At 42.5% G+C, this 144,179-nt stretch overlaps 3 protein-coding genes across 12 annotated transcripts; 1 reads left to right on the plus strand and 2 right to left on the minus strand.

The window, feature by feature from the left end:
- Positions 1-13,217: 13,217 nt before the first annotated feature.
- Positions 13,218-59,697, minus strand: LRRC66 (leucine rich repeat containing 66). Of its 3 annotated transcripts, XR_010409395.1 has the most exons (10): positions 59,566-59,697; positions 49,812-50,312; positions 37,660-37,829; positions 32,283-32,472; positions 27,899-30,247; positions 23,361-23,399; positions 21,264-21,578; positions 17,567-17,770; positions 15,024-15,084; positions 13,218-14,400 (listed from the first exon to the last, which is right to left on the minus strand). XR_010409395.1 is itself a non-coding variant. In XM_045881172.3 (5 exons), the coding sequence occupies exons 2-5, from the start codon at positions 50,305-50,307 to the stop codon at positions 28,044-28,046; spliced, it is 3,060 nt and encodes a 1,019-aa protein (XP_045737128.1). In that variant the 5' UTR covers positions 50,308-50,312; positions 59,566-59,697; the 3' UTR covers positions 27,821-28,043. The 3 variants fall into 3 exon arrangements, 2 of the variants coding, with proteins under 2 accessions (XP_045737128.1, XP_064440539.1); XM_045881172.3 differs by lacking the exons at positions 13,218-14,400; positions 15,024-15,084; positions 17,567-17,770; positions 21,264-21,578; positions 23,361-23,399 and having other exon boundaries at positions 27,821-30,247; XM_064584469.1 differs by lacking the exons at positions 13,218-14,400; positions 15,024-15,084; positions 17,567-17,770; ... (3 more) ...; positions 49,812-50,312; positions 59,566-59,697 and adding an exon at positions 34,313-36,115 and having other exon boundaries at positions 27,821-30,247.
- SGCB (sarcoglycan beta) lies at positions 52,894-70,979 on the minus strand. The gene is made up of 6 exons (XM_045881171.3): positions 70,880-70,979; positions 64,845-65,054; positions 60,847-61,032; positions 60,008-60,199; positions 59,566-59,697; positions 52,894-56,289 (listed from the first exon to the last, which is right to left on the minus strand). Exons 1-6 carry the CDS (start codon positions 70,919-70,921, stop codon positions 56,086-56,088), a joined length of 966 nt encoding a protein of 321 aa, XP_045737127.1. The 5' UTR covers positions 70,922-70,979; the 3' UTR covers positions 52,894-56,085.
- A 162-nt stretch (positions 70,980-71,141) lies between these two features.
- SPATA18 (spermatogenesis associated 18) lies at positions 71,142-117,787 on the plus strand. Of its 8 annotated transcripts, XM_064584473.1 has the most exons (16): positions 71,142-71,819; positions 76,811-76,939; positions 79,288-79,521; positions 80,054-80,215; positions 92,548-92,653; positions 92,769-92,884; positions 94,254-94,366; positions 99,384-99,479; positions 102,619-102,855; positions 104,417-104,687; positions 107,565-107,723; positions 108,560-108,735; positions 111,745-111,868; positions 113,668-113,751; positions 116,241-116,286; positions 116,582-117,787. In XM_064584473.1, exons 4-16 carry the CDS (start codon positions 80,129-80,131, stop codon positions 116,587-116,589), a joined length of 1,623 nt encoding a protein of 540 aa, XP_064440543.1. In that variant the 5' UTR covers positions 71,142-71,819; positions 76,811-76,939; positions 79,288-79,521; positions 80,054-80,128; the 3' UTR covers positions 116,590-117,787. The 8 variants fall into 8 exon arrangements, 7 of the variants coding, with proteins under 7 accessions (XP_064440543.1, XP_064440542.1, XP_064440541.1 ...); XR_006791827.3 differs by having other exon boundaries at positions 79,288-80,215; positions 111,745-111,918; XM_064584472.1 differs by having other exon boundaries at positions 76,737-76,939; positions 79,288-80,215.
- Positions 117,788-144,179: the final 26,392 nt, after the last annotated feature.

A 144,179-nucleotide genomic window follows, 5' to 3' on the forward strand; every position in this document is an offset into this window, starting at 1 on the left:
AGGAGGAATCGGAGCTCTGGAACGTGTGATCTTATTTAGTCCCCTTAGCATGGGGCAATATTCAATTATTTTAAAATTTATTTTATTATTTTTTAAAGATTTTATTTATTTATTTGTCAGAGAGAGAGAGCACAAGCCGGGGAGGGGCAGAGGGAGAGGGAGAAGCAGGCTCCTCACTGAGCAGGGAACCCGATGCGGGACTCTGATCCCATGACCCCGGGATCATGACCTGAGCCAAAAGCAGACGCTTAACTGACTGAGCCACCCAGACACCCATCAACTATTTTAAAGATAAGAACTGATTAATCAAACGCATGCTTGCCGCATGTTGGGGCAGGGATCCGGAGCTCTCCTGGCTGCTTCACTAGGGGCCTTGCCTTTGGTCAGGGGCTCTCAGGGCACTTGGGAAGCCGCTGAATAGCAGCTGGTATACAAGCATTTCAATCTCTCCCCTTTTCCCCCAGCTGTATTGAGGCATAGCTGACAAAAAGTATATTTACGGTGTGCAGTGTGATGTTTTGGTGTATGTGCGCAGGGTGAAATGAACCATAATCAACTCAATTTACATATCCATCACCTCACATAGTTAACGTTTGTGTAGGGGTGTGTGTGTGTGTGTGTGTGTGTGTGGAAATTAAGACTTACTCTCTTAGCAAATGTCAAGTGTATAATACAGATTATTACCTATAGTCACCATGCTATGTATTCGATCTCCAGAGTTTCTTCATTCTGCATAACTACAACTGTGTATGCTTCGACCAACATCACCTCCTTCCCTCCATCCCTCCCCTCTGGCAGCCGCCAATCTGCTTTTGCTTCTGTTTGACTTCCTTAGATTCCACATACAAGTGAGATCAAGCAGTATTTGGTTTTTCTGTGCCTTCCTTATTTCACTCAGCATAATGTCCTTCAGGTTTATCCATGTTGTCCCAAATGATAGGATTTCCTTCTTTTTCAAGACTGAATAATATTCCTGTGTGTGTATATTTTCTTCATTCATCTGTTGATAGACAAATAAGCTGATGCCGTATCTTAGCTACTGTGAATAATGCTGCAATGAACATGGGAGGGCAGATAGCTCTTTGAGATCCTGATTTTCTTTCCTTTGGGTGTATATACCCGCAGGGAAATGGCTAGATCATAATATGTAGTTCTATTTTTAATTTTTGAGGAAACTCCATACTGTTGTCCATAACAGTGGTACCAATTTACATTCCCACCCACAGCGCACCAGGATTCCCCTTTGTCCACATCTCAGCACTCATCTGTTGTCTTTTTGATACCAGCCATCCTAACAGGTGTGAGGTGATATCTCATTGCGGTTTTGCTTTGTATTTCCCCCATGATTAGTGATGCTGAACATTTTAAAATTTCTCTTCCAAAGAAGACAGAAGTGGGTTTTTTTTGGTATGTCTTCTTTTGAGAAACGTCTATTTAGGTACTTGTCTATTTTCTAATAGAGTTACCTGTTTTCTTGCTGTAGTTGTTTGAGTTCCTTATATATCTTGAATATTAACTCCTTATCAGATGTATAGTTTGCAAATATTTTCTGCTATTCTGTAGATTGTTGCTTTACTCTCTTGACTGTTCCCTTTACTACGCAGAAGTTTTTTGGTTTGATGCAGTCCCATTTGTCTATTTCTGCTTTTGCTGCCTATTCTGTTGGGGTCATATCCAAAAAATCATTGCCCAGACCAATGTCAAGAACTTTTTCTCCTGTTTTCTTCCAGTAGTTTCACAGTTTCAGGTCTTACGTTTAAGTCTTTAATACATTTTGAGTTGATTTTTGTATATGGTGTGAGAGAAGGGTCTAATTTCAGTCTTATGTACACGGATATCCAGCTTTTCCAACACCATTTATTGGAGAGACTCTCCCGTCCCCCCCTCGTGTGTTCTTGGCACGTTTGTCAAAGGTCAACGGACTGTAAATGCATGGATTTATTTCTAGATTCTCTATTCTGTACCACAGGTCTGTGTTTATGCTAGTACCACACTGTTTTGATTATTATGGCTTTGTAGTACATTTTAAAATCAGGAAGTGTGATCCCCCAGGTTTGTTCTTTTCGTGCAAGATTGATTTGGCTACTTGGAGTCTTTTGAAGTTGTCTTGAATTTTAGAATTGTTTGCTTCTATTTCCGTGAAAAATGCCATTGGAATTTTGGAAGGGACTGCATTGAATCTGTAGATCACTTTGGGTTGGATGGACATTTTTATTTTTATTTTTTTATTTTTTTTAAAGATTTTATTTATTTATTTGAGACAGAGAGAATGAGAGAGACAGAGAGCACATGAGAGGGGGGAGGGTCAGAGGGAGAAGCAGACTTCCTGCCGAGCAGGGAGCCCGATGCGGGACTCGATCCTGGGACTCCAGGATCATGACCTGAGCCGAAGGCAGTCGCTTAACCAACTGAGCCACCCAGGCGCCCATGGATGGACATTTTTAATAATATTCATTCTTCCAATCCATGAACACAGGGTATCTTCCATTGTTTTGTGTCTTCTTTAATTTCTCTCATCATGTTTTATAGTTTTCCGTGTACAGCTATTTAATCTCCTTGGTGAAATTTATTCCTAAGTCTTTTATGGTTTTTGATGCTATTGTAAATGGGATGGTTTTCCTTATTTAATTTTTGGATAGTTTGCTATTACTGTATAGAAATGTTACTGATGTTTGTATGTTGATTTCGTATCCTGCAACTTTACTGAATTTTATTACTGCTAACAGTTTTTTTGGGGGGGGGAGTATTTCGGGTTTTCTCTATATAAGATGGTGTCATACACAATATTTCAATATCTTTATAATGAGTAGAGTCGTACTAGTGAATACCAGCTCAATACTAGCTTGCCCTTTAGGTTCTTATTGAAGCTCTTTCTAAAACCGTCCAAATTCTGCTGCACTGAACTGAGAAGGGAGGAGATTTGTCTGCATCTGGAGCAAGTCAGCTAGGAAGACAACCAAGTGATCTAGATGAGGTTTATGGGGTTTAGGGGGGAGTCAGGAGAGGGATGTGAACTGGCCAGCCGGAAAATCAGGGAAGAGCCCGGCAAGCTGTGGTAAGGATGTGGGTAAAAGAAGTTGGAAAGAGTGAGTGGAAAAACACGTCTCCCTGCCCTCTTTTCAAAGTTGTGTGTGTGTGGAGCCCTGGCCTCAATATTTAACCTTGTAAACCTTAAAAGTAAAAACAGTTAAGAGTTTCAGCTACCTCCCACCACTCTGTCGGAGCTCAGACCAAATCACAAAGCAGATTTTCTGAAGCCAGCAAACCACATAAGTAGCCGGTTAGGTCAGGAAAAAGTTAGTTTTTGTATGCAGTCAGGCTCGATGGCTTTTTGGCATCTTGTGGGCACAGTCTCAGTGTAACATGCTTTCCCTCCTCCCATCAAGAGGTGATGATCTTGACAGACAAGAATGCTGGAAGCCAAACGGGAAATAGAATAGACAGCAAAGGGCCTGGAGAACATCCCAGAAGTACTGAATGGAAGGCAGCACCTTCCATTGGAGAAGCTTTGACCATCATCAGGTTTAAACTTGAGAAATCCTCCCCACGCTGGGTGGTGTGTGTGTGTGTGTGCGCGTGTGCGTGCGTGTGCGTGGGCACATGCCTGTGCCCACGCACACACACACAGGTGCAGCTGCTCATGTTCTGCTGATGCATAAACACAGGGATGTGGGAATGTCAGTTCCAGGACAGCAAATAATTAGTGGAAGCACTTCACCATGTAGCCTCTGGAGTGGTGAGGCTGCTGTTTACAGCTACGTTTTCTCTTTCCCTTCCTCTCACTCGAATCTTCTGTCCTTCTCACCCCTCATTCACAGAAACTGTGATTCAGAATACGTCTGCGGTATGGTTGGGTTTGGGAAAAATTACCACAGGCTATAGGAAAGGAGGAGAGACTTGATGTAGGGAGAATGGAGCGTGGCAGAGCTGAATATAGTGTTTGTTGAGTGACTAAGTGATGGGCTAGAGTGGAAATAGCTAGGAGACACTAGACTAATTAGGAGGTGGATAATAACAGTGAAGACACCAATCCCTCTAGGCCAGATGCTTCCTGGGTATTTTACATACAGCCATACCTTGTTTTATTGTGCTTCGTTTGATTGTTCTTTGCAGATACTGCATTTTTGACAAATTGAAGGCTTGTGGCAACCCTGCATCTAGAACTTCCATAGCTAGAGAGGAGAAGTCAATGTCTAGCTTCAAATCTTCAAAGGACAGGCTGACTCTCTTGTGAGGGACTGATGCAGCTGGTGACGTTAGGTTGAAGCCAATGCCCATTTACCATCTCAAAAATCCTAGTGCCTTTAAGAATGATGCTGAATCTACTCTGCTTATGCTTTAGCAATGACACAACTAAGCCTGGATGACAGCATATCTCTTTACAACATGGACTGAATACCTTAAGCCCACTGTTGAGATCTGCTGCTCAGAAAAAAATTTCCTTTGAAAATGTGACTGCTCATTGACAATGCACCTGGTCACCCAAGAGCTCTGACAGAGATGGACCACAAGGTTAACAGTCTTCCATGCCTGCTGACACAACATCCATTCTGCAGCTCATGGATTAAGGATTCATTTGACTTTCAAATCTTATTAGTTAAGAAATATTTAAGAAATGTTATAAGACTATAGTGGCCATAAACTATGATTTCTCTGAGGGAGCCAGGCAAAGTAAATTTGAAAACCTTCTGGAAAGGATTCACCATTCAAGATGCCATTAGGAACATTCATGATTCATGGGAAGATTTCCAAATAGCAACATGAATAGGAGTTTGGGAGAAGTGCATTCCAACCCTCATGCAGGACTTTGAGGGGTTCCAGACTTCAGCAGAGGGAGGAACTGCAGGTGTGGTGGAAATCACAAGAGAACTAGAATGAGAAGTGGAGCCTAAAGACGACTGGATGACAGCAAACTCATGATCTGACCTGAACAGATGAGGGGCTGCTTCTCACAATGAGCAAAGAACGTGGTCTCTTGACATGGAAACTACGCCTGGGGAAGATGCTGTGAAGATTGTTAAAATGACAATGACAGATGTAGAATTTTACCTAAACTTAGTTGATAAAGCAGCAGCGGGGTTTGAGAGGATGGACTCCAATTTGGACAGATGTTCTACTGTGGATAAGATGCTATCAAACAGCATCACGTGCTATAGAGAAATCGTTTGTGAAAGGAAGACAATACATGTGGCAGGCTTCATTGTTGTCTTATTTTAAGAAACTGCTCATACCCACCCCGATCTGTCAGCAACCTTCAATATCTAGTCAAGACCCTCCACCAGCAAAAAGATTATGATTTGCTAAAGGCTAAGATGAGGTTTAGCATTTTTTAGCAATATTTTTAAATTAAAGTATGTACATTGTTTTTAGACATAATGTTATTGAACACTTAATAGACTACAGTATCATGTAAATGTAACTTTTATGTGCATTGGGAACCCAAAAAGTTCATTTGACTTGCTCTATCATGACGTTGGCTCTCTTGTGGCAATCTGGAATCGAACCTGCAAGATCTGCACAGTGTTGTTATACATGATCTCATTTAACTCTCACAAGAGCCCCATGGGGTAAATCCTATTGTCGTCGCCACTACATGGATGAAGAAACGAAGGCTCAGAGGCAGAGACGTGCTGGTCGATGTTTAACAAGCATCTTGGGGAGGGAGGAGGATGCTAATCTGCAGCATTTGTCAATGTCCCTGGTGTAAAACGGCACCATGCCCAATGTCAAGCTGCCAGCAGGAAGTCACCGAACACTGAGCTGGGAAAAGATGCACCAAGTCTGTTCGCACGTGCCAACTGGAGGCAGCTCTAGCACAGGTAGGCTTAGGGGGGTTAGGCAGCTTCCCCACGAGTGCTCGCCTGCACGTGAGTGGCAGAGCCAGGGCTCGAACCCAGGCTCACTGCAGACTACCCTTCTCACCGATGCACTCTAGCACCCCTTCTAAATCACCAAGATGTCAAAAGGGCCCGCACTGGGGAGATGACAGTGGCAAAGGGGAGGAAACAATGAATGAGGGGTTTTGCAGAAAGCACTCTAAGACAATTGTTTTTCATTGTTGCAGCCCAGCAGCCTGAAAAAAGCGGAGTTCGAAGATCAATGACTAATTAACATCCAGCTGCCAAAAAGAACTGTGCTTGGACCTTAGCAGAATATTACATAAACTCTCCCTGGGCAAGAGACTTAGGGAGAATTAAGGGGTGGTACAGACTAGAGAGTTCATTTAGGAAGAATCAGAAGAACTTTCCTACCTAATGCCTGGAATTCTGGCCGAAGGGTGGAGGCCCAAGGAGGAGCTCTGGAACATCTCTTCATATTATGGGATTAAAGAATCAGGTTTCAATAGGCATTCCCAAGCCAAAGATGGGGGGTGGTGGTGGTATTGGGGGTAATCTCCAAATTCTGCCATTAAGCTTCTGTGTTGCTTTGTGGACCCAAGCTTGACTGTCATAGCAAACGCTCTGGCTTAATCAAGGCCATTGGCACATGGTCTGTATTCAGTCAGTGTGGAGCAGTGTGGCATGTTGGAAAGAGCTCTGGACAGGAGTCCAGTCCCAGCCCTGCCGTTACGGGCTGGCCGATCTCGGGTATGCTACTCTGAGCCTGTTTTTACCATTTATAACGCAAAAGGTTTGGACTAGATTAATTTTTTAAAAATACGTTTCAATTCTACAAGGCTACAATTCTGTGACGCTTAAATATATTCATTTCCTAAGTCCTGGGCTTCACGAAGAAACTTTGATGAAGCAACTCTAACTTGAAAATAGAGTAACAACAATAAACTTTTATATGGTACTTATTAGCACCAGACACTGTTTTAAGGGCTAAACCACGTTAAAAGATTACAACCCATTTAATCCTTACAGCAATCATTTGAAATAAGTGACATTATATGAGATGATAGATGCTAACTAAAGTTACTGTGATAATCATTCCACAATATATGTATGTCAAGTCATTATGCTGTGCACCATAAACTTATACAGTCTGGATGTCAATTACAGCTCTATAAAATGGGGGAGGGGGAAGAAATGGGTAATATTATTAACTTCATCCTGCAGATAAGGAAACTGAGGCACAAAGTGGTTCTATAAGCCAATGGGATAGGTGCTGTTCTTATCCCTATGACATGGATGAAGACAGTGAGGCTTACAGGCAATGATGTGCTGCTAGCTTGTGGCAGAGGCTGGGGAGGGTCCCCATGACTGGGCCCAGGAGTACGTGGCCCAAGGAGGCCGGGGAGGCACAAACATTAGGTCCAGTACACCTCTTCTGGCCCATGGCAGGACTGGCTGGGTCTGAGCCACACCACGGTGGTACGAAGAGCCGCTCTGGGAAGCTAACTTCCAGCCTCCCGTCTCCTAACCATGCTGCATGACTGAGTCTGCTTCTTGGCTCTGGGTGGTCCCAGCTCTGTGGGGGGAGGGGGTGAGTGTCTGAGGTGATCCCCCTCCCAGAGTCCTGACTGATGCCCTCAGCATTTCCCTGGGCTCATCTCATCCATACTGAGGGACCCTGGTCTCATCATCGTCCATATTGAGGAAGCACATCTCCTTCCTGCCTTCCTACTTCCTCTCTCATTGCCCCTACCGTCCCTCAGACCAGTGGGGGCAGGTTCCAACTTTTCACTTCCACTATTTCAGATCCTCCCGTCCTCAACAGCAAGCCTGTGGCCTAGGCATGATGAGCAGAGAAGGATCTTCTCCATTCAGTGGAGGAACTCCCTGGGTCGGGTCCTCTGAGACTGGTTCTTGACCTTGTTGGGAGAGGCGACCCACCATGTTCTTCCTGGGTGTGCTAAGAATGCGAGCAAAGGTCCTTGCCCCCTTTCCTGGCCACTTCTCAGGGTGGGGTTTGCAGGGAGCAGCCTGAGGGATGAGGTCACCTCTCGCCCCAGACAAAGAGCAGGCTTGCTCTAAGAGAGGTGCCTCCCTAAACTCCGTGTTCCCTGGCCATGATCCACACCATTCTCACCACCCTGTCCCCAGCTTTTCTTATGGGCACCAAGGAAGGCCCAGTGAAGAATTTGGAGGTAGGAAGAGTGGTGATTTGTAGCAGTTTCCTCTTTTCCTATTGTAGGCAGCTCTGGAGCCTAAACATGTGTAAAGTCAGGTGGCTAACTGTTTCCAGAAACACCCAGCTATTTATTGGCTTCCTGGCTCCAGATAATCTAATTTGTGCTTTGATAGGAGCTCTGACAGAGTAGTGGGAGGAAGGCGAAATTATTAGCTGTCCTTACCTTTAAAGTTCTCAAGATGATTCATCTATGCTAGGTTTGGGTGCACACCCTATAAGAGATTTTTTAAGATAACAAGAAAGATTTAAAAAGTCACATAATTAGATGCAGGGAGGCTCTCGGTGGGCTGACTGTACTCACTGTCCCTGTCCTATAGACAGAGGTGTTGTACTGAGAGAATTCTATAAACCCGCTCCTTGCCCCTAAAGAGTGTTAAAACTCAAGATATACTCTTTGATAAGAACAAAGAGGATTATGGTAAAAGGCTTCCATTGATGAGTGTCACTTGGGCCATATGGAAACCGAGGTGGTGTCCTAGCATATGGGGGCAAAGCCAGACCCAGTACAGGACTTTGGCTAAAGCACTGAAAGAGGCCAAGGAAGATACGTCAAACTGAAGAGATGAGAGGCAAGTGTAGCTACCACCAGGGACCCAGAAACCCTAGGAATCCTTACCCAGCCCCTTTTAAGATACACTTAGAGGTGGGTTTCCTTTCTCCAAAGCATATAAAAGTTGGGTAGGGTGCCTGGGTGGCTCAGTTGGTTAAACGTCTGACTCTTGGTTTCAGCTCAGGTCATGAGATCGTGCCCCGCGTCGGGCTCTGCACTGGGCGTGGAGTCTGCTTCTTCTTTTTTTTTTTAAGATTTTATTTATTTATTTATTTGAGAGAAAGAGAGAGAGACAGAGAAACAGCATGAGAGGGGAGAGGGTCAGAGGGAGAAGCAGGCTCCCCGCTGAGCCGGGAGCCCGATGTGGGACTCGATCCCAGGACTCCAGGATCATGACCTGAGCCAAAGGCAGTTGCTTAACCAACTGAGCCACCCAGGCGCCCCTGGAGTCTGCTTCTTAAGATTCTCTCTCTCCCCCTTCCTCTGCCCCACCTCATGCACACGCATATTTGTGCTCTCTCTCTCTAAAATAATAATAATAATAATAAAGTTGGGTAAAAGTAACCATCTTTCCAATGGTGAAAATTGTCAGAGAGGCAGTTTTTGGTAGCTCCATCTACTGAAATTTTATGAAAATATTTTAAGTGAAGAAAAAGACTGGAAGTCAGGAATAGTAAACATTCTTCTCATTTTATTATTTTTATGTATTTATTTTTTTAAGTAGGCTCCATGCCCAGCATGGAGCCCAACACAGGGCTTGAACTCACAACCCCAAGATCAAGCCCTGAGTTGAAATCAAGAGTTGGATGCTTAACTGACTGAGCCACCGAGGTGCTCCTCTTCTAATTTAAAAATTTTGTAGAACATGGGAATTCTTCCCAATAAATCACATACGGTTGTTATTAGGAGAGATTGAATGCATTTTTCTTTAGTTGTTTCTGATGGTACAGTGTGGGACCTGGTTCTCACCATTAATATGTGTGTCTTTTCTAATGTATGTTGAAAAGCACTAATCCTGGTTTATCTGGAGTTGAAATGTATTTTTCAACCAACAAATGTTTACTGAGCACCTACTCTGTGCCAAGTACTGTCCCTGGCCCAGGGGATGCTATAGTGACCAAGACAAATAAGATCTTTGCACTTAGAAACACAAGTCAAAACCATGATGAGATACCACCTCCCATAGGTCAGAATGGCTAAAATTAACAACACAGCAGAGAACAGGTGTTGGTGAGGATGCAGAGAAAGGCGAACCCTCTTGCACTGTTGTGGGAATGCAAACTGGTACAGTCACTCTGGAGAACAGTATGGTGGTATAGAGCAAAGAGCTAAAAATAGAACTACCCTACGATCTAGCAATTGCACTCCTAGGTATTTACCCAAAGGATACAAAAACACACATTCAAAGGGGTACATGCACCCCGATGTTTATAGCAGCATTATCAACAATAGCCAAACTCTGGAAAGAGACCAAATGCCCATTGACTGATGAATGGATAAAGAAGATGGGGCATGTATATATACAATGGAATACTACGCAGCCATCAAAAAGAATGAAATCTTGCCTTTGGCAATGATGTGAATGCAGCTAGAGTATTGTGCTAAGCAAAATTAGTCAATCAGAGAAAGAAATATCATATGATTTCATTGATATGGGGAATTTAAGAAACAAAATGGATGAACATTCAGGAGGGGGGAGAAGAGAGAGAGGGGGAAGCAAATCATGTCCCTTAACTATAGAGAACAAACTGAGGGTTGATGGAGGGAGGTGGGAGGGGGATGGGATGGATGGGTGATGGCGTTAAGGAGGGCACTTGTTATAATGAGCACTGGGCGTTATATATAAATGATGAACCACTGAACTCTACTCCTGAAACCAATATTGAACTGTATGTCAACTAACTAGAATTTAAATTTAAAATATATACATACATATATATAAAATAAAAAACAAAACAAATGAGCAAAGGGGGAAAAAGAGAGAGGCAAACCAAGAAACAGACTCTTAATTGTAGAGAATACACTGCTGGTCACCAGAGGGGAGGTGGGTGGGGAGGGGATGGGTGAAACAGGTGATGGGGATTAAGGAGTGCACTTGTGATGAGCACCGGGTGATGTATGTCATCACTAAATTCTACACCTGAAACTAATATTGCACAGTATGTTAACTAACAGGAATTTAACTAAAAATTAAAAAAAAGGAAAAAAGATGTTTGCCTTTATTGGGCAGACACTGAAATGACAATGTTGTAGATAATTCTAGGAGGTATGAAGACAACACCAAAATGTGCTAAAGAATGCTTTGCATGGGGTATGCTACTTTAGACGGGATGAGATGGGCAGGCCCCGCGGTGAGGGGGGAGATGCGAGCTGAGGTCTTGACCGCAAGACGCATCCACGGTCAGGAGCCCGGTGGCCCCCCCAGAACCACACCCAGCAGCCCCCTGCGCAGAGGAAATGGCACACGAGAAGGCCCAGTGGCGGGGCCGCGCTTGGCGAGTTCTGACCAGTGACGTACGCGGGCTTGGGGAGGGGGTGCAGCGAAGGCGGTACGGGGGTGCTCGGCGCCACGGAGGGAGCGGAGTTGGGCGGTTTTAGGGGGTGGTGACGGGACCTGGATGCTGCATGGGAACGGAGCCTGTCCCAGCGATGTTTTCACGGAAAATAACAAAAGAGTAATGAGTGCGTTCACTTCTGGGTCAGGATTCACATTTTTTCAAAAGAAACCTTTCATGTGGGGTGGTAATCTTACTCATAGACAAAGAAATGTACATTAGCATTTCCTCCGGTGGGTTGGGTTTTGCTCCCACCGTGCAGTTTATAACATTACGCACTCAAGGACAAGATTTCCAGCCGCTTCCATCTCTAGATTGACACCGCCGGAAATGGTCGGGCCCTCTTAACGAAATGTAAATCGAATCTTGTTCATGAATTCGAAAACTGATTTTTCCTCTGCTGACCCGAGTCCGGCAGTGGCCCATTTCATCTTTGTGCTTTTGAATTCGATGTAACATTATTTATTTCGATATGTGCTTTAAGCAATACATCGCGATTCTTTCTGCGCGCCTCCAGACCTTACCGCCTCCCTCCCTAGCTTCTGATCCCTGCCCCCAGGCCACCTCCGCGCCTCCCCAAACTCCGAATTGATTTCTCCGGGCGGCACAGGTGGGCACTTCTGGTGGAGGAAGCTCGTCTTTCGGAGTCTTTCGCTCTGGATTTTAAGCCGTCGGAGGGCAGGCCTGTGTGGGTCGGGGGTCCCACCCCCTCCTCCCTCACCCCCCACACGCCCTCCTCCCTCACCCCCCACACGCCCTCCTCCCTCACCCCCCACACCCTCTCCTCCCTCACCCCCCCACACCCTCTCCTCCCTCACCCCCCACACCCCCTCCTCCCTCACCCCCCACACCCCCTCCTCCCTCACCCTCACACGCCCTCCTCCCTCACCCTCACACGCCCTCCTCCCTCACCCCCCACACGCCCTCCTCCCTCACCCCCCACACGCCCTCCTCCCTCACCCCCCACACGCCCTCCTCCCTCACCCCCCACACGCCCTCCTCCCTCACCCCCCACACGCCCTCCTCCCTCACCCCCCACACGCCCTCCTCCCTCACCCCCACACGCCCTCCTCCCTCACCCCCACACGCCCTCCTCCCTCACCCCTCACCCCTTCTCCTCCCTCACCCCCCACACGCCCTCCTCCCTCACCCCCCACACGCCCTCCTCCCTCACCCCCACACGCCCTCCTCCCTCACCCCCACACGCCCTCCTCCCTCACCCCCACACGCCCTCCTCCCTCACCCCCCACACGCCCTCCTCCCTCACCCCTCACCCCCTCTCCTCCCTCACCCCCCACACGCCCTCCTCCCTCACCCCCCACACGCCCTCCTCCCTCACCCCCACACGCCCTCCTCCCTCACCCCCACACGCCCTCCTCCCTCACCCCCCACACGCCCTCCTCCCTCACCCCTCACCCCCTCTCCTCCCTCACCCCCCACACGCCCTCCTCCCTCACCCCCACACGCCCTCCTCCCTCACCCCCACACGCCCTCCTCCCTCACCCCCACACGCCCTCCTCCCTCACCCCCCACACGCCCTCCTCCCTCACCCCTCACCCCCTCTCCTCCCTCACCCCCCACACGCCCTCCTCCCTCACCCCCCACACGCCCTCCTCCCTCACCCCCCACACGCCCTCCTCCCTCACCCCCCACACGCCCTCCTCCCTCACCCCCCACACGCCCTCCTCCCTCACCCCTCACCCCCTCTCCTCCCTCACCCCCCACACGCCCTCCTCCCTCACCCCCCACACGCCCTCCTCCCTCACCCCTCACCCCCTCTCCTCCCTCACCCCCCACACGCCCTCCTCCCTCACCCCCCACACGCCCTCCTCCCTCACCCCCCACACCCTCTCCTCCCTCACCCCCCACACGCCCTCCTCCCTCACCCCCACCCGCCCTCCTCCCTCACCCCCACACGCCCTCCTCCCTCACCCCCACACGCCCTCCTCCCTCACCCCCCACACGCCCTCCTCCCTCCTCCCGCACGCCCCCCTCCTCCCTCCTCCCGCACACCCTCTCCTCACGCGGGAGCCCGCCTGGACAGCATTCTGCGCGTCAGAGCCGTTCCTTCGAGGGTCCCGGTTAAGACAAGCCTGCTTCTGCGCATGGGCGCGTCCAGTTAGCGAGTCCAAGGAGCACGACCGGAATGTATTGTAAGTGTGGCGCGGACTCAGCTGCAGGTCGTCGGCCGCAGCCTGCCGCGTGGGCCAGAGGGAAAGCTGCGGCGTCCGACGCCACGCGGCCGGGAGTGGGCGGACAGGAGTGTGTGCGTGGCGTGACCGCTCGTGGCGGACCCTGCCGAATGCAAGGATCCCGGGAGGCTGTCCTTTCGGAAATGGCAAGCTTTTACAGAACCCACTCTCCCTGTTACGAGTAACTCTTTGCTTCTGTGCAAAGAAACACTTTCGCAGTTATTTGGTTCTGTCACCGTTTATTTTGTGGGTTTCTTGTTGCTTGCTTTTCCCGCCTCCCCTCGGTAACTGCAGGCAGGACTTGATGTTCTCGTTTTTTGTGCCCCCTGGATCTGCATGTGAGGGAATTTCCATTTTTACTGTCAGTCATCGCCGAGGCTTCGAAGGAAGCACTTCCGTACGTCGTAGGCCCGGGTGGCAGGGCTTAATGCCTAACCTACTCAGTGCTCTGCTGCAGCCGGGGGATCTCAGCAACATCTGCTCCCCCCGCCCCCCCCCTTGCCGGAACTGCAGACCCTATCTTGCCTGGGAGCATTTTCAGATCATTTTCTTTGAATATTAAAATAGGGAGGCTAGGTAAACTCCAGGTCACCCAGTTGAATCGGAATTTCAGGTAAACAATAATATCTTAGTAGAAATAGGTCCCAAGTATTGCATGGGGCATACTTAAATAGTAAAGTATTTGTTGTTTACCCAAAAGACAAACTCAACCGGGCATTCTGTATTGGTATTTCCTGACTCGGGCAGCGCTAATTAAAATCGCGAGGGCAGCCAGCACTGGAGGCCCGTGGTCCCCTTCGGTAACTAGGGAGATGTTGAATGGAGCATTTCTCTCTCCCTCTCTCTGTTGTTTTAAGTGGTCTTCTTCTGCCGTGCTGTCTTGCCGTGTGAGGGGAGCGAGGCCCTCCGTGTGCAGACGCGATGTGGGGCTGGAAGGAGGCAGGGAGGCCGGTCTCGGAGCAGCCGGGCCTCTGCCGCTGGGTCACGGCCGCTGTAGCAGGAACAACTCCAGAACACCTTCCAAGTGCTTAAAGTAAAAAGAAAAAGAAAAAATAAATAAATAAAAGGATGGGGGTCCATTGCAGGCAGCTTTAGCAGTTACCACTCATGTGGTGGTAGAGGTACCAGCTACCTGGCCACCGGAGGGAAAAGGCATTGTGGGGATAGGAGAGGTGCAGAGGGAGTGATGGAGAGCGAGAACGTGGGAGCCGGACTGGAAGATGGCTGCGTGTGGCCCCGATGGCCGGCAGGTGAAGGTTAACCTCGAAGGGTGGAAAGCACAAGGCTACCCCCAACTGCCGGGGCGACCCCGTCCTAGCAAGTGGAGCGGTGAGGTCGCAGGCAGACATTTGCTGCAGTAGGCAGATGCTCTTCTTGGGAAGCAGTGTCTGGAAGATGCTGTGACATCCTGGGAAGAATGTTTTCTAAATCTCATGGGTGGCAGGGCCTCCCTATCTGGCAGGACTGGTAGACCAAAGACAGGGGCTGTCCTCATGGATGGGGGATGTCCAAAGGGAATTCTGGTTGCAAACAAGAGCTAGCTAAGTGACCTTGGGTGCATACATTGACTAATCTGTGCTTTGGTTTCCTCATCTGGGGAATAGGTTTGGAGTGTATGGTAGGCTCTTCCGGCTCTGAGCTCATACTCACCTGGAAGCTGCTTCAGATTGGAAGAACGCTTCCCCAAAGCCAGGCCAGTTACTTATGCCACCTGTAAGAAAGAACAGAAGGACAAATTTGGAAAAAAAAAAATGGAGGGGAAATGAATTTGCTATTTCCTGCATATTATTTGCTATTTCCTGCATAATTATCAACATTATTTCTCATCTTCCACCAGAATCAGTGGTTCAGCCCTCTTGCTGCAGGGTGTGGGGATATCATTTAGAGAATGTGACCAACATTAGTAGACTGTTGCTAAGGCAAAATGAAAATGTACCTATAGTGATAGATGTAGAGAGTGATAGATATAGAGAGTATGGAAACATAGATAATACCACTTTACTGTTTTTCACATTGAAAATATTTGTGACAACAGAGCCCTTCTGGGTAGAGCCTAAGTATATTGGCTCATGTTTCTGGGTTTTATATATAAATATAAATGTAAATATCTATCTATATATGAAAACATAGTGTGTATGCATTCAAGACAGACAGAAAGCAAATATGGCTAAATTGTTAATAATTAGTGAATCTAAAAATAGTGGATGTGTATGTAACTCTCAGTTTTTCACAACTGTATCCAGGTAGCCACTGTTTAAACCAAGCACTGCATTTGAATGGGAAATGAGCTTTTAAATCAAGAAGATATAAGAAATGACTGCAATATTTACACTAGATATTAAGGACATTAAGTACAGAGAAAGACTTGACTTTATATGAGCGCAAAGAATTGATGGGAAATCTCTAGTATTAAAAAAAAAATCTCTTTTCCAAAAATGGACACCGAGAGGTTATTTTTCATTTTTGTTCCTTTTGGTACTTTATATTTGATTTGAAAGCATTTCTAATTTCGGCACCAGATCCTAGGTAAAAATTACAGGAGCCCCTGGCTTCACTCTTTCCAGTGGAATTGGTTAAAGCCGTGCTAATTCTCCTTGTTTATTAGTTACACCTAACTACTTTTCATTAAATCTGAAGAGTCAACTCTATGGTTTTTTTGATGAAATAATTCACCAAAGAACTATTTGAAATTTGACTTTTCCTTAAGTTCTGTTCTATTTGATACTGGAATGTAGGGGGGAGGGTGGGACTTATGTATAAAACAGGATCCCTGCTCAATGAGCCTATGGTCCAGATGCTACAGGACGCAGGTTGCTTTAGGACTGACATTCTGATTCCAGGGATGGAACTGGAAGCAGATTCTTTTTTTCTCTAAAGGAGTGGATTTTTTTTTTTTTTTTTAAGATTTTACTTATTTATTTGAGAGAGGGAGTGTGTGTGCCACGAGCAGGGGGAGGGGCAGAGGGAGAAGCAAGGGGGACCCTGGTGGGACCCCGGGATCATGACCTGAGCTGAAGGCAGACGCTTAATGACTGAGTCACCCAGGCGCCCCTAGGAGTGGATCTTTATGCAGCCCCACGAGGTCTGAGTAAAACCCCAGTAAGCTTCAGCGCCATCTCCAGCCCTTCTGGGTAGAACACAGAGTGTGGTCAGCGAAGGGAAGGAAGAAGCCATGTTTTGATAGCCCAGGGTCTCCACACTATACCCAATGCATCTCCCAGTGCACATCCTGTTGCCTTGGGCTACCCTGCAGAAAAAGTCAGAGGGCCCTCTCTGTTGATGGGGTCGGGTGTAGTCCTGGCCCATATCAAGGGAGGCCAGCTTGAAGGGCCCGGGCTGTGCTGGTACAATAGCCCACTAATCCTATAAAAATAAATGGCAGAAAGTGAGACCCATGCTTACATTTCAAGCACAATATTGGGGCCCGAATTTTAAACTGCTATTTAGCAATCCAGTTTCATCAGCCAGCTTTTTTGTCTAATACTTTGGGAAGACAGTCGGATGACTGAAGAAAGCATGGTGTTTCAAGGAAGGGGTCAGCTCCCGAAGGAAATGATCCCAGGACCTCTTCCAAGACACAGCTATGTCAGAAAAATAAGGTAGCTCAAGCAGAATGAAATAAAGTTTAAACAGAATTACAAAGGTGTGCATTTAGGGAGCAGAGAGAGACAATGAGGAAGTTTGATGCTAGAACAATCAGGAGAGGCTTTATGAAAAGGGGAGCAGATTTGGAGCTGGGTCCTCAAGCACGGGTGGGATGTACACAGGCAGAATGGAGAACCATGATTCCTAGACACAGGAACGGCAAGAATTCCAAATGCTCGCTGGAATCAAATGATACTAGGAGGAAACAGTTGGCCAAATCCAGGATGTAGGTCACTATGCAGGGCAATTAAACCTGTTTTTTCAGCAAGTCAGTGGTAGGGAGAGAGGTGGTGGTGGAGGGAAGGTTAATTTAGATTTGAAAAGACCTACTGCACCTCAGTATAGCAGAGTTCTCTGTCCTCCCTCCCTCTCTCCCTTTAGTCCTTCTTTACTGTATTCAACAAACATTTATTCAGCACTCACGATGTCACAGGCATTGGACTGGTTAGTCAATAAACTCTGTGGGTCCTTCCCTTATAAAGTCTCTCATGTTGGTCCTTGCCTTTCTATCCCCTTCTCCCCACTTCATTAACTAACGCTCAAATTACCTCAATGGTCTCTATCTTGAGCCCCGCTTCCGGCCCTCCAATCTCACATCCTTTCCACAATCGGTGAAGCTAATGTGAAAGCTGGCCTGGAATCAACAAATCCTAGGGAGCCTGGGCAGAGGCCCTTTGGTCACCACCCCGTGTAGGAGGCCTGCACCTGTGTGAGACCCCCAAGGGAGCTCACAGACAAAAATCACGAGAGACCTGGTGAAGACACACAAAGAAGACAAATAGATTACACACCCCGGAGTAATATAAGCATCTTTTTGAGAAAAATAAGAAACAAAAAATTTGTCTCTTGGAGAAAGGAATAGATTTACATTAAAAGGCACTAACTATGAATAAACACTCTTACACCTAAATGTGTCAAGTGGGCATTGTATGTAAATATAACCAGAGAGAAAGGACCCTAACAAATGCACCCTGTTGGTTCTAAATATAGACAGGATATTCTCATGATACTTACAAATCTAACATGTTGATCGTATATGTTATTGACAATGATATTTACCAAGTTCCCTGGTCAGTTTTCTATAAAAGACTGACCATAAAAGCCCTCAGTGGTAACCATTCTGGACCCCTCTCACTCTAGAGAGCTTTCCTTTTCTGTTCTCACCTTCACTTAATAAGTTTTCACTTCACTTTACCCTTTTGTCTGCGAGATTCCTTCTTCCACTGGGAGAGACAAGAACCCTGCAACAGTACTATCAGTACTTCAGCAAGTACATGATCATTTCTGGTATTTGAAACAGTAGCAGTGGTCAAAATAACAAGGCTTGTAATAGTCTCAAAACCCAAACACAACAGGAAGCTGTGTTAATGTTTCAACCCCATCAAAACAAGGGAAAGTGAGGAGTAACCGGTAATGGGATTGTCTCAAATATGGCCGCCAAACCCTGCAGCGTGAAATCTTATTATTCATCCAGTAGTTTTATTATCTGGGTTAATAGCAACATTCTTACTTTGGACTTATTTTGTGTGGAAGGATAAAACAAAAAGGTAGTTATATTATTTGACTTTTTAAAAAGTTTTTACTTAAATTCCAGTTAACATACAGTGTTATATTAGTTTTAGGTGTACATATAATGAATCGACACTTCCGTACACCACCCAGTGCTCATCACAAGTGCCCTCCTTAATTCCCTTCACCTATTTCACCCATCCCCCCACCCTCCTCCCCTCTGGTAACCAGCAATTTGTTCTCTAGAGTTAAGAGTCTTGTTTCTTGGTTTGCCTCTCTTTTTTTCCCCTTGCTTGTTTTGCTTCTTAAATTACATGTATGAATGAAATCATATGGTAATTGTCTTTCTCTGACTTATTTTGCTTAGCATAATACACTCTCGCTCCATCCATGTTGTTGCAAATGGCAAGATTTCATTCTTTTTTATGGCTGTGTATATCACCTCATACCTATCAGAATGGCTCTAATGAACAACACAAGAAACTGCAGGTGTTGACGAGGATGTGGAGAAAGGGGAACCCTCCCACACTGTTGGTGGGAATGCAAGCTGGTGCAGCCACTCTGGAAAACAGTATGGAGGTTCCTCAAAAAGTTGAAAATAGAGCTACCCTACAATCCAGCAATTGCACCACTGGGGATTTACCCAAAGGATACAAAAATACCAATTCAAAGGGATACATGCACCCCGATGTTTAGAGCAGCATTATCTACAATAGCCAAAGTGCCCATCGACTGATGAGTGAATAAAGATGTGGTAGATATTATTGGGCTTGGCAAATTATGAAAGAAAAGCAGTTAAAATTTGGAATAGCAACCACAATTTTTAGTAGGTGTATCATAGAGCAAATCTAAAATGAAACCTAAGAGTATTAATGTGAACTCTTGTATACAAAGGAGATCTTTTCTAGCTCTGCCCCTAAATAGCCGGGCTGCAGTTACCCCATCAATACACTTGTCACGGGTCTTGGAGCCTTGTGTTCTCTAAAGAATAGAAATTGACTAGAGGCCAAAAGAGGTAAGGCAAGGCTTTTACTCCCTCCTGCACAGGGGAGATGGCCCAAAGGAAAGGGCCCTTTAGCCTGGCTCCCCATACAAAGGCTGGGAAAGTTTTTAAAGAGACTGAGGTGGAAAAGGAATAACCCTAAGTCTTCTGGGGCGGGGAGAGAGACAGGAGGTTGGGCACGCAGGTGCAGTGGACAGAACCCGCACTGCATGTCACAGCATGTGAAATCTCCACCCCTGGGTGTCATTTTTAGTCTTATAATGAGGGAGAAAGTCTGTAAAAGGTCAGTGCTGGGGTCCACCTTGGCGCAGACAGGTTTGGTTCGGTCTTTAGTTTTCTTAGTTGAGTCCCTCCTTTAGGTAAGCATCCTGCTTCCGCGTTTCTGCGAGAAATGCTACTCAAGGGGCATAGGGTTTCAGCTATCCAGGAGCGCTGGATTTTGTGGTTGGGGCTGAGGGGACCCCAGTCCCGTCCCTGCTCTGTCTCACACTAAACACAAATAACCTATTCTGCATTTCTAGGCCTAATTTTTACACGCTAGTACACTGCGTTCCTCTATGTTCTGATAACCATGCATACACAAACCACCCTACAACATAGTGGCTTGAAAAAGCAATTACTGTTCTCTCTCACAGTTCTGGAGGCTGATGGGTTCAGCGGAGTTACTTGTGCTGTGGCTTTTACGGGTTTGCAATCAGGGTGGCGGTGGCTAAAGTCATTGTCTTTATTCAGTGTCTGGCGTTCAGGCTAGGATGTCTGGGACATCTGGGAACTGGTTGGGCCTCTCTCTCTCCATGTGGCTTCTCCACATGGCTAGCTTCAGCTTCCTTATGCTATAATGGTCTTAGGGTAATTGGACTTCCTACGTGGTAGCTGCTTCTTCCAGAGCAAGCTTCCAGGACACCCCAGGCAGAAGCTATAGAGCTTCTTCTGCAGCCTCGGAAGTCCTGCATGTCACTTCCGCTGTCCCTGTTGGTTCAAGCAGTGACAAGTCAGCTCCAATTCGAGGAGGTAGGTGGAAGGATAGCCACCCCCCTCCATGTGCGCTGCACGGGCACAGAGGGAAGAACTGATGGTTTCATGAAGCATGTTTCTACATGAATTCCTTCATAGCGATTAGAGAATGATGTCCGTCTAACCTAGAACTCAAGTTCGAGCATCTCAGATTTCTTTCTTGCCAGGGGCAGCCAACACAGCAAGAGTAGGATTAGAACCTTCAGCAGGAAAGAAAGAAAAGAAAATCCCACAACTAAGCTGCTGTACTGGCAGCAGGATTCCTTTCGCTCTGTTTTATGAAGATTAAAAGCGAGCACCCGCCCCAGGCTCTCCAGGTGGGCCCCGGGCTGGTGCACCTGGGTCGGGGCCTCGCTCGGCTGCCGTGCCAGGGAAGCTCCCGGCTCAGATTTCCTGTGGCCTCCATTGTCCCAGCACCCCCAGCTGTCTCTAGCTCGACTGGCCAGCTTTGCCCTTCAAGGGGCTGTGTGAGGGCGCCTGGGTGGCTCAGATGGTTAAGTGTCTGCCTTCGGCTCAGGTCATGATCCCAGGGTCCTGGGATCAAGTCCCACATCGGGCTCCCGGCTCAGCGGGGAGCCTGCTTCTCCCTCTGACCCTCTCCCCTCTCATGCTGTTTCTCTCTCGCTCGCTTTCTAAAAAATAAATAAAATCTTAAAAAAAAAAAAAGGGGCTGTGTGAATTTTTCCTATGTACTGTTGTCAGCCTGTACCAATGTTTACCTGCCTGCGACATCCAAGGTGACTGTCTTCCATTGACTGTTTTCCTTAGTGCTCTGGTTCCAAGGTCACTTAACGTTTGAGTGGTCTCCCCGACTTTGTTTGTCCCAAAGTCCCATGGCTTTTAATGTGTGACTTTACAGAATGGGAGATTTTTCAGAAATGCAAATTTCATATTATGGCAGAAAAACCGGAACTCTTTATTCTCTGCTAAGAGAAAGCAGGAATCTTTGGAGAGAAGCTGATTCCATTCTTGGGGTAATGTTCTAGCCTGGTGTGGAACTTTTATTGCCAGAAAGCGATGAGGCTTTAGAAATTCTGGAGAAAGACACAGAAACCGGGTTAAAGGTGGATCTATTGGCCAGGTTACAATAAATTGATTATCAAAACAAAAACAAAAAAATATGGTTAACTCAATATGTTGAGTCATGAAAAGCAGGAGTCAATAGATAAAGAAAAATAATGAGAATTTTCTTTTTAAATAACAAATATTATATTTGCATTGTATTTATTCAGAGGAGCAAAGATATTACTCATGCTTAATCGTACAAATTGCTTCAGGACTATAGATACATAGACACCCAAAGGGAGATGAAATATATGTCAGAAAAAGACTGGGAAAAAAATGTAGGTCCAGGTTTGGGATGTCCTTGTCTATTATGGTGACCCACGGGCATTCATTATATGCTAAATTATAAAGACTCTGTAAAACTTAAAAATTCAATAAAACTTTCATTGCCCACATTACCCAGAATCTTCAGATAGTAGTAGAACATTAAAGTGGGATATTGAAAAATATAAATTAGCAGAAGTTTGTACAGAAACTAGATTCAGTTAGCTAGAGGTTTTGTCGTCAAACTCTCGTGAATATGTGATTTTCAGGCAACAGAAAGAAGGTACCCTCTTCCCTTGCTTATTGGTGGACAGGCTCGTGAGACCTCCTGTTGTAAGGCCGTAGCCTGCCATTCACATTTGCTTAATGACATAGCAATCTAGTGTAAAGCACTAATGAAATCCAGCAAAGCCTTTCATTCAAAGGCTATAAGTACCCCCTCTCCTCCTCCCACCTTCATTTCCCTTGGGTCTGAACGCACTTCAAAGAAATTGTAGCCTTGAGTGGATTCGATTTTGTCTTTTAAATAGACTGGAAATAAGGAGACATCTGCTTGCTTGCATATATTTGCTGTTTGATGGTTCCAGCACTTATCCCTCATGACTCCCTTGATTTTCCCCTGCCCTGCATGACCACTGCAAAGAACCAGACAAAGGCTTCTGGAGGGGAGAGAGAAAGGCCCAAGCCCTCACACTGGAACCATTCTAGAGGGCTAAGAAAAAGGTTTTACCAACTTGGTTGAAAATGAGTTTACTGACACCCAGATATTAATATAGCATTGTGTGTCAGCCTTTTCAATTTAAAAAATACATACATTGAACCTGAAGGTTTTGTAGGACGGAACATTAAAAAGACAATTCATTTATGGCACTGGTTGCTCTTCAAGAAGAATAAGGTATTTTCCCCCAGTTTTATTGAGATTTAATTGACATTCAGCACTGTGTAAATTTAAGGTCTATAGCATAATGACTTGACTTAAGAAGACTAAGATTTTAATGTTTCATATTTTGGGTTTACAGTCATTGGTCCAAGACTTATTTAATAGGTTTAGAAACATGTAAAGGTAAATTATACAAGGGACTCTTCAGATGTTTCTTAGATGAAAATATGCTATTATGGAACTGTGAGGCTGATAAAAATTGGAGCTACTTTGCTAGAAAAATGCAAAAAGATTTATCCTAATGAAAAGTAAGGTAAGTTTTAAAGGTCATTTATGTAATTATAGAACGAGAGACCTAATCAACATAAGGGAAACTCAAACAGAGGGGAAACTTGAGGTGAAGAAGATCTGTGGGACTTTAGGTGGTTTCAGGTTTGAGGCAGTTTGCAGACAGACCCCAAAGGTGAGCCGTTTTGGAAATCTGGACGTCACAGGCCTCAGATCTCACGCGCACCGGGCAGTGTCAGTCACATTTACAGCAGGCACATTGAGAGGGGTTGTAAAAATTTATTTTTACAAGCGCTTGCTCAGAAACGGAGCTACTTACCTGCAATGCCTGTGGTGTTTATGCTGCATTACCAGAAGCCTTTTTTTTTTTTTTTGGAAGCGTGAAGAAAAACAAACAAAAATAGTCAAAACTGTGTATTTGCCAGAATAGAAAGTAATTTTTCACTTCATAAAATAACCGCCCACCCTGAGATGATTTTCTGCTTCATAGACTCTAAGTCAGAACTGAATTTCACCCAACCGTTGCAAATTGGCCAACAGAAGATCCGCTAGAAGATCTCACTTACGCCATGTGAAGCCTTGTTTCTTCCACAATTCACAGGGGCGCAGGTAGGGGCCCCGGGAAGAAGGAAGTGGTCCACTCTGCTTGGGCGGAATGAGCTGAGAGACTCACAGAGGAAGTGATCCTTACACTGTATCTTGGAAGCAGAGGAGGTATTTGCCAGGCAGGTGAGGCAGGGCTTAGTGGAAAGGTCGTAGGTACAACCCAGAAAGTGGGAGCAGTGCGGGCTAAGGGGTGGTGGGGTGACATCGTCCGGTCCCCTTGTGACTTTGGAGGTCAGGAAGGAGGTAAGGCACAATGAAATAAATATGGGGTGGAGAGTTGAGCTGCCCAGAAAGCAGGGCCAGATTTGTGGACATCCTTGTACGTTGTACTCAAGAATTTTTCATTCCTTTATTTAATAAATTGATGTATTGAAAACGTACTAAACGACAGGCCTTGGGGAGATAAGACACATTTTGTTGTTGTCCTCGTGGAGGTTATAGTATAAAAAGGGCAGACAGACATTAAATCAATAATCACACACATAACTACTTAATTTTACTTGTGATAAGCTCTTGTGGGTGAAGGACAATGCTTGTGTCATGAGGGTTTGTAATGGAAACATCTAACTTAATCTGAGGATCCTAGAAGGCTTTCCTGAGGAAGTGACCATGAACCTGAGAACAGAGTAGAGGCTACTGAGTCAGAGAAGGGCTTATTTGGGTGGAGTTGTTGGGTGGGGTTGGAAAGAACGTTGAGGGCAGATATGACAGGGGCAAAGGCCTGGGGACAGGGAGTTTCGTGGGGCTGTAGAAAACCCAGAAGCCTATGGATGGACTTTAATCAGAGGAGCCTCATGATCGTATTTGCATTTTAGAAACCCTCCCCTGGAGGTAGCATGGGAAATAGCAACAGCATATGGGACTGAAGGTAAATAGACCATGTAGCTGTGTGCTGTTATCCTAGATCCAGTGGGAGGGTCAAGGTGAGAGCAAAGGCTGTAACAGTGTGGACAGAGAGGAGGGAATAGATTTGGTAGATAAAGGGCTAGAAATGGCTATTCTTTTTTAATTAAAATTTTAAACCATTTTATTTATTTGAGAGAAAGAGTGAGTTAGAGAGCACAAGCAGGGGGAGCAGCAGAGGGAGAGGGAGAACCAGGCTTCCCGATGAGCAGGAAGCCCAATGTGGGGCTCAATCCCAGGACCCTGGGATCATGACCTGAGCCGAAGGCAGACGCGTAACCAACTGAGCCACCCAGGCTCCCCAGAAACGGCTGTTCTTAATGACCAGTGAATTAGATTGGAAAGAAGGGAGGAGGAAGTCAAAAGAATGACTCTAGGGTTTCTGGATGGAGCAACTGGGTGGATAGTGAAATGGAGCACAAAGATAAGACGTGGTGGAGGATTAGGAGGAGCCAAGGAGCTTCATTGTGGACATGCTTGGTTGGAAGTGCCTACAGAAACGTCCCATGGGCAGCTGGATGCGAGCATAAAGTTCCAGGAAGACTTCAAAGCTGGAATTACAGAAATGAAACATATCTGCAATTAGGAGGTGGTGGAATTGAGAGCTCACCCCGGGAATGTGAACTGAGTGAGAAGACCAGAGTTTCCAAGACCACACCCTGGGAAACATAGCTATTCAACAGGTGAGCACAGAAAGAAGAGGTAGAAAGGAGCCCGAAGAAGAATGACCAGAGAGGTAGAAGAATCAGAAGAAGCGTATGCTGGATATTCTCCATCTGCCCCTCCTACTCTGCGTTCTTCCCTTCTTCATCCTGCTCTGTGACCCCTGTGGACTGCATCTACTGGCTCTCTCACTCTCTGGCTTCTAGAGGTCAGCAGCTGGGAGGCACTGACAGAGAAGGGAGGGCCAGAAGAGAGAGAGAAGCTGGGTGATTCCTCCTGTTGGATTCTGGATTGTTAGTGGCTCTGTTCCTCTACTCAAGTCCACACTCCTGTTGTGCATGCATAGCTGAGGTTCTTTCGTCTCTGCAGACCTAAGGGTGGGAAAGGTGGTCCTACTGTTGCTAAGTCCTTAGGTCCCTCATCTTCCTTTCCTGGTTCACCTTAATCCCATCTAGAGCTTTTCCAACAGCTCCTTCATTAACCTCTGTCCAGTCATTCCTGTTTCTTGCCATCTGCATCCTGTTGGGATCCTCACCTTTACAGAGTTCTAGCACAAAGCCACAGAATGAGTTTCAAGGTGGGGTGGTCTCCAGCGTCAAATGCTGTGAGACCTTGTTTGATGAAGGCTGAGGAGTCCATGCTATGTAGCAACTGGAGGGTGTTGTGGCCTCAACTGGCACAGGCTAAGGGAATGATGGGCTGGAGCCTGATGGCAGTGCACCGAGGAGTCAATGGAGAGGCACTGACCATTCCTTTGAGGAGCCTAGCTATTTAAAGAGAAGAAGGTGGTATTTTGAGGGAGCTGCAGCGTGGTGTTTTCTTCCTTTGATTTAAAAAAAATTTTTTTAAAGATTTTATTTATTTATTTTAGAGCGAGACAGAGAGCATGAGTGGGGGGAGAGGCAGAGGGAGAGGGACAAGCAGACTCTGTGCTGAGTGTGGAGCCTGATGCGGGGCTCCATCCCAGGACCCTGAGATCACGACCTGAGCTGAAATCAAGAGTCGGATGCTTAACCACCTGAGCCACCCAGGCGCCCCTCTTCCTTTTATTTTAATGTTGAAGGGACTTGGGCACGCTTTTAGCCAGTGGGAAGGAGCTACTAGACAGAGAAAGCTTGGAAGTGAAGGAATGGGAAACATGAATGGATCCATGCCCAGGACTGTAGCAGGAGCTGACCGGAGGGATTAACCTTGACCACAGAATGCTGACTTCTTAGCTCAGAGCCAAGGAGTGAGTGTAGATGTGGACAGTAAATGTGTACTGCTGTGGGGTAGGGAAATGAGGGGGTTTCTTCCTGACAGCCTAAATTTTCTCAGTGAAAGTTCAAGGGCAAGGAAATTTCAAAATTGCAATTGTGAACAACAGGGGAGAAACTGATCAGGGACCAGTGAAGGTCCCAAAAGTTTGCTAAAATAAATGAATAAATGATTGGTTTAAATGATATAAACCAGAATGCAGCATGTGTGGAGAAGTGATAATGTCATGAGATACAGTTGGAAAGGTAGGATGTGTCTAGATTATGGAATTTGGTCTTTATATAGGCAATGGGGAGCATGAAATTTTTCTGGGTTTTTGTTTGTTTGCTTATTTTTTTGTCTTTTTAGTAATCTCTACACCTAACGTAGGGCTTGAACTGACAGCCCTGAGATCAAGAGTTGCATGCTCTACCCACTGAGCCAGCCAGCCACCTGCATCGAAGGTTTTTGATTAGTGGAGAGATGAAGAGAACATAAGACTTTTGGGGGGGGTGAGTGGCGGCAAGGAGAAGTACTAAAGGTTACAAAGAGGCCTTAAAATAATCTAGGAGCTAGATAAGGATGTGCCTTATTTGGGGGTTGAGAGTAGAGATGACAAAGTTAAGAGCCACTGAGGAGCTAGATCCTATGAGACTAGTGGTGATGCCAACAGGTGCATTGGGGGATGGTTAGTTCCTTTCCCCAAATTCAATCCTTTCCCATCTTAATCCACCCTAAATATACACTCTGAGCCAAAGCAGGGTGCTTTCTGTGCAAACACTGGTTTGACATGAACTGCCTAGCCCCATCCAGATTGCCACACTGAAATGTCTCCTTGTATAGACATATACGAACTTCCACAGCATAGAGCTTAGAGGTGACTCAGATACAGGGACTACAAGAGAAAGAGTCGGAGATAAGATAGCAATTTCAGTTGGCTTTCCTGGGTGGATGTCATGATACTGTTGATCAAGAAAGATCACATTTGTGAAGGAAAATGATGAATTTTAGGTCCCGGGATGATCTATGTGGATTTGGGCCATTGGGGTTGAGAATGTGAGTCTGGAGCTTGGGAGGGAGGCCGGGCCTCGTGGCGCTGATGCAGGTGAGGCCTGTATGGGGCTGATGGTGAAGCGGCGGGGCCCAGGGAGAGCGGTACCTCAGAAAGACCGGGAACAGCTCTTTGAGGAATGTTCTCTGAGAGGGCAAGCAGAGGTGGACAAGGGATGTCAGGAAGGAAAAGGAGAAAATGCCAGAAAAACAGGAGGATACACAGAAGAACACGGCTCCTGACAGCCCAGATTGGAGAGTCCCACCAAGGAAGGGCTAATTGAGGATAATGGCATGGTAGCTTTTCCTTTTTACAAACAATACCACTTCTCTTCTTGAAGACTGATTTCTAATTTACAGTTCGGTCTACAAAATGGTCCCTCTTTTAACATCACTTACGAACAAATATTTAGAGTTGCTCTGAATCCCCCTAACTTTGTAGTTTCACGATCACCGTCCAGAAAGCTGTGCTGTTCTTTGTGTGGAATTTGTTTAAAAAAAATCCGTTCAGCGGTTCTAAGGGCTTCAATCTGAACTCAAAATGTTACTTGAATTCCCTTTGATTTTCAAGTTCCACATCGTAGTAGAGTAGGTCCTCATACAGCAAGCCAGCCCCCATTAGGTGGCCCTGGGTCTGCATTTGAATATTTTCTAACTGCAACAGGTTCTCTTCTGAGTATTTACCCCAATCTCTGCCACTGAAGGGCTCCTGCGTTCCTGGTAAACTGGTTTCACTTGGGAGCTCTTGTAATAATGGCACCTGGCTCCTGGAATGGCTTTCAGCATAACCCCGCTCTCCTCTTTCACACTGAAGAGCCGGTTCATCACTACAGGATTGTAACAATTGTGTGCGGCTTCTAACCTTTCTGGAATCCGAGTCCTCAAGAGTGCATGCCAACCCCTCATTTGCATCAGTGTCCGTCAGGTGGGGATTCATGTTGCCCCCTTCCGAATTTTGTTGTGAGGCTCCTAAGTTTTCACCGGCAGTGATCTTGAGAGGAACATCATTTTGAGCTGTGTTCATTTCCTGAAGGCAAGGTTCATATTTATAAATGTCTGAGTCTCTTTCACGAGAGTCGCTCTGGTCAGGATCTGAGGGAACTTCAGCAGACCATGGTGGTGTTTGTGGTACAACATCTACATTTAAAAATTCTAAGTCTCTAAGTGAGTAATGCCACTCTACGGCCTCAGATTGGAGAGCTGCGGCATAATCGCAGATGACCATGCCTGGGGTCTCATCCCCGGAGGGACTGTTACTGCCCAGTGATCCAGGCACGGTCAGTGGACCCTCAAATGTGTTGGTGTTAGAGGCACCTTCCAGATGAGTCTCACACAAACCTGAGTCTGGACCAGAAATGAGAGGGTTTTTAAAACAGTCCTCCTGATTCTCACACTTCTCCAGAATCTTCTGGCAGGGGATATTGTCCTTAGGATCCTCTGATGATGTAACATTGTCCTTCCTCACCCCCGAGTTCTCATCCTCCGGGGGCTCACTGGCTTTGTGGCTCTTCTCACCATGTGCCTCTTCTTCAGTCACATTTCTTGCATCCTCTGAACTTGTTGAACTTAGAGTAAATAAAGACCCTTCATCAGAATCAGAATCGTAGCTGCTGTCCAATGGGTACTGAGGGTCAGGAGGAGCATGTTTCTGCCCTGGTTCCACGTCACTGAGTGGGACCGCACCGTGGGAGGCGGGCAGCCCTTCCTCAGCACTGGCCCCCTGGAGGCTTTGCTGCTGTGTGTCCTGCAAATTCAGGTAAGTGCCCACTTGCATTTCCTTGGAAAACTCCGAAGGTAACCGCTCATTCTCTCCAGCCCCCTGTGCTTTCGTATGCGTTTGCATTTGAGAGAGAGAAGCTGCCATTTCTCCCGAGAGGGGTGCATTTAACTCACCCGAGTCACTGTGAATTGAGCCAGAGACAATCTGCAATCTGCCAGCTCGCACAGGGGCGCCCGCTGAATGCACGCTGGGAGAACCTTCCTGGGCCAGAGTTGCATAATTTACTTCCCCGAGAGCATCTTTCCTGTGGATGTGATCCTGCCCTGCTGGAATTCGTTGGTTATGACCAGCATTCGGCTGTCCTTGGAGAATGGAATGGGCTGCGCTGTCACTCAGAGGTATGTACTCCTTCCCACCTCCTGGCCCTCTGCTGTCCCCACACGGCCCCCTGCTCTGCCACCTGCCAGGCTCCCTTCCGCATTCTCCTAGAGGTCCGTTGGGGATGACAGCAGCGCGGGGGCTGGCAGGCTCTTGGAGAGGCCGATCTGTCCTCAGGTGCTGGGCGTTCCCTGCAGCTTCAGTGTCGTCACAGAAGCCCTTGTTTGAGTATGCGTTATCCGCGTTGTCCCCATTGTCGGAGCTGGGCCTTTTGCGTGCGCATCTCTGGTGCCACAGTCTGTCAATGAAAGGCCTGGCGAAAGCCCCCAGGCAGAAAGCCACGAAGAACGTGATGAACACGGCCAGGCAGACGGCCAGGGCGAGGTCCTGGGAAGTGTCTCCCTGTCTGCCAGCCGTGGGCACATCCCTGGGGCTCCTGGCCCCTCTGGGCAGCCGGCGCAGCCTCTCGCTGGCCGGGGCGCCCGCGGGGCCCTTCCTCCATGCGGTGCCAGGGCGCTCAAACCAGCCTGCCTGGGGCCTCTTGGATTGGCCTGGCCGGAGGCTTTTCACAGGCTTCGCAGGACCATGAGGAAGGTGGGTCTCCCTGGAAATTCCACTTTGGAGGGTCCACTGGTCTGCCTCCTCGTTCCCTGGAAGCGGGGTGGGGGGAAACATAGTGAGTGGACACGAAAGTAAGGCTCTGTGGGTCCTCCTCAGTCCTTACCTGGCTGTCTCAGGTGTGCATGGCATGACGGTACGCAGCTTTACTGACTGATCAATTGGTTGTAACCAACAGTACGTCTCCGGCCACGTACGCTTTTACACTGGCCGTCAGGCTTTGGCCTGCTACTTAGAGGCCCGGGAGGCTGTCCGTTTCTTAGGCTTCTTGCCTGATTGCTGCTCATGCGAGGAAAGAAGACGGGGACAGCTACACCGCTTCTCCTTCCTCTGACTCCTCCACCTACTGCCCATTTTGGAGAACATTCCATCAGCCCCTGCACAACCTCCCTTGGCTCTACCTATGTGCAGGGTATCAATTTCTCACTATGCCCCAGGGCTGGCAAACAGAAACATTCAGGTTTCTTACTGGCTCCTGCCATTCTGCCTTCCATACCCAGAATGCCAGTTGTGGTTTCTACAGAGGAGTGAAACAGGGTGGCTGACATTAAGACTTCTCTGTGACCTGGGCGCCTGGGTGGCTCAGGCGGTGAGCATCTGACTCTTGGTTTCGGCTCAGGTCGTGATTTCATGGGTGGGGAAATCAAGCCCCCAGTGGGGCTCCACACTCAGTGGGGAGTCTGCTGGAAGATTCTCCCCTTCTGCCCCTCCGCCCACTCGCTTTCTCCCTCTCTCGAATAAATAAATCAATCTTTAAAATTCATAGATTTTGGGGCACGTGGGTGGCTCAGTCGTTAAGCGTCTGCCTTCGGCTCAGGGCATGGTCCCAGGGTCCTGGGATCGAGCCCTGCATCGAGCCCCGCATCGGGCTCCCTGCTCAGTGGGAAGCCTGCTTCTCCCTCCCCCACTCTCCCTGCTTGTGTTCCTTCTCTCGCTGTGTCTCTCTCTGTCAAATAAATAAATAAAATCTTTTTAAAAAATAAATAAAATAAAATTCATAGATTTCTTCTAAACGTAGTAAGCATGGCCATTTTCTACTTTAGTGGCAGTCATGAACAGAACAGAGTCCAGGACTTATTACAAAAAATCTTACCTCCCCCCACCCCCACCCCCGCCCCTATACCCAGTTAGGAGTTTGGGATTTAGCCAAGATAGTTAATGGCAAAAAAAGTTTTCCAGAATGTTCAACTCTGGTAACATAGTCTAGCATTTTGGGAGAATGTCAGGGAACAAATCAAAGTATACTTTTGAAATATATGTGTTTTGTGTGTGTGTATATATATATATATACATAAACACATATATACACACACACAAAACACACACACACATATATATAATATATATAACAAGATTATACTTTCATAGGGTTAGCAAGCATTTTATTTTATTTTAATTCCAGCATAGTTAACATACGATGTTATTTTCAGAGGCAAATGCTTTAAATAATCATGTTTTGTGTTTTAAAAGTTCTTTCTTTGATTAGTTATTTGTTAAGAATTGGGATTGGGGCGCCTGGGTGGCTCTGCTGGTTAAGCCTTTGACTTGAGCTCAGGTCATGATCTTGGGGTCCTGGGATCAGCTCAAGTTGTGATCTTGGGGTCCTGGGAAGCTGCTCGAGCCCCACCCCCACCTCAGGCTCTGGGCTCAGCAGGGAGTCTGCTTCTTCCCCTCCGTCTGCCCCTCCCCCTGCTCCTGTGCATGCCCTTGCTCACACACACTCTCAAATAAGTAAAAATCTTAAAAAAAAAAAAAAAAAAAGAATTGGGATAAAAATGTGACATTTTGGGGCTTTTCTCTCCCTGTGAAATTACTGTTTTTGACCAAATCCAATTGTTTCTGAGCAGTTTGAACTAGGTTTCTTTGACCATGTGAAGAAAATCATCCATGAACTGAGGCAAACAGGTACCAGTGATTATTCTGTGACACAGCCCGCGGCTGACTTAATCCCTAATCAACACTCTTGCTTTCAAGGGGACTGTCATGGTTTCCAATGAGACTAAATTTTCCATGGGCTTTTCTCAGTTCAGCTGGAACCACTTCAGAGAGGAGATGCCACTGACTTACCTACAGACTTACTGCAGATGACATTCCATGTTTTCCTCCAGGATTCAGAAAGGACCTTTTGGAAGGCTGCCACACTATAGTCACACTCCCGTTGGTTATCAGCCAAGTCCACCTCCAGATGGGGAAGTTCCAGAGCAATGACCATCATGGGTAGGATGGTGGTCAGAACATTGTTGCTGAGGTCTACCACCTGTTTGAGAAGAAACAAGTTTAGGGCAGTCTGTGAATCAAGACATTTAGAGACAAAATAAATACTAGTTACAGGTATTGTTTACATTGCTAGGGAGGCAATACAAATTTAGCCCTGATTTGAGAGTTAGAGAATACTGGGTTTAAATTTCTGCTCTGCCCCCTAGCAACTCTGTGAGCCTCAGCAAGCTGTTCACTTTTTAGGAGGCTCCTTCCTAGGGTTGTTGTAAGGGTCAGATGTATGTGAAAGCTTTAAGTATGGTGCCTATATTAGATGCCCAGTCCTTTCCCCTCCCTTCTTTCCTATGAGTTGCAATTTGTACTGTTAGACAAAACCAAGACTCCCGGTGGTTATCAAGGTCTAGAATTAGATACCAGGTCTAGAATTTCTGGAAGCACTGTGATCTTGAAAGTGACCAAAGACACTGGGCCATGAGAACATAGAACACAGAAGAATTGTGGTTGACCAGAAGTAGCAAAGAGAGATATTTTGCATCAACAATTATCTCAAGGGTGGTAGTACATTTCCCTGCATCCATGGCCACCTGGTATATACAAGATGACTAATTTTTCTAGTCTAATCAGGAACAAAGAGGAACCTGGGGACCAAAAAGGCTTCAGTGGCTCTAGAAACATAGAGCAGGATCTGCAGAAGTTGGATATGGCTGTGACATGATTCAGCAGGGAAGGCAGTTGGGTGTAGCTCTTGCTACCATTTGCAGAGTGCTGCTATGTACCAGGCATTCTACTGGGTGCTTCAACCTTCCCCTCCCCCTTTTCACAGAGGAGGAAACTGGGCTAGGTCACACAGTACATACCACAAAGCCCCTAGTACCAGGGCCTGGTACACAACGGGTCCTCAGTAAATAATGGAGAAAGGAATGAATGAATGGACTGGCAGAGTTGAGATCTGATCTAGCTCCACAGCTGTGTGACTTCCACTCTGGAACACGCTTTCTTGGAGCCTGGGCTCCCACTGCACGGGAGGAAAGGGCTGGGTGGAGGAGGCCTGCAGCAGGAGGTGTCAGGGGGTGGGGGGTCGTGGGGCTTAGGGAGGGGCAGGTTGGTAGTTAGAAGAACAGAAAATCATAAAAAAAAAAAAAAAAATGTAAGCCTTGCTGGAAGGGGGAAAAAAAAAAGGAAAAGAAAATTGGACCATCAATGAAAGCCAGAGCGGATGAATGTTATCCAGGTCAATGGTTTTATAAACATCAGGGAAAAAACAGCATTGGCATCTTGGGTTATATAAATTCCTAAGAAGAACTGATTCAAACAATCAAACAGCACCATGACCACGACCACTACGTGTAGAATTAGAATTCTCCCTGAACTTAGGTAGTGACAGTGACCTTTCCAGTGTTGAGTAACCAAGTAGTCTTGACTCCCAAAGGAAGGATGCCAAAAACAGGAAGGAGGAGACTTGGGGGCTCGGGGTAGAAAGAACCACTTCGCTTGGCCAGGCCTTGCCTGTGATCAATAGCTTTCTTATGTACCCCTCCTCAGCAACAGAGTGGAATACTCCGATATTTTCCTTTTAGTGCACGTCTGCATTTTCTTCATCCCAGCATCTTATTATATTACAAATCATGGAACTGAAAACAAAACTGGAGCAAGGACAGAAAACTAATAAAATGATTCAGGAGGAGTAATTTCCAAGGAAAGATTAAAGCAGAACAGTCTAATTTGCCTAAAGAAAAAGCCATCCACCATCATTTGAAAGGGGTGTACACTACAGAAAGATTGGAAGAGGCAACTAATGTTGCTACACAAGTCACTGCATCTAAGAAGAATGGGAAAGATTAAGAAAAGAAATGCTAATTTGAAATGCCAGTGAAACTTACTTCGTTCCATCTAAACGTGAGGATGAATTTATGGTTTGAAAACTCCATCTGGCTTCTGAAGATTCCCACATGGGAAGACACGTAGCATAGTGCAAGTACTAAATGCATCTCCCGAAAAAGAAAAAAACCAACATCTATTTTGATATTCAGCTTTCTGGTACCAAATAGTTCCGTCAAGTTCCAAAACCAGTTTTTAGAGTTATTGGCAAACATGTAGAAGGGATAATGGAGAAGGAGAAATTGTATGATTCTGGGCAGTTCAGGTGAAGCGAGAATTACAGATGATTTAAAACATTCTTGGGGCTAAATGTTTTATGCTAAAAACACTTTTAGTTTGCCTGTAGCATCTCTTACCTGTGAGCTACAGAACACCTATGAAGCACAGTAAAAATGCATAGGAAATAACAACAGACATAGGGCAATCACCACCCAAATACACCTATGATCAGTATACAGTATACTAAATGAGGTTCCCAGGCAACCCAACAACTCATTTGTGGGGAGCTGGGGAGCACTGCCAAGTTAAGCGGACTTTCTCATCTGCTCTGATAATTACTGCGGCAAAGATGCTCCCCAACGGCCCTGCCTTCTGGTATTCACGCCCTTGAGGAATCTCCTGCCCTGGAGCACAGGCAGGGCCTGTGACTTGGTTCTAAGCAATCGAATATGGCAAAAGCAATGTGATGTCACTCCCCTGATGACATTATATTAGCTTGTAATGTTTTTCTTGCTAGCAGGCTCTTCTTCAGGCTCTAAAGCAAGCCGCCATGCTGTGAACTGCCCTATGGAGAAGCCCACGTGGCTCAGGACTGAGGCTGACAGCCAGTAAGGAACCAGTAAAGAACTGAGCCCTCAGTCCCACAGCCCACAAGGACCTGAGTCTTGTCAACAACCATGTGGGCTTGGCAGTGGGTCCATCTCCAGCTGGGCCTTCAGGGGAGTCTCCAACCCTGGCCAACACCTTGACTGCAGCCTCTTAAAATACCCTTAGCGAAGGACCCAGGGCCTTGCCTGGCTTCCTGACCCCCAAATCATGAGATAATATGTGTGTAGTTTTAGACTAAATTAGTAGTTATTTGTGATATACCTATTCATGGCCATCATCCATTTATTCATTCCTTTGTTCAGCAAGTGTTTTTAAATATGTGTTATGAATTAGACATATGCTAAGCACTAGAAAACAAAATAGATTATGATGTATGTCCTCGAAGAGATTAGGGGGGTATAGGCATTAACAATTAACCATACCTAAAGCTAAATAATTTCAGTTGTGATAAATGCAATGAGGAAAAATCATAGCACATTGTAAGTGTATATAAAAGGGCAATGAATTCAATCTGGAGGCCCCAGGAAGGCTTGCTTGAGGAAGTGACATTGGAAAGATTCAGAAGAGTTAGTTTTCCCAGGCAAAGGATCAGCATGGGATCCCTCAGCCTTGGTGTGAAGACAGAAATGGAGTGCAGTGAGCAAGGGAGAGTGGTTTGCCATGAGGCTGGAGAGGTGGGCAGGGGCCAGGCCCTTGTTGGGAAAGCTCAGAAGGATTTTTAACAAGAAGTGGCACAATCAGATTTGTATGTTCAGAGAGTGGGATATTGTGGCCACTTTAGAATTTCTACATGCACTTTACATTTGTAAAGACCTTGCTATGGGCGCCTGGGTGGCTCAGTTGGTTAAGTGACTGCCTTCGGCTCAGGTCATGATCCTGGAGTCCCTGGATCAAGTCCCGCATTGGCTCCCTGCTCGGCAGGGAGTCTGCTTCTCCCTCTGACCCTCCTCCCTCTTATGCTCTCTGTCTCTCATTCTCTCTCTCTCAAATAAATAAATAAAATCTTAAAAAAAAAAAAAAAAAGACCTTGCTATATTCCAAGTACTATTCGAAGCACTTTATATGCATTAAAACATTTAATTCTCACAACCTTCTATGAGAAAGGAATGAAGTTACCTCTATTTTTCAGATGAGAAAACTGAGGCACAGAGAGACATGGTGACTTGACCAAGATGGTGTGGCCGCAGAGTGGCAAAGCCAACCCAGGCCACTGAGCCCAGAGCCCACCCACCTTACCACTGCCTCCCTTCCCTCCCTTCGATAGAGGAGGGACTTGGGGGCCCTGGCTGACAGGTGGCAGTTGGAAATTCATCTCCCACCTATACTTGAAGAACGCTTTTCTTAAACCTGGGAAAAATCAGCTGTCTATGTCGATGCTGTCTAATATGACAGCCCTTAGCCACAACGTGGCTTTTGAGCATTGAAATGTGACTCGTCCCATTGGGATGTGGGTTTGAAGTCTTAGCATGAAAAACAACGTAAAATATCTCATTAATAATTTGTATATTGGTTACATGGGTAAAAGATAATATTTGGGTATACTGGGTTAAAAATACATTACTAAACAAAATTCACCTCTTTTTTTACTTTGAATCTAGTTACTAGAGCATCTAAAATCGCGTATGTGGCTCGCAGTTGGTTTCTACCGAATGATGCGGGCCTGTCTAAAGAGTGAGGGTCTGTGATGGAGGATATGGGGGACTGAATCTTTCCCCAAGACCTCGCTAGATGTCCCACTGGAAGCCCCCTGGCCTTTCTAAAGGAGCACTGTGGGGAGACTGTAAATTATCTCCCAGAGAAGAGTGGGGAGAATGGAGGAAAGTGCTTGGGGCAGGGGCTGAAGTGGCCAAGCCCGGAGCAGGGCTTTGGCCCGGGGCAGAGGCGGGGGTGGGGGGTTCCTCCCCTTCATAGCTGTCAGCATTAGTGAGATTAACTGCAAGGGGCCTGAGAGACAGGGGTCCGAGATGGGTCCGATGTTTGTTCAGAGCAGTATATGGTACGTGGTGAGTACAAGTATGGGCTGTTATTATGATCACTGTTATTATTTAGGGCCCTGTTTGGGTTTGGAAGCACCAGTGTCGCAGGCCTTCAGAGCCCCATATCGTCCCGTGCCCCGGGGTGGCTCAGAGGAGCCTCCTCAAGTGCTCCAGATCACACAAGACCCCAGGGACCTGTGACCCACCTTGCAGCTCAGGGTGGGAGTCTCAATTATAACCCAGATTGAATTTCCTGCCAACTGGTAAGTGGACACTTGGAGTTGGGTTTAATTTGATTTAGAAAAATAGTGTGCCAATTCTTGCGGCTGAGTATTATGTTCGAGTAAAATTCATGTCCATTACTGAGGTGTTTGAGTTCTGAGGCAAGAGAGAGACTTCAGCAATTTTAGCAGAGCCTTAAAATAGAGTTTTTGACTAACAGCCCCTACTCCTGGGTGTGGAGAAACTCTTCCATAGAAATACTCTTCTAATGCAATGGCCTGGATGTCTGCGTATTTGAAATACTCTAAAAGTCACTTTATAACCTGTAACTTCTTGAGGTCCTTGAAGACTTCTGGATGAATCCTGAATATCTTGTTGCTCTTTAAGTAGAGGTTTTCCAGCCGCAGGCAGTGCCGAAGGTCAGACAAACCGATCTGCGCTATCCCGTTGAAGGACAGATCCAGACTCTGTAATGACTTCAGTTTCCACAGTCCTGTTAAAATGGAAAAGCACGTTAAAGTACACACGGGTGGTATTTACTATTGGTTATCACGGTCAAACAGTTGTGACACCCTGCCGGGCTGTCCGTGCAGGACCCGCTGAACGGCGGAGGCTATGGGGATTTGCGCACGATGCACCGCGTAGGAAGGAAAAGGTTCTGTTTGCAGAGCAGCCTAGAGTGGGATTCCGATGTTCTTGGGGAAAAAAAGAGCCACATGCAAAAAGATACCCATGTTCTGAGCCAGCGGAGGAAAAAGGCCGAGAGGGACCTGAACGGAGTGATCAATAGTAGTAACACTCCAGAGTTCTTGTTGATCCTGCAACATTTCTAGGCATTCGCTTATTTTTCAGAGGTAATAAGTTGTAGCGAGGTTTTTTTTTTTTTCTTTTTTAAGATTTTATTTATTTGACAGACACAGCGAGAGAGGGAACACAAGCAGGGGGAGTGGGAGAGAGAGAAGCAGGCTTCCTGCTGAGCAGGGAGCCTGATGTGGGGCTCGATCCCAGAATCCTGGGATCATGACCTGAGCCGAAGGCAGTCGCTTAACGACTGAGCCACCCAGGTGCCCCGAGGTTTTGTTTTCTGACAAAAAGAATCTAATTGGGTTTTGGTCTCCGGCTTTGTATTTCACTTGATTCCAGAGAGTAACCAGGAGGCCCATTTGGCACAGAACACAGAGGCTGGGAAGGAGGTGCCAGTCATAGCAGACTTCCAAATCTGATTTCCCATATGAGTCTCGTAAGGATGCCCTGCATTTTCACATTTCCCTTCTGCTCTATTCTTACATATACCTTGTGTCTCTCTCTCTCTTTAAAGATTTTATTTGAGAGAGAGCAAGCAAAAGAGAGAGAGAGCACGAGCAGAGGGGAGGGTCAGAGGGAGAAGAAGACTCCCGCTGAGCAGGGAGCCCGAAGTGAGGCTTGATCCCAGGACCCTGGGATCATGACGTGAGCTGAAGGTAGATGCTTAACCGACTGAGCCACCCAGGTGCCCCCCACATGTAGTTTGTGTCTTTAACCAACTACTACTTAGCAGATCACATTGGTTCAATTCCAGAAGGGTTTATTCCTTGTCTACTGTCTGCAAGATACTCATTATCAGACTGATTATACAGAGATGATGACTTAATGTAAATAGCTGTACCTCAATGTTATCTTATATTCACATCAGCTGTACAGATTAAGTAAGAGATCATTAGGACAACTCAATCAAAACATTATGAGCCAGGCACTTAGTGCTGAGGAAAAATAGAGCATAGCATCCTTGTGTCTGAGTGAGTGATAAGACATACACACAAGAAAAAGTACTAGTTACACAAACCGTTATACCCCCGCCATCCTACTATAAAATTAACTGTTGTTTGCCTGTCAGCCTCTCCATCAGATGATTAGTCCCTTCGGGGAGGAATTCATATTTTTGTTAACTCTTACAATGCCTGGAATATAATATGTATCCAATAAGCCAGAGGTCACAGTGTTTGACCCACACAGAGATTTAAAAATTATTGACCTAACAATAAAGATTCAGCACAAAAATTCGCATTTCTAGCTTCTCTTGAAAAATTAAAGTTCCAACTGGCACAAGATAATGCTTTGTGAGAGCTGAATGAGAGCTGCCTGCTTTAGCTGGGGCAGGCACTTATAGAAGATGATTTCTTTGTACTCATGCCTCTACCAAAAACAGGAAAACAAAGGACAGGCCACGAAGCTGCATGTTTAAAAAAAAAAAATGGAAGAGAACCAAGGCTGATATTCAGCTGGCATAGGCTAGTAAGAAATATTTCCATATTGGTTTGTAAATAACCATTGCTGGGCCCTTGTGGGCTGCCCCACGGCCCTAGGAACCCAGCGGGAAAGCGCCGGTTATAGGCCAGTTGTTAAATATTTTGAATATAACCCCTAGAGAAAACATGTTTCTTCATGGAGTGAAGACTTTTTCCTATACGTTTTATTATGCAAACATATGGGTCTATGAGAAAAAAATGTAGCATAAGACAACAATATAAAAGAAGCTATGGTTTCCTTAACATCGTCATGGCACTTGCCTGGCTATATATATATGGCTGTGAGCTCATAGTTCCTGTAATATCTTGCTGCTTATTTGAATGGAACACGGACCCTTGGAGTTCCATGGAGGGAAGAAATCATTTTAAAACTCCTGTTTAACTGTATACTCTCTTTATGCTCTGAGCACTTCACAAACATTTCCTCTTAATCCTCACAAAGCCCTGGGTGTTGTTACCATCTTGTAAATGACAAAACCTAGGTGCAGTGAAGTTAAGAACTTGCCCCATGTCAAAGTAGGTAGAACTGTGGAGCTGGGATTGAAACTCAGATCTCTCAACCATTATTGTTTAACCATGAACATTTCATACAAAACAAACAAACAAAAAGGGCAAAAATAGTAAACATGTATTGTAGGACTCACAATATATATGTAGAGGTAAAGTGTATGACAAAAACTAGCACAAACACCAGGAGAAGAGAGGTGGAAGAATATTGTTCTAAGTTTCGTGTGTTACAGGCAAGTAATAGAACACCAAATAAAGATGTTAGGATGTATACTGGAAATCCCAAAGCAACCACTAAAACAACACAACAACAGCATAGAATTACGTCTAATAAGCCTACAAAGGAGATAAAGAGGATTCATTTTAAAGATACACAATTAATGCAAAAAAGGGCAGAAAAAGGTAAAAGGGGGAACAAAAGAAAAAATATCGAGATGATAGATAGAAATAATAGTTTAAAAACACTAAATAAAAGGCAAAGATTCCAAGTTTGGATAAAAATTCGAGTCAACGATATAATTCCTACAAGAAACCTACTTTAAATATAGAAACATGAGTAGGATACATGTAAAAGGATGGAAAAAATAGTCTTTTCTACAAATAGTGTTGGAATAATTGCATATCTTTAAAACTTCTATAAGTTATTCATACCATGTACAAAAAATTAACTCAAACTATTTTAAAACTATCATAAACCTAAATGTAAAACCTAAATTTAAACCTAAATATAAATAAATCATAAACCTGTAATATAAAATGTAAAAAAGTAAAGTTATAAAACTTCTAGAAGAAAACATAGGAGAAAAATCTTTGTGACTTTGGATTGGGCAAAGATTTCTTAGATACAACACCAAAACACAATTTATAAACTAACAAAGTGATGAACTGTACTTCACAAAAATTTAAAATTCTGCTCTTTGAAAGACATTGTTAAAATAAAAAAATACTCAAGCCACAGACTGGGAGAAAATATTTACAAGTCACATATCTGTGAAAACTCTTGTATCCAGAAGATATAAAGAACACTCAAAACTCAATAATTTAAAAAACATTAGAAATTGGCCAAAGATTTATATACATCATCAGAGACATACAGATAGCAAATAAGCACACAGAAAGATAATTCAATATCATTAGGCATTAGGGAAATCCAAATTAAAACCACAATGATATACCACTATACATCTATTAGTATGGCTAAAATTAAAAAGATGGCCCATATCTGGTATGGGTAAGAATGTAGGACAACTGAAATTCTTACATAATGCTGGTGGGAATTTAAAATTTAAAACATTTAAAAATTTAAAATTTAAAATTAAAAACAACCACCGCACACAACACTGGCGATTTCTTCAAAAGTTAAACATCTACTTGACATACAACTCAGCCATTCTCTGCCTAGGTTTTTTACCCAAGAGAAATGAAAGCATATATCACCACAAAAACTTAGTTTCATTATTCTTTTAATGTTGATAGGAACAGTAGTGATGATCCCTCTTTCATCTCTGGTACTGGCAATTTGTGTCTTCTTATTTTTTTTCTTGGTTAGTTTGGCTAAAGGATTATCAGTTTTATTTTTTTTTTTCCAAAGAAACACGTTTTGGTTTTGTTGATTTTATCTATTGTTTTCCCTGTTTTCAATTTCATTGATTACTGCTGCAATTTCTATTATTTCTTTTCTTCTGCTTGCTTTAGGCATACATTACTCTTACTTCTTTAATTTCCCAAGGTGGAAACTTATGTTATTGATTTTAGACTTCTCTTCCAGTGGATGCTTTTAATGCTATACATTTCCCTCTAACTGCTGCTTTTGCCACATCCTGCAAATTTTGATAAACTGCATTTTCATTTTCACTTAGCTTAAAATATTTTCAAATCCCTCTTGAGACTTCTGTGACACATGTGTTATCTAGAAATGTGTTGTTTAATTTCCAGAGATTTGAGGGGTTTGCTGCTTTCTGTTGCTGATTTCCAGTTTAATTCCATTGTAATCTGAGAACATACTTTGCATGATTTCTGTTTGTTACTCAAGTTTGTTAAGGTGTGTTCTATGGCCCAGAATGTGGTCTGTCTTGGTAAATGTTTCATGTAAGCTTGAAAAAAATGTGTATTCTACTGTTGTTGGAGGGAGTATCCCATACATACCAATTAGATCAAGTTGATTGATAGTAATATTCAAGTCAGCTACATCTTTATTGATTACCTGCCTGCTTAATCTACCAATTGACAGGGGAGTGCTGGAAGTTTCCAACTATAGTGGATTTTTCTAATTCTCTTTTCAGTTGTCAGTTTTTCCTCACATATTTTGACACTTTATTGTTAGGTGCATTCACATTTAAAATTATTAGGTCTTGGCACCTGGGTGGCTCAGTTGGTTGGGCGACTGCCTTCGGCTCAGGTCATGATCCTGGAGTCCTGGGATCGAGTCCCGCGTCGGGCTCCCTGCTCAGCAGGGAGTCTGCTTCTCCCTCTAACCCTCTTCCCTCTCGTGCTATCTCTCATTCTCTCTCACTCAAATAAATAAATAAAATCTTTTAAAAAAAATAAATAAAATTATTAGGTCTTCTTTAAGAATTGGTCCCTTTTCCCCTTTATATAGTGCTTTATTTATCCCTGATAGTTTCCTTGTTCTAAAGTCTCCTTTGTCTGAAATTAATATAGTCACTCCACTTTTCTTTTGACTAGTGTTTATCTAAATGGTTTATCTTTTTTTTTTTTTAAGATTTCGTTTATTTATTTGATAGAGAGGGAGAGAGAGAACACAAGCAGGGAGAACAGCAGAGGGAGAGGGAGAAGCAGGCTCTTCACTGAGCAGGGAGCCCGATGCGGGGCTTGATCCCAGGATCCTGGGATCATGACCTGAGCTGAAGGCAGACCCTTACTGAACCACCCAGGTGCCCTTAATGGTTTATCTTTCTCTATCCCTTTAGCTAGCAGCTTTTTTAATAATAGCCAGAAAAGACAGCCTAAGTGTCCACTAACAGGTAAACACATATCCATACAATGAATTCTGGCAATGAAAAGGAATGAACTTTTAATACATACAACACCATGGATAAATCTCAAAATAATTATGCTGAATGCAAGGAGCTATACCAAAAATGAAAGTACATATCATATGATTGCATGAATATAAAATTATGGAAAATACAAACAAATCTATAGTGTCAGAAAGGAGATCAGTGGTTACTTGGACAGAAGGGAGAGGATGGGTGGGAAAGATAAATTATAAGGGGCATGAGGAACTTTTGGGGGTGCAGATAGTTCATTATCTTGATAGTAGTGATGATCTCATGGGTCAGTGTGGTTCAGTGAGTCAAAGGACAGATCAAAGAGTGCTCAGAAGACAGAGGAGAAGGGGCCTCCAGCAATGTACAGACTTACAGAAGTCTGAGCAGTAACAACAGAATTGTTGATGGGCACTCTGAACTTCATATGAACTTTGAACTTTTGCAGAAAGAGAATGGAAGTCACCTACAGTTACCCACTGTACCTCAAATCACAGAAGTGACCATCACAGCAAAGACTGGGATGGTGGGGAACAGAATTAGAGACTCAGGATGATCAAAAGGCACTAGAGGGGAAATGACATTTTTGAGCACCTGTTATGTACCATATGCTGTGAGAAATGTTTCACATGTATCATCACTCTCTGTGTTAAAGTTTTTACAAATACCGGGATGCCTGGGTGGCTCAATCGGTTAAGTGGCTGCCTTCGGCCCGGGTCATGACCCCAGGGTCCTAGGATCAAGTCCCACATTGGGCTCCTTTCTCACCAGGGAGCCTGATTCTCCCTTTCTCTCCCTCTGCTTGTGCTCCCTCTGTCAAATAAATAAAATCTTAAAAAAAAAAAAAAATAAAGTTTTTACAAATACCATCTCTAACCTTCATATCCTCCCTGTATACACCATCATCCTCAGTTAAAAATAAACAGGCAAGTTTTTATAGGTTAAGTGTCTTGTTTAAGGTCAATTAACAGGTAGAGTAATACAAGAAATATAAGAGTATAGAAGAAGAGTATAAGAGTTAATAAGAAGGATGGGACCAGAACATCCTAAGCATGGGGTGGGGGGGTAGGGACTTTGAAGGCAGAGAGTTATAAGGATACCCCCTTATTTGACTCCCTTCATAATATCAAGCTAAGATCCCCAAGAGGAGGGTAAACTTCTGCAGATGGGAATTAAGACTGTTAAGTTCAGTTACAACTCCTACATGAAAAGTTTCCATCTACTTCCAATTTTAGAGAATAAAGGTTTAATTGTATTAAGAGAACTGGTGGGGTCCTATAAATGACATTGTTTGTTTAGGGTCTCCCAGGAGAGAGTTGGGAGATTTGAGTAAACTCTTCCACAGTACTTGGCTGCATTTCTCAATGGGGGAAAGGTGTTCTTTTAAAAATTTTGCATGGTGAATCAATGTTGAGGGGGGTACTCAGGGAAGTTGGGAGGGGCATTCACAGGCTGAGGCATGGACATCAGAGGGTAGATTCCATGTTTCAAGAGAGGGGAGTTGAACATTGGGAGGAAAATACGGAGGCACTTTTGTGGAGAAGGAATTATTATTATTTTTTTAAAGATTTTATTTATTTATTAGAATGAGAGAGAGAGAGAAAGAGAGCACAAGAGGGAGGAGCGGGAGAGGGAGAAGCAGACTCCCCGCCGAGCAGGGAGCCCGATGCGGGACTCGATCCCAGGACCCTGGGATCATGACCTGAGCTGAAGGCAGTCGCTTAACCAACTGAGCCACCCAGGCGCCCTGGAGAAGGAATTATTTATTGAACTGCTTTCTGATGATCACATAAGCCATGGGAAGCAGGAATCTGATTAGCTTTTGCATTTAAGTGGCCAGAGGTGTTTTATTATGTCCAAGAAATTGTCTCAGTGTCTATTAGAAGAAAGGCCATAGAGGGTACGCCCAGACACTAAATTGCCTAGGAATGTTCCTTTGGACTATGAACTTCTTAAATGCTCTCCGAAAAGCGATAATCTGATGACACAAAACAATGATATTCAAGGGGTTACGGCTTCAAGTTCAAAGAGTATTAAGAATTGGAAGAGTATGGAATGGTCCTAGACAAGATATTTTATTCACAAGGTCAGCCCTCAATATGGTCAGTTTTATATAGGTGAGCCAAAGACCTTGCCCTCTTAGCTTACTGACATACATTCATGTTGTTATTTTAGAACCTGACCTGGTTTTGAGAACATAGGTTATTGGTATTTCCATAATCCAATAGCAATCAGGAGGAAATAATTCCCTAAAAATAAATAAGAATATAACATATTTTTGTTTTTACCATACACTGTTTTTTTTTTTTTTTCTTTTTTTCCTCCACCAGTTTCAAAAGTCGGGTATTATTTCATCTCATTTGTAACACATTTATCTCTTGAGTTCCAGAAATTAGTGTGTTAAATGTCAGCCTGTCAAATCTGGTCTGTCAACCTTATTGGAATCCCAGTGAGATGTTGGTCCTTATACCTTTCCAGGTACTCTGTGGGCACTCCAAAAATATTGCTTGATGAAGGAGGAATAATTTAACTGGAGATTGATCCCATTGTTTTAAATGTTTTAAAACTAATTTTTCTGTCATTAACACTGTACTCCAGAGATCTGGGAGAAAGGTGGACTCATCAGTAAGCTTAAATTCATAGCTAGCTAACTGTTTTGTAAATTGCATTGGCGCCACCTCCTCTGGGTGTTTTCCCAACATGAAGGTTATTGGTGACATCAGAGCTGACCCTGAAGGTATGGGATCAGTTGACTCTGGATTAGTCAGTGTGAGCTTTCACTCTTACAAAGGTGGGCTTTCCTGAGTGAAAGCAACTTTTAGTTGCTTCTATAAGCTGTCACCATTTGAAGACGTGGGACATGGTTTATAAAAGTACACATGTGTTACAAGGCCAGTTGCTTGATTGCTACTTTGTGAGAATCTCTGATTTATTATTATTTTAAACAAGTGCAAGCACTTATATAAATAGGTAGACACAAATGATTCTCTGCTCATGAATTATAGTGGGCTAGGAGTTCCATCTACTGCAATAGTTATTTAACATTTTAAAAGATAACTTGAGATTTAGACAAAACCAAATTTATAATTTGTTTCTAAATAGACTGCTATTCTCAATTTGTGCCAAGAGAGTAAAAATAACTAATATTTGCAAAGTACTTTACAAGTATACAAAGTACTTTTCACATATTTTAATAGCTACCATTTATTATGCCAAATGCCATGTTACAGTAGGTTCTTGAAATACATTTTTCCTTTAATCCTCACAATTCTATGAGTAAATATTACATTATCAAGATGTTACCTTTTTAAAAAAATGTTTTTAAGTAAACTCTACCCCCAGTGTGGGGCTCAAATTCACAACCCCAAGATCAAGAGCGGCATGCTCTACCCACTGAGCCAGCCAGGCGCCCCCAGATGCTACCTTTAAACAGGCTTAGAACAAAGGAATCAAAGAACAAAGGGAAGGTCAGAAATAGAATGGTACTCCAGGCAGCACCTCCCCTTTACCAGCTTTTTCCCTCCAAAATGGGATTTCAAAGTCAGAGTGACTGAGCCACAGTCCTAAAATCATAGAATGGCAAAGGGATGTTACAGGGGGCTCAACTGAAATATGTGATGATTAGAGGAAAATAATTCAAATCACAAAATGCTATGGATAAAAGAACTCTGAATTATATCCAGTTAGGTTCAGGGCTTCCATTGGCCTTCCATCATCTATTGGTTTCATTCATCTCTCTATGGTTTCATCTGCTAGAGTTCTAACAGAATTTCAGATACATGATTTGCTCATTTCACTTTTTCTTCTCCTTTGTAAGTGTAACATTTTTCCTGATATTTTGGGGAGGCAGAAGTTCAACTAGGAAAAGATGGGGTTGTATGTGCATTTTATAGGGGTGTTTGATCCTTAAATGGAATTGTATTCCCTCTGACCTCCAATTAGTTCTTGGGAATTCATCTGCCTTAAGGAGATATGTTAAGTGGTGGGATAATATTTTGATATATTAATCTTTTATGTCTATATCTCTCTTTCTATTTCTCCCCATTCAACCAGAAAGTAGGCTCTGTGTTGATTACCCCAGGGGAGGCACAGTGCAAGGCAGAAAACAGAGGAGTCTACAAGTCTTTCTGGCTTTTGTTTTCAAAGGCCTAAACCTTTAGAGGAAAGGAATTTCTAGATCTAAACAGGGTTTTGAAGAAACAAAAAAATGGGAAGAATTTTCTCCAAACTGAAAAAACTGAAATGTTCTCCGGCTGGCAGGGGTAAGGGACATCACACACACACACACACACACACACACACATGCATGCATGTGCACACACACACACTTGTTAGGGTGTAAGATTCTAGAGCTGTGGTACAAATTTGGGGAAAAGCAGAGGAAAGCTCATGGAAGACTGATGTTAAGTACAACTATCTCTACACCCCTTCCCCAACTGACCCTACTAGAACGGGGGCTCAGAATCAGAAATTATGTTGAATTATAGACAACAGAAGGTTATATCTCTAGTACACTTCAATTTAGGGGTTGAAATTCACATCTACCATACTCGTTAAGAAATATGTTATATCATATGGATATGTGTAGCTATAATGATGATCATCAAAGAGTTATAGCAAACAAAATGGCAATAGTCTAAATGTTGTTTGATTAACCCAGTTATAACATATGTATATATAAAAACTATTCAACTATTTAAAATATTATTTATGAGATTGCTTAATTATATAAAGATGTTCAAAATACACTGATATGAAAATACAAATTATGAAATACTATGGAAAGTATCCAATTTGAAAGAAAAATATGTACATAGGCATGAGGAATAGACTTAAAGCATATATATAGTTGATCCCTGAACAACACAGGGTTGAGGGGTGCTGATCACCCACAAAGTAAAAAATTTATATATAACTTTAGCTCCCCCAAAACTTAACTACTAAAAGCCTACTGCTGACTGGAAGCCTTACCTGTAACAGAAAGTCAATTAACAAATATGTTGTATGTTATATGTATTATATACTGTATTCCTACAACAAAGTAAACTAGAGAAAAGAAGATGTTAATAAGAAAATCATAAGGATTGGGGCGCCTGGGTGGCTCAGTCGTTAAGCATCTGCCTTTGGCTCAGGTCATGATCCCAGGGTCCTGGGATCGAGCCCCACATTGGGCTCCCTGCTCCGCGGGAAGCCTGCTTCTCCCTCTCCCACTCCCCCTGCTTGTGTTCCCTCTCTCGCTGTGTCTCTCTCTGTCAAATAAATGAAATCTTTAAAAAAAAAAAAGAAAATCATAAGGATTTTAAGGAAGAGAAAATATATTTACAGTGCTCTATGGTATTTATAAAAAGAAATCCATATATAAGTAGACCTGCACCATGGTCAACTGTATTACATGAAGGACTTATGTTTTTTCCTTTAGATTTTTCTTTAATTACTAAATTTTTAGTAATAACGGGTTTTTAAAAATAAGAATAATACAGTAAAAATTACAAAATACGATGCAATTAGTTTATACTTTACACTGAAAATTCCTGCACATTGCTTTTATGGAAAAGCTTAGGGAGAGAAGACTCCTCCCCTTCTCACACAATTCTGTTGATTTGATGACTGGGATAGTCATTCCTTCACCTGGCAGGCTACTGTCAAAATGATGCTTAACACAAGACCAAAAGCTGGAGAAAAAGCAAAACAATAAAAATATGAAAGGAAAGAATGGAAAATAAGAAAAACTAAATATGTATAACTTGGGATGGAGGAAAAAAAGACAATATCCTTACATTTTCTTTTTTAGCAGAATCTATTTTCTTAATTTTAATATTTTCTAAATAAAATATTGGTGATTAGTTAAAGAGCTCCAACATGTAGATTACTGAGTGCCGGAAGAGATGAGAATTTATTAAACAACGGGAATATGTGGAGTATCCTATTAGAAACCAGGATAAAGAATTCTGATTTTGGGGCACCTGGGTGGCTCAGTTAAGCATCTGCCTTCGGCTCCCGTCATGATCCCAGGGTCCTGGGATCGAGCCTCACATTGGGCTCCCTGCTCAGCGGGAAGCCTGCTTCTCCCTCTCCCACTCCCCCTGCTTGTGTTCCCTCTCTCGCTGTGTCTCTCTGTCAAATAAATAAATAAAATCTTAAAAAAAAAAAAAAGAATTCTGATTTTGATTTGATAATAAGAAAGTTTACGTATTGATCATACATTAGCATATTTCTAGTCTACATTTGGAGGACAACTAGACAACCAGATGCAAAATGTATTCTAAGAAAACAAATATTATAAATATGGCAATATAATCTGAATTGTGCTACACATTGAAAGTACATGAACTAGTTATTTCTTAGTGCTTTCTATATGTAGTAGCAAATAACTAATAATCAAAGTAGGTAATTGGAAATCATGCATTATTATTTAGCACTTAAATACCTCCTTGTGTCTCTTGACAAATCTATATTACATTAATGTAGGTTACAGTAATGGGAGATTAAATTGCATTGGCTATGAATTCCACATATTATAACTTGAAATTCCACTAAGAAACTCATTTATTTGTCCTGATAAAATTGCTTTACTTTCAGTGGTTTCTTCAAAACTGGAAACAAACATGGAATTCTTACGGGCATAAAACATCTCCTTGTTTCTTGGTCTAGTCCGTCTTTTAAAATTGTACTTACCCTTGGGAATGTTGGCGAGTTTGTTTCTTTGAAGAATTAACAACTTTAGAAACGGAAGCCCGTGCCTCCAGCTGCTTCTGTGGCGTTTCCCCCACGAGGACTTAGCACTGCGTAGATCCAACGCGATGGAGAGGAGGGAACTGTTGCTGAGGTTTAGTACTTCCAAAGCGTGGAAGTGTGCAAGAGGGCTTAAGGTGATGTTCGGATTGCGATTGTTACTGAGGTCCAGATGTTTTGTATTCCAGTCTTCTTTTCTCATGTGTGACCGTAAGAGAGCCCTAAGGAAACTGGCCCTTGTGTCCACTGTGGCTGCTGGCTGGGGTTTGTCCACATGGATATCATGCTTTCCGGTAAAGGAACAATTTGTCAGAAGATACCCATTCCATTGGCACTCCGAACTGAATAAAAGACTGCTTTTTCTGGATGGGTTTGTCATTGTTCCAGTAAAATAAAGACCTATTAGCATTGTTAGGACTCTGAAATGTAGGTTTTTCATAATGCCTAGAGAAAGGAAAATGGACTTATTCAAAATAACGTATATGAAAATTAACAGCAAATAAGCGGAAAATTCAATTTTTTAAAAAAGATTTTATTTATTTATTTGAGAGAGAGAGAGATAGCAAGAGAGAGCATGAGGGTAGGGGGAGGAGACGGAGAAGCAGGCTTCCCACGAACAGGGAGCCCGACATGGGGCTCAATCCCAGAATCGTGGGATCATGACCTGAGCCGAAGGCAGACGCTTAACCGACTGAGCCACCCAGGCCCCACAGTTTTCAATTTAAGATTTAGGAGAATTATTTTGCCTTGATTGCCAATTTAAGTGCATGTTTGATTTCTTAGAACTTGGGGCATTAAAATGTAGCTAAAAAATGGTAAAGCTATGGGGCGCCTGGGTGGCTCAATTGGTTAAGTGTCTGCCTTAGGCTTAGGTCCCCATCCCAGCCGGGAGTCTGCTTCTCCCTCTTCCTCTGCTCCCCCCACCCCACGTGCTCGCTTTCTCTCTCTCTCAAAGTCTTTTAAAAAAACGGTAAAGCTATAGTATACAATTACATTTATGTCACATTTTAAAGAAACAACTCCCCTGATTTTTCAGAGAATACATATTCACTTGGGCCTCACCTCTGTGTCTGTTATTCCAGGAACACTCACTGTGCAGTCTGCTTTGGATGGAAACTTACCAAGATTAAAGACTTCTCTGTTTTCTTGCTGGTCCTTAGTACTGAGCAAAGTCTATTATGCTTATCTACAACCTGTAATCAGCTATGTGGTTTATTATGTGAGTGACAAGCCATCCAGTTACACTAAATTGTGAACGATATGAAGAGAAAGTTCGACTCACAAAGGAGACTCTTGATTTTTTAAAATTAAATTTACATTTTTTTGTGACTTTAAGTTGAAATACAACATAAACAAAATGGGTTATAAAAAGGATGTTCTGCATCAGCACCATGAAAATAAGATAAACATCAAGTATCCTTTTCTTCAAAGATTGAGAAGAAAATGAAAAATTTAAAGTAAGTATCTACAATGGCTAAATGTATACACAGAAAATTTTAAAAGAAAATGGATAGTAAACTCCCCAAAAGACTGTAAGCTCCCAGAAGGGCTATGTTTTCCAAATATATATATTTCATATATTTCCAGATATATATATATGGAAAATTTATATATATATATATGTGGAAAATTTATATATATATATATGTGGAAAATTTATACATATAGAGTTCCATTCACAAGACTCTTGCTTAATTTTTTTAAGTGATGACTATAAGAACTATATAAAATGCCTCCCCCTTCTCCTCATGTTTTATATTTTCAATACTCTGCAGTCTGTCCCAGGGCTATGCTGTTTGGATGAATAAATGCATGGAGTGAATGAAATTTAACATGTAACTTTTAAACTTTGGTTTCATACAAGGTCAATTCTCCTACATTTTGAAGAGCACCCAAATCCAGGTACACATGGTGCCCTGCAGCATGGAGGAGTGATTTATTTTTACAGTGGGCCTCTTACACAATACCAGAAGTTGAATTAATTGCAGCCAGAAAGGTATTTGTTTCTATATGCAAAGCTGCAGTCATTGTAAATACAATTGTATACACCAAGTTAATGTAACGATATGAACAACCAAAAAATATAGTCATCATTCACAGGCACGTTACTTTGCAGTATTGAAGAGAAACGTATGACTGAAAAATACTTCCGGGGGCATAAGTTAAAGATTTTCATTGACCTGGTTCTTTTTAAGTTGAAGAGATTTATACATTAACTAATAAATTGGAGTTCAAAAAAGCTATATAAGGATAATTTTATGTCCTAAAATGAAATACATTGATTTGTAAAGAAAAATTATGTATACTACAAACTTTTATGTACTAGGTAAAGAACCCCTAAGAACCCCAGAAAATTTTCTAAGGAAATTGGAAACAATTAGGTAAAATGTCAGTCTTTAAATGGACACATTCAAGCCTAAGTATGAGGAAGCAGTTAGAGATATTGAAGGTGTGTGTGTCAGAGTGAGAGAGATAGGGGGAAGGCTGTAGAAAAAACAAAGTACGGCAGAAATCAAGAGGCCATTCTTCCATAAAAGAGAAGTTAAAACAATAGGAAGAAAGCAGAAGAAGGTATGTTTGATAAGATGTAGGAAGAACACCATAACAGTAACAGTTTCTAAGGCATACCTTAGGTCCTCAGGCAGTTTTCAAGTGGGTCTGTCTGGATCTAGCCAGGTGGGGATTCAGACCTGAGCCTTTGAGGCTCCACCCATCCACCCTTGGAGCCTGCCTGCCCTTGGCAAACCTTTGCCCTTTCATCTTCCGGGCTCTGGCCTCTTGCCACAGTGACAGTGTGCACATTCCCCTGGGACACGAAGGGAGGAGCCACTAGAGAGAGTCTGCAATGCACAGAGGGTAGGACTATCCAAACAGGAACTGTACAGCTTCGAGCTATGAGCTCCAGGATTCCAGACAGACTACATAAACACCAATGCATTTAAGTATTCTCAAGCTATAAATTCATCATGTTTGTATGATTAAGTAGAAACCTGCTAGAATTTTAACCATTAAAAAATCAACAGCAAACAATTTACAGAATCTTTATTGTAAACAGAGATCATTAATAGTTATTACAAACTGAGTTAACTGACACTCAGGGTAGCAGTCCGAAACAGAGTTATAGGTTTTTGAATGGCATAATTTGTAGTCTTTGCCCCCTCAATACTTTTTACAGGACCAGTGTTCTAACCCCCAAGCTATAGGGCCTCGTGTCAACACTTTTTAAAAGACTACTAAAATTATCAGCATTTCAATGGTCTCTTTTTTGTTAAGTTTAGCACCATAACGTTCTTATCTTCTTAAAAAAATTCGTTCAAAGCTAGGTAGAATTTCCACCTTTCATCATCAGAACTATCACACAAAATTTATTTCATTTTTTTCATAATGCAAAAAGAATACAAATAAGGATATTTTTAAATCTTGCAGACTATATATAGGCAGCCCCTCCCTTGTGTTGTCTGCATTTTCCTAGCTGCCCATTGGACGGTTTCTGAAATACTTTGCTTTTATTTCATTTGTCTCCCTTGTCATTGCAACCTATCTCTAAAGTACTGTGGTTATTTAAACAAGCATATATCTACCCCCCTCTCCTGAGAGCCTGTCTTTATCTACTTTCCCAAGTCTGCTGCTTTTCCTATCAGTGCTCAATGCAGGGGATGAACAACCAGAAGAGGCAAAGTTAACCTTTTGGTTTTTGAAAAATACCACCTGGTGGTGAGAATGAGGAGCTGAAGCTTTTCCATTATGCAAAATAGATCACAAGTGAAATGGACGGTTTGTTCTTGATCTCATTTCCAGTGAGTTTTCCAGGTCTACATCTCAGTGAAAAGGCAAGGGCTACCTGCAAAGTGTCCTAAAATACTATACCTGTTACCTTTACAATCAGTTCTATAAAAACATCAAAATACCCTCTCATGTTAAAAGCACTTAATGGAGGTGTATCAAAAACACAAGTATTTTTCAAGGAGGAGTAAAAATAGATTGCTTTGTGAATTATATTCAATAAATAATACTTTGTAGTGTCTTGTGACTTTTGCAAAAATATTTAAAGAGACTTTCAAAACAAATCTAAATAGAGCAGACAAGAATGTAAAATTAAAATATACTAAGCATGTGAATGAAAATTCCAATGGATTTTTCTGAACATCAAATATGAAATGACACTGAATATATTCAAATAAGATCTGAATATCACAACAGTAACACTCAGGTCATAAAGTTCACTTTTTGGGTAATGGGCATTAAGGAGGGCACGTGATGTGATGAGCAATGGGTGTTATATGCAACTGATAAATTATTAAACACTACATCTGAAACTAATGATGTACTGTAAGTTGGCTAAATGAATTTAAATTAAAAAAAAAGTTCACTTTTTTCCTTCATTTAAAAACTGTACTCTGTATTATATAGTAAGTCGATATCTTTTAGTACACTTTAATGACTATTCATAATCTCTAAGGCATGTGGTTATTCTATCAGAGAGAACTGTGACTAGATTGAATGCAAATTTTTTGTCTTGATTTTCTTATCTACACAGTTCAAAGTGGCCACGACAGAATGCTGTTCTACTTGAATGCAGAGTGGGGCTTATGATTTATCTCTACTGCTTATTTTACAGCAAAACTATTTTGAAAACTCGGCCCCTGATGCTCTGTGTGTGATTAATAATACCAGAGTTCCTTTTAAGTCAAATATAAAATACATTAAAAATCAACTGGCTTGAGGGTTGTAAATCACAATGGGATTGTGATATGAGGAGCAGAGATCAGTTCTCATACTTACTCAAAAGTTACTTAAAGATTAATTTTCTGTATCAGCACCCTTTACAGCAGTGCGGCCCAGCTTTGTTCAAGGCCTGGTGCACACTGCAATGGGTGCTATTTGAATGGCACACTGGGGTGAACTACCAGCCATTCCCAGCCCACAGACTTGCCTGGGGCCATGGCCTCCCACTTCTCACTGTGTTGCCCTGAGGCCTGAGGGTATAAATATCTTAGTGACCCTTTTACCCAATTCAGGCATTCCCAGGTGCCAAACCCCTTCAGTTATGACACTGCAGTAACCTACAAGTAGGCTAATTTGACTTCTCTATAGTATAATATTTTGGAATTGGCTTAAGCTAGTTTAAAACCTGACAGAAGTTGGACATTTTTTTTTTTGACATGAGACTGATTTTTTTTTTTAACTAGAGTAAGCATGGCTGTTTTATTTGATTCTTATCTGCTTAGGTAAGTTTGAATTAGTCTCTGTTCATTTTTCTAGACTTTTAAATATTAAGATTTCTGTGCAGATAGTAAAAAGAACACAGTATTTGGAAGCAGGTACATTTAGGTTTGAATCACATGCAAGTTCCAATCCCAACCCGGCCAGCTATTTCCTATGTGACATTAGGTAAGTTTCTTAACTTCTCCGATCCTCAGTTTCCTAAGGGGAAACACTGGGATAGTAACACCTACATCCAGAGCTGTGGTGAGAATCAGTGACGTTACAGATGCAGCGCCTGGGACAGTGCCTAGGATGTGTCAGATGCTCAGCTGTCGTCAGGATTTAACAGTTGAAGCTGGGATGGTGTTTCAATTTCTACCACATTGTGAACACTTCGTATTCATCAATATTTAACAAGTAAATTCTATTAAAGTAAAATCTATTCTATTAGAGTATTTTCATCCTAGTGCAAAACTAAGAAACCATAGTTTCTTACCAGCTCACATATGTGAAGTTCTTTAATGACTTCACTTGCACTGAGAATACAGCTGAAAATTAATGCACTAAAAATCTGTCTTTTCTCTTAGAAGCCCAAAGACGGAGCATGTAACATTTATTAATGGAGTACCTTTCAAACATCTTAAGTGGGTGTATCTCCATTAGGTACCAAAATTTACTTATAGCAAGTCTAAACAGTTGCTTCAGCCCTTTATCCTTTAGACAAGGAACAGCAGGATTTTAAAAACACTTCTTTAAAGATTAATTTTGCTTGTATTCACTTCTGATAATTACTTTAGAACTGTAATTTGAAGATCAGTGCAACTTAACGAAATGTATTAAAATTTAGGCTCTCTGAGAGCTCTTTTAAATATGGAGATTATATAATAGATACAGTAGTGCTCTGTAGATAAAATGAGAGTTATTGCAAACTCTCTAAAAACATGACTTGCATGCACACTCTTAAAAGCAGTCAAGCCAGGCTTTGAACACACGGCTGAAGTCCCGGGTTCCTTTAGCGAGTGTCTCCACAGGGGTTGTCTGAGATCTGGCAGCCCATGTTCTGGCCTGTTACTTGTACCCTGAAGAGCGTTCCGTCCGCACACACACAGAGCTTGTACCGCACCCACTCGCCAGTCCCAAACTGGTCTCCACTGGAGGAACCAGGTAGGCGACTTGTGCTAACCATCACAGTTCCATTTAGGATGATGCTGTTTTCCTATTAGGAGAATAATGGCATGATTTATTTACCTCCACAAGTGGTGACAGAACAAAATTAATAAGAAAAACTTAGAATATTAACAAGAAAAATAGGTAGTAAAAAACAGTAAAGTCATGACCAAAACAACAACAAAGAAAACAAAACCAGTGTCAAGATTCAACTAGTGACCTCTTTAGCTCATAAAGTGTATCAATAGTTATAACACACTTCATTAAAATTATATCAAAATTCCTAAGTACGTAAGACAGAGAATTTTCATTTGTTACTTCCTAAGAGAGTTTTTACAAAGTTAGTGACTGGTAGGTTTCTGATGATGAAAAGAAAAAGACTGTTTTTCTCCTACAGAAAATTAATTTTAATTTCTAATGTTTTTTTTTTTAAAGATTTTATTTATTTATTCATGAGAGACAGAGAGAGAGAGAGAGGCAGAGGGAGAAGCAGGCTCCCAAGGAGCAGCGAGCCCGATGTGGGACTCGATCCCAGGACACTGGGATCATGACCTGAGCCGAAGGCAGACGCTTAACCATCTGAGCCACCCAGGCGCCCTAATTTCTAATGTTTTTACAACACCACAAATGAAGATTCAAACCAGATAATTCTGAAGACCAGGCACTCAAAGAAAACCACCTCAAGGTTCTCTTCTTCAAGCCCACCGTTTCAGGAACATTCTTGAACTGTAGGCCCTTTTTGGGGGGGAACTCCTAAGTCTGGCTCTCCCTTCTTTCCTCCCTCTTTCCTGTTCTTCTTTTCACTCATTCAAAAAATAATTATTCAATGTCTACTATGTGCTAGATACTATTTTAGGTGCTGAGGATATAGCAATCAACAGAGAGCTAAGTCTGAGTTCTCATACAGTTGACATTTTAATGGGGAGGGGCAGACAATAAACACGTGAACAGGTAAAATAAATAAAACATCACTGGAGGAAAAAAGGTAAGCAGAGAGAGAGTGACCAGGCAAGGGCTCTGTTTACATAGGGTGGTCAGGGAAGGCCTCTCTGGTAAGGTCACAGTGCAGTGGAAACTGGCTGATATGAGTAAGCCATGTGGGCAACTGGGGAAGGGCCCTTTGGGCAGAGGACCCAATACACGCAAAAGCCCCCGTGTGAAGATGTGCTAGTGTTCGAGGAACCTGTAGAAGCCAGTGCGGCTAAAGCAGAGAGCACAAGGGAGTCGACTGGTAGATGAGTCAAAAAAATAACTCAGGGCCAGACATGTTAGGGAAGGGAATGGACTTTGAGTTTTATCCCCAATTAGATGAGAAGCCATTTGGAGGGATCTGAATGTGGAAGTGATGTGATCTCTGAGAAAGGATCACTCCGGCTGCTGTATAGAGAACTGACTACAGGGGCGAATGAGGAAGCATTCACCATTTAGAAAGCTGTTCCAACAGTGCAGTAGGATGTGGTTGGTGGTTTATACCATCGGTGGTGGTGGTGGAGGCAATGAGAAGCAGCCAGACTCTTATCTTTTGAAGGTAGAGCCAGAAGGCTTTTCTGATGGACTGATGGGCACCATTTAACAAGATGGGAACACTGAAAGAAAGGCATATCTGGGGAGAGAGGGAGGGTATGAAGATTTTGGACTTGTTGAATTTGAGATGCCTATTATGCACTGGAGTGGAGAAGGTACAAAGTCATCTGGGTATGTGAGTCTTAGTTCAGAGGAGAGATTAAAGCAGGAGTTCCAAATTTGAGAGTCATCAGGTTATAGAAGGCATTCAAAGCAATAAGACAAAGTTGGGTTTGAAGAAATGGAAATAGCTACTTGACTATGTAGTGTTATTATGCATATGGAATAAACAGAATCCTTAAGTGATGAAGTTTGAAATTTTGTTCCAATATTGCCATCTTGTGGTCATTTAATTTCACTTTCTTTAAATTGCGAGAGCAGTTATTTCTTTAAATGCGTTTGATAAAATTAAAAAAAAAATTTTTTTTTAAATAATTAGCTATACACTTAGAAGCTAGCCACTGATATTAACTGGATTATAAAGCTAATTATCTTTTCAGTACCGTGGGCTTGTTTTTCTTTAACTGTGGAGAAACTGGTATGAATGTATATGTATTTCAAAGTATCTTAATATTTCCCCTATCAACAGACAGAATTTTCAGGTAGAAAGAAAGAAAAGATTTAGGTAACTTGCTAATGGCTATATGCAAATCTATCACACCTCTTGCTTCTTTGAGTTTCCAGTGCTGAGAAGAATAGCCCCACTGTGGCCGTTCTTCAACACTATTCTCTCAGAGGAATGGCTTCTAACTATAATACATGCAAAAAATACTCAGTATTGCTATTGAGTTTCTGGCAAGAAACACATTTATGTTTATCTTTATTATTTAGAAATTGTAATATGTGTTTTAGAGGAGAAAGCTATTTATGAAAATGGAAAACTTAATTTTTTAAAGCTTATTTTTTCTAAATTAAATTAAATTTAAATAAAAGAAATAATTATTTTACAAGTCCTTAGATTTAAGTTTATTTTTGTCATATATGATGCTTGGGTAAAATAAATTTAATTAGCTTTAGTTAAGCGGCATATAGCAGGTGGCCAAAGACATTTTGAATAAATATGCTTTGATCAAAACTGTGAGCAGGTAAACCGTTTTTGGATTTCTGGCTCCCTTATATGAGATATGTTACCTACTGAAGTTCAGATATAATCTGTGAAGGACAAAGCTTCACTTTTCAATAGCTATAATAAAGGCAAAATCATTTTCCTTTGCAGTTAATAATAGATGGGTAAATAAAATACATTTTATACATTTGCTAATTGATTTTCACATAGCTAGGTATAAAACTCAGGAAAGGGCATGAAAAATCTTTAATTAAAAAAAACTCCAACAACTTCAGGGAATGGATACTTCCTATGATAATTCTTACTTTGAGAATTCTTCCAGAATTTTGGAAATTTATTTTTGCCTTTTAAAATAATATAGGTATCATGTTATAAAAATTTTTTTAGAAAACAAGAGGCAAGCAGAAAGAAAAATAAAATTAAAGTCATCTGTTATCCTGCTACCCACAGCCAACCATTGTTGACATTTTGGCATACCCTTCCAGGTTTTTATAAACGTACATATGTATTGAAAAATGAAAATGAGATATTTCACAAACTGTAACTTTCTTTCACTTTAAAGTGCATTTTGAACATCTTTCCATGTCAAAAAATATACAACTACATTACCATTTTTAATAAGTGTATACTATTCCACATATAGATTTATGTGCTCAAGAATCTAATAATTCTCTAAAATTCTTAAGAAATACTTACTGCCTTTAACTCCATATTACCACCCATGTGAAATTCAATGGTTTTCCCCATAATGAATACACCTTCATTTCCACGCACGATAGCACGCCCGTCAACTTTTATATTTAAGTCACTAGTAGCATTGCTGGTAATCTGAAAATTAAAAAAAAAGTAATAAAAAGCGTTTCTAAATTAAAGTGAGAATTATTATCAGAGACAGAGGAACAGGAGTTTCAGCCATGGAATATGAAAGGCAAGTGTTTTCAGTCACATTTTATAGGTGTTGAGATAGAGAGACGTGACTTGATAATGATCAGATGACAAATCTAGAATTAATCAATCCTCCCCACTATTCCAGAATTTATTCTTTCACATCACTATAAAACAGCAAAACTCCCCACCCGCTTTGTAACTTTAGACTGTAATTCTCTTCCATTAATAAAGTAAACAAAATAAATCATACCCTTTCAGTAGATGCTTTTTGAACATTCAGACTTTTCACTCCACTTGGCAAATGAAACTCGTGAGTTTCATAGTCTGTGCTGAATAAGATATTCTGAGTCCTTGGGTCAAAAAACTGCATACCAATGTCACTTGTAATAGAAGTTTTGTTCTTTTCTACACTGAGCTTTGTTGTCCCTTGCTGAAAAACAATCTTCAGGAAAACACTTTATCATGAATATGTTTTCAAAGGAGACAGCATCCAAAATTCATCAAGAACATTATCAAAAACACTTTATAATAACAGACTAACTTCAAATAATTTTCACTGCATCTGTCTGTCCCCTCTCTATCTACTTGGGAAAAGAGTTCTTTCACATGAGGGTTTATACGCTTGTTTGCTTACACTACTCTGCACAAATCCATGGGTCACAATAGGACATATAGACAGACCTGGACCTAAGATGGGCAGGGGATGGTAAGATTACCTCCTTGGGGTTCTAGTCCATTGAGAACCTATGTTACGGCAGCCACTTGGCATGGGCTGCCACTGACCCGACTGGCATATTCCCTTCTAGACTCCCAGAAAGTACAGGGTATTCCAACCTTTGTTTGCTGGTTACCTTGCATGGAGGATAAAGAGAACACTCTATTCTTAGAGTAATTAATCTATTACAGAAAATGCTACTACCATATTAAGATATTAAGAAAGCATGTAATATTAACAGATTATAAGACCAACAATATTATTAAATATGCTTGTGAATATTCTCTCAAGAAAAATACCCATTTCCAATAATCAACTCTAGGTTTTTACAAAGAATTTTTCTCTAATGTCCCTCAACTGATATGGTAACTTACAGGCTGGTTGTTGCCAGTGATAACCAAGTTTTCATTTCGCCTTCCTCCTACGGTGCTCTTATAAAGAGGATGTATAACTCCCATGTCAGACACTTGCTTAAAACGAAGCAGGCCACTTTCATGAAACTCCATACTGTCGCAGCCATTTGGTCCGATGCGAATCACAGCCCAGATAACAAGTGTTATCTAAAATAGAAAACAAGACCCCTGCTAATAGGTAACATACATTTAACATAATTAGAAAACAAACAGAAAAGGTAATTGCCAAAGGATTAAAATTCCTTAAGATGTCTCATCAGTGAAGATGTCTCATGAGTGATTTGAACACATCAGTTGGTTTTCCACTTATAAACAAAACCCATTTTATTTTTATCAAGGTATTACAGGCAAATAGCTAAAAGTCAAAAAGTGCTAAAAGAGCAGTTTCTTATTTCTTCTGCTCTCTCCACATCTTGTCTGGCAACAGCCACTTACAACAATTTTAGGTATTTCATTTAGAATTTATTCCAGATTTTTAAGTGATATATTATTTCCTCACTCATCAATTTGAGGTTTTATCTATTAATTTCCTACTTTAGCAGATGAGAATTTATCTCATTTATATTTCTTCTCCCCCGGCTCCCATCTCAAGTGCTGGCAAGACCCAGGTTCAGTATTTTAGTATTGCAACCATGTAAGTACTGTTCACTGCTAAGCCAAATACTGTAACTAAGAGAGCACTTCCTTTCTTGTACTCTGCGTCTCTTAGAGTTTCATATTTGTCTTTCTTTAGCACTGGACCACATTTGCTTAGTTTCTTTGAAAACCCGACTGAATCTTTTCAAAACCTCCAATGTTTCTATAAAATGACACTCAGTAAAAGGTTCTCAGAGTCCAAACCTCTCAGATAGTTTATTCTATGAGTTCTATTTTTTTCTCTCAGGAAAGCTTGTTGGAACTCTGGTCTTCTTGCTCCAATCTGGACTGTTCCCCCTGCGTCTGCGACACAGCTGTAACTGCGAACTTCTCCTTTGCTTTCATGCTGGAGTTTCCTTCTGTCTTTCTCTCGCGCTGGATACCCAGTTTCCTGCATCCCTACCTTCAGCTTTCTGGGAGTTAGTGCCTTCTTGCGGTGAGCACCTCCTCCAGTGGCCTCCTTAGAAGGAATACGTATGAAGGAAATTTTGAGTGTGCATGGTTAAAAAATGTCCACATAAGCCCTCACATTTGATTAATAGTCTAGCTTGATAGACATTTCTAGGTTTGGTGTTACTTTCTCTCTGAATTTTGAAGGCCCTTGCTGTCTTGCTGTCTGGTTTGTAGGGCTGCATTTGAGAGGTCCAACGCCTCTGATTTTGTTGTATTCTTCATACATAACCTGTTTCTATTTTTCCTCTGGAAGATTTTAGGATCTTCTCTTTATCCCCAGTTTTCTTAAATTTCACAGGAATGGCCTTGGTGTGATTCTTTTTCATGCATGACACTGGACCCAGAATGGTAGTTTTCAATCTGTTCTAGGAAATTTTCTTGGTTCATTTATTTGATAACTTTCTCCCCAGTGTTCTTTCTTATCTCTTTCTGAAACTCCTATTAACAGAATGTGACACTTCCTGGATTGATTCTTTAATTCTGTTGACCTTTCTGGAAGGGTTCTTTTTCTTTATCTTCTAATCGCTTTCTCTCTCCATCTATCCATCCATTCTTATGTATTTCTACAAGTTCTTCCTTATTCTTTAATTGCTCCTTTTTAATGGCATGTTACTCTTGTTTTGTGGATGTAATATTCTCTCATTTCTCTGAAGATATTGGTTTTAGTTTTTTAAGTTTTCTGTCATTCATTGTATTTTCTCTATCTCCCCGAATTCCTATTTTCCCCATGGTTGGTGTGTTTTTGGTCTCCATCATTTTTCAATTCTGGGAGCTTCCCAAAAAATCCATTGATCCCTGGTGACTCAGTGTTCATATTTAACAGTGAGGTTTAAAGAAGTGCACAGAAAGTTCTCTGTGTGGGGTGGGGCTTGTGACAGGCTAAACGGTAGGAGATTAGGTGGCTTTTTCACTGGGACCTGCCAAGTGTCAGTATCTACAGGTTTTTTCTCCAGATGCTTCGGTTGCTCCAGGGCAGGCTATTTCATCTCTCGCCTGGAGGACATAAGCCTGGTGCCAGGGAGCTGGAGACAGAGGCTGAGAAAAGAGCTAGAGATCTGGGAAACGGAGTCTCAGCGCTCAGGATTCAGACTTCCCCGCTTCCAGCATGGAAACCCATCCCTACCCTCCTCTGCGTAGCATTCTCAGACAGGAAGAATCCTCTCCCTTCTATAACATACCGTGTGGGGCTAGGGGGCAAGGTTGCCTAACTGCTGGCTGGAAGGGACAGGAAGGCTAGGGATCTCATGGCTCCTTCTACAGGGTTCTCAAAAAGCTGTTTCAGTTCCTGCCTCACTCCTGCTTTTCATGGTACTTGTATTTCCATTCCTGATGATTCTGCATGGCACTTTCACCAACACACTCTGTAGCCCCGTCCCCAACACACAGAAGCAGTTTCTTCTCTGGTAAGTTAGCTGCCATTTCGCCTCCTGCTTTTTTGTCTTCATATATTATGGTTTAGGATTTGGTTGCCTCTCACGTTCTTTCAAGATATTTCTGTTTCTTGACATTGTCACCTTCGGATGAGCTTTTTAAAGAGGAAGGGGATAAAAATGTCTTCATTTTGCCATCTTAACCAGAAGTTTCCAACAACAACAAAATGTATAAAATAAGATAAATTCAGAACATATGCTCCTAGTAAACTATTTACAGTACCAGCTCTTTCCAATGTAAGGGAAGAATTAGACACAAACGTTTTGGATGTACATAAAATATAAAGGACTGGCTTAAAAGCATTAGAAGTCAAAAATAAAAATAAATGGAATCACTTTAGAACTGTAGCCCATGTTCATCAGTCATTAGTATACCAATAGCCACCCTCTGAATATGTCATCTACACACATGCCAGAGGGGTTCAAGTTTAACCCTCAGATAGTTACAACCTTGGATTAAGTCTTCTTCTTTAGAAAAGCAAGTATCTTTGGAAAAGGCAACATACTGGGTCTTCAGCACTTTAGTGTAAACTGGCCTACCAGATCCTTTCCTTCTTTGACAACAGAGACTTAAGACTACAAAACATTACCTTCTGCTGTCAAACAAGGGTTTACAATTTCAAAATCTGGTTGAGGAGGTAAGACTAAATTTAGGCAAAGCTGAATGAAAACAGAAAGGATTATATTTTTTAGGAGAGGTGAAGGCAATAAAGTCATGATGGCAAAGGTCTCTTCTACCTAGCTGACTCTACCCTTTCAAAAGTTAAGTCCTTTAAAGGGAATATTCCATGAATATATATATTAAATAAAATTAATACATGGTAATACTAGCATACTAGGTTTTTAAAATATATAACACATTTATGACAACTCAATAAGAAGAGGCACAGACTTATAAAGTAAGTCACAGAGATGCAAAGTACAGCATAGGGAATATAGTCAATAACGTTGTAATAACACTATATGGTGACAGATAGTGACTACACTTACAGTGAGCACTGAGTAATGTATAGAACTGTCGAATCCCTTGTGTTGTACACCTGAAACTAATAACAACACTGTATGTTAACCACACTTTAATAATAAATTAAAAAAAGGCCAGTGGTCTTTTCTATAAGTGTGTAAAAGATGGAATCTCCTGTTTTTTTTCAAAGTATATATCCGAAGAAGAAACATCTGATAAAATGTGTTCTTGGGTGTGAAATTCGGAAAACAGGATTCTGTTAGACAATATTTTGGACAGTAAGCAAGTCAGGGGCTCTTTGTACACACTGTGAAGGGTGATTGTGCATCTAAAAAAACTTAGTAAGGGATAAAACATGTACAGAAAAGCAGAAAGTAAGAGGGTTTCAAAAGAAATTATAGAAACAAAGTCCATGATTTCACTAAAAAATTCCCCATGGTAATTAAAAAAAAGAAAATTCTGTACCACATACTTACAATTAAATTGATGACAGCCAGGATAAACAAGAGGATAATGACACAGATGGCTAAATTGCCCTTTCTCCCTCTCAATCCCGTTTTATGGAGGCGATCTTCATCAATTGGAATATATCCAGCTTTGAAATTACTATTGTGCTCCTTATTGACGTTCCTTCTCTCGACAGCCTTCTCACGCATGGACTTCTTTACAGGACCATTGGAACTTTGCTAAAAACAAAATACAAAACCATGGAACAGCCATACCTACTCTTTGCAATGCACCTATTTATGAAGCGCAAATTCTTAATGAAAGAAAGCTGAACTGATTAGTGACATATTTTCCATGAATAAACTTTAAGTCATGCTGAGTTGTAGGCTCCAAGTCAGGACATTAGTATGCTTAGAGGGGTAGTGGAGAAGAACCTTTTAGTGTGACTCTTTGATAACACATTTCCACCCTTTGCTTTGAACAGTCCCAGTGTCCCTAAAGTGTACAGCTAGCTCATCTGGGGGAAGAGTTGACATATACATTCCACAGTGGGTCATCTTCTTTTTAACTAATGATTTATAGTGATTTGTTTCATTTTATATATATATAAATAAATAGATAGATATCATATATATATATATATATATTTTTTTTTTTCATTTATAAGAAAAGAATTTGGAAAGGCTGACACACTTTGCTACTTATCACCCCAATTGGCTAAAGCTAACATTATCCTAGATCAGCAGTTTTCAAAGTATGGGCAGGGGAGACCAGCAGAAGCCCCCTGAACCCTTACAGGAGCCTGGAGAGTACAAACTATGTTCAAAATAATACCAAGATGTTATTTACCTTTCTTACTCTCCTTCTCTCATGAATGTTCAGTGGAGTTTTCCAGAGGCTAAATGACTGCATGTGATGGCATCAATGCTCTAACAGCTAACGGAATGTGTGCTTGTGTATTCCTGTGTTGCAAATTTTCTCAGGTTTAATTTTTAATATGGTAAATATCAATGAATATAACCCACATAAACAAAAATTCTTTGGGATCCTCAGTTAACTTTTTTTTTTTTTATTTTTTTTAAAGATTTCATTTATTTATTTGAGAGAGAATGAGAGAGAGAGAGCACGAGAGGGAAGAGGGCAGAGGGAGAAGCAGACTCCCTGCCGAGCAGGGAGCCCGATGCGGGACTCGATCCAGGGACTCCAGGATCATGACCTGAGCCGAAGGCAGTCGCTTAACCAACTGAGCCACCCAGGTGCCCCCTCAGTTAACTTTTAAGGGCATAAAAATAACCTGAGACCAAAAAGTTTGAGAACCACTAACTTAGGCTATGGTTGAATAACATTTTTGGTAATACCTCATGAACACAAAATGGGTTCTGCCCAACTTACATATATTTTAGAGCTCTGGGAAAACTTATTTATTGAGTAGGCATTTATTAAATATTTTATGTTTAAACACTAATACCACAAATAGGAATACTAAAGAAATATAGGACAGGATCCTTATTCTCTAGCTATTACAAATGTGATTTGGGTATAAAATAGTTAGCAATGCAATAATGTATTCGGTCTGTTCAGGTGCCAGAATCAGTAGTATGGCCAATATATGCTGTGGGGTTCAACGGGAGGAGACGCAGGATGGCTTCACACTTGTTTTCAAGAAACAGAAAGTAGGTGGGCCAGAGCCGGCAACGCAGGGAGAAGTAGGGCAGGCTGAGAAAATTCTTGGACTGCTGGGTACAAATTCTAGTCTTTCTGTCTGTTTAACTGGGAGTCCCTGGAATGACATACTTTTCAGGGTGCTAAATGTGTAGGTGTTTGTAGGAGAGAGAGGAAACAGGACTACCAGTGAGTAGGCTGTTGGGGATGTTGTCGTAATGGAGGTTTGAGGTAACAAGGTAATGAGGGCCTAAACTCGGGATGAAAAAGGATAGGTTAAAAACATACTTCGTGAGGGCGCCTGGGTGGCTCAGTTGGTTAAGCGACTGCCTTCGGCTCAGGTCATGATCCTGGAGTCCCGGGATCGAGTCCTGCATCGGGCTCTCTGCTCGGCAGGGAGTCTGCTTCTCCCTCTGACCCTCCTCCCTCTCATGCTCTCTGTCTCTCATTCTCTCTCTCTCAAAAAAAAAAAAAAAAAAAGTTAAAAACATACTTCGTGAGAGGAGCTGACTGAATCTGCAGCCAGCTTCAAAGAATCTCAAGTTTACTGAATGGTGACTAGCTAAATACGGGGAATGGAGGAGGGAGAAGAGTCTACATATGTTGCACTTAAACTAAATGAGAAATAACCACATGACTCAAAGGCAAGGGGAAGGATGGAATGGGTATTAGATCAGTCAGGACTAGAGATACAGATTTGAGAGTCCCTAGCCTCTAGGTAAATTAAATCCATGAGAGAGCATCAGTTTACTGTAAAAAACAGCATACAGGAAAGAGAACAAAGAGCCAAGGACACAGTCTTGGGAAAATTTAAATGTGCAGCTACAGTAGAAAATGAGAAATACAATGAATAGTAAGAAAACCAAGAATGTGCAGTGTTGCTCAACTTGCTTTGCCAAGAAGTGCTTCTATAACCTTCAAAGGCGAACTCTGAGTAGCAAATTGGTAAGCTGGTAAGTCCGAAAAGATGCCACATGTATATATCTATTTTCCAGTCCAGAAAGAGAAAAGAGGAAAAAGAGAAGACTGTAGCTAAAGAATTATGTACTGTCAGAGGAAAACTGTACTTTTGTTGTTGCTGTTAGTAACCATCATCACCCCCCAATTTGGGGAAAGACTTGTATGTTTGATGGCAGAGGGAAAGATGCCAAGAGGGGCAAAGACCAAAGATCTCACAACAGGGCAGGATAATGTAGGAAATGAGACCCTCTAGGAACAGGAAAGAAAGTGATACAGAATAAATGAGAAAAGAATAAGCTTTAAGGATAGGCTCCCATTTCAATGAAACAGTTCACACTCAAGAGAGAAAACATTCTTCTTTTTCTTTGGGATGTGGAAGGCAAGGCCATCTGCCAAGAAAGAGTGGAGAAGGCTACTGGAATCTTATCATGGTGGCAGAGGTAGCAGGCTGGTTAAGGGCTTATGGAAAATAGAAAGAGACGCGAATAATCATTGTGAGTAATGCAGCAGATACAATTTTTGTAATTCCACAAAGCAGTAAAGAAGGCTCTATAGAAGACAATTCCATCTACTCACCAGATTTTTCACACAACAGGTTGTTGAGTGTTGTGTAGGTTGTGTGTCTGCATGAGGCACAACATCTGTGAGGGTACAGTGATACCGCTGACCTCCTAGAGTGGAATATGCATTTTTTTTTAAAGGTTTTCTTATTTTTTTTTTTTTAAGATTTTATTTATTTATTTGACAGAGACAGAGACAGTGAGAGCAGGAACACAAGCAGGGGGAGTGGGAGAGGGAGAAGCAGGCTTCCTGCTGAGCTGGGAGCCCGATGCGGGACTCGATCCCAGGACCCTGGGATCATGACCTGAGCCGAAGGCAGTCGCTTAACCAACTGAGCCACCCAGGCGCCCTGGAATATGCATTTTGATACTTCTTGGCTGAAGGTACAGAATACCTTAAGGGAGGTATGTTTTCCTCTAATTTTCACAGACGCAGTATGGGCAATTTAAAAGTCAGGGCTTGAATAAAGGTCTACATAAAAGAGAGACAGGACAAATTTGATCCCTCCTGGGATACATTCTTTTCTCTGCCAATTCATGTACATTGTTATTCAGTTTGATACATTTATAACTTATTGAAGAGTTACTATATGCCAAATGCCCCGGATCATCAAGACAAGCCAAACATAGCACCTACCCTCAGTGAACTTCCTTACAGGCCAGGAGAGTAGACAGACCGGGTCACTAACAACGGCAGTTTAACACGGCAAATGCAGTGGTAGCAAGTGCACAGAATGCTGAAAGGGTACAGAAGAGGAATGTAGCTCTACCCAGCAAGCAGGCACATCAGGGGAAGGTTTTTAAGAAAGGCTGAGATTTCGTTTGCATCTTGGGAGGATAAACAGGAGTTAGCCAGGCAAAAAAAGCACAGAGAAAGGCATTCCAGGCAGAGGGAACAGCATGGAAACTTTGAGTACAAGTCATCTCAGTGTGAAATCAACTTTGGTAGTTTCTGTGGATGGTGAAAAGGATGAGTATCGAAATGGGGCAAAAAATAAGGTCAGAGATATGGTTAGGGGCCAGTAAATGAATGGACATAAGTACTCGAGTTGTCAAGAACAATGGACTTTATCCTGAAGGTGATGGGGAACTACTGAAAATTTAAAATGGGTTAGTGATACAATCAGATTGGCATTACAGCAAAATCAAAGTCATGTACCAAAATGAGATGAACTGGAACAGAAGAGTTTAGAGATGAAGATAACAACATCAGGTTTATCTAAGAGTCCAAAGGAGGGCTTGACTGAGCTTTAGATGAAGAGAAGATAGGGAGAGGCATTAAGACGAAGAACTACAGAACCTGGTGATTGATTGGCTGTGAGTGTGACCCAGAGGGGATCTAAGATGACTCCCAGCTAGAGACCTGCTAACAAAATGTGTGGAGTCTGGAGGAAAAAGAAAATGTGGGGCCCTTTGTTCAAATATCACACCTGGGACAGCAGAACATGAAACCAAGTGTAGGTCCCTTCTGTGCTCCCTTAAGCTGGTCCAGCTCTCAAGATTCTAGCTAGGTTAACGAAGTGAATGGATGGTTTGTAACCCTTTTAACGGTAAGTATGATGCAATCCAGTTTTGTACATTTTTGAGTTTGGGGTGCCTGTGGAAAATCCGGTTCAGGCTGGAGACATAAATGTTTAACTCTGAAGTGGAAACTAAGGAATAGACCAGATTGCCCAGTTTATGTGTAAAGCAACAAGAGAACCTTGGTGGAGCCTCCAGAGCATCAATAGGTGATGCGGATGAAAAAAGAACCATCTAAAACAAGAGCTGGTAGGAAATCAGAAAAGCCAAAGAACAATTTTAATCTCAACAACCCCAAGAAGCTTTGTCTCCTTTTACTTTCACTCATTCCTTTAGATTTTATTTTATTGTTATGATCTGTAGCTTGCCCCCTCAGCTGATTTCTCTGCATTTATTTGGCAATCTGACTTTAAGTTCCTTGAAGGTGGATTTCAAGTCTTTTTTATGTCCTTTAGAATGACTGTTCCAGTGATATATAAAGCAATTACGTCGTTAAGAAAGTCTTTTCTGAGAACAGAATGCTGGCAACTTGACTTACATTTATTTTTTCAAAAATGTTGCAGAATGAGACTTTTTCAAAGGAAACTATCCTATCATAGTTTTGTAAAGGGAAATAACAGTTAAGGGGAAAAGTGACTATGAAAATTATTTTTATTACAACAAAATACCCTAGCAACTATAGATATGTATATGTAATACATGCATGCATGTGTCTGCATATGCATAGCTTGCTTTTGGGGGAAAATAGTCTTTTAAACTACTCTAAGGTACCAGTTTACAATGCAGATCAGGAAATACTTGATAGAGCATTAAAAAAAACAATTTTAAACCAACTGGACAGGACGCAGTTTCAAACTGGTGACCAAATTTCCAAAACCAAAGCGGGAGGAGAAACCTGATGCCTGCATACCGGGGACGGCAGGCGCAAGCAGTGGCCCCAAGCTGACACGCAGGCAACAGCGGACTGGTTCTTGGCTGGTGTCAGGGGAGCCTCCCCCAGGGGCTGAGGCTATTTTTACCAGCATCTTCGCGGGCCACCGACGCGGGCACGTCCCCGGCACGTCCTGGCGCAGGCTCCCGGCTGCCACGGCCGCCTCCCCGCCCCTCAGGCGGCGACCCTCCCTCAGCCCGGCCAAGGGGCAGGCGGCCAGGCCGAGAGCCGCCGCCTGCTTCCCCGCATCGACCCGGAGCCCCTGCCCGCAGCGCCGCCCGGCCCTCGCCAGCATCCCGGGTTGCGGACAGCTCCTGCCGCCCGCTCCGCCCCCCGGGGCCCGGCCCGCGGCCTCCGCCGGCCGGCCCCACGCCGGACCCCACAGGCCTCCCCGGGCCCTCCTGCCCCCAGCGCGGCGGGGCTCCCAGACCTGCTCGGCCGCCGCCGCCGCCGCCACCGCCGCCGCCGCCATCTTCCCGCGCCCGGCGCCGCCGCCCTCCCCGCCGCACCTCGCGCGCCTGCGCCTGCGCCCTGGCCGGCGGGGGGGGCGTCCCGCTCCCCCCATCGCCCCTCCCGCCCCGCAGCCCCGCCCGGGGGAAGGGAGGTTCCGTGTGCGCGGGGGCGGGGGGTTCGCCGCCCCTGCGTCCAGCGCTGTGGCCTCGGGGCGCGCCTTGCCGCGCGCCGGTGTCCACGCGAGCTCCGGCCGCCTCTGGATTCTCCCGAAAGGGCGCTTCAGAAGAGGGCGACGCCTCTCCCTTCGCCCTCCGTTCCCATCACGGAGGGCTGGTGCGGTCCCGAGCTGTGACGTCCTCCTTGCATCATGGGCCGGGGTCTCCCTGGCCAGGGTGGCAAGGGGCGCTTTGGAGAGCACTTAGGGACAGGGGTGGTGACAGTGTGCGTGGAAGTTAACACGTTGCCAGTTAGCCTGCTAAAATCTGGGAAACTGAGAGGCCTCAAGGAGGACGTAAAAGTGCTTTAGGGATGCTTCTTGACTTTGGAGGGCCTGTGAAGTCTGATGCTTTCTTCTGTGGTATTGGGGGTGGGTTTTCCATTTAGTATTGGAGACAGTGTTGTCGATATACGTCGTGGGGAACCCAACCTAACAGATACTCACTGCACACCGGGAATGTGCCGCCCAAATGTACAAGTAACTTGAATACACATTCCTTGTTCCTTGTTGTCAATAGAATCCAACGCTCTTTGTAGTTTTTCGGTTTTTGTTTTCAGGGCAGTGAAACTGAGGTGTAAGAACTGTTCCTCAGGTAGCTGAAACCACTTCTAGAAAGCACCTTTGGGCCCCAGCGCTACCTAAGTCAGCAGGAAACCGCAAAGAGACCAGCTGGCAAAAGCTTTCTTTCTCTAGGAACCAGGTCAGTTTTGCTTTTTTTTGATGACTGGGGCTGTTATTTCATGGCTCTGCCTGCTTTCCATCAGAACATTGCTGTGAAGTTGAAATTAGATGATCTGTTGCATAAGAAATCCCTCATAAACTTTCCCCTTCTCTCTGGATTTTGGCTAATGTCAGTAGCTCACTGGTCATCAATCTCTATATTTAATCTTCTTTCCCAAATGCTAGAACCACTGACTCACATCTCTATGCTCAGTGCTGCTAGGATCTCTAGGACAAACCTGCATCTTAACCAGGACAACTGCAAATTGTAGCCCAAAGTGTTGGAGTCAGCAGTAAGTCTGTTAATGGCTCTGGTTCCATTTATCAACTCAGATAACTGGGCTTTTGACTGATCCTCAGTTCCTGTCTCTAGTTCTGGTCCTTACTTCCTATGCTTTGCCTCTTTTTCCTTTGCTTGGAAAGAGCTTCTCTTTTTCTCTCTGGCAAGCACTCTATTCATCCTCCTAAAATCCATCCAAATGTCACATTCTCTCTAAAGCCTTCCCAGGCTCCCACAGGCAGTTTTTAGCTGGTCTATCCCTTAACTCTGCTCTGTCTTTTGTAGTACATCATGTTGCGTTGTATTTTATCTTGTTTACTTGTCCGATGTCACCTGAAAGATGGGCTCCCTGCTCAGTGGGGAGTCTGCTTCTCCCTCTGACCCTCCCCCCTCTCATGCTCTCTCTCTATCTCATTCTCTCTCAAATAAACAAATAAAATCTTAAAAAAAAAAAAAAATCTTTCCTCCCCAATCTGCTCTTTGGGTGTTCCCTTAATGTATGACACCACCATCCAGTCAGAAACCTTCAAAGTCATTCTATACTCTTTGTAGTGTGATCTTTCTAAAAATACAAACCCAATCGTGACACTCTTCATCCTGAACTTGAAAATCCTCCAATAACTTTCACAATGAGAATTCTTTATATTAGCACATAAAGTTCTGTACTTTCTGGTCCCTGTCTACCTCTTTTTTAGCCTCATTCCCTGCCCCTTCTACAAACTCATCCTACACTCCATCCTATACTACCATGTGTGGTATTTGCAGTTCCCATCTGTTTGCCTGAATGCATCAAGTTCTTAATGTCTCTGTGCTTTTGCAGATGTGGCTATTTCTCTATTTTATCTGGCAATTCTCCTCCTTGTCCACCAAAACTCAGCTCAAGGGATATTTCTTCTGGGAAGCCCTTCTTAATTTTTTTTCCTCATCACAAATTTCTGATTTCTGTGGCCCCCAGTAATTGCTATTGCACTGATTTGCTATGATGACCTTTTGATACTTAATAATACACTATCTTGTGTTATTTTACTTTTCATGCACGTATAGTTTGCTCCAGAGTAGACTGTAAGTTCATTACAAAGCAGGGGGAATGTGTTACAACTTCTGTGCTCCTGAAAGTACTGGGAACCAAGTAAATAATAGGTACTTAATAACTGATGAATGGGGCACCTGGGTGGCTCAGTTGATTAAGCGACTGCCTTCGGCTCAGGTCATGATCCTGGAGTCCCTGGATCGAGTCCCGCATCGGGCTCCCCACTTCTCCCTCTGACCCTCCCCCCTCTCATGTGCTTGCTCTCTCTCATTCTCTCTCTCTCAAATAAATAAATAAATAAAAATCTTTAAAAAAAAATAACTGATGAATGAATATTGGATTAATTTTCTTCTGTTGGGTAAAAAATATTACCGACATCTAAGTGTCTCTGACAGATGTCCACTGTAATGCTCACTCATGCATTACTCCAGAGAAGAACCTCATTAACTCTCAAATTTGTGTCTCGTATGCATTCTTTCTGGGTCCATCACTGCTCCAAATTTCACCTCTCGGAGCATCAATATGATATAAAAAAGAGACTCAAACATATCATTTTTCTGTTTACAGCTCTTTGCTGCTTCCCCACCGCCTACAAAATCATGATCAACTTCTTTAGCCTGATATACAAGACTTATCACAGTTGAACCCAGGACTATCTTCACAGTCTTGTCTCTGATTCCCTGAATACCCTACAGTCACCCTGGACTAGCATTCATCATTCTCTGCCTGTCCATGCAATTTCATGCCTCTTTGCTACTGTCCATTTTGTTCCATCATCTCTTCTCTTCCTGGTGAAACTCCTCTCCATCCTTTCAGATCTGGCTCTAAATGTCACTCTCTTCTACAACTTCCTTTGGTCCTTTCTTCAGGGAGCTGGATGAGGAAGTAAGGGAAGGATCAGTCAGTATTTCCATAGAATTTTATATTTACTATTGTAACTTGTCACATTGATCTATGGTTACATATCTCTCTTCTGAATAGATTGTGAGATGCTAGGGAGCAGAGACCAAGTCTAATCCTGCCTTATGATTAGGGCAGATGTTTCTGTCACCTAGAAATTCAGTCAATGTTTATCAAATGTGATGAAAAAACCTATTTCAACATCCTTTATTTTAGGGACTGCCCTCGTGTGTCCCAGGTCCTCTCCTGGGATGTTTAAGGACATCTTATGGTGTAGATCACACCCAATATACATTTGCAACACCTTAATGTATCCTAAGAGCACCCTTCGATGGCCATTTTCAGAGCCAAGTATTTGCCATTGCATTTAGCTAGCGGAACTGAAAACATTGAGGGCAAGCATGCCTCAATATTCCATCACAATGGTAATGAAAACCTGTGTTGTGATAGGAGGGTTATCTATGGCTCTCAAAAATCACACTAAATTGGCTCCCCCCTTCTAATCTGTGTTTGCTACAAAAGCTCTATAGTTTATTTAGGTGCTAAGGTGATACAGTTGTGATAGATTAAAATTTTCCTCTTGTTTGTGTCGCGTAACCAAGAAGAGGCATGAAATAATTTTACAGAAACATTCTGAACTGTTGCTGTGAGCAGGAAATGCTTATTGGCACGACACAGGAAACAGGATCCCTGCTTTCTCTGTGGTGGGGGAGCCTGCCTTCAGCTCAGATCCCAACCAATTGGTTCTTTCTCCAATGGGCAGTGGGTTTTTGTTTTTGTTTTTTTTTGTCTTTTAAAATATTTTCCTTACCTGCAATGTAGCTGAGAATAAAAAGGACCTAATGAAGCTGATAAAATGAGTATAGGGAGCCCTTAGACTAGAGAACATGAAGTACATGGACAAATGTGTGTTTTGCTACCTGTGAATGGAGACAAAGCACCTCAGCAAGACTACCAATGAAAACTGGATTTAAAGGAAGCTTCATGCAAGTGGGTGAGAAAAGGTTAAAAGATTTTCTTCAGATGGCACTAGGCCCTACCCTAAAGAAGGTCCTAACACAGACAGCTGTGGGACGAGAATAGCACAGCTCACAGAAGAGGATCAGGGGCGCCTGTAAAAGCATCCAGGCCACAGCTGAACAGAATATTCTTTTCAGCCATACTGGCTAAGGGTGGGCAACTGTCCTTAGTGAGGAAGAACTGAAAATGATGATGAGGATTCCACTGTATATCCTTGCAGTTTGTTGTATGTATTTATGTTTAGTGCAGCATGGAACTCCGTACAAACACACCTCTCACTACAGTGAGTGGGTTCAGTGAATCTTTTGTTGGCTTCTTAAAATCCCCAACTAAAAATCTCCCCAGTTGACCAATACAGGTAAAATTTAGAGTTAAGGACTCTAAAATTAAGCACTTTTCCTATTCCATCCAGACGTTTGTCACGTGACACTTCTCTAGAACAAGTGGCTCCTGGCTGGGTGGTAGAATTATGACGCCATAAGAACCACCAACTGGCTATTAAAACTTTGCTTTCTTTTGCCTCAACAGGATTATGACATCAGATATAAAGCAGCCAATCGTCTCCTCCCTCCCTTCCTTCTTTCCTTTTTTCTTTCTTTCACTTTTTATTAACAATTTGGCTCAGCAAACTTTTTTTTTTTTTTTTAAAGATTTTATTTATTTGACAGAGCAGGGAGCCTGATGCAGGACTCGATTCCCAGGACCCTGGGATCAGGACCTGAGCCAAAGGCAGATGTTTAACAGACCGAGCCTCCCAGACACCCCAAGTTCAACAAGCTTTTATAGAGGGCCTAGAATGAGTCAGCTGCTATGCTGAGGAAAGCTAAATAAACCTCTCTCCCTTTCTTCAAGAAGCTCACAAGCTCACAGGAGGCAGACAAATAAGTTTAATATAGTGTGATAACTGCAACAATATGAATGTGTCCAAAAGTGAAAGAGAGAAAGCATAAAGAAGAGCAGGGATGAGCTCTGAGAGCCAGGGGGGCGGGAGGAGTTAGGAAGATTTTGTCAATTTCAGTTGGGCTTAAATTTATTAAAAGTGCAACTACAGAGAAACCCCTTGCTTATGTCCTGGAGGTTAGGTGTATTAGTTATTCCAGCAAGCCTGCAGAATAAATTGTACTCAAGAAAAATGCTCTACTTTTGGTGATTGACTAATGGTCTCAGAATCAAGACTCGATGCAAGCTGAACTGTGAACCAAAAATTGAAAATAAGGTGATGGTTGAGAAATAAATTGAAATAAAGGGCAAGATTTGCTCAATCTGAACCATAACCAGTATGTTAAAAAGAAACAAACAGAACAACCAGCATTAAAGAATGTCAGAACTGCAAGAGATCTTAGAGCTGATCTAGTCTATGCTTTTCATTATGTAGGTGGAAAAAATTGAAGCTCAGGGTGATTAAAAACTTATGTAAAGTCACCAGAAGCCACTGATTGGCAGAGGGTAAGATAGAGTGTCCATCATGATCCAAGTTTATTGTTCTTTCAACTTCTTCAACATGCCTGATAGTGTACCATGCAAGAAAAATTTGATTTTATCTTTTCTTTCCAAATAATTGCCTAGTGATAATATCCTAAAATAATCAAATTGAGACAAAATTAAAATGCTGTCCAAATAGAGCATTTACTAATCTGATGTTTTCTTCCGTATGTATAAAAACGTAGGCTTTAAAAATAGAATCTCAACCTTGTTGGCTGCACGCTTGTAATATGAAGCATATGGATTCTTCTTTCATCAGCAACACAGACTATTTGCACTCCAGGCTCCAGCTCTCTCTTAAATTGATTGCTATCCAGCACTCATCAAAAGCTCTGTGGAGGGGATCATTATGAAGGGCACTTACGAGGATGTCCGCTTCTTCCTACAGGTATGGAAGTTCTAAGCTTGTATCAGGTAACATCACCAGAGAGCTAAGAAATGGCATGTCAGTTGCTTGGCCCTCTCTTTGATGACATGAGTTCTAGTGTTACCCCCTTGGCATTGATCAAAGGTGACCGCAAGAAACAATCATGTCAAGATTGTTTCTATATTTTCTAAAAAAAGTGGGGGAGGTATTAAAGACACCATCATCTGTGTTGTTCTAGGCTCTTTGGAAAAGCATAAGCATATTTTGTAATTGGTACCAGGAAAAGATGTTCCATTCAAAGAAGTGGAATGTATACTTCTAAACTCAAATAATAATAATAATCATGAAAGTCATTTTCCTTTCTGTGTTGGCTTCCACAAGGTATAGATTAAATGTTAAATGAAGCTCAATCTTCATACATAGGCTTAAATTGGGGGCATATTTGCTTTTTCCACTAAAAAAGTATTTCTAATCTAACAATGATATTTTCTACAAGTCTCTTACTGTAAGTTATCTCAGATCCTCTTTTGGAAGTAGTGGGGAGTAAATAATGAATAAATATTGAGTCATTGATGACTACGCTGCTTTGTTATTGATAAACGTGTGGTTCCTGCTACACACAGCGCATGCTCAGGAGTTCTGGGGAAAACAAGAGGTACCCAAAACACTGCAGGCAATAAGGGTCTTGAATCCGGCTGTGGGGCTAGAGCATATATAGAGATAAACAATATCAGGTAGCAAATTCTAAAGTGATTTCAAAGATCCATTCTATCTTAAGACTATAAGACTATTAAATTAGTAATTTGGACATTTGGTCAAAGCACATTCTGTTTTGAATCAGCTTAATATTGTTATTTTGGCTAACATTTTTCTGAAGGTGGTAAAATTCTTTGGGTAACTCTAATTCTGAATAAGTTTTCAGAAAAGCAATCACTGTTCATGGTAGAAATTCGGAAAATCAAAAAAGTATAAAGGAGCAAATTAAAATAATATATAATCACACTTTGAGTTCATATTGTATAATATAACACAATATAGATAATTTAGTGTTCCTGCTTTTTCACTTAATACAGTGAGAATTCCTAGATAATAAATATTCTTCAGTAACAAGATTTCTATTGTACAACATTTCATTGAAGGATTTGCTCAACCATCACCTTATTGTTGGAGATTTAGATTGTTTCCAACCTAGTTATCTCTAGTAAATGTAGTACTGTGATCTACATTGTAGTAATAATGATCATGCATTTGTGAAGCACTGTGCCAAGCACTGTGTTAAACACTTCACACAAATTTTTTTATTTAGTCTCATAATAATCCTGTGAAGTAAGAACTGTTGTTCCTTGTTTATAGATAGTGTAACCAAGAAGTAGCAGTTAAAGAGCCCACAGCAAGGAAGAGGATTTAACTCCTAATCTAACATAAGCAAATATTCCAACTTGTTTTTTATGAATAAGTAAAGAGGACTGCTCAAAGATTCCAACTGCCTATTGAAATATGCAATTATTGGCTCCAAATTAAGAAATCTGTGGGATTTTTCTCCATTCCCTTCCTCCCTCTTTACATATTTTTTAAAGGAAGGAAGTGTCTAATGAATATTTAGTGGGCTTTTTTGTTTTTTCTTTTACTTTAGTAATTATTACTCTACTATGATAAAATGGTTATGTACCCTTATGGTCCTTATTGTTCCTTTTGTTTTTATTGAGATACAAGTGACATATAACATTATATTAGTTTCAGGTGTACAATGAAATGATTCAGTATTTGCATATATTGTGAAATGACCAACACAATAAATCTCGTTAGCATCCATCACTACACATAGTCACAAATTTTTTCCCTTGTGATGAGAACTTCTATAGTTCTTATTTTGTAGTCTACACAAGATAGTAGCAACCCAGGCTCCAGAAAGCAGCCTCTCATTTTTATTGGAGGACAGAAAACCACTGTAATTAAGAGAAACAAGAAAAAAAAAAAAAGCGGTGGTATAATTTTGAATATTACCATATTTGGACATGTGCAATGTTCATACATTTTCAAGTACCTAAAGAAATGGAACTGAGTTAAACTAGCTAGCTAGCTCGCTGAGAGGCGGGGCTCCACTCCTGCTGTTTTAATGACTAGATAAGAATGATTTGCAATCAGCTCATCATTTGATGCATATAAAATAAGGGCTTCTAAAGTGCTTAATGATGGTTGAAATTGTTTCATTTCTTAAGCAGTTTAAACTACCGCTGTGGCTTAATGCACCCTTTTGAAAGAGCGCCAAACCGGGTCTGAACTTCCACAAAGTTTCAGTCGGAGAATGAGAATTAACTGAAACTTTAGAGCGCTCAATGATTCTAAAACCATACCACATCTTGTCTAAGCCCGAGGACTAACTTTGGTTTGTGAACGTCCTGGAGCTTCCGATCTCCTGACTTGGGCACCCACCGAATCCCAAGTGTTACAAATGAAGCACTGAAGGCCTGAGAAGTTAGGGAATAAAGGAAGGCGCCAAGGAGGGGCTTACCTCCTGCCTAACCCAACGGTCAGCGGAGAAGCAACCTTGGCTCTTTCAGGCTAGAGGCCTCGGGATGGATGCCCGGCATCCCGCACTGAGGGTGAGTCTCGCTCCATCAAGGGACGGAGTGGCGGCCGTCGGCAGTCTCAGCCCCTCCGCTCCCGGCCCCATCCGGAGTGTCAGGGGCCTTGGGCGGCCTCGCCTTCGGCCAGCAGGAGCAGCAGGAGCAGCAGGAGCAGCAGGAGCCCCAGGAGCAGGAGCAGGAGCGGCTCCAGGGCGCGCCAGGGCGGGTGCCAGGCCCGGGGGGCGGTGGGGAGGGCGGCGGGGTGGGCGCTGGGTGGGAGTAGCGGGCGCGGCCGGCCGCAGGGGCGGGCGTTGCCAAGGCGCGCGCGGTGCGCGTCGCTAGCGGCCGCCCGCGCACGTCAAGATGTGTTTAATAATCGCCAGGGTATTTCTGGCTGGGGCTCCCGGCGGCCGCGGGGGAGGCGGCTGAGGCGCGGCGGCTGTGGCCCAGGGCACCTCCCCCCGGCTTCCCGAACCCTGCGCCGTCTGGCCCGAGGGGGAGGATGGCAGCGCCAGCCGCGCTCTGAGCCCCGCAGGAAAAGAACACCCTTCCCGCCACATCACCCCAGGGTCCTGCGGAGGCCACCGCCTCGTCCCCTCCACGTCTCCATCTCCCAGAGCGGGGCCGAGTGGAAGAGTGAGCGATGGCCGAAAACCTGAGGAAACTGGTCTCGAGCGAACCTTTACGACTGATGCACGACAAGCTAGAGTGCTGGCTGAGGGAGTACAACGTGAGTCCGGGGCTCGCCCTCGCTTTACTTCCTGGCAGAGCGCTCTTAGGGCTGGCTCGGGGTGGTCGCTTATCAGAGCCCCGGCCGGCGTGATTCCTCGCCGGGACCCAGGCTCCCACCCGATGGCGGGGGAGGGAGGAAGGGCACGGGTCGGCCGGTGCCCTTCCGCCCCCCACCCCCGGCGCCAGGGGGCGCTGGGGTGGCGCGGCCCGCGGAGCGCAGACTCGGAGTCCGAGCAGAGAGAGCGCCTTCCGTCCGGCGGTAACCAAGGACGCTGGAGGCCCTAGCAACGGGAAAGCCCAGAAGTCCGCCAGGGGTCCAGCCTGCTGCTTTCCCTTCCATCCCCTCGTTAGCAATCCACCTCCCTATCCCTAACTCGATTTTTTTTTTTTTTTTAAAACTACACCCTTGGTCCTGCCTCTCATCACGTCTCAGGATACTCAGGGCTTGTATCACAATGAATTTTTATAAAAATACTTCCCGGGAGTTATTACCCAGATGTCAGTGAGATGGACACTTGTCAACGTTGCGGGTTTCACTTGTGTGCTGGTCAGCATGGCAAGTAAGGCACAATTTCACACCAAGGCAGACTTCAGGAGGCCTGTTACAAGGCATTTGTAGGAAGCCAATATTCTGTCATCAAACCCATAGAGCTCTTCAAGTCTCATTAATCCCCACCCCCACTCCGGCTCGCGTTAACCTCCCCCGCACATTAAGTACAACTCAGTGTTGCATTTGCTGGGTTTGATCTGTCCGTCTTAAATAGGAGGGTCCCACTCGTACAGTGGGACAGTGAGGCAGACAGAGCTGGGCATCTGTGGACCCGGAATGAGTCCCCCCTTCCCCCACACGAAGTCCTGGGTCTGGCTCTAGATAGTACTAGCTGAATTACCTGGGGCAATTTATTTCACTTCTCTGGGTCTCAGTACCTCATCTGTTAAATAGGACAGACTCACTCAACCAGATCTCAAACTTTTTTGAATTTAAATCAGCTCGTTTCTGAAATCCTACCAGGAAAATTGCAACTGGATGCTGTCTGAGTCTCTGGGCTTTCCAGTTCACCCTTTGACCAGGGCTCCTGTGGTGGAGGGGAGCTCAAACTACACCTACAGCTTTCTCCTTGCCCCCTTTCTAGTGTTCAGTGTTTACCATCTTTGCCCACTTTTAAAGAATGAACACTGTGACTATTCCTTTCCCATTCGGATTGCAGGAAAATTAAAATTTACTTCTTTTTTTTTTAATTTTTATTTATTTATTTGACAGAGAGAGAGACAGCAAGAGCAGGAACACAAGCAGGGGGAGTGGGAGAGGGAGAAGCAGGCCTCCTGCCAAGCAGGGAGCCCTATGTGGGACTCGATCCCAGCACCCCGGGATCATGACCCGAGCCGAAGGCAGACGCCTAACGACTGAGCCACCCAGGCGCCCCAAAATTTACTTCTTACTACCTCTTATAGCATATTATTTCTTCCTTTTTCCCTTCCCCACTTCCTTCCTTCCTTCCTCCCCCCGCCCTTTCTTTCATTATTACCCCTTGGCCTGAATAAACTCTGAATGTTAAAAAGTATATTTAGTTTGGGGGTGCCTGGTTGGCTCAGTTAGTAGAGCGTGGGACTCTTCATCTCGGGGTTGTAAGTTTGAGCCCCACATTCGCTGTAGAGATTACTTAAAAAAATAAATAAGTTTTTTTTTTTTATAGAAAGTATATTCAGTTTGCCACAAGACAATGTTTAACACAAATGACATTAACATTTGACTGGATCAAATTTAATGATTGTTTTAGAAACTATTCATAAGTACTGAGAAATGCCAAAATTTATTACACTCTCCTTTCTCAGTAACAGTAGTCCCCCCCCACTCCTCTACCGTCACTGAAATCATTTCACTCTAGATTCTCTCCCCCATGCCAAGCTCCTCCCCCCACCTTCATAGAGACTGCACTCTTGGAGACCAATGCCCTTCCAAAAAATCTGTGGCCATTTCCCCATGCAATCATTTTCTTGGACTATCTAGTGTTTCTGTTACATTTGACTGTTGACACCTCCATTCTTCTAAGGCTCTAAAAATTGGTCTCCTTGCCTTACCCACTTTCCTCCTATGGCAGTTCCTTAAGACTTTAGGAATCTTCTCTTGGGCCTCCATTCTTGCTTCTCTCTTACACATATGCCCATGAATCTCATATCCATATTCAGGGCCTCTTCTCATCTGAGCTCACTTCTCCAATTACCCATTAGACATTTTCAGTTGTGCTATTGTCATCTCAAAGTCAAATCAGTCTAAAACCTATCTTAGCTGACCTCTTTCTTGACTTCACTGTCTTCATCATGACACACCCCACAACATTTTTGCCAGCTTAATCTGTTGACACCTACTTCGAAATTCACACAGAACCCTTTCACCACCTCTGCTGTAATCACCCTTGTCCACCTTCCATCATGGTTCATCTAGATTATTGTAAAAATATCTCAGAGTGATTCTTCTAAATGTCAAGTCAGATCAAGTTACTTCTCTGATAAAATCCTCAGACTTTCTGTCCCACTCAGAATAAAAGCCAAAGTTCCTGCAATGGCCATCAAAGTCCTACACAACTGTGCTCCTTTAAACTCTGACCTCATCTGTTACTCCCTTCTTCACTCTACTCCAGCAATACTGGTCTGGTTGTTCTTTCTAGAGCAAAGCTTTCCAATAGAACTTTCTATAATGGACATGTTCTATACAGGCACTGTCCAATATGGTGGCTATTTGGTACTTGAATTGTGGCAAGTACAAACTGAGGAACTGAATTTTAAATTTCATTTAAATTTAAAAAAATTAAATTTATTTAAAGTTTAATTAACTTAAATCCAAATTGTCACATATGGCTAGTGGCTACTCTATTGGGCAGAAGAGTCTAGAGCACACCAGCTGGTCTCCTGCTTCAGGGCATTTTGCACTCCCTGTTCCTCTCTGCCTGGAAAACTTTTGCCTGTGGATATTTCAGTAAGATATCAACATCTTTGCTTTCTCTCCTCCTTCAAGTCTTTGCTTAAATGTCACCTTCCCAGGAGAGACCATTCTGTTTACAATTGCCATTTCCTATCCCTGCCCCTGGCACTCACTGTGTCCCTTCTCTGCTTTGTTTCTTCTGTAATAGCTACATCTTCTAATTTTTACTTATTCTTTCATTGTCAATCTTTCCTCTCTCCTTCCCACTAAAATGTAAGCTCCAGAGGGCAGAGATTTCTCCCTTTCTCTGCTCATCTCTGTATTCCCAGCACTTAGAATAATGCTTGCCTCCTAGTAGTTGCTCAATAAATACTGACTGATTGAATGCTACCACCATTCTCCTAGATACCCGGGTTCTTGGACTCATTTGTCTTCTTAAAACCTCATATCCAGTGTAGAATTAAAGATGATCCCCAAGTATCTTTAATTCAGCCTTTGTTAAAATTGAATAAAAAACCCAAGATTTCCAAGTAGGGGCACAATTGAGAGGATGCAAGTGTTTTTAATAGTTTTTTGTGTGTGTGGTGTGTGTGTGTGTGTAGCTAAAGAGAGAGGATAAGAAAATATATACCACCTACCAAAATTAAGGTTACCTCTAGACTTATTCAGTATCTTGTCACATAGAGTGTGGGTTTTGGTCAATGGCTAAGAGCTTCCCTGTAATACCGCAAGTTCGTTTTACTAGTTCTGAGGACTTTTTCCTTGAGGCCTTAAGATGAAGAATAGTCATTGTAGCAAACTACATTTATTAAAATGTTGGTTGTAGAGGTTTGTTCATTAAAAGCTTTTAATTATGTTTGCTATGGAAAGTTGATTTTGCTGACTGTGACCACATTGATTTAGTTCTAATTAACTCAAGCAAAATAAAAGGCCATAAATACCACTCTAGAATTAAGAATGGGATTAAAGTTCCCCTTGGGAAACAGTTATTTTCAGTGAAAAAGATCAATGACTTGAACAGACTAGTTCTAAAACACAATGCAAAAATTTCATTTTCCTTCAAACTAGCCATTATTGGGATGAACAGTTAGATCCTAGTTAATTTTTCTTCTTTCATATAATTTCCTTCATATGGATTCCCATTTCCTCTGCCTTAATCTGTCCATCACCACTCTTTTCATTGGGTCCTATGTATGTGGTCAGACACAGTACATTTTTTAAAAATGTAATTTTCTGCCCCAAAGCCTTTGGTTTTTATTTGTTGGCTCGCTTTTAATCTTACGACATCTAGCAATCTTATGGGCCCTATGCAAAACCACTACTTGCTTAATTTTTTAAAGATTTATTTATTTAAAACAATTCCAAGAAGGGATATTTTTCAAAACCCCACTAGAGAAACACAATAAAAACAACAGCAAACATTGCCAATTCACTTTCTTTTAGTTATTAAAGAGAAGCTGAATTATTGTATTACTTGGTCTTTAAAACTTGGATTCCATTGGCTGTTCAAGGACAGCTTGGTACAAACTTTTAACTTTCAGAATTGTTTTTCCTCCTCAGTGGTTACTGAGACTGTTGGTGAAAGAACCATAGAAAATCTCTCCTTGTTCAACCAAGAACTGAGCCAATTATTAAGAGCTTAATAATTCACTCAATAAATCGTTATTTAGCTTCTGCTATGTGTGAAGGTTTGGCCTAGACATTCTATATTTACACTTTGGGCAGTGTGCCTTTATTGATTAACTTACTCATTCAACAAAAGATTTTTTCAGAGTTTATGATATGACTGTGCTAGATGCTGGGAATAGAAATATCAGCTTCATCTTAATGATAAACTTCCAGTCAGAGATGCAGACGAAGGGTAGAGGAAAGAGCATGTGTAAAAAGTGGGGAGGCAGGAAGAAGCTGGCCTATTTGGGGGCCTATGAATGGTTCTAGGCAGGGAGAGGAAGTGAGATGGGGCTGAGGAGGTGGGGCGGTTGGGGCCAGAGGGTAGAAGCTTTGGGTGGTGTGTTAAGGAGTTTGGGTATTATCCCCAGGGGGCAATGGGGGGTGGGACTAAAAGCATCACGCAATGAGGAGACATGTAAACAAGGTCAGACTCTGAGAATGGTCCTTCAGGTAAGAGTATGCTGCCCCAAAGGCCCCCAATTGATCATGAACCATCTGTGTGGTCCTCTCGGTCAACTCTGCAAAAGGGTCAAATAACCACCTATGCAGAACAGAATTAGGTCTCATGACCTAATTACTTCACAGAGATGTTAAGATGAGAAATTAACCTCCTTCCAATGTTAGCAGTACCTGGAGAAGGTCAGCTCTGGGCTGAAACTCTCTTCCTCCTGAGATGCTTTTGTTTCCACCCAGAATCTTGTGGACTAGGGAGCTACCTTTGGTCAGATGCTTTGCGATTTATTACTTTTTAAAATGTACTGTATGTAATTATAGGAGCAAATGGTAAGAACTTACCATTCCCTTGATAACCCCATCCCTAAGATAGGATAGGATTCCATTTCTTGAAGTATCATTATAGACCCCAGGACATGACGATCTGGAAACTTTTGATTAGCTGATATGTGAGTGGGGATGCTAGGGAGAGCTCATAACACTTCCTCTTGCATTACTCTCCTCTTACGTTATAGAAATCTGCCCTTACAAGTGAAAAGAGCATATTCAATATGGGTACATAAAAAGGAGCTCTCAAAGAGGTATCCCTCTGTTTTAGGATAATCTTCGTGTTGAAATAGACGTTGCCTCTATGACAAAATGTCCCTGATTCTCAGTACAAAAGGGTTGTTGTGGTTGCTATGGTGTCCTCAAACAGACTCGTTGGCTGCCTTTTCTCTCCCCCACAGTCAATACACTTCCACATTCCTGAGGGTTCAGTCTAGTTAATTCACAGAAAACATTTTTTCTTCCCTTTATCTCCTTACAGTATACTAAGCTGCAGTAATGAATATAACTCCAAATCTTACTTTCCAAACTTACACGGAAGAGATTTCTCATTCATGCAAAGTGATGGCAACTCTCTCCGTCATTGGCTCAGGTTCAGGTGGCCCCCGCCTGGTGGCATGGTCATCTCATCACGGGACCTCAGAGGTCCGCTGGGGAAGAGAGGGAGAGCACTTAAATTATACACAGCACTTTCACTCATCTTCCCTAGGGATTGTTACGTGGCTCCCATCTACTTGTAAAGGAGCCTGAGGCATGGAAAGCACGTGGAATATTTAATTAGTGCTACCGTTTCTGCCACAACTACTAATGACAAATTCATGGCTAGGAAAGAAGTTAACAAGTGGTTAAGGCAGATTATTCTATCTTTAACAGAGGGGTTATCAACTTTTAAATTTTCCTTCTTAGTTTCATCTTAGACAAACTTGCTAATGGAAACATCATCATTGTTTAATACTTAAGGAAAAATCATTAATGAAAGAAACCTGATAGAAATATTAACTTCAGGTCAAGATGCTGAAATCCGGTGGAGAGATCTAAATAGAAGCTTTTGCTAAGTAAGATGTTGGGGTATATATAAGCCTACTTTTCTGAAATCTAAAGTTCAGTATTTTGGTTTTAAAAACATTGTTGTGGAGGTGGCGGTGTTCTGGCAAAGTCAGCCATGCTGTAGAACAGAGGGTTGATTTTGGAAACTGAGCCACGTGAAGGGCTGCCCCCTGTCTCCATCATGCCTCACAAATGGGTTCATCACATCAGGATTCTACCTTTAAATATCTGTCAAATACCACCCACTTTCCCCCTCTAGCTACCATTGCTCTTATTCAAGCTCCTATCATTTCTTACATGTGTGGGAAAATCTAGGGTAAGTTAGGGCAGATCCCAAGCGAACGTTGTTGCAGAAATACTTGCAAGACTCACAGGCATAGGAGCTTCATGCTGTCCAGAGAACTCTGCCTTGGACCGAACTCACAGTATTTTTATAACCATCATGGTTACAAAAGGAGGCTAGTAGCCTGTCTCTGTTGCACAGGGATTGGTGGCTATAAAAGGACACGTTTTGTTAACAATGCCGGTAGTTCTATTCCTGAATATTCTACTCCTTTCTGTTACCTCTCACTTTCCTATCGGCATGAAGGATAAGAATAAGTTTGGGGGCACCTGGGTGGCTCAGTTGCTAAGCGTCTGCCTTTGGCTCAGGTCATGGTTCCAGGATCCTGGGATTGAGCCCCGCATCAGGCTCCCTGCTCGGCAGGAAGCCTGCTTTTCCCTCTCCCACTCCCCCTGCTTGTGTTCCCTCTCTCGCTGTATCTCTCTCTGTCAAATAAATAAATAAAAACTAAAAAAAAAAAAAAGGATAAGTTTGAAGTTTACTTAAGTTCCACAATTATAACATGGCATATTCCTATTGATTTCCCTGCCTTCCTCCATGCCCACCTCTAAGCCAATATTTACTTAGCCATTTGCAAGATCGTTTTTGTGGCTTCTCACTGCCCATAGCAGAGATTCTCAACATGGACAAAGCACTGTTCTCTAGGATAGTGCTTTAAAAACTCACCACAGAAATCTATGCATTTTACTTCACAACATAGCACACCTACATTCTTCTATACATATTACTGAAGCAAAGGTTTCTTGAGTAATTCTTATCTTTAGTAATTGTGATACACTCCTTTTCTCTTTCATTAAATTTTTTTAAGGGGGGGTACCGGTTGAGATTCATTAAATTGATCTCACTTCCCACGAATGCTGTGGTTCTCAGTTTTGGTTGCACATAAGAATCATTTAGAAAACTTAAAAACAATTTTCAGTGCTCAGGCCCCACACTAGAGCAATTAGAATCACAGAGCTCCTCAGGTGAAGGCCTTCCTAAATCTTGGCTCCTCACCATTTCCTCCTTTGAGCCTCACCTGGGAGATCTAGACCTACTTTTCTTATAGCAAGTCGTTCTGGTTTTGCATTTATTTGCATGTTTATCTTGGACTATAAATTCCTTGAGGGCAAGAAGCTGTATCTTACCCATCATGGTACCCCTAGCATGCAGCACACAGTAGCCTTGTCCATAAGCATGTGCTGAGAGCCTAAAGGCATAAGTGAAGCAGAGCATAAACCATCTCCTTCTCTGGCTTCCTGCTTCTTTACCTTCCTTCCTGGCTGTGCTCTTATTTCTCACTGCTCTTGTTTTGTTTTCATTTACTGGCCCTTCTTCCTCAGCCCACTTCTGAAATAGCAAAACCGCCCTCTGCCCTGCCCTTTGCCGTCTCCCAGCCTGGGGATCTCGTCTGTGCATATGGCTGCCGCACTCTCCATCAGCTGAAGGCTGACAGAGCCACGCCCCCAGCCCCCACCTCTCTGCTGAGATCCAGAGTCTTCTCCTTCTGCTCTTGGGATAGGGCCATGGTTGAGAGCCTGGCTCCATGTCAAAAGCTGCAGGAACAGGCTTAGTTTCTGGCTCAATCACCTTTTCTCCAACTTGCTTAAGATCTTGGTTTTCTTCATTGGTGAATTAGGGATGACGGGTGGTTATCCAGTTGGTAGGGTTATTCTGAGGATTAAATGAAACTATTTAAAGCTCTTGGCACAGGGTTTGGCTGGCACAAAGTTAAGTGCTCGATAATTGTTAGGTACTATTACTAGACAGCTCTATCTGAAGGTCCTGCGGATCCCCTACATTGTCTGAAAACAGCACCATCCCTCTGACACCTGTTTTCTGTTTCCAAACCTTCAGGCATCCTCCTCAGGTAATGCTAGAACCAGTGGCTGACACAGATGTGATTTAGGGCTGCACAGGGCCTTCAGGGGACCCTTGGCATCTCCACAGCCTTCAGCATCTCTCAGTCAGACGGTTACAACAACCCTTCTTCCCACCAGGCTCACTCTCTTATCTGAACCCTATGTGGTCGGCTTCTGCCAGAGTGATTTTCATAAAACGCAAAGTAAATCGGATCACATCGCCACTCTCCTCCACTGCTCACTGCTTTGCTCCTTCCCCAGCTCACTACCCACTGAGAGCACTTAATAAACTCTAAGGTAACTATTAATCCTCTGTGTGTCTCCCATTTTCCAACCCTCTTCCCCAGCTGGTGAGTTCACTGACAGTAGGCAACTTTTAATTTTTTCTTCCTTTTTTTTAAAAAAAGATTTTATTCACTTGAGAGCAAGAGAGAGAGTACAGAGGGAGAGGGAGAAGAAGACTCCCCGCTGAGCAGGGAGCCCGATGTGGTGCTGGATCCCAGGACCCCGAGATCATGACCTGAGCCAAAGGCAGACGCTTAACCAACTGAGCCACCCAGGCACCACTAATTTTTTCAATGTAGTTTTATTTCCTGAGCTACCAGCCCAAGGCCTTACAAATAGTAGGAACTCAATGATTTATGAATGAAGGAACTTTGGAATTAGGAGACAGTATAATTAGGTCATATCTTTGCTTGATTTATTTGGTGTGAGTGACTGTTTGGTAGAAGAACATGACTCCATTGCAAGTTGAGCATCTTGTGTGATGCTTTGTGTTAGAAGTTGCAGCATGTTGTAACAGGTCTCGGGAACAGGAACTGTCTTACACTGTGTATTGTCTTCTGTTGTTTAAATTGTGTGTACAAACCCACTTAACAAACATTCCTTTAGGTACTTCCTTTGTACCAGGCCCTGGGCAAGGCATAGAAGCAAATGGTAATAATACTACAATAATGCTTCTAATTATTCTGTCCCTCCTCTATTCTGTACCTAAGTTGGCTCATGAGATCAACCACCTCCTGAATATGAGTAAACAGAGGCTCTTATTTAAAATACCTTTTCTAAGAGAATATGGCAACTAAGTGGGAAACCATATTTGAACCAAGGTCTGCCTTTATTCCTATACCCATTGCTCCTCTCAAGAACACATAATACCTCATAGGTACCAATTGTTGAGTGCCTTCTCTCTCTGAGGTGCTAGATATCTATTCTTGGATTTAATTCTCCTCTAACACTCTGCAAGGCATGATCCCCATTTTCCTGGAGAGGAAATGGGCTCAGAAAGGTCAAGTAATCTGCGTAGGATTGCAGAGGAGGGTGGCAAGTGGTAGAGCAGAGATAATCACTCAGGTCTGCTGGACCCCCAGGCCCCATTCCCTGTCCACTTAGCCTATGGCATGGTCTAGCCAGAGGGCAAAGCTGTTCTTGAGTAACAGGTTCACCATGGTAAGTGCAGGTGGGAGAGCAAGGCCAAGGAGCTGCTGCTTCAGCAAAGGAGGGATGGGCACAGCTGTTCAGCTGGGGGTTCCAAATGTTCTGATGATATCAATGTTACACTGTTAAGTTATTCATCATTCATTCATTTGTCAAATATTTTTGGGCCCTTCAATTTGTTATGCATACCAGTGGCAACTGATATAAACATAGGAAAGACAAAGGAACTTTTTAAAAGAGCTCCTGGTCTTTTTAGGAGAGGGGGATAGAAGGATGAGACACAGAAACAAATGGCTGTATGAGACGTAGGTGCCATAACAGAGCTTGTTACCAGGTGCTGTCCACCAGGCGTGGACGTAAGCCAGAAGCTCCACGGAGGGCACCACGAGTCCATCCCCCCCAAATTCCTCCCCGGGCCTGCAAGGCCCTCCAGGATCTGTCCTGCCAACCTCTCTCACCTTCTGTGCTTCTGCCACATACACTTACTTATGGTTCTCAAGGTGACTAAACTTGCTTCTGCCCCTGCCACAGGGCCTTTGCCCCGACTGTTCCCACTGTGCATCACGGTCTCTCTCTCATACTTCGCTCAGTGTCTCAGTGTATTATCCACTTTGCTCAGTGTCTCCCCTTCAGGGGGTGCCTTTCCAGATGGCCCTCCCCATTCACTCCTGTCCCATGATCCCATCCTCCCTCTGCTCCCAGCTCTAACCACGATCTTAAGAGCATGGGTTCCAATCTCAGTTCTGTCATTTTACCGGCTAGGTAAGCTTGGACAAGTTATTTAACCTCTCGGCATCTCAGTTTTGTCCTCTGAAAATGGGGGGTTAACAATGATGCCCCCACCTCCCAGTGCACTGCTGTGGGGCTTCACCGAGCTTATCTATGTAAAGCATCAATAGTGCCTGGCGCATAGGAGATATGCGATAAACATAAAGTGTGTGAATGTTCCCATCATGTGCCTGTCTGGATCTGACTACAGAGACTACAGAACACAGTCTGGGAGTGCGTCAGCAACCAGGCCAGCATAGCCTGTGTCCACAGGGAGCTTGCTTCCTGCCTGAACCCCCCTGTCCACCCCCCCACATGTATTTGCCCTGTAGCCTTTCGCCTGGAGGTCACTCTTCCTCTTTGTTCTCCTTTCTAGCCTCCTCACCCCCTGCTTCCTGCCTGGGATTCACGGCTTGAGAGGACACAGCAGTCTGTGCACCCACATGATTTGTTTGTTGCTTGTGGTTGTGTTCCTTCCTTTAGTGGTAGACTTCATTAGAGGTTTGGTTGGTGTGGAAATGGTAAAATCTCACCAAGGAGGTGAAAAAAAGCAGAATAATAGCTAAAGGCCCACCTCTTGGCTTTCTTCATGTTCTGTGGATGTTTTGCAACCCCTGGAACTGCCCATCCCCCCAAATCTGCCTGCTTTCTCCTTGCCTAGATATCACTTCCTCTCGGAAGTCTTCCCAAGGCCATGGGCTCTGGAGTGGACCTTGTGCACACATATTTCACCGCATGGGACTGTCTCCACCCCTGTCTCCCTTACCAGTCTGCATGTGCTATAAGGCCGGGGCCATGTCTTTTGTCTTATTCACCATGGGATCCTCAACCCCCCAGTACCTTCCTACCATTAACAAGTAGTGTTCTTTACGTACATAATGAACTTAGAGGACACGAACCAATAAAGCAGGTAAATTAGGAAGCAGTGGCTTGTATTGGGTTACAAAAGGCCTATTCACTTTATAAAAGGAGTTTTTGCAGGGTTCCATTGAGTAGCAAGTCAGGGGTATTGCTTAAAATAACACCCAAATCTCAGTGGCTTCACACACACACACACACACACACACACACACACACACACACACACTTTCTTGATGATGTGACAGTCATTGCAAGTGTCCAATGTGTAGCCTTTCAAATTTCAAATCTTGTAGCTCCACTATCCTTTATGCCCTCTGCTGGGCCCTCTGCTGGGTCCTCTGCATCTGGCTGCCAGATGGGGAAGGAGAGAAGAGAATCACTCAAGGGGTTTTCTTCTGGGTCATACCTGCAAGTGGCACATAGCACTTCCTGTCCCATTGACTGGAACTCTGTTACATGGCTGCCCAACTGCTAGGGAAGCTGGGAGAAGTGGTCTAGCTGCACGTCCAGGAGGAACGGGAATGATGTTTTGGTGAACACAGGGCAGTCTCTGCACCTGGGAGCATACCAGAGCCAGGAGGCCCCTGGGTAAAGTCAGGCCCTGTCAACCTGCAATGGGTCCCTGAGGAAAGGAATTGCACTGATTTTCTGTTTTGATTTTGTAGACAAACACATGTGATCAAAATCTTAATCATTGCCTTGAGCTCATCGAACAAATTTCCAAAGTTCAAGGACAGCTCTTTAGGATCCTCACTACGGCAGCCCAAGAAGGTGAGAATGGCCTGTGTTTCCCCATCTGGCTCTCTCTTCTTTTGCTTCAGTCCTTGGTACTCTCTCACTGTGTCGCTGAATTTCTTTCCCTGACCTGATTTATGGGTTCTTTTAGGTGGACATTATGATGGTGTGGAAATAATCAAATCGCGCCTTCTGCCTTGGCTGGAGGCCTCCTTTACTGCTGCTTCCCTGGGAAAACCTGTTGACAGCAAGGTCCCCTCTCTACAGGTAGGGACGCTAAAGGATCCCCCTTGACTTTCAGCACCCCGGTCAGGCTCTGGGAACTCAGACATATATAAGAGATGGCTTTTACCTAGTGAGGGACTCAGCACTACTTGGGATTGGGGACACAGGTCCAAAAGGTGCGTTTCTGTTTACAGTAGTAAGTGGCGTAATGGGTTGAGCTTCTCTTCAAAGAGGCCTGCGTTCAACTCTCAGCTTTGCCTACTTCCCAGCGGTGTGACCTCAGACAATTCAACGAGCCTCTGCTTCCTCAGCTGTAAGAAAGGACTGGTGATGTTCTACATCTCGGACATTGCCCACACTCGGCATTAAATGGGAACTTTGGAATGACAGATTAGTCACACAGACAGTTAGGGTACACGGAGCCTCAGAAGAGACCATTAGATGGGGGAAAGTACCATATTCTGGAAGAGCGAAATGAAACGAGTTGAAAACTTAGTTCTCAGAGACTGACAAAGAGTATTGTCATTTGCTGTTGCTATGGGGTGATTTCTGTGGGTTAGTGTCAGGTTTTAGGCAGTTGAAGCCCAGACTGGAAAGAGAGCATACACCTTGCTTAAGGCATTAACATCATTAAGCATTAGTAACCTTGGTTTTGGATGTTTATATGGATTTCCATAAATTCTTTTCTAAAATTAAAGTATGTAGAGTGGTCTTTTCTTAGCAGCCTTAGGGGTGCAGGGGTGGAAGGGTTCCTGCTTGGAGGTCACTGGGCAGAATTCTGGTCGCTCTTCTATGGTCCTGAGTCTGTTGACTAACCTTTCATGTCTCACTTGCTGGAAAGGAAACAATGCTTTTGCTGACCCCCTTGGGCCATTTTGAGAATTAAATGTGATAAACATGCAGAAACAACTAACATAGGCTAAGTATTCCATAGACATCAGTTGGTTTTAAGCAAATTTTTCTCCCCTGGGGATTTTTTACATGTTGCTGAGATTTTTACCCCGTGGGTGTTCTTCTGAGTATAAAGATATGAGATGATATTTCAATGGCTTTTTAAAAAGTTGATGTATAATAAAAAATTGAGCTATAATTTACCTGCAGTGAAATCCATAGGTCAATAAATGCATATATCCGTGTAACTCACACCCTATTAAGTTATAAAACATTTCCATCTCTCCAGAGCATTACCTTGTGCCATTTCCCAGTCACCTACCCACCCCCCCCAACCAGGCAACCACTCTTCTGATTTTTATCATTCTAGATTAATTTTGCTTGCACTAGAACTGCATATATATGGAACTATGCATTTGTGTCCTTTTGTGCTTGATTTCTTTTGCTCAGCATAATGTGGTGCAACCCATCATCTTGTTTCATGTATTCAAGACTATTTTTGATTTGTGTATCATTCCAGGACACATTTGATAAGGAGAGACATAAAGAGGCTGGTGTTCGGGATCGGGACATGCAACAATTAGACTCTGAGTTGACTTCGACTCATAATCAACTCAACCAGGTTCAAGACGAGTAAGAGGAATGCAAGTTATCTTTTTCCAAAAAGAATTGTTTGTTCTTAATTTTTAAGTTTGAAAGGAGAATAATGGCTCATGTAAAAGGTAGACATCTGCAAATAACTCTGTGTGTGTGTGTATGGAGAGAGAGAGAGACTGCGAGAGAGAGCGTCAGACAGAGAGTAAGGAGCCAGTGTCTTTGAATCTGGGGATAAGATTTCTATATTATATTAGGCTACCTAAGACCCTGCTCCCCTTGGCTCCATCCCTGGAGCTCCTCCTTCTCTAGAGGCCTGTTATGAGCCTATATATGTAAACAGGGAAAGATTGTTATATGATAATCTATCTTTTTTTTTAAAGATATTTTTTATTTATTCATTCAAGACACAGAGATACAGAGAGAGAGAGAGAACAAGAGCAGGGGGAGAAGCAGAGGGAGGGGGAAAAGCAGGCTCCCCGCAGAGCAGGGAGCCTGATGCGGGGCTCGATCCCAGGACCCTGGGATCATGACCTGAGCCGAAGGCAGACGCTTAACCATCTGAGCCACCCAGGTGCCCCTGGTAATCTATCTTTTGAAAGAAAAATAAGATGCAAAAGGGAGAGGGTTAAAGAAGGTCAGACAAAGAGTAAAATTAAGGAAAGAGAGCAAAAATAAGATGAATAGGCTGCATCCGTCTGTCAGATGTGCTCATTTAGAGGGTATAAATGCCTGGCTGAGAAGTCAGACTCTTTAAAGAATGAGCATTTCAAGATTTTGGAATAATTAGTAGATATAAAAAGTACTTTAAAGAAGTTAAGCAATGCCAGGCAGCAACCGGTGTCAGATGCCAAGCCAGGGTAGCAAGCTCAAGGAATCACTGCAAAGAAAATTGCAAGCCTTGGATTTGCACTTGAGGAAGACAGACAAATGTGTCTGAAACTGCATTCAGCCCACCTAGCCAAAACCCATCAATCGGATGTTTCTCAGTTGGAGCTTTGCTCCACTGCGGACATGTATGGGGCGGCAAGGAACTCTTTAGTTAGGGCTTGTGATGGAATAAGTTGTGGCATGCTGCCTTGTTCTCTGATGAGATTTCCTTTTAAGGAAAGCATCTCTACTGATATAGTTTTGCTTGATTATAAAAGTAATAAAAGTTTCCTTCTCAAAATGCATACAACATACGAAAGTGGCAGTATCATAGCCAAGGGGTTTATCTGAGGCATGATTATTGCTAATTCAAAATGCATACAACAAATACAAGTGTAAAGGTGAAAATCACCTGTTATCTCATCCCTGTTAACATTTTGGTTTATTTTGCTCCAGACATTTTTCTTTGTGTGTGTTTGCATGTGTGTGTGTGTGTGTGCACACACATAGACACACACACACAGTTACCTCCACACCCCCCATTCATTTCCAATTGGAATCATTGTCAATGAACAGTTTTATGGCTGCAACCGTCAACATTTACAAATGTAATGAGCAAAAAAGCACAATCGTCCGAATTTCTGCAACTTATTTCAACTAATATCAGCTGATTTGGAGTGAGGTGAGGATAATTAAACTTACCACTTCTTTTCTGGTTTACTATACAGTCCTTTTCCTGTAAATATTCAGTTAGTTCCAAGTTCAAACTTCTGTTAGGGGCTTTTTCCCCCCCTCTCCAGGAGTCTCCTCAGCCCTCCTCCTTCCCTAGACTGGCCATTTAGAAGTAGAGGGATGCTTGCGTGCTTATGAGGGATGACTCAAGCTGGAGAGGAGAGACTTTGGGTCTTGTGCTGCTGTATGAGTTCTTGCTGCCTCGTTTCCAATGGGCAGTAGAGTCTTGTGCCAAGGGGTGCTGATTTGTGGCTTGTCTGGTTAAATCTTCTGGAGAATTTGCTGGCAACTGCGGCTGGCCAGGCCCTTCCATTTGCCACTAACTGTGAGGCAGGGCTTCAAGACTTTGCTGGTTCTTGACTTCTATCAGCACCAAGGGGAGCCAGGAATTCCTTCCTACCTCCCTCTCTTATCATTATGGCTCTGTAAATAGCCATCAGGAGCATCAGGGGTCAAGGAACTATGACTGCATACTTTTTGTAAAAAAAAAAATTATTTGGAAATAATTTCCAATGCAGAAAATCTGTAAGAATAGTACTAAGAACACCCATATACACTGTCATGTATGTTTCATACTATTTGCTTTATCCTTTGTGTGTACACTATATATATATCCTCCCCTCCCCCCACCAAACCCTGTGCATCTCATTTGAAAGTGGCACAGATGAAGGTGTTTGCTCCTTTACCTTGGATTTCCTAGTTTGGTTTGGTTTTTAACCCACCTGTGGTTCTTATTCTTTTAAGGCATCAGAAATGATGCTGTCTGTCCCCCACATTCTGTGGTAGCTAGGTCTCTCCTTTCTCTCTTACTCTACCTGCTACCTGCTATGGAATGAGTGGCCCACCAAGGAGATTCCCCATGTCTGACCTTGTGGAGCCCAGATTGGTTTTGACTCAGTTACAAATGGGCAAATTCTAATACAGTGCTCAATGGGGACAGGTCTGCCCAAGTTTGATGAATCCTCGAAAAGGAAGATGTCTAGATTTTATACTCGGGATCTGGTTATGAGTCTCTGTGTCTTCATTTCCTATCTCCAATCTGTTGGCAAATCTGGTTGAATCTACCTCCTAAACATCTCCTACTCTTGTCCCTTTCTTACTATTCTACCACCATTGCCCAGTTGAAGGCCCTGATACCTGTTGCCTCAACCAGTTGCCTTCCAACTGGCTACCCTGCTATCATTCTTGCTCTACTATAATCCATTTCACACATAGAAATTTATAAAGTCAGACCCTGGCTTAAAAGCTGTTAGTAGCCTCCTTTTACACTTAGAAAAAAATTCTAAACTCCTTACCAGGACTCTTGTAGCCCTGTGTGATCTGGCCCTGCCTCTCTCTACACCCTCATCTCATGCCAGGCTCTCCTCACCTGGTCTGTGGTCCCCTTCCTCACCTTGCAGCCTTTGCCTGTGCTCTTTCAGAAACATGGCAGTCTCTCTCTGGTTCTTTGCATGGCTGGTTCTTTATTATCTTTCAGGTCTCAGCTGAAATGTGACTTTCTCAGAGTCTGTGACCATGTATATCGAAAGGTCTTTCCTTCCCCCCGCTCTGTAGTTCTCTTTCACAGTGATCTGAAAATAGCCCTTACCACAATTTGGAACTTTAAAACATTGGTTCGCAAGTTTCTGATCCACTAGACTAGAAGCCCCAAAGGGTTACTGTCTTATATCTGTTATTCTGACACTGTTGTATCCCCAGCACCCAACATCATGCCTGCCACATGATATATCCTCAATGAATGAATAAATCCCTAATAAAAAATAAGTAAAATACATTAACTTGCTTAAAATAATGCTTGGCACATGAATGTACCTCCCTTTCTTCTCTCTGTATATCATTCAAGGGTGCCAAATTAGCATGTACGTTTGGTTGTATGTACATGTGTTCACACAGGTGTGCCATGCCTTAAGAGAAAAACATAACTACTTTATTCCTGTTCATACTCTCCTTCCTTTCTTGGTCTATTTGCTCCTTTTAATTTTCTACAGTTTTCTCTTGACAAAAATGTTCATTTTCTTCTCCATGTATACTTTAAAAACCCTGTAACATAGTCACCTCTGAATTAAATCACAGCAATTTCCTCTTAATTGCCAGTAGCCCTATTATGAAGTTATTGCTACTTTGGCATTTGTTAAAAGACTTTAGACATTGTGTTCATTCATTTTTCAACTAAAAAAATCTCTCCTGTGTTACAGGCACTATTTTAGGTATTGGGGATAAAAAGATAAAAAATAATTTTTGCCCTTAAGTAGCTCACAGTGTATTTGTAATGAGACTGTTAGTGTGAACCAAGTGTTGGAGGTGCTCCAGAGAAGGGGAGACACACTTGGCTTGAGAGAGTCAGGGATGACATTTGCATGAGCACTCACAGGTTGCGTGGGCACTTGTTAGGGGAGGAGGAGGAGAAGGAGATGGGAAGGAACACTGGGTAATCACACCACCTCTTGCATTGCCTGATTGGTCGGGATCTGTGGGGACTTGGTAGGAATCCTGCTAGCCCATCATTTCTCTATCTGCTTCACTGTCTAGGGGAGGACCCCAGTGTTTGACCTTCCATTCTTCCATCTAAAAGGAAGGAAGAAGACAGGTGTGAGTTTAGATAGCAACTGCAACCTCTCAGCCTCAGATGAAAGAGCCTGGATAGTACAGGGAGGTAGGGTCCAAGAAGTCAAGAAACCTTTGCCAACCTATGATCTCTTGCTGGACTAGGGCAACTTAACTGAGAACCACTGGTCTCCATCCAATGTCATCCATACACATCCATTTCTTTTTAAATTTTAGATAGACCTAAAGAAATAATAGGATTTGTTATGATTTGCCTATAATGAAGAGAGTCCTTGAAACTCACAATGACCTAGCTATGTTGAAAACTCAGGAAAATCATGCTCAATAAGTGGTGGAAGTTAGAGGCATGAAATACTTGGTAGTCAAGTGTGATTGTGGAAGACTTTCTTTGTAGGTGGGCAAATAATTTTTTCTTTATATGTAGGAAGTCTGGGAAAATTAGATCAAATGCAACTCTATGGTGCAAAGTAATGAGAATACTGCAGAAAAGGGTATTGGGATATTGCAGAAAATGGAGATTTTATAGGGAGAGGCAGCCTGAAGATTTGGTGTGCTGAGCAGATGAATTAGGAGGGTGAGAAGGAGGAAGTGAACAAGTTTCTTTGCCCTTTACATTCTAACATTAATAATTATTACATAGCTCTTTAGTGGTAGCCACTCTATAATGTCTTCACGTTTGACATTGAGAAAGAATGCTAGCATGCTTTTGCATACAAGCGCACCATAATATTTGCAATAGTATCTGATTGGATGCAGATGTCTCATAATTTGATCTTGTTTTTGTTGAACTTATATCATATGCCAAAAGTTCCTGGGACAACCTATGCCTTGATTTGGAAAGTCTGCCAATTTTGGAAAATCTGTCTTAAGTTACTGATTTCTCTTACAGTCTGGCTGAAACTGAAAAGACTCTTGAAGAAACCAAGAACAGATCAGCCATATCCCTTTTGGCTGCAGAGGAGGAAATAAATCAGCTAAGAAAGCAGTAAGCAAAAAAAAAAAAAAAGACAGGATTATTGCAGTCTGCTGATTGATCTTTGAATTTAGCTTTTTGGTACTCCATTACAATATGAAAGAAGCTGTTCACAAAGAGGAAAGGCAGCAATAGTTTTATTAATGTTTTATATAATTTTTTTCTTACTACAAAAATGCTGTCTACTATAGAAAAATTTCCAAGTACAACAGAGTATAAGAGGAACCCAAAAACCCTCTCAAAATTCCAGAGCCAGTTATTGTTACCATTTTGCTATTTCTTCCAATTGATACATTAAAAAAATAGTTATTACTACAAAATCAGCATAAGGATACAATTTTGGACCCCATCTTTTCACTTAACATTGTTTTTCTCTATTACTAAGAAAAAATAGTGCAAGACTTAGTTTTAAATAGATGCATCATGTTCCATTATTTAGATATTTCCCTAATAGTGAACATTTACTTTGATACTGATTTTAAACATTGGAAATAACATTGTGATAATTATTGCAGCAAATGTTAGTTTAAATTTCAGATAATTCTCTAAATATAAATTTCTAGAAGGAGAGCATAAACACATACTTTAAGGTTATATCTTCCTTGAATTTTTAAAATCAAAGTATAGTTGACACACAGTATTCTATTAGTTTTAGATGTACAACATAGTGATTCAACAACTCTGTACCTTATGCTACGTTCACAAGTGCAGCTCCCATCTGTCACCTTACGATGCCATTACGATATCAGTGACTATATTCCCTATGCTGTGCCTTTTATTCCTGTGCCTTCTTCCATATGTGGAAGCCTATGCCTGCCACTCCCCTTCACCCCCTTTACTCATCCCCCCACATTCTCCCTTCTGACAACCACCAGTTTGTGCTCTGTATTTATGGGTTTGTTTCTGCTTTTTGTTTGTTGATTCATTTTTTTAAATTTCACATATAAGTGAAATCTTATGGTATTTGTTTATCTCTTTCTGACTTACTTCACTTAGAATAATACACCCTAGGTCCATCCATGTTGTCACAGATGGCAAGATCTAGTTCTTTTTTATGGCTGAGTAATACTCCATTGTATGTATATGTATATATATTGTGTGTGTATACATATATAAATATATATATCATATCACATCATATCACATATACATATATCGCATCCTTATCCATTCATCTATGAGTGGACATGGGTTGCTTCCATATCTTGGCTACTGTAAATAATGTTGCAATAAATACAGAGCGCATATATCTCTTCAAATTAGTGTTTTTGTTTTCTTTGGGTAAATACCCAGTAGTGGAATTATTAGATTTCAATATTTAACTTTTTGAGGAAACTCCATACCGTTTTCCAGAGTGGCTGCACCAGCTTGCCTTCCCACCAACAGTGTACGAGGGTCCCCTTTTCCACATCCTCACCAACACTTGTTATAACTTCTTGTCTTTTTCATTCTAGCTATTCTGACAGGGGTAAGTGGGTATACCTTCATTGATCTTAATTTTGATTTTTCCCCCCAAAAAGCAAGTGGGGGTTGTATTAAAACACACCCATGCACGCACACACACACAAATACCTTTTTGCTGCCTTCACACATGTTCCATTGTTCTGATTTCTTTGGGAACACCCTCACTGTTGTAGCTGGGAGCACTGCTCTGTTTTCTACTTCTATCTCCCCCTCACCATCATTTTCTTTTCTCTCTCTCTCTCTTTTTAATTTTATTTGCATTTATTCAATGCAGAATTTACTTCCGGGTCATACGTTTTTATTTCTTCAGTTTCTTCTGGGATATCTTTTTCTTCTGTGCAACCTCCTGTTTTGGTTTAGGGACAATCTGCTCTTTTTCAGTAAGGACCATCTCCATGTGGCAGGGAGAGTGCATGTAGGGGTTAATCCGACCATGAGCCTTGTAAATTCTTCGCCGCATCTTGGGGGCTTTGCCCACCTGGGTTGTGCTCCAGGACCAGAGAATCGACATCAAAACCCTTAAGTTCAGCATGACTCTCTGCCTTTTTAAGCATATGCAGTAAAAACTCAGCACTCTTCCTGGGCCCCCGAGCCTGTGTGCAGCCCCACTGTTTGGCCAGGTCCACCAGGGTAGCGACCGAATAGCACACATGGCTTCTGCAAAGTGACATTCTTCAGATACCTCGTGGCTTTTGGGATCTGCATACCCTTGATGGCCTGGGCAGTTTCACATGTGTTCTTAAAGTGAACATGAAGATTTGAACCTCCTGACGTGCATGATTTTGTAGGGTTTTCTAGGTTAAGCGAATAGCGGGCTATTTTCAGAGGTCACCTCAGGCCGCTTAGGTTAAGAGTTCTCACCATCATTTTCATCTCTTATTTCCTACTTGATAGAACTTCTCAGATTCTTTGACCCTATAATTGAGTGATTTCCTGTAGCAGCGATTCTGTTCTTTACCGTTTCCAGTGCAGCTTTTAATTCTGCTATTGCATTTTTAGCTTCTCTGTGTCCTTCTTAATCTTAGCCCTTACCTTTTCATCTTATATCATTGTCCTTTTCATCACAGCACGTTCTCTTTGTGTGGGTTTGCTCCTGTTTTAGGTAGTCATGCCTCTCTGCATCTTTATAAGGATGCTAAGTTTATTTCTGAAGCTTTGTCTCTAGAATACATTATTTGTATAAATTCACCCTTCCACCTAGTATTGTGGATGTTATTCCATCTCTATTATCATACTCCACCCCCCACCCCCCCGCCCCCATTCCATCTGTTCAGAGAATCAGAGAGCTAATGAAGATAGGAGATTGTATCTTTGGCCAGCTTCTGGACCTAGGCTTTGGAGGTCTGATGCTTCCAGAGTTCTGTGCAGTTAAGATCAGCCTAATATAGAACAGGATGACTATAGGCCCACTCTGCTTTTGCTGGAGGATCTGCGTACATACTCCTTTCTCAGGAGCCTTTTTTCATGCAAGCTGCAGACGTGGGGTGGCACTCTAACCCTGGTAATTCTGCTCTTTTCTGAATTGTGTTTGTTCCTCGTGCGTTTCCATCAGAGTTGTCCAACGCAGTAATTGCTTTGCTGAGTAGAGTAGCCTCTGTTGTTAGGTATGCCAGTTGTTGCTATTACCTTTCCTCCGTCCTTCCCTCCTTCTCTTTTCTTTCCTCCTTAATTTTTGTTTTCTGTTCAGGCTTAAATCTCTTCAAGTCCAGGAGGAATCCCGCCACCGAAACGTAGAACATAGAAGTGTGGAGCATCGGTGTACGGAGCCGAGGACCTCTGAGCAGAGGAGGTTGGACCAGCGGGGCATTGACAAGTGGGGCGTAGAGCAGCGGACTGAAGTGATTTCTGATTATGAGAAACAGCTCCGGACGCTAAAGGACGAGATAGCTGTTTTGTCTGCTGAAAAATCTGTGCTTCAAGGAAGGTCTGACCAATTCTCACAGATCTTTTCATTTAAGTTCCTTTTGGTAGTGGTAAAAACGTGGCTTGGGAAAAAATGAAAGGACATCTTGCACCCAAACCCCCACAATATGGGAAACTTTGAACTGAAACGGATTGTTTTCTCTAACTGCCCTCTTCCAGAGAGAGAAAATACCTCCTGGATTGTAAGGCTTGGGCACTAATTGATTTGGGGCTGACATGGAAGCCCAAGGAATGAAACTGAGAGATATGTGAGATGAGAAGATGATAGTTCTTTGGCTTGAAAGCAGATTTGGGTGGGCCTGTCAGACATGCATGGTACCCATGCCGGAAGAATGTTCCATAATAGGGGGGTCCTGTTCTCTGAGGCCTGCCAGTCCCTCTCTGGGGTGACCACCTGTCATTTTACTTTCTATAGCTCATTTTGTCTGATGAAGTGTGTAGGTGAGTGTTCTTGTGACATCCCTCTCTACTGATGGACAGAATGTTAAGACAGGTCATTCGGAGTTACGTGAGGACAGAGCGGGACGTTTTTCTTGGAGCGTTTTCCTTGTTCTTTTTAACACCCACCACCTCCCTCAGCCCCACAGCATGCGGGGATCCAAGCTATCAAAGCCACTCCCACCCTGGTCCCCATTCCCCTAAATGCCACCTTACCCTTTCATTCCGGGGAGTCACTCTGCCATGTTGTGCTGGTACTAGCTTGTCCTGGCTCCCTAGAACTGATTCTGTGCACGTCTGCCTCCCTCCAAGTTCAGTGTGATGTCACATTCATAGCTCGAAATGGGTCGCGGCGGCAGTGTTTCTCGCACCATGGAAATTGGCAGACTACTGTTGAGGGTTTTCGCTTCACTCCGCTCCACCTTCAGGGCGGGCTTTGTAGAAGAACCGTTTGCTTCCTAGTATCTTCTACGCTTCCCTCCTTAGGGACCCATTTCCTTTAGAATTTACTTTGTACTTGATAGCAATACCGTTCACTGATGCCGTGCTTTACAATTCACCGAGCACTTCCACCTGTATTAGCCCACTGGATCTTTCAGGCCCTCCCTCCCAACCAGAAAGAGGGCGAGCATGTTGTAGGTAAGAACTCAGACTCTGGAGGGGAGAAATGAGCGCGAACGGTCCCACTGCTGTAGAACGAGAACGCAGATCTTCTTTCTCACGGTTGAGTGTTCATACGTTCACGTATCAGCCTCTGATACGTGAGTACCCCAAGGCTGGGGTAAGAAATACTGAGAAGCTGGTCTTTCTCCCTCTGGCTCTTGCCACCAGTGTTACTTTCCTTTTCTGAGCCTCTAGTTCTTTGGCCTTGAAATGGCCAACAATCGATGTTGAGCTCGAAGGGCTGCTTAAAGGATAAAATGAGGTGCAAATTCCCTGTGCAGATCCAGAGCGGATGACCGCGTATTTGATGCCGGGCAGAGAGGCCGCGGGGGGCGGGGGGCAGCTGCTTTCCCTGGGGCAGCAGGGCGCACGGCTCCTGGCCATCACTTGCAGGTCATGGGCCGGGAATGAGAGAGAAGCGAATCAGAGCGCTTCTCCGGCTGGTTCTTGCTTACCAACAGGGCCGCCCGGAGCCGGACTCCCAGCCCTGGCCCTCGCAGCCACAGCCGCAGCCGCAGCCGCAGCCGCTCCACCAGCCCCGCCACCGCGGTCGTGAAGATCAGGAGCCCGTCCCCGAATCGCGCCAAAATGTCCAACGTGGCGCGCAAGGCTGCCCTCCTGTCCCGGTTCAGCGACGCCTACTCCCAGGCCCGGCTGGATGCGCAGTCCCTGCTGCGGCGCTGCATCGACAAAGCCGAGACCGTGCAGCGCGTAATCTACATCGCCGCAGTGGTAGGTGACACTCGTGCGGCTGCGCCCAGAGGCCCGTGCGCCCCGCGGGGGGCAGCACGGGCGTCAGCCCAACGGGACGGCCTAAGGGACTGGTCGGCCCTGAGGCCACAGACGGAGGGTGGGATTTCCACTCCCCCCTCCCTCCCTCCCTCCGCCCCTTCCTTCCTCCCTCTCTTCCTTCTTTCCTTCCTCTCTTCTTTCCCTCCTTCCTTCCTTCCCTCCTTCCTCCCTTCCTCCCTTCTTTCCCTCCTTCCTTCCCTCCTTCCTTCTTTCCTTCTTTCATTCCTTCATTCCTCCCTACTTTCCCTCCTTCCTTCCTCCCTTCTTTCCCTCCTTCCTTCATTTCCTTCCTTCCTTCCTCCCCTTTCCCTCCTTCCTTCCTTCCTTCCTTCTTCCTTCCTTCCTTCTTTCCCTCCTTCCTTTCCTCCTTCCTTCTTTCCTTCCTTCCTTCCTTCTTTTCTTCCTTCCTTCCTTCTTTCCCTCCTTCCTTTCCTCCTTCCTTCTTTCCTTCCTTCCTTCTTTCCCTCCTTCCTTTCCTCCTTCCTTCTTTCCTTCCTTCCTTCCTTCCCTCCTACCTTCCTTCCTCCCTTCCTTCCTTCCCTCCTTCCTTCCTCCCTTCCTCCCTTCTTTCCCTCCTTCCTTCTTTCCTTCCTCTCTTCTTTCCCTCCTTCCTTCCTTCCCTCCTTCCTCCCTTCCTCCCTTCTTTCCCTCCTTCCTTCCCTCCTTCCTTCTTTCCTTCTTTCATTCCTTCATTCCTCCCTACTTTCCCTCCTTCCTTCCTCCCTTCTTTCCCTCCTTCCTTCATTTCCTTCCTTCCTTCCTCCCCTTTCCCTCCTTCCTTCCTTCCTTCCTTCTTTTCTTCCTTCCTTCCTTCTTTCCCTCCTTCCTTTCCTCCTTCCTTCTTTTCTTCCTTCCTTCCTTCTTTCCCTCCTTCCTTTCCTCCTTCCTTCTTTCCTTCCTTCCTTCTTTCCCTCCTTCCTTTCCTCCTTCCTTCTTTCCTTCCTTCCTTCCTTCCCTCCTACCTTCCTTCCTCCCTTCCTTCCTTCCCTCCTTCCTTCCTCCCTTCCTCCCTTCTTTCCCTCCTTCCTTCTTTCCTTCCTTCCTTCTTTCCCTCCTTCCTTCCTCCCTCCCTCCCTTCCTTCCTCCCTCTCTTCCCTCCTTCCTTCCTTCCTCCCATCTTTCCTTCCTCCTTTCCTCCTTCCTTCCTTCCTCCCTCCCTTCCGTCCTTGTTTCCTTACTTCCTTCCTCCCTTCCTTCCCTCCTTCCTTCCTTCCTCCCTCCCTCCCTTCTTTTCTTCCTTCCTTCCTCCCTTCTTTCCCTCTTTCCTTCCCTTCCTTCCTTCCTCCCTCCCTTCTTTCCCTTCTTCCTTCTTTTCCTCCTTCCTTCCCTCCTTCCTTCCTTCCTTTCCTTCCTTCCTTCCTTCCTTCCTTCCTTCCTTCCTTCCTTCTTTCCTTCACAAATATTTGGGATGGCTAATTTTTCGCAGTCAAGAACTATTCATATATATCAATATTTATATTGATCAGGCATTTGTTGAAGAAGTATCCATAAATAGAGGATTATCTCAAATGAATATATACTATGTTGATTTGCACTGAATCTTCCAGATGATTTCCTTCCCTTCTCAAAAAAAAAAAAAAAAATCAGAAGGCTGTTAACTCTTCCGTTTATTGAGCTAAGAGAAGTTACTAAACTGCTAGTATGTGAGTTACTTGAGGATGGCAGATTAAAAGTGCTCATATATAATCCTTAATTCTCAAAGCAAAGGTATTTGTTCTGTGGATACCATACTGAGATACTAAGGGTCCATTTTGAGAAATGAGAACAGTTAATATTTAAAAAGAAAATGAAACACTGGTATGAGACCAGAATTATCAGAGTCTACTGAACATTATCCTGAGTTATTAATTTATTTCAGGACTCAGCAAACTATGACCTGTGGGATAGATCTTGTCCTGGTCTGTTATTTCCTTATTTCTAAGGAAAATACCACCTGAGAGCTAGGAATATAAGAATGGTTTTACATTTTTAAACGATTGTAAAAAAAAAAATGTGACAAGAGACTGTATGTATTTTAGGCAAGCCTAAAACATTTACTCTCTGGCTCTTTGCAGAAAAAAGTTTACCAGCTGTGATTCATTTCATTAAGAAGTTGGTTAAAGTTCTGTAAGCTTAATGGCCATGACCTTCATGCATAACTGAGTTTCCTCAGTGCCTGCCACATAACAGGCATTTAATAAATATTTGTTGAATTAATATATGCCAGGAAACATGCCAGATACTTGATATGTGTCTTTGTATAACATAAACACAGATTGATAATTTCATTTCTGGACCTTGACATTGTGGTGGGATCATAGCATCAGCCAGCACTTTTTAAAAAAAGATTTATTTATTTATTCGAGAGAGAAAGAGAAAGAGCACAGGGAGAGAAGCAGACTCTGCTAAGCACAGAGCCCTACATGGGGCTCGATCCCATGACCCTGAGACCATGATCTGAGCCAAAATCAAGAGTCTGACGCTTAACCAACTGAGCCACCCAGGCGCCCCTAACCAGCACTTTTTAAGTGTTTATGTGACCACAGATGATCTGTTTCCTTGAACCTCTGCACTGTGTTGCCTCTTGCACTCAGGATTCCCAGGATCAACTGTCTTGAAATTAGTGAACGTGCATAGTCGTAGATGTGTTTATGTACTTTTCAAAATTGAGGTATGTATTTTCTCCCAGATTAAAATTAGTTTTGACCAACTGTGTTTAGTGATCAGAAGACCCATACGATGTTGAATTTTTGGTGGGTATTCTTTCTTCATTCCTTGCTTTGGATTTCTTTACTCCCCTTCCTCTACCTAATAAATTTGCTGCATTTTTACGTGCAGGAGGCATTCCATGTAGCTAAAATGGCATTCAGGCATTTCAAGATCCGCGTGAGGAAATCGTTGACACCATCTCTCGCGGGGTCGAGTAACTTTGAGGATGCCGTCTTGGATTATATCATTTGTCATCTCGATCTATATGATTCCCAAAGCAGTGTTAACGTAAGTGTTGGGTCTCTTAGTAGGACTGGCGTGCTACTGCTGCCCTTTATGTGGAATACTAACACCTCAGAAATCCACCCAGTGCTCAGGGTTGCTTTTACGTAACGGGATAGCAGAAAGGAGCAGCATCCAGTTGACTTTGTAGAACCAGTCATTATGGGCCGTTTCTTAGACATTTTATGCGGAGAAAAAATAGTCTGACCTTTATAGTTCTATTCTTCCGATGGGTTCTTAATATTGGAGATAGAATACCATAGTGCTTAGGAGCAACAGCTTTGGGGAAGGTGGGTGTCGATTTGCATCCTGGCTGTGTCACTTACTAGCTGTCTGACCTTGCACATTTACTTCACCTGTTTGTGCTTCAGCTTTCCAGCCTTAAAATGGGAGCAACAATGTCCATGACCCCCGCAGAGTTCTTGAGAGGAAAAACAAGCAAGTAATTTGCTTAGCACAAGACTTGGCACGCAGCAAACACCCAATAAGGGCAAGCTACTATAATTGCTATTATTCTACACTATGAACAAGTTGGCACTTCATATACTTGCCCAGAATAGAGAATTGAGGAAATAAATAAAACCCACTAAGGGTGTTTGCTTTAGTTTTTTTTGAGGGGGAGGATTCTCTTGGCCTTCAGTATGCCATCTGTCCTCCGCATCATCTTTCCTCCTTCCCCATTAGTGAGTCTTTCTCCTCCAGCACATGTGCGACTTTCCTAGTTTACAACGTCTTTACCCATGTGCTCTTTCTCCGCCCCCCACCTGACATAACCCCCTTTGGATGTCAGAGCTTCTTGTCACAGGTTGGTAACAAGGTGATGCCATCTTTTTGTTTTTCAGGATGTGATCCGAGCCATGAATGTCAATCCCAAGATTTCATTTCCTCCTGAAGTTGACTTTTGCCTCCTCAGTGACTTCATCCAGGAGATATGTTGCATTGCCTTTGCCATGCAGGCTTTAGACCCACCCCTAGATATTGCATTTGGGGCGGATGGAGAAATTTTTAATGATTGCAAGTAAGAGACATTAGAGCAGAAGCTAAGGGATTTTTTTTTTTAATTATTAATAAACTTTTCTCTATTTCCTGGAAACAATTTAGGGAAAAGAACTCTGGGTGGGGAAATCAATAGACATGACGTGACTTCCAGGCCCTGCCATATACTTCTCTGTGCCAGGGGGCCGACCCCTCTCCTGGGGTCATTTTCTTTCTCAGTCAAATGTGATTCAGAGGTGATGTAATCATTTCCATTGAATGTATTGGAAAGGTCTTGGGGAGAACTAGTGAGTACCTGGAGCCTGTCTGGAACACTAAAAAAAGGCGCTACATACATACAAATGTGTATTACTTTTTACTGGTTTCTACTGCAGTATTTAGGCCAGGTTTCTCAAAGTACGGCATAGAGATATATCACTTGTGTCAGAAGTACCCAAGTCTTGTTAAAAAGGCAGTTTCCTGGATCACACCCCATGATATTTTATGCAGTAGGTTTGGAGTGGGGCTCAAGAATCTGCCATTTAAGAAACACCTAGGTGTTCCTTGTGCACACTAGCACTTGAGACTCTCTCGGTCCATTAGATTTCTATCAACTTTTACATGGTAAATGTTTCCTATATAAATTAGAAGAAATTAAATTAATTTAAAACATTTTACTGAAATTTTATGGGCTCTTATGATACAGCTGGAAATCACTGGGAAGAGGCCAAGCTAGTGGTTAAGAACATTCTGAGGCTTGAGGCTCTGGCATCAAGCTGCTCGGGTTCAAATCCCAGCTCTACCACCAATTAGCTCTATAATCTGGGGCATGCTACTTAATTTTTCTGTTCCTTAGCTCCCTCTCTGTCAGATGGGGGAAATAATAATACCTATTTCTTAGGGCTGGAGAAGGTTAGTCGAACTCATTCAGATAAAGTACTTAGGACACTGCTTGGCATGGGGGCGCCTGGGTGCCTCAGTCAGTTAAGTGGCTGCCTTCAGCTCAGGTCAAGATCCTGGAGTCCTGGGAATGGGCCGCACATCAGGCTCCCTGCTCATCGGGGAGTCTGCTTCTCCCTCTCCCTCTACTCCTCCCCTCTGCTTGTGCACTTTCTCTCTCTCTCAAATAAATAAATAAAATCTTTTTTTTTTTTTTTTTTTTAAAGAACACTGCTTGGCATGCATTGAGCACTCAATAAATGTTAGCTCTTGGTCTTTGTTCAGTCTATAGAGTTATGGGGTGGTGGTGGCCCAATATCCCTACAAGCTATTGATGACAGAGACTACATACATTTCTTTTGCTTATCCAAATCACAATGATGGTGTTTCCAACTGCCTTCTAGCTTGCCATATTTTCCTGCCATTGCCCTGTTTCTAGTTTCTTTCAGATCATTCCTCCTAACACATGTCCACTCATGGAAGAGCTGCTATTAGAACATTACACTGCAATTGAGCTTTTTGATTTCCTTACAGAACATATTCTCTTCATCCCCCTTCCTTTATTCCTTTCTCCTTTGGAGAATGCATAGAACCACTCAGAAATGTTCACCCAATTTACTTTATGGAATCTGCACACTTCACAGACCTCTGGGGTCCTCCTGCTTCCATGCCTTTAATCAGACGGAAATTGTTGCCTCTTGGTGCACTCTGTAACCTGTACCTCTGAAAGGCTGTTGAGCTGAAACTAGAGCTCCTAATAATGACTATTTGGTTCTACTTCGAGGACTTCATAGAACAGGTTTTGTTTTTTTTTTTTAAAGACTTTATTTATTTATTTGACAGAGAGAGATAGCGAGAGCAGGAACACAAGCAGGGGGAGTGGGAGAGGGAGAAGCAGGCTTCCCGAGGAGCAGGGAGCCCCATGAGGGACTCGATCCCAGGACCCTGAGATCATGACCTGAGCCGAAGGCAGATGCTTAACGACTGAGCCACCCAGGCGCCCCGTAGAACAAGTTTAATCCTTAAAAAAAAAAAAAAAAAAAACCCACAAAGAAGCAAAACCAAAAAAACCTGACAGCCTTTCACATATTTGAAGCAATTATTCAAATCTTCCTACTTCTGGCCTCATGGCTTTGGGTTTTTCCATGTAAAGGGGATTTGAGACTTCCTGATAGATCAGTTTCTTTGGCCTGTGTTCCATGCTTTTCTGAGTATTCCTTTTTAAGTCTCCACACTAGATGTAGTCCTCTGCTTTGAATGGAGCAGCTTAGAGAGACTAATACCCTTTCCAGTCTTATTCTCTCTTAATCCCGCTAATCTGTACTAGTGTTTTCTGTTTTTGTTTTTTGTTTTTCGGTTATATAACACTGTTGTTGATCATTCTGAGTTCAACTGAAACCTGTTATTCTTACTTGTACTGTGATTAAGCCTTTTATTGCCTCTATCTGTGCAACTATATGCTTTTTGGACTCAATTATAGAACCTCATACGTATCTGCACTACATTGTGTCTTATTAGATTCAGCTTATTGTTCCTGTTTTTTGAGCTGTTTTTTGATACTGTTCTTTATTTCTCTTTTCCTACCCATCCCTAGCCTTTGAGTGGTTTATCTATAGTTCATGCAGGTCATTGATGAACATGTTACTTATCGAACGATTGAGAGAGAGCTGAATTCAAGGTCTTATTGACTCATTAATTATTTCACTTTGGGTATGATCATTGAACCAGTTTCTAATCCATCTACTTAAGTCAATCATCCACCTCTATTTTTCTTATTTTGCCCACAAAGATAGCATGAGAAATCTTTCAGGGTGCCTACAGGATTTCAGATGGTCTCCGTCTCTAGTGTTTCCCTGACCTGCAACTTATAATTCTGAGAAGGGAAGGAACGAGTTTAGTCTGACAGAACTTGTTCTGTGTGAGTCCATGTTGGGTCCTTGTTATCATTGATTCCCATTCTAAGAGCCCACAACCATCTCTTCAGTAACAGAATCAGGATCCATATTCATCTAGACTGAGCATAATAGAAAATGAGAATTTACACTGATGTCCTCCAGTTACACTACATCATTGCTTAACTTCTCTTTTTTGTTCTTTTGTGTGTTTAAAATAGGTACCATCGCAGCTATGACTCTGATTTCACTGCTCCCTTGGTCCTCTATCACGTGTGGCCTGCTCTCATGGAGAATGACTGTGTCATTATGAAGGGAGAAGCTGTCACCAAGAGAGGGGCTTTTGTACGGTGGCCTTGCATAGTGACAATTCATCCCAAGTGTTTGATTCACAAGTTCGAGAACATTTCTAAACCCAGAGATTCTATAGAGGAAGTCTAAAGAGTTGCTTGATAAGGCTTCATACAAAGGAGGGGAAACGGACTGGCTGGCAAAGAAGAGATTCTTTTCTTTAATTCCTCCATGATTCTTCATAATTTCCTGGCAGTAACTTCTTTGTCTGTTGCTTTATTTATAAGATGGAACTAGTCCTATTTGGTTCCTCCATCTTAGAAATATGCTATCATAAGGGTAAAGCTCTTTGAGCTCATCTTATTGGAGGCCCTCTATAATTCTAAGCATTGGGAAGGGATCAATTAACTTTGAGGAAAACAGTTGGCCAAATTTTTACTGACCATTACCCATGTTGGAAACGATGAATGTACTCTGTTTTTCTCTCCTTGGTATGATGTGTAGGGAGGGGGAAGGGATGAAAAAAAAGAAGGCAGAGGAGGTGGGGAGAGAGTAGCCCAACAGTTTTGGAGGGTTGCTTCCTATATGCATTGGTTGTAAAATGTTTTGGACATGGTAAATAATTGGGCAACCTTCAAAATGGAGTCGTAATTATGAAAGTGTATTAATGTGTGTGGTGGTGGGGGTTGGGTGGCCACGGGGGCTTGGATATTCTGTATAGTTCACACAATGGAGTTTTTATCCTGCCCCTCCTAGAAAGAATTAAGTGAATTCTAAACGGAAGCTATTCAGTCCAGTGCAAAGCCACCATCTGGGTGGGCTCAGTTCCTGTTCTCTTTGAACAAGAGAATAGGGAAGTGCTTTAATGGCAGTTTTTCATAATATAAGGAGAACAGGAGTAGAGTATTTTAAAAGAACTTAAGGGTTTTTGCAGCTGAAACATTCCACTAGAGTGAATAGTATCTCAATAAAATATTTTGTGCTATGGAAGTTGAACCTACAGAAATTGGGTTGGGTTGATCTGACAGCCACACATGGTCTATGATGAATGAGCTCATAAAACATGCTTCTTGCTCCTGCAACTATCACTTTCTGCTAAGAAACTCTAATTGTAGACCCTCTGTAGTGCAATTCGGAAGGGAGGGAGAGGAAATGGCCACTATTCGTATATTCTACATCAAATAGGCATTTAAACTTCCTTCTTCCTCTCCTCAAGCATATCGCCAACATTTATCCCAGCTTAAACTCCTAAAACAAAATGTGAAAATCCTAAAAGGAAGTACTTGGAATAAAGGAAAAAGTTGAATGAAGGGAAATTTGTGAGAAGGATTTTGCTAGTAAAATCTCATTATAGTGAATATCGTTTTCTTAGTCATTAATTTAGTTAATAGATGGGCAACAATGGTGACCCCCTCCCTCCCTCCCTCCCTCCCTCATTCATTAATTCATTTCATTCAACAATGTTTTTATGATCCAAGCACTGTGTTTAGGTGCTGGGGATTCAGCAATGAACAAAAGAGACCCAAATCCCTGCCCACATGGGGCTTACATTCTCTGACACTTGCAAGCTGGAATGTAATTTCTAACAATTTACTCATCAAAACAAAATTCTAGCACCGAGACTTTGAATATTCCAAAGTTCACTGTCATGGGATTTCATCTGAGAAATACCCTAAAGTTATTGTCAAATATTGGGCAGCTGTAAGATGTGAAAAGTGTGTCTCATGCTGATTGATCCCCAGTAATAGGCCAAGTGTAATCATATCAGCAAAACCTCTCATTCTTTAGGATATGCATATTGTTTTAAGCCATGGTGAACTTTCACAAACTGCTATTTCTCTCTCTTTTTTTAGTGGAATTCAGTTCGATCTGTAAGTCGATGTCGAAGCAGGAGTTTAAGTCCCGTCTGCCCCCGTAGCCGTATTGGTTTAAGCACGGTATATATCTAATATTTTTTACACAAAGCATCTTCTGGTTGACACTCTTATCTCCAATCATCACCTATACAAGAGGTGATTATAAGTCTGTATGTAGAAAGAGAACGTGTTGCAATAACCCCAAACTGATTTTTATGCTCCCTTGGGCTAAGGAACTTATCATTCTAGAAAGAAGGAAGTAGAGGTCATGTTTTTCTTAATTACTTCGAAGAATAATAGACTTTACATATTTCATAGTTTTATTTTTGTTTTAGAATGAAAATGAGCAATAGATATAGTCTTATATATCTTATATAGGATGGGAGTGACCTAAACACAGGTCCTTGGTTCCTCTTCAACGTATTGCATGAGTTTTGGAGAAATTGCTCAAATGGTCTGGATTTCAATACTGTATAAAGGGCATTGCAGGTATTAATTTTCCTCCACGCTTCAAAGTAAGAAGAATAACACTGGCGTCCTTGTGTATTAGTTCTTGGGAGGATTACTGATACCTCTGTCAAAAAAAAAATAACAGCAAAAACATTTCTGAAAACCAAAAACATTATTAAGAGTCACCACTGTTGATTTATTCAACAAATAATATTTAGTCCATGCCTTTTGAATACCAAGACCTCTGGACACCAGATAGGCTAACAATTTCTGTTCCTTTGAATAAAAATTCTTGAAATATTTGCTCTATCTTGTTTTAGGGAGAGTGGTGGAGGAGAACAACAGCTAGGGCTCCACTTCTCTGAAATTATCTCCAGTAATGCAACTCTAGCTATAAACTTCTAAAACTCCCTCTGTAAAACAAAATAAAAAACAACCGCCCCCCCACCCTCCATTAATAAGGTCTAGTTTTCTGAGTTTAGTGAGCGTCTATTACTTCAGCATGCTCTTTACCAAATATTCCTTCCTTTGTTGGTGGATGCTCGATTTGCAGAGGGGGGACACAAACATGATGAAAACACGGTCTCTTCCCTGAATGGGTTTCAATAAAGGAAGATCAATATGATTTAAACAAAGTAACTGAGTGTGGTATATGCCATCATCCATATAAGAGGCACGAAGGACTAGAGCCATGAGAGGAGGTAGGGACTTTTTCTGGACTTGGTAGTGAGGAAGGGGTTCATGGGCAAGTTGGTACTTGATTTGGCTTTTTAGATTGGATGGAATTTCAATGAGCTGGGAAATTAAGGAGGAATATCCAGAAAGAGGAAATAGCCCAAAATGGAAAAGACATGAATCTGACACAGATCTTTTGCTCTTAGAGATTTTAATATAACTTACTTACCCGTATTCACGAATAAGTATTTACAGTGGGTAAAAGCAAGAGGATAGTGCATTTAGTGGACTGAAAAATAAAAAAGAAATCTTGAGAATTTTATCCTGGAAAAGTCACAATCTCCTTATTCTAAGAGGACATGGCTTATTGAAGAGCAATATTAGACGCCTATAGCACTCACAGACATGGCAAATTTTTCCTCTGGACTCTCACTGGAAGGCTTATTGGTGGGCAATGTCCCTCTAACAAAGCCCTTATGCATGTTTCACACCCCGTCTTTCTCTTTCCTACTTTGTGCCCAAGGAGAACCAAATAATTCAAACTTTAGAGGGAATAAAATACATTCTTTTTTTTTTTTTTTGAGTAGGCTCCACGCCCAATGTGGAGCTTGAACTCATGAACCTGAGATCAAGGGTCACATGCTCTACTGACTGAGCCAGCCAGCTGCCCCTAAAATATATTATTAATGGTGAAAGCGCTGCCCACTCTGCCCCTTTCCACCGTCCTCTTCTTATAGTGATTGGATACACCTGCAAAATAAAATACAAATATTTTTAGTTAGCCTGGTTTTTTGGCTTATTTGAGGTCTTGATGCATCCAGAATAGCTTTCATCTTTGTTAGTGCCTATTTATCTAAAGTTTTTGAAAGCTCAGAGCAAGATGTTGCTTGTAGTCAGTTATTTCTGAACCATAACAGGTTTGTAGGGATAGGCGGTGGCTTTTGCTTAGTGAAAGCAAAGGTGAGATTTGGAAAATGATTCTTTTCTGGCTCCCCAGGGACCCTCCTTCATAGGACAGGGTTTTGGACACATGACATGATTCATATAAAAATCTGATAGAGAGTATTTGATCATTTTATTTTAATTGGTTAATTGTACTACTACTACTAATTATTTTCTGGAAAGCATTGAATTCAGTATGGCCACTGAGCATCCAATCTCAAAATCTTCAGCAACTATTAAAACCAACAAACAAGCAAACAAACAAACGTAGGCCACTGAGCCCAGATTTTAATGAATGACATGATTTAAACCAAATTGATTGCCCATTTACTTCAGGACGTATAAGAGGAATCGCATTGCTCAACCTCAGGGATGACATCATAGTTGTAAAGTGCCTCAGAACAACTAACCATTTAGCTGGTTTTAGGAATAAAATATCAAAGGGAGTCATTCTTTGAGGTCCATCTACTGTGTCATTCACATTACTCCTTTGTATTTTCCAGATATCTCGAAGCCGGAGCCCTTCTCCAATAAGATGTGGATTGCCGAGTAAGTGGGATGGTTTAGACAGCTTTTTAATGCTCTTTTTAACACTCAGCCCTGTGCAGCAAAATGAATGTTTCGCCTCCCAGGGAACATCTCTGACCTCCACCTCACACCTTCATTTCTGGGCCCTCCTGTTGCTGGTGCCCAAGTGGGTCCCACGGGTGACATGGGAGGAGCCTCTGATTGAGAGGTTTTATCGATGTAAACCCAGATTGACCACCCCAGTTTCATTTAGGTCCTTCCAAAAGAAAGTCTAAGAAAGTGACCATAATCATGAACTGTTTGTTTTTCTCCCTAGGGTTTTAAAGCCAGCAGACATGTCCCTTTGCTACAGTACATCTGCCCCAGCTAACTTCCCCAGTGCCTGTCTCCTGTGCCTGCCTCAGAACTCACTTAAGATAATGTGAAAACGCAATTCTGTGTATCACTCCACACGGAGAGTTAAATGTTTTGGCTTAGCGTGTTTGTAACCTCAGATATATTGCATTTTATTTTATTCTATTATATTTTATAGATACAAATTCCATTACTTTGATAAGAACAATTGCATAGGTGTTTAGGATCATATTCATTGGAAGCAAAGTCCTTCAGGGTTTTCATCCTCAAATACTAGGCTCTTTTATGGCAACTGTAGAAACTTAAGTGGAAGATCTTTACCATGTGGAGTTCAAAAGATAGAGTCAGTTTAGCTTACAGATGGATCATAAATATTATAATTGCTGGTATTAGCTTAGATCTTGAAAACAATATTGAGTGTTATAATTTTCTTGTTTGGAAGACAGCCCTAATCCCAGGCTGGGGAACTTGTCCTGGTAGCAGTGACTTCAGGCTACACGTAGATGGTGTTGATTTCAGAGAATAGAGTTCACTGGCTTGCTTCTCTTTTCCTGCTTTGAGAATGCCCTGTTTGGTTTAGTTGGGTACCAATGCCAAAGCTACTTACCTGACAGAATGTTCTTGCTTCATAAATGCACAGAAGTGATGTGGCTAGAAGCCAGCTTTGAGAGAAATGGTAATTACCTTGTGTTTATCTCGTGGGAATGTTTCATACAGTTTTAATGTACATGTTACATATAGAAGCGATCTGGACATGTGCTTTATCTATTCCATCTGGTTGTTTGCAAATTCAGACCTCCTAAGAACTGCATCTGACTAAAAATACCTAAATGCGGGGCTTAAAACTAGGGGTACCATTTATTGATTTTAAATTGAGCGAATATACCTTGATTTCCTGACTGTGAAGGACTATTGAAAAAGTTCAAGTTCTAATGGAATGTAGCTTTCCCAAGATAAGTAATGTTTTGTCTGTTCCCCCCCCCCCCCCCCACTTAAAATGGTCTTAAACACAAGCCTCACAAATGACTGCTTTCTCTGTGTGCCTTTTGGAGAGAAACTCTGAATTGGCCACAGCTTTGTCTGCATAAACTCAGTGCCCAAACTAGCACCTAGTGCTTTGTAGGTGAAAAAACAAAACAAAACAAACAAACAAACCCAAAGCAAAAACTTCTCTAAACCATCTTATCCCAGTAGTGCAATTGCTGGGTCATAGGGTAGCTTTATTTTTAATTTTTTGAGATACCTCCACAGTATTTTCCAAAGTGGTTGTACCAACTTGCAATTGCACTACAGGGTATTTACCCCAAAGACACAGATGTAGTGAAAAGAAGGGCCATATGCACTCCAATGCTCATAGCAGCAATGTCCGCAATAGCCAAACTGTGGAAAGAGCCTAGATGCCCTTCAACAGATGAATGGATAAAGAAGATGTGGTCCATATATACAACGGAATATTACTCAGCCATCAGAATGGATGAATACCCAACTTTGACATCAACATGGATGGGACTGGAGGAGATTAAGCTAAGTGAAATAAGTTAAGCAGAGGAAGTCAATTATCATATGGTTTCACTTATTTGTGGAACATAAGGAATAGCATGGAGGACATTAGGAGAAGGAAGGGAAAAATGAAGGGGGAGGAAATTGGAGGGGGAGATGAACCATGAGAGACTATGGACTCTGAGAAACAAATTGAGGGTTTTAGAGAGGGGGGGTTGGGGGGATGGGTTAGCCCAGTGATGGGTATTAAGGAAGGCACATACTGCATGGAGGACTGGGTGTTATACGCAAACAATGAATTGTGGATCACTACATCAAAAACTAATGATGTATTGTATGGTGACTAACATAACATAATAAAATAAAATTAAAAAAAAAAACCCATCTTATCCCTTGTGCTGGTAGCTAGACACGAGGAGGGACCTCCTCCATCCCTGTCCCTTGGGTCTAATGGTCACCAACTTCATTCTGAAGTGTGAGGTTGATTTTTCTCCCCCTGTGTATTTTTACATAGTCATCACATTGAGGCAATGCAGCTGCTGGAAGGAGGACTCGGTGTTTAGGTAGTTCCAGTTCTGACTTGGTCATCAGTTTGCTTTGTGGACTTGAGCAAAAGTTACTCCACCTCTCTGAGTCTCAGTTTTATTTTATTTTTTATTTATTTATTTTTAAAAAAGATTTATTTATTTATTTGTTTATTTATTCATGAGAGAGAGAGAGAGAAAGGCAGAGGGAGAAGCAGGCTTCCAAGGAGCAGGGAGCCCGATGCAGGACTCGATCCCAGGACCCTGAGATCATGACCTGAGCCGAAGGCAGACGCTTAACCATCTGAGCCACCCAGGCGCCCTCAGTTTTATTTTAGAGTGAGTAGGTTGGAGGAGATTAGTTGTTCTCTCAACCCTCCCAGATTCAGTGCCCCTTTATGACAAATATTCTGATTATTGTGAAATAAAATTCAATGTTAATGCATATGTACTTTTAAATAATGAGTATAGTATCCTAACTTTAATACAAAGCAGAGAAAAGGAAAAGCAGTGTTTAATAACATGTATTTCAGTAAGAAAGCTTCGGTATTGCCATCCTAGATGATAAGATTAAGTCATCAGATGCTTACACCTGTAGGTAGTCATGAGCTACAAATGCAGGCCAATGTGCATTGTATTGGCAATATCACGAACAGCGTCAGTTATGATATTCTGAAATGATGGACAACTCCTGATAAAGTTTTGAACAAAATCTTAGTCATGCCTTGATTTACATAGTAAGCACATCTCTGGAAAAGTTAGTGTATGTTGAAACCATGCAACTATTACTTTGTGTTCTGTGTTAAAAAACCTTTTATAAAATCTAAGCAATGATAATTCATTTTTAGACAAGGGACAGAGGGACCATGAGGGCCCTGAGTAGGCGACTAGCGTCAGTGGATTATGTAATGGGAAGGCTTTTTCCCCTTTGAATGGGGTAGTTGAAGGCATGAAAACCAGCTTTCATCTCTTCTACTGCTGTGTCTGGTGTGAGCAGTCTTACTGGCCAGCCAGAGTTCTCTCTTTCCAAAAGGCAGCCTCATCTCAGAAATGGTTGCTATAGCCTGGACATTTGTGTCTCCCCCTAGATTCATACGTTGAAACCTAATCCCCAAAATGATGGTATTTGGAGGTGGGGCCTTTGGGACGTGATTAGGTCATTTGGGTGGAGCCTTCATGAGTAGGACTGGTGCTCTTATAAAAGAGACCCTGGAGAGCTCCCTCATCCCTCCCGCCATGTCAGCAAGAAGACAGTTGTCCATGAAGGACAAAGTGGGTCCTCACCAGGCACCAAATCTGCTGGCACCTTAATCTTGGACTTCCCAGCCTCCAGAACGGCAAGAAATAAATGTTTGTTGTCTAAAGTACCCACTCTATGGTATTTTTGTTATAGCATCCTGAACAGACTTAGACAGTGGTTACTTTTGTTCGAAGACCCATTTGTATGCATACTCTAGCCTGTTGCTACAAATCACTGGCCTTGATGTGCTATCAATGACTTCTGACCTTTCTTAGTTTGATTTGAAATTGCCCAGCTGAAAATAAAAAAGGATTGGGGTGGGTGGGGTGGAAAAATAAAAGAAAAACTTTCGGGTTTTCTTTGATTAGAAAAATAAATTTCTCCTGGAATTTTTTTTAAAGATTTTATTTATTTATTTATTTGAGAGAGAGAGAGAATGAGAGACAGAGAGCATGAGAGGGAGGAGGGTCAGAGGGAGAAGCAGACTCCCTGCTGAGCAGGGAGCCTGATGCGGGACTCGATCCCGGGACTCCAGGATCATGACCTGAGCTGAAGGCAGTCACTTAACCAACTGAGCCACCCAGGCGCCCCTCTCCTGGAATTTTTAAGAGTGATAGTGTCATTCAATATTTATACTTCATATTGATAATTTGACAGAAAACTTAAGAAGACCTAACATTTCCTAGAAAATCCTCTGTGGAATACTAGTAACAAGTATTTAATCTGACATTTCCTACATGCCAGACATTGTGCCAAGCACTCTGTGTTATTAAACCTATTGTACAGAAGGAGAAGCGAAGGCTCCAGGTTATTACTAAGTAACCTAATCCCAAGTCATGAAGTTAGTAAACATTGGAGCAAAAGATCAAACCCATGTTTTTTCATGTTGAGCCCACCATCTTTTCACCGAGTCTGCAGGATGTTAAGATGTGGGATGAAAAAAGTATCTTGTGGCCCTATCCATTTGGAAAAAGAAGTTAAAAGGTGAGTTGAACCCATCTTTTCTGCCAGACCCTGAAGAGTCATTCATCATCTGCTGTTCATGGGAAACTTCGGGGAGAATGTCATATGCAGCACTCTGCAAATTTATTTCACTATGGAACCCTTGTTTCATGGCACTCTTGTAAAGGTATTGTTCTAGAAGACCCATTTCAGGAAATGCCTCTTTAGGACCTATGTATTGGGTTTTAGAATTACAGATACTGCTGACCACTGGGAGTTAGGCTTTCTCAGCTTTCACATGTGGAGGAAGAATCTTGATTTTATCATGTTAAGACTTTGCCCCAATTAATAAGTTCCTAAATAAGAAGCCTAAAATGGAAATCTCCTTTTATCTCTATTTTTTTTTTTTTGAGAGAGAGTGAGAGAAAGCACAAGAGAGGTGGGGAGGGGCAAAGAGAGAGAGAGAGAGAGAGAGAGAGAATTTCAACCAGGCTCCACACCTAACATGGAGCCCAACGTGGGGCTCAATCTCACGACCCTGAGATCATGACCTGAGCCGAAATAAAAAATCAGACACTTAACCGACTGAGCCACCCAGGTGCCCCTATCTTTATTCTTTATACCTCTGCTTATCTTTTCCTTTTGTCTTATTTTCTTCACACTTCTATTAATTGTATCATGAAATAGAATTCCCTTGAGCCCCATATCTATGTCAGGGTGGTTTTTCTAGCATTCGTGTTTTTCCTTAAATCTCTGACCATGTCACACCTTTGCTGCTGTTTCTACTTTCTCTCTCATTCCTTTCTACTTTCTCTCTTTTTCAGAGTTTCAGTTTCCTAGTTAATATCCTTAATGCATATTCATGTACACTTCTTAAAAACAGGCACCTAAATTTTAATGTCATTATGAATCAATGAAAGAGACAAATGGATATTATTCAAAATTAAAACACTGAATGGCATTCCATATAAAGATACACATATCCTGATTCATATAATGCATTAACTCTATGAAAATTTCAAATAATTATTTCTAAAATTTTGAATATTTGCATTACTAGAAATGACACTTCTTTAAATTATACTTAAACTTTCAGTAAGTTGGAACTGTCATCATATTTATGTCTTAAGTCACTCCAATAAAAAATGTTGACTAGTATTTCCCAAATTTGTTTGATGATGAAAGTCACTTGGCATGTTTATCAAAGACAGATTCTTGAGCTCCACTCCAAGTATCTGAATCAGAATCTCCAGGGGCATCTGTATTTTTAATATCAGCAGACAAGTTTGAAAAACACTGGTCTGTATCTGGCTCTAATGATCCATAAGTGAAATATCGCAGAAATAATTTATTGCATATATTATGTCGTCCTTAGCTTTCTAAACGGAAAATAATGTATTAATTTAAAAGCCTCTAAAAATTTTAAATTATTGGCTACACTCTAGTAATAGGTAAATTATGGAAATTTAGCATAGTCATTCTTTTTTCTGCACACATAAAAATATGGCCCATTATGGGCTATACAGTTAGATTTTCAATAAAAGAAAAGGATGAAAAAGGATACCAATTTTATTTTTCTTCCCTAGAGGCTAAAATTGTCCTCTTTTGTATCTCATGTTTGGAAAGCATCTTTGTTGAGTTGTCAGAATATGTATTTCTTACTAAACTCTTAAGTTATCCCCTTCAACCCTGTAGATCTATGTTCACTGTGTGTAACTGAGAGAGTCAGAGTTAGAATAATGAGTCCCCATCGGCCATAGTTTGCCTAGTCATGGTTGTCTGCCAAATGGAGCTAGTCACCTGGATGATTCAGACTTAGGAACATCTTTATGATTATTCATATGAGTCTCTAGATAAAAATCTAAAACAGTGCAACTGACATCCAAAAATTAGACCTCACAGATGGCCTACCTCTAATGGGATTTTCCCAAACATTGAATAGAGGACAGAAATTTGGCTCTTTCTGTTTACTTTGCAAAGTCCCAAATGACCCAAAGAGAAGATTGGAAGTGAACCTGTTTCAACTTCCATTCATGAAAACTGAAGCACTTTTTCTTCTTTTCTTCTTAGAGCCTGATGGAATCTCTCATCAAGGCAGTGTCTAAGTTGAAAAGTAGGTTCTAAACTAGCTCCAGAAAAGAAATACTGATTTAGATGGGCCAAACGTAATCCCAATTTGAATGTGCCAGGATTTGAAATGTGTGGGCTAATAGGTCTAATAGAGATGCTTTGGTGGAAACGATAGATTTTTTTTCTTAATGTTTTCCTTGCCTGAATTCCACGTTTCTTCATTGACTAGCCAGAGGTGGTAACATAAGACAAAACAACATTGATTATTGGAAAACTAAAGTTGTAAAATTTGAGATGATTTCTCCCTTCCTAACCAAGTTGATCTACAATTGGAGGAAATTCTAGGGACATAATTCAGTTCTAATCTTTGGTGCTTTCTGGGTCTCTTTAGTCCATTTAGGGTTGGTGTTTTTTCCTGGGAAATGTTATGGATTTAGCCACGAGATGGCAATGTTGCTTAAGAAGTGAGAGGATGCCCGTAGTACCAACACAAGCTGGGAAAGAGCAATTCCTTCGATAGAATCTATAACTTAATTACTGGTTTTACTGCTCTCCATAAATTTGGAGAATAACTTAAATTAACGGAGAATTGCCAGGCATAAAATACAAAGAGTATGATAGAAAATATGAGTGTTAAATAACTATAACATTATACCTAATAAAGGGGATGGCATTTAATACCCAAGGCTCGGGAAGCAATTCCTCTGCGGGAACAAATTTTTTTTGTGTGTTAATTTTAAAATCCTCTTATGCAACCTAACACCATCATCTTGTCAACTTAAGAGTTCTTATTGAGACATAATTCAGTTTGTTAATAAGCATTTTAGACAAAGCTCTTTGTCTTAAACATGGAAGAGGAGAACTTGATGGTTTCTTTAATGATCTTCTAAGATGTCCAAGATTTTTCAAATAATTGACATTTCTCATGGCTCAGTTTCAGAAATCCTTAGGGTTATTCCAAGCAACTATTTTAATTTTCACCTGGGAGATGGAATAATGTTACTAAGAAACTCTCTTAAAAAATTGCAGGAACTCACCGGAATAATATTGCTAGAGTGTTTGAAAAAGCCACAATTCTACATGAGAGGAAGAAAAATTTATAACATTAATAACTATTTTCTTTCCTTTAAAATCACCTCTCAGAAGCAGGGATGTTTCTTGTCAAAAATGAAGATTGCCATTTTGGATTCTCTAAGCCTGCTTTGATTAATTTTTTTTCTATTTAATTTTTTAACAAGAAGATTTTTCAGAGAATGTTGATCTTTATATCCTTACAGTCAGTGAATTGATAAGTTAAATATCCCTTCTGCCAATGGCCATGCACCTAAGTTTAAGTCAAAATACTAGTCTCCAGACCAAAATTTACAAAGGACTTCCTACTCTCGCCTTTCTCACGGAGGCTTTCAGCCAGCTCTTTAGGCTCTATACCATCTGGGCCAGATTTTTGGAAAAGGGCCTCAATCCGCAATTTTTCTGGCATCCTCAGAGATATAACTGTTTTAAGATATTGTGACCGGGTGGCTGAAAGAGAGGAAACTCTTCCTTGGTGTGGTAGAGCATCCACATTATTTGTATTTAATTTTAACAAATCAATATTGTGTATGGGTATCAGGATTGCAGAAGTCCTCCTGGGTAAGGTACCTTTCTCTCTTACCCAGAACCGTGTCATAAAACCTTTACCTCACAGCCAATCCAGGAAAGGGAATGTTGCAAATGTTGAAGATGTTAGGAGAAGGGGGTGAAGATTAAAGGAGAGGTTGAATAGATCTTTCTGCTGGTTTTGCTATTGGAGATGCATCTATCAAGAAGGTAGGAGAGGAAAACAATGTCAGTGTTCGGCTGTGCTTTCCACAATCTGAGGGAGGCCCTCCCATCGGGATTGCCGCTACTCAAAGTGCCTGTCTTCAAAGAACTTCAAAGAACTGTAAATCAATGTACTGATTCTTTCATTGGCAAAGTCTTGCTATTTAAATTAATTGGGATTAACCGGTGTGCTTAGGGACACAGTTGATTTAGATTCTGATGCAAGCTCTTTATTTAATGGTGGACCTATGACCAACAGCTTGTGGACTGACAGTAACACTGGGGAGCACTGATTAGACTCTGATGAGAGCAGTGTCCCCTAGAATCGTGCATTGTCCAACAGTATGCAGTGGAGCTGGGTGAAAGGGGAAGGCTTTAGCATTGGTTCAATGGCATCGTCAAAGTTCCTGGAAAGCCTCACGTAAGAAGAGATCGTCAGAACCATTTTTACCGTTCCCCTGCTGAGGGAATATAAACTGTATTCTTCAAATGGGACTTCTGCATCTCTTCTGAGATTCCTTAGGAAGAGAAGTACGCACCAGGATCTGGACTAGGGTGATGTGAGTAATGCAGTTGCACTGGGTACCCAAAAAACCTCAGCAATAAAATATTTTAATGCAATATTTTAAAAAATCAAAGTTAATGAAAAAAATCTATGATGAACAAACTGTCAGCATTTTAAGTAAAGACAGGATGATGCTGATAGTCTCTTGGGTTCTGAATTCATGCTATGTATTGTCTGCAAACAAGCTCAGTATGGCTAGTATCACTGGGCTTTGATGAGTCTCATTGTGATCAATACTTCTTCAGTAAATCAGATTAGAAACAAAACCAAACCCAAGGTAGAAAGTGTCCTGTATCAGATGAAGTTGCATTCATTAGCAACTTTTCTCTGTAAGCCGCAAAAGTGAAAAATGTGGGATCTAAGAAATAATGTGGGGGTGCCTGTGTGGCTCAGTTGGTTAAGCATCTGCCTTTGGCTCAGGACATGATCCCTGGGTCCTGGGGTTGAGCCCTGCGTAGGGCTCCTTGCTTAGCAGGGAGCCTGCTCCTCCCTCTCTCTCTGCTTCTTCCCCTGCTTGCGCACTTTCTCTCTCTCTGTCAAATAAATAAATAAAATCTTAAGAAAAAAAGAAATGAGGACTTGCCCAATTTCAGTTTCTATTCATATGAATTGTGTTACATGGATCTAATCAATATTACTTCCTTTTTACTCCCAGACATGCTTCAGACCACTATAGACTGAGGGATGGAATTGCCAGTCTGGTATATGCCTATCATGCTGGTGGACCTAAAAGGCATTTCTAATCGAGTGGACAGTGGATAATACTTTAAAGAGATTCAACAAAGCAACTGTTTTATTTCAGCAAAACAGAATCACACTCACTGAAAGAGAACATCTTAAGATAGATACTTCTTGGGAAAGTCTAAGATAATGGAGGTTTGTTAATTACTGGATGCGATTCCATTGTGCCTTCTTGGATGGAGCTTTCTGAAATACGTGTCTTGTTTGGCTTTAGACTTTATACACTGGAGAGTTGCCTTAGGAGTTAATGTTCTAGCAATTGCAGGATGGTGCAACATACACTAGCACTTGAGCGCTCTCTGCTTTGAAAAACAATGAGAATTTTATGAAGAAACTTCAAAAAGACATTCCATTTGGAGATAATCCCAAGGTCCCAGTAAGCATCCTCTGTTGAAACACTGCTTTCCCAAGAGCAGAAATACATTTAAGTGAGGTTGTTTATTTCTAAATATTCTTAATCATGGTAATAGAGTTACTGAAAACAAAAGAAGGCTTATTTTTTTCCTTCTTCCCATGAACCTGCAGATCTGTGTATGCTTGTAACCCAGAGCAGCGATGTTCTCTTTTGATTTTTGCAGTTGGAAAGAAGACGAGGATCAATCCTGGGCTGCCACTGGTCAGACTTCACACGAACTAGGGTATCAGCAAAGCAAGGTCACCCCCCAAATAAAACAATTTAGTGTCTGCTATTTTTAAAAAGTACTGTAAGTAGCTTTAGGAAAAATCAGAATTTTGTTGGACTCCCTTAGGCTTTTAGACAGTGAAAAAAATTGAGTTATAAATAAGTGTGGGTGAGGCTCAAGTCTTTGAGCAAAATCCCACATATGGAAGCAAAACATGAAGCCTGTCTATCAACCAAGACCTTTGGAGGGTGTGGTTAGCCTGCATGGGCCCCACAGCCTCTTGTGCTTCTTCTTGCCTATGTTCGGCGATAATCTTTTTTTTTTTTTTTAAGATTTTATTTATTTATTTGAGTGAGAGAGAGAAAGAGCACAAGAGGGGGGAGCGGGAGAGGGAGAAGCAGACTCCCCGCTGAGCAGGGAGCCCGACGCGGGACTCGATCCCAGGACTCCAGGATCATGACCTGAGCCGAAGGCAGTCGCTCAACCAACTGAGCCACCCAGGCGCCCCTGTTTGGTGATAATCTTGACTGACAAAGGAAGTGCTCTCCACAGTTCCACTCCCAGCATCCCAGGCAGACGGTCCTAAATTCAGTGCCAGCCCCAACTCCACCACATTTGTCTGATGGGGGAATTCTAGCCATGGAGGCAGCTTTGCACGCCATGTCTCAGAGCTACCAGGGAGCCACGCCAAAGACTGTGGAAACGGAACGGGGGACAGTATGGTGCTGCCTCCATAAATGGAATAGCTCCTTAGGTTTTATTGAGAGAAGAGAGCTGGGTTACTTACTTCATCACTTTTCCTCTGGCTGAGCTTTGAAAGCAGTGAACTGCTGATGCTCTGTGCAAAGTGGAGGGGCTACAGTTAAGGAGGGAGGTTGGAAGCATAGCTGACATGAGAACATGACTTTTTCCACTGGGCTCCTTCCTCTTCTGCCTTCTGACCAGCAGACAGACCTTCCAGAAGCAGCCCGAGGGAGAGAGTCTGTCCATGCCACGTTAAGCACATGAACGCACGTCTACCACATACAAGGGTGTGCTGATAAAGGCTGGAGACTGGGCTGTGGGCAATCTGACTTCGAACAGTTGAAGTTTGCCTTGAAGCTGGAAACCTGCCTCGGAGAAGGAGGGTCCAGAGAGACTCTACCCAGGCCATGAGTCTTTGACAGAAATCACTCATGCCTCATGAAGTGAAACATTTACCCCTTAGAAGAGTAGCCTTCTTGTTGAGTTGATGTCAGTTTAAAAATAACCCTCAGGCCAGAAACTTTAGAAGGAGGATGCAATGATTCCTGTGAAAGAAAAAAATCTCCCCAGAGGTTCACCCCCTTGATGTCAGACGAAGTGTTGGGAGGGGGTGGTCCTGGCTTTCTGAGAGGTGACTTGAGGGCTCTCTTCCTGCCAGACAGACAGAAGAGAGACTGGTCCTCACACCCATGTCAGCACGAATTTGCTCAGGGGCTGTTTTGTGCTCAGGCAGTCTGGTACAGAGCTTGGGAGGTTTCGGACAGGTCTCAGGGCGGCCCCACGTATCAGGGGGCGGGAGACTTCACCCAATCCCCTGAATCCCCACCCCAAAGACTTTCAGGTGGTGAGAGCTCCCACCATTGCCCCACAGGGAGTGTTATTCACATTACAGGAACAGCCTCATCCGCAGGGCTATTCCTCCATCTGTGCTGGGGGTGGAGGAGTGCCACTAGCCAGGGCTCTTCATGGCCTGGTTTCTGTAGAGACACATAGGGCCTTGTAGGGAGATGTGTCAAGAACAAGAAGGTACAGAAGGAGGACCTAAAGTGACCGCCTGACCCCTGCTGACTCCTATTGAGGCATCATCTTGAAGACACTGTGGCGTCGGTTTGGGTTCCTTATCTTCTCTTCCTTCTCCCTTCCTCTCTCTCTCTTTTGGGATTTGGCCCTAACCAGGAAGAATCCCTTGTTGCAAACTAGGCTATCCTGCCAGCAGGTGGGAGCTCCCTTTGGGGACTGGGAGGAAGGAGAGAGGGGATTGGGTGAGTGAGAGAGATGTATTTGAATGGGGGCGGGCAGTGATGGAGAGAGGGAAGGGGAAGCCTTGGTAGGAGTGAAAATAGGTAGCTAAGAGGGGTGGGTAATAACTATCAAATAACTGGTACCTCTGAGGTGGCAACCAAACTGTCCAGCTCCCCTTGTCTCTTTCCCCCAGCCCAGCCCTCAGACTTTCAGAGCCTGAGTAACTCCATCGCTCAAGGAGAGCCCACTCTTGACCCTCTGGGCAGCATTATCAGGCTGTTTGGTCTGTAGAATGAGTGTCCAGGTCTTGGGCTTCTGGACAAAGGGATGGGAATCCCTACTGCCCCTGTGGTTTCTTTGTGAACTTGGGCAAGTCCGTTAAGTTCCCAGAGACTCACTTTCTTGATGGATAAAATGGGATGTTTACATGAGAACTAAGTTTGAAATCATGTAGAGCAGGTGCTAAATAAATGTGTTGAGGACCCAAATCTCCTTAGAACATCAAAGTTGCAGCTGTCTCTCGCTGAAGATGCTGAGCACCTCACTTCCCTGCATGCGCCCCTCCAGCCCTGTTCCTTCCTCCCATAGTGATGGGGCTCCTTTCTCTGGTTCCCAGGCTTTCAGTTTCCTGGCCTTCAGTTCCCTGGCATTTGTCACTGTGGACACTTCTAGGAATCCTGGGGTTTTACTTGGGAAAAGTTGCCATGAAGGCAGGGCACTGTTAGCCAAGGAAAACCCACTGTAGAGTGTCCAGGGTACCAGGCCAAACCTGTTTCTCCTATGGGCTGCGGTGAAAACACATCACTGCTCTTTCTCTAGAAGGAGCATTTTTGAAAAGCTGTGGTTCAAAATTGTGCAGAGGAAAAAGGACTGAATAGCACATTGTTTTAACAGGAAAGGAAGCAGACATCTTAAAAAACAGGAGTGCCCTGCTGCAGTACTATCCTTCTATTTTAGAATATTCTACACTATTATACTAAAAAGAGCAAAACATTTATGAAACAGGGGAACTTTACCTCTAGGTATTTTCACCCACAGCATAAAGAGCTCCTCAGCATTTAGGACAAAACCCCTGTCCCTATCCCTTCTGTCATGAGATCCCTGTGCAAAGACTCTCCCCATGCTATATCTATAAAAGTGACCGGTGCAATTTCTGGTCTGGTCTGGCCTGGAGCCTTGATGACGGGAAGAGAGGCTCCATTTCCTCTTTGTATGGCTGGTTCTCGCAGCAAATGGAAGTGTTTCTGAAAAGAAATGTTTTGTCTGGTCCTAACAGAATTCCAAAGCTAAAGGCATTATCTCTTCCACTCTGCAGATGCAAAAGCTTAGTGAAATTAGAATGCTCTCAGCTCTACCCCTCCCTTCCTATAAAAATATATGACAGCAACGACTCTCCAGACTTACCGTATCAGGGGAACTTTGGAGAAAATTTGTCTCAATGATGTGTTATTTTAATACTTAGCTCACTAAATCCCTTGCCTGGCTGGGATCACTTTTAATAATTAAGAACTCAATTAACTCAAATATATAAACACAGGGAATGTGCAAGCTCGTGTTTCATTTGGAGCCCAACTTCAATGAACGGCAGACAGTATATGGGCTCTTACTTTCCTCAGTGTGGACCTGCAGGGGCTCATTACCCAGCCTCTGTCTCTCTCACTGCCATATGCTTCCCTCGCTGCAACTTTAATCAAGACCAGACTTCGCTTGATGTGAAATAAGATCTGAAGGCCCTGAAAAGTCATCCTCATGAAACTCGAGCAGCTGGACCCCGCAGAGTGAGAGAGTGTGATTTAGACACATCATTTCAATGCTAGGTTTCCAGTGCATCTTAAAGGAAACACAGCTCACATCTTTGGACCCTGGAAAAGTTGCATGAGATCTTGGAGCTTCCTGTGAACTTGAACCTGGCTACTTAACTAGTGTAGGAAGTGAGAAATGAGTGTTTGGATGATCATATGGTTGAGCCTTCAGTCAGTGGGTTCAATGGGGCTTCAGTATGGTTTTTCAGTAAATTAGCAAGGAAGCACAGTGAACATCGTTGTAAGGCAAGGACTGTGTGTGAGCTTTTTCAAGATTTGATTTTAATTAAATCAGATCAATGGAGGTACAGTGAGGTCTCATGGGAGTTGGGGAAGTTGCAAATAAATTGTCCTTGGCACAAAATGAAATGAGGAACATGGTCTGGAGCTTTAACAGAATTTGTGGATGCCTGGGGAGAACAGAACGCTGAGAGAGGGGGCAGCTGGTTGTTTCTCCCAGGCCTTGGTGTGTGGGGCCTTCTCTGTCCAAAAACTTACTCTTTGGCTGGAGTAGAGAAACCTCAGCATATCTAGAGAGCAGTGCCCAGAATGTGTCCGTTATCCCTAAAAAACTGTCTTTTTTTTGGTCTTTGGTGGAGAATCTGGAGACTCACGTTCACTTGCCCAGTGAAAAGAGAACTAGCTGGAGAAATTGGGCTCTTTCTTCCAGTTCCACTACTTCCTATTTTATGAGCCACTTACTTTGTCTTTATTTGTCAATGGAGGTAACAATGTCCCCAGACCTACCTCAAGTGAGACTCACATGAAATAACAGTCATGGAAGGAAGCAGAACATTTTGGCCCTCAGATTATTAAAGAATTTACCAGTTCTGGTGAAGTCACAAATGGTCTCTCCTTAATCCTACATGCAAAGAAAGTTTATGGAGTTAAATATAACTGGTAAGTTCTGCCTCAAGAACTCCTCTCATCTCTAGTTCCTTTGGGGAATGGGAACTGATTTAGTCCAGTTTAAAACTTGGCCTGATTCCATGATTTAAAATTATTCGTGGTCAATCCAGTGTCTCAGGGAATAATTTCCTAGTATTTCAAATCTCTTCCTTCTTCCCTCTACTCTTCTCCAAGGTGGTACCCGAGTGTGTGGAAGACAGGCTTCCACAACCTCATGGTCTTATAAGAAAGGGGTCTTGTGACCTTGTGCTAGACTTTTGGCATGTACAGCTTGTGTTCCCTGGGGTATGGATGGCCTGGTCCTGTCCTTGAATGTTCCGCTGGCATCTCTGCTGATGTTTGCGGGTTTTATATATGTAGTCTCTAGTCTTGCTCAGATAGTTCAGGATCTAGAGGATCTAGAGGATCCCGGTCTTCCCTCTTCCCCGTCCTCTTTTGGGAGTCCCTGCCATGGGTCCATCCAGTTCTTGGTCCAGTTGTCTAGCCTGTAGTAGGGGCAGTGGGTGTATCTGTTTGTCCCAAGAAGGTAGGCACATGGCAGACCAGCTGGTCAATCTAGCATTCATGAAACAGAAAACAAAGGGGGCTCAGGAGGGCAAACTGAATCTCCTCTCTGCTTGAGCATTCTATGTGTTGTCTTGGAGGCCACCAAAGGTACAGGGTTACCTTGCTAGCAGTCTCTAGTTAAGTCCAAACGGCCTGTAAAGCAAGAGGTCCTCCGGACTTACCTACTATACTTTCTCCCTAAACAGGGGTAGGCAGATGGGCACATTTCTGACCTTCTATCTCTCCAACCCCTGCCTCACCATCCTCACCTTGCAATCCTTCTGGACTGATGGAGCAGGCTTTTCCTTTATTTGCCCTTCCTGTCTGCTTGGGCTTCTTTGTGTCAAACTCCTTCTGTGGGTCTCTCCTGTAGCCTTCTTCTCTTTACTTTTCTAATGTTCTCTTTTACTAACTTAGTCTCTATTTTCTCCCAGATTTGCTAAGAAATAAATATATATACATTTAGCTTTTTGTGGAAGGATACACAAGAAATGTTTAATAGTGGTTACCTTTAAGGAAAATGATGGGGGTAAGAATTGTAATTTTAAACATTCTGAGATTTCAAAAGTCATGGGGAATATTATTTGTACTCTCCCCAATATCAATAGGAGTAGAATAAAATTTTCTTGAGATGATTTAAAAGTGCAGTATTTGATATTAGAAAGTTTTACTTTGGTAGAAATAATATACACAGAAGAAATCTCACAATGGCATAAATTGTATCTGGTAAAATTAGTTATGGACTAAAACATAGGAGTGAAAGAAATTTCCATTATAAATTTCAAATCAAAAGGAATTAATACTAACTAAATAATTTTAGTAGAATGAAATATGGGAAAAAATGGAACTTTTGAATGGTGCCGAATAGAAAATTAATCAAAAATTAAACTGGTGTGGTTAGATTAAAGGTGGCCTTTCATATTTGTTTTCCCCACTTTCTCAGGGGAACGCTGGGTGAGGTACCCTGCTGAAAAACTACATTTCCCAGTTTTCCTTGCTGCTACTGTAGCCCTGTGTCTGTGATCCACCCAATGATGTATTAAGTAGAGCCGGTAGATGGGATTTCTGAAGAGGTTCATTAAGAAGAGGTAACTAGCTCTTCCTCTTCCTTTTTCCTCCTCTCATAGCTGGATTTCCAGCAGCCTTCGCTAGATGGGTCCTTAAAGATGAAAACCACAGGCTGAGGGTGGAGGAGGAGGACAATGGGAGAGGTGGGTGTCCTGATGACTTCATGGAATCACAATCTCATCCTTGGAGAACCTATCTCCAGACTCCTTTTACATGACAGCATAAACTCTTGTGTGATCAACATACTATTTTTTTCAGGTTTCAGTTTACTCACAGCTGAATATAAATCCTAACTAATATGATGGCTTAATTGTATTTGCTCTGAAAAATGGTTTATGAAAATTCATCAATATTGATATCATTCTAATTAAAACATCTCTAGAAAGAGTCCTCGGTGTCAAGAACTTGAGATAAAAATTTCCACTGGGTCAAGATGACAAAATGTCTTGCATTTTGAAGACATTATTTTTAAAAGTAAAACAGTAAAAGATCAGTACAAGTTAGGGATTTATGTTATTCATACCTCATCTAGAAACCTCAAACAAATTCCTTTTTCTCTCATACAACTACTTCTGCCAATTTTGAATTACAAAGTTCTCTAATTGCAGAGACTGCTGGGAAAATACACATACCATGACTTACACATTCATTTTGTCTGGACACCCTGTCCCTCAATTAGGGTCAAATACCTGTGGTTTGCATTTGCCTGGGACAGGCAAATGGAACCAGATGGGAGATTTCAGTGGGAAATTCTTGACTAAACACAAAGGCTTGGATATTATCTGGGGTCTCCTGGACCCTTATGATCTAGATGAGAGTGGCCTAGACCCCCCCTCCCAAAAGACCTCAAATAAAGTTCAATATCCATCCAAGATTCTACAATTCACTATCATCTCTGGCTCTGACTTCCTGTGTCCTTGCCCGTTATCAATATCAGTCACCAGATTGGTACATTTTTTACCAAGGATGAAACTATAATGAAATACCACAACCACCTAAAGTCCATAGTTTTCCTTAGGGTTCACTCTTGGTGTTGTACATTCTATAGATTTGGACAAATGTATAATGACATGTGTCCATCATTATAATATCATCCAGAGTATGTTCGCTGTCCTAAAAATCTTCTGTGCTCTGTCTATTCATCTCCCTATCCCCTACCCTTGGCAACTACTGGTCTTTTCACTGTCTCCATAGTTTTGTCTTTTCCAGAATGTCAGATAGTTGGAAACATACAGTAGGTACATCCTTTTCATATTAGCTTCTTTCACTTAGTAATATGCATTTAAGGTTTTTTTTTTTTTTTAAAGATTTTATTTATTTATTTGAGACAGAGAGAATGAGAGACAGAGAGCATGAGAAGGAGGAGGGTCAGAGGGAAAAGCAGACTCCCTGCCGAGCAGGGAGCCCGATGCGGGACTCGATCCTGGGACTCCAGGATCATGACCTGAGCCGAAGGCAGTTGCTCAACCAACTGAGCCACCCAGGCACCCTGCATTTAAGGTTTTTCCATGCCTTTTCATGGTTTGATAGCTCATTTCCTGTTATTTTTTAATTTTTATTTTTTAAAGATTTTATTTATTTATTTGAGAGAGAGAGCACGCACGAGCAGGGGGAGGGGCAGAAGGAGAGGGAGAAGCAGACTCCCCGCTGAGCAGGGAGCCTGTCGGGCCCTAGCTCTTTCCCTAGCACTGAATAATATTTCATGCCCGGAGGTGCCTCAGTTTATCCACTCACCTTGAAGGACATCTTGGTTGCTCCCAAGGTTTAGCAGTTATGAATAAAGCTGCTATAAACATCTGTGTGCAGGTTTTTGTGTAGACATAAGTTTTCAACTTGTTTGGGTAAATACCAACCAAGAAGTATGATTGCTGGGTTTTATGGTGAGAGTGTGTTTAGTGTTATAAGACACAGCCCAAGTGTCTGTAGCATTTTGCATTCCCACCAGCAGTGAATGACAGTTCCTGTAGCTCCATACCCTCACCAGGATTTGCTGTTGTCAGTGTTCTGGATTTTGACTAATAAGTGTCTAGTGATATCTCATTGTTGTTTTAGTTTGCATTTCCCTGATGACATGTGATGAGGACCATCTTTTCACGGGCTTATTTGCCATCTATATATTTTCTTTGGAAAGGTTTCTGTTAAGGTCTTTGCCCCATTTTTGAAATCAGGTTGTTTGTTTTCTTGTTGAGTGTTAAGCGTTTATTGTATATTTTGTATAGTAGTCCTTTATCAGGTGTGTCTTTTGCAAATGTTTTCTCCCAGTCTGTGGCTGTCTTTTCATTCTCTTGATATTGTCTTTTGCAGAGCAGAAGTTTTTAAGGAAGTCCAGCCTATCAAATATTTAAAGTTCTTCCTACGCGACATCAGGACTTCCCGTGTTCAGCACTGTCCAGAGGCAGCAAGATATCTAACTCACCATTTTATTCTAAGACCTAAGACCCTGCAAGACTCCTAGCCAGGGTCAATAGCATTGCTTGTGGAGAGAACAGTGAAAAGAGAGATCATGTAAATAAGTGAATAGGACTAGATCCAATACAATAGGGAGAGGTGAAGACCCTAGAGAAGTATAATCTCATGCCCCAATGATCTCAGACTTCCAGCCTCCAGAATGTGAGAAATGATAGTCTTGTTTAAACCATCCAGTCGATGGTGTTTTGTTCTAGCAGCCCAAATTGACTAAGACGACGGACTGTGTGAGAAGCCAGGCCTACAATTGCCATACCCTACCATTTTTAAAAGAAAAGCTAAAATTTTTCTGGTATTTAAAACAGTAGGTGAGCCAAATGAGACAAAGCTGTAGGCAGACTGTGGCCTCGCGTCACCACTTCATCACTTTTCCTGTGGTAGGGAAGGATTCTGGCTCTACAGTAGGGAAGACCTGAGTTTCTCAAACTCTAGCACTTGTTAGCTGTGTGTCTGTGGGCCAGCTAATTTAGCATCTATGAGTTTGGTTCTTTTAGCTGTAAACTGAGCAAGAAATAGCACCCTGCAGTGTTAAGTGAGTTAATTTAGGAAAAACAGCACCGTGCTAGACATAGAAAATGTTAAAATAAGCCAATCAGAAAAGGATATGCATTTTATGATTCCAACTACAGGACATTCTGGAAAAGACGAAACCATGGAGATGGTAAAAAGGTCATCGGTTTCCAGGGGTTCAGGGTGGGTGGGGGGAGAGGAGGGATGAATAGGTAGAGCATAGGGGATTTTTAGGGCAACCAAACTATTCTGTATGCTACTGTAATGGCAGATACAAGTCATCATACCTTTGTCAAACATTTAGAATGTGCAACACAGTGAATTCTAATGTAACAATGGAGTTTAGTCGATAATAATGTAGTGATATTAGCTCATCGATTGTAACAAGGTACCATACTAATGCAGAATGTTAATAATAGAAGAAACCGGGGGTAGGGTGAAAGACTATATGGAAAAAAATGTTAAAATGAATGATGATTATTGATGATGAAGAGATTAAGGTGATTATGTTTGTATCAGTTAGTTACTGCTGCATACCAAGCCCTCGCCCCAAACCTTAGTGGTTTAATTCATTAACTATATACTGTTGCTCACATGTTGATGGGGTAGCTGGGAGGTTCTGATGATTTAGGACAGGGTTGGCTGATCTCAGCTGGGCTCGTTCATGCATCTACAGTCAGCTGCAGATCAACAAGCTCATCTGGGCTAGACTTTGTCATATGGGGGCTCCTGAACCAAGTATCACAGATGCCAGCTGAGGTCACAACTGGTCCGATTGGGCTGACTGACCACAGGCCATGTGTTCTCTCATTCTCCATCAGGCTAACTCAGGCTTGTTCACATGGTGAAGTCAGGGTCAAAGTGAAGGGAAATATGCAAGGACTCATACATTGACGCTTCTTCCACATTCCATTGGCCTAAGCTGGTTACAAGGCCAGCCCGGATCCAAGGACAAGCTGCATCCTTTGATGGTAGGAGCTGCAATATTGCACCGCCATCACATTGCAAGGGCATGGATACAGAGAGAGGAATAATTGGAACCATTTCCACCCCCCAAACCCCAGACAATCTACCAAACTGATGATAATGGAAGTTGGCTTCTTACCTACCCCTACGAGGTCACTCCTCATCCGTGACCTTTAGGCCCTTTTCCCAGGTTTAGCTGACCATATCACTGGCACATTTTCTTTCATTTAGTTGGAGATTTGAATTGGAAAGTTGAACTTGACCAGAGCCCATGATTTTAATCCAGAGAGACTAAAAGAATACAGGAATCACTCAAGTTGTCATCCAAGTCTGCACTGGGAAAACATGGACCTTAAAATATGGAAGATCTTGTGAAAGGGACCTATAAACCTGTCACATGCCCTGTGAGCACGTTGACAAGCTCTAACTTTTTGCTATCAAGAGCAATGATTTTTGTTGCTCAATTCTATCGGAAAAAGAAAATTGGACTCAGTTTACCACCATTTACAAAGCCCCAAGACACCCAAACATGACTCATAATCTTTGCTGGCGGGAATAAGGGTAGCGGCTGCCCTGGGAACAAACAGGGCACGCATGCCGTCCTGTACTTGGCCGCAGATGTTCAGTGACGTTTGAGGAGAAACGGTCTTACAACGCACGCACCAAGGGCCTTAGGCTGCTGTTTGTGGACAAGCAGTGCGCAATTTACTAGAAAAGTATTTTTAAAAATCCCAAACACCCACGTTACGGAGAAATAGGTTTGAAAATTTTCCAGTTTTGTAGCCAAGTTTACAGTCTTAGCCCTAAGAAAATATTTAGAATCATCTTCATTGACTCAGTACTTCAAATATTCCAAGGGAAGAAGCCCAAACACCATCAGCTGTTGAAGGCAAGTACTGTGTAGCTGACATCCCTTGTCTGTCTTCTCTTGACCCCAGGTGTGGGAGAGTCCGCTGAGTGAGGCAAAGCTCTTTAAATCTCCCGAGGGGCTCTGGGTGTGCTGCATAATCCAGCATTTCTCTCCTTATCCCACGTCTTAAGTTCTTAAATTCTGCCAGGAGGTGTGAACTCTCAATTAAGTTCCATTTCTCCAATACGGCTTCTGGATGTTTCCAGAATAATGCTGTCCAAAGTGTATTCCATGTAACACAGTTCCCATGAAATGATTCTCAAGAACGTGCTCCACGGCCAGATAATTATTGAGAAACAATGCAAACCATATTCCTCTCTTGGAAAGCTGCAATGCGATTAGCAAATAAAAGCTCTGAGCAGTTTCCCAGTAAAGAAATACATTTAATTTTTTACTAATCCAGTGTTTCCCACTTGTTTACCCAGGGAATCATTTTAAGAATAATTATAATGATATAATAGTTATCATCATTTTACCTAATACTTTGAGCAGTTTGGCAAATGCTGTTGTACATCAAAGCAGAGCTAGTGGAGGGGGGAGTTTGGGCTACTGTCCTAGTCCATTTGGCGACTATAACAGAAATATCATAGACAGGATCACTTGAACAAGAAACATTTATTTCTCACAGAAGTCCAAGATCAAGATGCCACAAGATTCCATGTTTGGTGGGGGCCTTCGTCCTGGTTCATAGACAGCCATCTTCTTGCTATAACCTCACATGGAGGAGGGGTGAGGGAGCTCTCTGGGGTCTTTTTTTATAAGGACACTAATTCCATTCAGATGAACTATTCACCTCCCAGAGGCCCCACCTCCTAATACCATCACATTCAGGGTTACGATTTCAAAATATGAATTTTGGGGGACACACGCATTCAATCCGTAACAGCCACTTATGTTCCTCACTCATGGTGGTTTGGGCAATCTCTTTCTTCCCAAAAGTGCTTTCAGAGCATGCAACCCCTTGTCATTTCAGACAGGAGTCTCCAATGCCAGTGTCTCTTTGCTGTGAATAATGGTAACATGCCTGGGTCAAAAACAAACAAATGAAAAACCCCCAAAGCAACACAGCCACAACACTGAAATTGATTCTCTTAAAGGCACATGTTTTCATTGGGCAATAAAATGGGGACAAAGAAACTCTTTTAGGCACCTGGGACCCCAGTACCATTTGAATCACCTAAGCAGAAAAAACGCACTCGCCATGGCCCCTCAATAAGTTTTGTATGTCTAACCCCTGGTACACTGTTTGGCGGAGAACAAGGATTCGGTGACTCTGCTGATGGATTGAATTCGATCAGTGTTTTCCAAAACATGCTCCACAAGATGATTTGGCCCAGAAAATTGGCAGAGTTTTTTTATTTTCATGATTCTGTATTTATTTTAAGGTGTCAGTAAAAAGACATTTTTTCCCCATGATTTAATGGATATTATTGTTTAGGGCATGGCTAACATTAAGATGTGCACTGATTTAAAGAAAATGTTAAATAAATGAAAGAGCAATTGACATGTAGCTATAATGAAAAGCATAAAAATGGTATATGTCTGACTGGAGTTTAGGGAAACACTCCATTGATCACATGCTGTCTGAGTCTAGGCTCTGAAGTGGGGCAGAGCCTGGGGGAGAGCAGAAGGGTGATGGCTGTTTCTTAAAGGAAGGAAGGGCCACACCTACCTTTTCCTAATGATGGACAATCATACACCAACTGAAATAACGAACAGGAAGCAATACTTTCTTAAATTCACTCAACTTGCTAATTGACCATAATGCTTTGTCAAAGAATCCTGGTGATAGCAACATAAATGAAACCGAAGATTCTTGCCTAGTCTTAAAGCAGGATGCTTACTGGCTTCAGGTTGGGATGGGAGGACTGAGCTGGGCATAATGTGACTTTAGTAATATTAAAAAATAAATAAAAAATTAGGGTCACATTGGCTACTTTCAACTCTTTTTTTTTTTTTTTCTTAGAAGCTCTCCCTTAAATCATATCTTACTTGGAAATCCTAGACAAATAAAAATCAGATCAAAGTGGAGCCTCTCGATGTGATTGATGGGGGCAAGGGGCAATGGCAGAGGGATTGAGTAGGGGGAGGGTGAGCTGTTCCCTCTTGGCCTCACCTCATCCTCTACTGTGGCCCCTAGGTATAGCTGGAAGAACCCGTAGATGAGATAGTTTCTAAGGTTTCCTGTGGATTGAAAATTCTAGTGTTTAACTTCTTTGGTGTTGTGAGACTCAAGAATACCCACAGTACATAGGATAAACCAGATCTGTGTTTTTCTCACATTTTTCATGGAAATGTCTAATAGCATAAGAAAGAATTAACATACAATCCTATCATATCATGCCTGCCTGGTCTGAAAAGGTAGCCCAAAGCATCTTTTACAAGTGTGAAACTTTGAGAGCTGCAACTTTATCTTCAGAGCCTCTAAACAATTCTAATTGTTCTGCTGGTCAAGGGATGACATATATTAAGTCTATAAATTTGGGGAATCGGATTGAATGGAAGAGAACCAACCCTGCACATTTGGTGGTATTTTTACTCTATCGATGTCAGATTTTGATCACTCAGATTCCTATGTATAAGAATATAAAAATGCCCAGTGATGGGTATTAAGGAGGGCACGTACTGCATGGAGCACTGGGTGTTATACAAAAACAATGGATCGTGGATCACTACATCAAAAACTAATGATGTATTGTATGATGACTAACATAACATAATAAAATTTAAAAAAAAAACCCTGAAATTATTTAAAAAAAAAGAATATAAAAATGCCAACTGTATGTTTCCTTCCTAGGTCTTTGAGTGAATTGATGCTTCAGGGAGATGACTTCCTGAGGTTTCATGTGTTCCTGGTACACCTTAAATTCCTTGGAAATATGAGTCTACCTGGTAGTGGATATCAAATATATGGCTGCTAAGGGGCAGTGTGTATATATGGGGGGATGTTTCCTGACATTGACCAGAAGTGATGCATGATTTTGCAATGCAGCGTTGTTTTCAGCTGAGACTCTCAGTGAAAAGTGACTCTTGTCAACAAAGGCATTAACTATACCTTCCCTTTTCTGCAGGTGGCCCGAATTGCTCCCTGCACAGAGAGCCCAGACACAGTAACGCTCAGGTTAGAGGCACAACCAATTCCAGCATCATAAAGCCACAGTAAATATCTTATAGGACATATTGGCAAGAAACAAAGACTCCCTTCCTGAGAAGTGCCTAAGTGAAAAGTGAGTTCTATCTGTCACTGGGAGTAAGGTCTCAGAAACCAGATGAACATCCCAGGGCAAATCACTCTGTGGTAGAGCCAGGATTTAAAGTCAGGTCTTCAGGCTACAGAGCTCATAGCCACCAGGCTTAACTCTTCTCACTGTCTTTCCCAGGTGTATGTTGGCAATCCTTTCTATCATCTTCAGTCGTGTTCCTTCCAATGAGGTCTTTATGCTACACTTTTTTTCTTTGTTTAAAAATATTTTTAAATAAATCACTTATTGCATCGATGTTTTGGCTGTGAGTTATGGACATGTCTCACAAAATGGGAATTCCTTTCTGCTTTCTTTGTTTTTATTCATAGATGCTAACTGCCAGATTTTATGACCTTCCCTGCCTGAAAAATATTAGTGTCCAGAAGCTGGTTTCCCCATTGGTGACAGAAGGCAAACTAATTAGAAGTCTGTTGGAGCAAGTTTTATGGGGCAAAATGCATTTTTAGTTCAGCCAAGGAACTGAGCCCATCTTAAGTAAAAAAAGTAAGAGTATCTCCTGGGTTAGCAAATATATGAGTTAGGAAAACAACCTTAAACCTCCCAGATGCATTGAAGGTCACATGGATCCCCCCAGAAGAATTAAAATGTGATTCTTTGGTACATGGGTATACTGCAGGTGAGATACTTCATGGATCAAAGAAATGGGGGCATCCTATAAATTCTGCTAAATAAAACATCCACAGTATAATGGTTACCCAGATAAAGTCTGAAACTGGTGGGGGAGCAGGGGAAGTAGAAGCACAAAATAAGACTGGCTTTACAAGATTCTGGGGTAGGGACTGTATTATGGAAGCCAGGTGATTCTGAAGTTTAATTTAACTGCTCTCACTACTTTTAATATAGCAGACTCTGGAGTCAGGCTGTCTGAGATCTAATTCTAGTCCCTCCATTAATGCAGTGAGTGATTAATTTCATTAACCTCTGTGTTTCAATTTCCCCATCTGCAAAATGAGGAAAATGATAACATTTACCTTGCAGTGGTTTTCTCAAGGCTCAAATGAGTTAGTACCCATAAAGTTCTTAGAACAGCACGTAATCCTCACCAAGTATTCTCTATTATTATTATACTCTATAAGGCCCATGATACTCTTCCACTTGAATTTTGATGATTGATTACTTGAACTGAGCAGGACCTGCTACATAATTTGGGGGCCCTGTACAAAATGAAAAAACATGGGTTCTCTTGTTTAATAATTATTAAAAATTTCAATTTGGTGACAGTAGAGTATTAAAGCAAGCATTGTGCCCCTCCGAGTTGGGGGCAGGGCTGTGCCATGGCCCCGATCACACACCCATGAAGCAGGCTCTGGAACCAAATTATAGAAACAACAAGGTTTTAGGAAGAATACATCTACAAAACAAATCGATAGTTTCTTACATCTGGAAAAGCCAGTGAAATTTGTTTCCTTAAAAGAAAAAGAGGGGCTATTTATGAAGAAGAAATCCATTTAAGAAACTCAGAATTGTCCCTTTACAAACCTGTGTATGGGCCATCTCAGCTGAAACGTTGCCATCTCCACCAGATTCACGGAGAAAGAAAAAGGTAAGTGTCACAGGAGATGATCTTCCAGGCTCCACTTTTTAATTTTCTACAAATGAAATAAGGCAAAGAAATATTCTTTTCCTCAAATGCTCTTTAAGCATCAAAAACCTAACAAACTAGCGTTCACTTTTGGTTGCTGATTGCCAGAAGATAATTCTGGCTTAAATTTCTCTACATCATGCATGTCTTTCCAATAAAACAGATTTTGAGCTAGACGAATAAAGAAGCAAACAAATAGCAACTAATAATCTTGATGAGTGGATGAAGAGAAAATCAAAGTTCTATTTATTTCTTGCCAAATTCGTTCAGGTTTGGGATATGGTGAAGGTCACAATTACTTCAAACTTATTAGACAGATCAAGTCAACCAAGAGGAAATTGAATCCCAGATAAAAAAATGGATCGATGGTACTGGACCATTGGGTAACATATAACTATAAATATAAAGACATATATGTAAAAAAATACATAAAGATATATATATTTAAATTATATTTAGAAAGCTCTTCACCCATTGTTGTCTAAAATTCTTTGAAGGCAACATCTGCTCACAATGAGGCAGCCATCCGTGGGCAAATATTTCTCAGCTGGATTGTGCAGATTTCATTTTATGACAAATGAGATTTAGTAATTCCTTTATTTTTGTGTGCGTAATGCTTTCAGTAGCCCCTCTTTTTTCACTTAATAAGATCAAACACAGCTAACCATTTATCTTCACGTGGATTCAAGCACTAAATAATTGTTGTCTGAAAAAATAACAATGACCTTGTTTCCTTGTTTACCCACCAGTGACTTTCGACATTCACTATTTAATATTTGAGGATGGGGCTGTGAAGGACGAAAGCAAAGAAAGAGAAAAGCTAAATGTCTTGCAAATGTCTTGAGTAGTTGATTATTATCTGTTAAAAATGCCTGACAAAACATTTTTTAAATAAAAATTTTATTTATTTATTTGACAGAGAGAGAGCACAGGCAGGGGAAGCAGCAGGGAGAGAGAGAAGCAGGCTCCCCGCTGAGCAGGGAGCCCGACCTGGGCCTTGATCCCCAGACCCTGGGATCATGACCTGAGCCGAAGGCAGATGCTTAACCAACTGAGCCACCCAGGAGCCCCTGACAAAACATTTTTAATATATATTATGATATAAACAGTTTTAATCCTTATTATGAAGGTATTATAAGACTAAATATTCAGCAAGATACATCAGAAAACTGGAACTGAAATAAGCCTTCTGAAATTCAGCAAGAGGTCTCAGAAACTAGGGGAAAAGGTCTTAAAGAGAGTTTATATCTTTAAAGCTTAGTTATTTCACTTATTTTTTTGTTCTTGGTTGAAGAAGATGTGAAGCCTTGGTTCTGGATTCCTGAATAAATAAGCCTTCTCAGAGTCATCAGCAGAAATTCTCCTTTCCTTCAGCCCCTAGACAGATTTTTCAATTAAAACAATTGTACTAAAGATTTTGATACGTACAGACTTTCAATTTAATTTTAAAAAGGTCTCTGCTCTACTTGTTCCCGTCTCTGCCCATTCTCTTTAACAATTTTCCATTTTTTGTATTCTCCCAGAATGTCTTCATGCATATACGA

This window comes from Mirounga angustirostris, unplaced genomic scaffold, assembly GCF_029215605.1.
Source record: "Mirounga angustirostris isolate CCGP_5_RB_7025 unplaced genomic scaffold, mMirAng1.0.hap1 SCAF_2, whole genome shotgun sequence".
NCBI lineage: Eukaryota > Metazoa > Chordata > Mammalia > Carnivora > Phocidae > Mirounga > Mirounga angustirostris.

Coding starts and splice junctions, on each gene's coding strand:
- SGCB (XM_045881171.3), bottom strand. CDS start 70,921: ATGGCGGCGGCGGCGGTGGCGGCGGCGGCGGCGGCCGAGCAG. Junction 60,200..60,846: donor TCACTGGCAACAACCAGCCT/GTAAGTTACCAT, acceptor GTTTTCCTGAAG/ATTGTTTTTCAGCAAGGGAC. Junction 56,290..59,565: donor GTAATATGGAGTTAAAGGCA/GTAAGTATTTCT, acceptor TTCTCCTAATAG/GAAAACAGCATCATCCTAAA.
- SPATA18 (XM_064584472.1), top strand. CDS start 80,129: ATGGCCGAAAACCTGAGGAAACTGGTCTCGAGCGAACCTTTACGACTG. Junction 92,654..92,768: donor CACTACGGCAGCCCAAGAAG/GTGAGAATGGCC, acceptor GGGTTCTTTTAG/GTGGACATTATGATGGTGTG. Junction 92,885..94,253: donor GCAAGGTCCCCTCTCTACAG/GTAGGGACGCTA, acceptor GTATCATTCCAG/GACACATTTGATAAGGAGAG.
- LRRC66 (XM_045881172.3), bottom strand. CDS start 50,307: ATGAAAAACCTACATTTCAGAGTCCTAACAATGCTAATAGGTCTTTAT. Junction 37,830..49,811: donor ACTCGCCAACATTCCCAAGG/GTAAGTACAATT, acceptor CCATTTTAACAG/GACTGTGGAAACTGAAGTCA. Junction 30,248..32,282: donor CATCTGCAGTAAGTCTGTAG/GTAAGTCAGTGG, acceptor CCCCGCTTCCAG/GGAACGAGGAGGCAGACCAG.